The sequence below is a fragment of the Convolutriloba macropyga genome, chromosome 8, assembly GCF_964194025.1.
Source record: "Convolutriloba macropyga chromosome 8, txConMacr16.3, whole genome shotgun sequence".
Taxonomy (NCBI): Eukaryota; Metazoa; Xenacoelomorpha; order Acoela; family Convolutidae; genus Convolutriloba; species Convolutriloba macropyga.
The window spans coordinates 38,945,624-39,089,802 of NC_134475.1; the positions used below are offsets into that span (position 1 = coordinate 38,945,624).

The 144,179-nt window shown below is 34.5% G+C and overlaps 1 protein-coding gene across 2 annotated transcripts; it reads left to right on the top strand.

Moving 5' to 3' along the window:
• The first annotated feature begins 32,182 nt into the window (after nt 1–32,182).
• Nucleotides 32,183–98,994, top strand: LOC142344112 (uncharacterized). 2 transcript variants are annotated; one of them, XM_075395611.1, is made up of 5 exons: nt 32,183–32,294; nt 77,507–77,668; nt 78,504–79,154; nt 97,915–98,186; nt 98,686–98,994. In XM_075395611.1, the coding sequence occupies exons 2-5, from the start codon at nt 77,653–77,655 to the stop codon at nt 98,929–98,931; spliced, it is 1,185 nt and encodes a 394-aa protein (XP_075251726.1). In that variant the 5' UTR covers nt 32,183–32,294; nt 77,507–77,652; the 3' UTR covers nt 98,932–98,994. The 2 variants fall into 2 exon arrangements, with proteins under 2 accessions (XP_075251726.1, XP_075251725.1); XM_075395610.1 differs by lacking the exon at nt 32,183–32,294 and adding an exon at nt 33,946–34,000.
• The last annotated feature ends 45,185 nt before the right edge of the window (nt 98,995–144,179 follow it).

Sequence of the window (144,179 nt, forward strand, 5' to 3'; positions counted from 1 at the left end):
CAAAAGAAGACAGAAAAAGCAACAGAAGAATATATTTAAAGAACTGCATCTAAAAGACTAGCAACATTAGAGACTTTTTTGAACTATTGCTGTGGTTTATCGCATTTTCATGATCAAACTTCGCATTATTTGTTTTAATTTAAACAAAACGTTGCAAAGTGACTAATGTTTTTTTGTGTATAAGCATTAAACCTTTGAAACTGTCAGATCTTTACACGAGCTTGCTTTGAAAACGAGGTTATACTAAGGTCCAACAAAGTGCCTCTGTGTTTGTAATCATTGTATTTTTTGTCAAGTTTTTGTTTTCAAGATTTCACAACTATTGAAAATGCTGAACGGCTACTGAGAATCTAGAACAACACAGTAGGGATATAAATATATATATATATATATATATATATATATATATATATATATATATATATATACTTACTACATGGTCCTTCAAGTGCAGCAAAATGTGTATTGGAACACATCTAGAGTTTGCAATAAACGAACTCATGTCAAAAATTATTTTTTCCGACGTACTTAAAAAAGCATATGTAACTCCAATTTACAAAAAGGTTATCCACTTGAAGCAGAAAACTACAGACCAATTTCAGTCACACCGACTCTTGCAAAAAAATTTGAAAGACTTTTGCTCGAACAAATGCTAGAACACGTTGAAAAGTATGAAATAATCAACAAAAATCAATTTGGGTTTCTGAAAAGAAAATCTTCGAATGACTCAGTTATATCGTTGACGGAATCAGTGAACAGTTTGTTAGAAGAAAATGAAACTGTTGTTAGTATATTCTTGTATTTAGCCAAAGCTTTTAACTCAATATCTCACAAAACTGTTATTTGAAAAAATTACAAAATATGGATTTAGAGCGGAATCAATTGCAATGCTAGAATCGTTTTTGTCTAACAGGAAACAATGCGTAAAGAACGACATTGAATATTCGAACTGGGTGACAATCACTCACGGAGTACCTCAAGTAACAGTTCTCGGACCTTATTTTTCATAATGTATATTAATGATTTCCCAGAAAAAAAACGAAAAAAAGAGAGGACGTTATACAGTTTGCAGATGACACATGCATTATTTGTCATTTCAAATCCAATGAAAATCTCTTATGCGAAATTAACAGTGTATTTGAACATACTGACAGTTATATGAGGCAGAGTTAGGTTGATTTACTAAGTAAGACATCTTCTACCGTTAAAAGCATGAATCCGTCTTTTTAAATCACTTGTTTTGTCCCACCTCAATTTCAGTGCAATTATTGTTCCAATCGTTGTCGGTTACGTCACTCCAAAGAGTTAATAGACAAATAAACTGCGGAATAAAGGTTTGTCACCTGCGCAAAAAGTTTGACAGTGTAAGAGATCTATTATTGAAAGACAAAATTTTACCAGCAGAGCTTTTCATAAAAAACGTTTGTCTTCTTAAATTTTTTGATCTCCTCTCACGATATAAAGAGAGCAGTCGAGAAACCAAAAATTTCTCATTCAGGATTTTTGAAGCATACGGATTGACCAAAAACTCCAGAACTGTCCAATTTTTTCCAAATAATAAGTGCCACTCCAAATGGAGTGACAGGTCACTGATCAGAAACTTTTCTAGGAAGTGGAATAACCTACCAATTGAGATCCGAAAAGAAAAAACTAAAAATAAATTTAAGGAGAAACTAAGCAGCAAAATGGTCAAACTGCATGAGCGTGTTCCAATAGATAGACAAGTAAAAGGCTTTAGGAATTTTTTCTACTGAAGTATTAAGACCAAATTATTCATAAATTTACGAGGCGATTTTGAAAATGTAAATATTTAACCAAACGTTTTTGTTGTGGTTATAACTTTATATTTACATTTTTGAAGATTATATATATATATATATATATATATATATATATATGTATATATATAAGAGAAAATATGGACTTTTTTAAATCCGTTGGGTTGACATCTAAATCTGTTGCAATCAGCACTGTAGATTGGCTCATATGCTGATCTACTGCAGAATAAATGCCGTATATCTTTTCCATTGATGACGAAATAAAATGTTAAATAGAATATTGAGGATACTAAAGTTAAGGATACTAAAGAGGATACTAAAGAGAAGAACAGTTAAATCAGGAAAAACCGTTGTGTAAAAATTTTGAACCACATATATAAAATTAACATAAATTGATCATAAAATATGATAAAAGCAATAAAAAAAATAGTTTGATCAAAATATTATAAAGATTATAATTTGATCGAAATAATATGAAATATCAAATTTGATTCCATATGTTACTCTCATGGTGTGAAGATAAAAAGACACTAACTAGTTGTCTTAGTGCAAGTTGTCTTAGATAAAAGTCCTTGTACTTGAAAATTGATCGTTTCTTTCTAATTTGCCTGTATGAAACGAGATAAATTTCGCTGTTGCGTCTTCAATATGTAGTTTTATTTTTTGTAGCAAACTTGAAGATTATTTGATATTATTCCTCCAACTAACAAACACAAATAATAATAGTGATCAATAATAATAAAAAGGAAATGGCAAAATTTGTTTTAGCTAAGCGTTACCTAGTAACGGTTTTACCTTCCCTAGTCGAGGCTAAAAGTTTATCTTGCAAGATCTTCCAAGATTCTTGCAAACAAAAGTTTATCTTGCAAGATCTTACAAGAAAAAGTTTATCTTGCAAGATTCTTGCAGAAAGACAAAATACCTTAAAAAAACACTGAATTACAAAAGTTTGACCCAAAAAAAATGCCGAAAAAGTATACAATGACAGTGTTGACATCTAAGGCAAGAAAATTATCTCATTTAAGTAACCCTGGCGAGACGGGCTGGCTGGTTATCTTTTAAGAATCTGGCCGCTTATTGAAGAAAAACGATTGTCGTCTATTTTCTGTTTACAGAATCCAAATTTCTTTCCTATCAACAATTTTCCGAGAAAACTGAAATGGGAAAATCAGAAAATCAAGAAAACAATGAAAAAATTAGGAAAATATTTGAAAAACGAAGACCGAAAAACTCTTTTAAGATGTCTTAGATTAATATTTTTCTGATGTTTTATGTCCTCGGCTCTCTTTTGTCGATGCCAAAATATGTGTACATTCACATCTTGCAATGTTATAGATTTTTTCTTTGAGTATAGGTCTTAAGAATAGGTGCTGGAGGCAGAAAAAGAATTTTGAAAGTAAAAAAAGTGTATCTTGTAAGATTCTTGACAGAAAAAGTGTATCTTGTAAGATTCTTGAAAAAAAGTTTATCTTATAAGATTCTTGTAAGAAATAGTTTATCTTGTAAGATTCTTGTAAGAAAAAAAGTTTATCTTGTAAGATCTTGCAAGATTTTGGAAGAAATTCTTGCAAGATGATGCATCGTCTTGCAAGATTCTGGCAGAATCTTGCAAGACGATGCATCATCTTGCAAGAATTTCTTCCAAAATCTTGCAAGATCTTACAAGATAAACTTTTTTTTCAAGAATCTTACAAGATAATCTTTTTCTTTCAAGAATCTTACAAGATAAACTTTTTTTCAAGAATCTTACAAGATAATCTTTTTCTTTCAAGAATCTTACAAGATAATCTTTTTTCTTTCAAGAATCTTACAAGATAAACTTTTTTTCCGACTAGGGTTATGTCTCTATCGAAGAATTTATTGGATTTGTTGCTTTTATAATACAAAACGTCCCCAAATTATTATGTTTAGAAATAGGAAAACTTAGGTATCTGTGTCCCTCTTGATTATATGAAACTGGAGTATCACCATAAACTGAAGTTTTTAGCTTCAAAGTCTAACCGGGAAAAACATCATAAAGCAGAAACTTCCAATCTTAAATAAGTTATATTTATTTTTATACTATCAACTTTCTATTAATAACATTTTGCAAATATCAGTGAGATAGAAAAAGAGGATGGGGATTTCCATTGCCGATATCGCAATCATATTGAAACTCAATTTGAATATTGTTTTTAGGTCCCGAAGAGGAGTGTTGCATGGTATATTCTGCTGGTTTGCACAACCTAAAAGTGAGTTCTGTTTTTCTACCGGTTTTATATTTTTTAAACGAAAACGATAAAAGTCTGCAAGAAATTGACCTTCAAATTCTCTATTTTTTTTGTTCATTTGAGGACAAAAACCAATAATATCAAAGGTTTAAAAATAACACGCACTTTAAAAAATGAAAAAAATGCCCACCTCCCAAAAACACATGCCCACCGCCCCCGCCCCCACAACAATTTATGTTTATTATTAATTTTTCAAGGCTTAGGGGTTGGACTTATTTTCCAAGAAGAAGTTTCCACATTTCATGGCGGGCAAAGAAGCTTTGTTTCCGGAGTATTCCGTCTATGTTTTCTTTTTGAATGTTCACGTGGTTGAACGAAAAGTCGTAGAGGTCAATTTATTATGCATTTTTACATCACTCAAAACAAGATTTCTACACTCATGAACGAGATTTTAAAACCGGACATAAATTTTGTCTAAGTGAATGTCATTGTTCTTTAGATACTATCAATACAAGATTCGATTAGGAACTGTTGGATTTATGAAGGATTAGGAATGATTTAATTTTTGCAGGTAGTACGAACAATTGGCTCATTACCGGTATCTTCTGGCTATGTTTTTTTCAAAACTGAAGCATGTTTATTTATGACATGAATTTTGACTTCTTTCTTTTTGAAAAACATTTTTTTATTAACTTGTACGTCGGTTGTAGAATGGTGAGTTCTGTTTTCGATTAGTTCATGTTAGTGGTAGCTTAGTTGCTAAGGTATATGACTTGCTGGTATTTTTCTGGGTCAAATGGTCATTGAGGAGTTTTGATCCAATAAACCATAACAGTCCATACTCCAACGCAGCCAAACTACAGGCAACTCCCTAACTCTACCTGTACCTTCCCCAACTGACCCCATTACCTCGCAAGAGCCCCAGCCACTCACAAATCCACACGAACAAACTAAAAATCTGACTTCCTTTTAGGTAAATACATTCTAAACCTTCTTCACGTTCTATGGCTTTCTCAGGCGATTAATTGTATCTCTTTGTTCCATGTTTCTGATTGAGATAAGTCTGGTCAAAATTTTCTGCATGAGTCTTCAAGTTGTTTCTGGTATGCAGGCATTATGTTCTTTGGTTTCATCACCAGTTCGGCTATGTTCGAGCGTGTGCCTAAAGGCGAAAGAAGTCATCATGTCTTACGTGACTCAGTTAAAGCACACTCACTAATGTGAAAACACAATTGAGGGATTAGTGTAAGTATGTGAGAACTTTTCAAGGTGACAAGCTCTAATTCAAAAATTTTTGACCCATTTGGCTTCTTTTTTTTCAACAAGCATACTCTGATCAATCCCTCAACCTAGCCCTCCTAACCTAAGATCATCAATATTGAAGTTCAGTGGTGGACTCCTATTGTAGAATTCTAAAAAATAGAAGGAAGAAACGGTTATTTCGAGATTCTGTTTTGCGATAAGTTTTTACCCGGACCTGAATCTCATGATATTTCAGTACTGAATCAAAAAATTTTCTTTATGGTTTTATTCCGGCCAGAGCTCTGACCATGACACTTTATACAGACTTCTTGGTAAAATTCAGAGTAGAATTCTGAACTTAATATGAACGCAATGAACATCAATTTTGCATTTCACATGTACATTATGAACTTTTGGTCTGCTTTTAAACTGAACAGAAAAATTGCAATCAACTAGGAAAAAAAACTTGATAGGCAATTGCTTTGAAATACAAAGGCTTTTCAAACCACTGTTGAAACACGCACGTGCAAGTTTTGGAATTCCAGATCTTAACAAAGCCAGAGTTTGGAATGTCAGATCTTCCATTATACAGTGCCAGATTTTAAGGTACTCAAAACTGAGTATGAAATTGAACGTACAGTTGTTACATAGAGCCCCACTAAATTTGCATGTGTAAATCGGGCTCTTTTCTGTTTGTACCTTCCCCCAGCTTATTAAATGCAGATTGTTTGGCCCCCAGACCCACGTGCTATATTTTAACAATGATTTACTATGTAATGGCACGTGATTTCTAACTGGGGGATGCATCTCGTAAGAACGTATTGTAGGGACGGAAAAGACCCGTAGATCGAAGTTCAACAGGATCCGATTCTTTTGTCACTTCAATCAATCTTCTCCATAGTATTTTCCGTCATTGAAGTTTTTCTCAGGTCATTTTTGCGAGTGTTGTATCCTAGTCTGCCATCTTTTATTTAAGAAAATGACCCTTTTCTATATTTGGAATAAAAATCAAAGACAATTGGATAAAATGCAACATAGACATATAGCAGAAATGGAATCCCTTCGGTTTATGCTTAACTCTATAGTACGTTATGCTCCCCAGTTAGAGAGCTTGTGCTACTATGTGGTGAATCACTATCTAAAACATGTGTCGGGGGGTTGCGAATAATATGCAATCTCTACCCTTGGGGGCACAAACGGAAAAAAATCACAATAAGATTCAAAAGTCAAAAAGTCAAAAACGGTTCATCAAAAGAGTTTCATCAGTAAAAGAAAAGGGCTGATTGTCTGCAAAAGTGATTTTCCTCTTTTTTCTGCAAAATTAGCGTCTTTTCGTTTTCCCCAAATCACCTATAACCTAGCTTCAATATGGTGTTCAGCTTGCTGACATGAGAGTGCAACTATAGTGTGTGGGTGCAATTATAAACATTAATTGTAGGGGGGATATAGATCCTCAAAATTTTTTTCTTTGGCAATAAAAAATTGTAATCACTTTGTCAAGTGAAGTGTTTTTGAGTTAACTTGCACATCGCGTGTTTCATAAAAGTTACGTGACTCTGCTCAAGTCACTTCGAAAGTCTGTCAAAAATCTTGAACCGCTTCGCGGTTCTCTATTAATGCCAGACTTGCTTTGCGACTTCATCAGAATCAAGTAACCTATACATCGTTTCCGTAGTATTCCAGCTCAGTTTTTTACGGGTGAAATAACCTCATGAATGACACGAACTTTGCTCTTTTGGAACAATATCTTTTAATCTCCCACAAGGGACGTGAAAACTAGTTTCTTTCGTGTTATAAACATTCAATTTGAAACAGTTACTTTGAAAGTAAAACGATAATTTAAAATTTTGGCACATAAGCGTACCCTACCCTCCGACCACCACACGTAACTATTACCTCCCACAACCTACCGGTTCTCACCAACACACCTACCAATTATCTCCCAACTGTATACCTGCTTTCATCTAACTCACCCAATACCAGCTTCCCCTCACCCCAACACCCCAAATACCACCCCCGACAATCCCCAATTCCAACATCTCCCACTATTCCCAGTCATCCATCCACTTAACCCTCATTAAGTTTACCCATGAACACCGCTAAATATTGTCTGAGAGTTTAAAAACACTCTATGGCAGGTATTTTAAGGCAAATTTGATAACTTCTTTTTTTTATTTTTCAGGTTTTGGTTTACATTGCACGACTTTTCCATTGTATCCTGTATTCTACCTCTTGTTTGACTTTATGATTAAATGTTTTTTTTTCAGAGCTTTTGCGTGTTTTTGAATTTAGATCTTGCAAGTTCATACATACAATGAGCTTCCGTTGTCAGGTTCCATATGTGAAAATCTTGGCAAGTTTTACCAGTTCTTACTATTTTTTTTGCCGTTTTGCGGTTTCTGATCTTTGACAAAAACTGAATTTGCCATCATTCCGTCCTGGTTTTTTTACTTTTTTAATCCTATGTAAATTTATCTTACTATAGCTGACATGAAATTTCTTATTATTTCAAAGTATTGGCATGCCAAAATACCAAAATACCCGGGTAAATTCAAGGGTTAACTTTGTAGTGAAATAACATAAACTCACCTCATAGAACGCGCTTCGAAATGTTTGTCCAGCGGAGTTTAGATACAATTTTTAAAAGATGCATGGAAAATTAACCCACGAATAATCATACATTTTTTGAAATTTTTTCAAGCGGAGAATATATGTAATTTCACCACCAGAGTAAGCGGTGAACTTACAAAAAATCTTTACATATCACCGCTAAAATTTGTAACTTCACCGATAATCTTACAAAACTTCAACGCGCATGTTTTACAGAAAGTAGAGTGAGTTTGATTTAAAGTCAAAACAATTATTCTGGAGCTTAGTAAGAGGTTACGCCTTGGAAGAAGATTTGGGTCACATGCAAGAAGTGAGAGGTTCCAATCAGTTTAAGGACCATAATTTGTAGTAAGAGTTGAAATGAAGTGCATTTTTGGAAGCTCACCACTCTTTCTAGCATTGAAATTACATACCCGGGTCGCCGCTTCCTTGGTTCCCTTGGTTCCATACAAGGATCATATATGATGTCATTGATATCATAACCTATTTCCTAGTACGATACTTGCATGGAACCAAGGAAATTATATATGGTCCTTTCATGAAAACGAGGAAATCATATATGATTCTTGCATGAAACCTAAGAAATCATATATGATTCTTGAATGAAATCTGGGAAACCATATATGATACTTGCATGAAATCGAGGAAATCATTAATGATCCTTATGGGAAATCAAGGATTTAAATCACGAATAACCTCTCACGATACCTCAAAAACAACGCGGAAAAGCAATTAATGTAGAAATATCAGAGCCAGAAAACACATGGTTATTGTATGAAAACCAGGAAATCATATATGATCCTTGTATGAATTTGAAGAAATTATGTTCAAAATTTGCTGTGAAAAAAAACTTTTCACCGCTTATCTTACACATTTTCCGATTTTTCCTCGACCCGGGTATCTATACCTATCATAACAGTTATAATATCGATCTGGGCTTCAATAGTTATTTAACTCGAGGTTCTGGACAAATGATCAGGAAAGTATCTGTTTAGCAAAAGATAATTGACAACAAATATTCTCGCGTGGTAACCGGACTGTGAAAACAGTCAAACAAGGAGGTGGTAACATGTGCTAACATTTCACGCTTCTTGATCCTTTATTCAGTGACGTCAGCAAAAGTTGGTATTGGATTATAACTGACAGGCTAGATTACACAGTCATTAAAAGGAGCAGTCACTCAGTGAAACGATACAGTTTTTATGTGTTGAAGCTCTGACCAGTTTGTACCAATTCAGAAACGTAAGCATATGAGAGTTTACTTCACTATTCAAATGTCGCACCCTAATATATTAAAACGGTATTTATGGAAAGAAACAATTTTTGAACCAACTTTTTGTTGCCCGTCATACAATTTTTCTGGGAATTATGCAAGGATTGTACTGGGGAAAACGTTGTGATTTGTGTAACATCAATTGTGTAACATATATCATAACATAACATATATATATATATATATATATATATATATATATATATATATGCTATACATAAGTATATATATATATATATATATATATATATATATATATATATAATATATATATATATATATATATATATATATATATATATATATATACATAAGTATATATCCCAGGTTTTGGCCCAGACCCAAACTGAGCTATGATCAGACCCAATCGAGCGCACACCCCTGTGTTCCCAGACCAAAATTACAGGGTCTGGAAAGCGGTTCGAGCGCACAATAGTCTGGACCACGGTCTGATTTCGGTCTGATCAGAGGTCAATTCGGTCTGGACGGTCTGATCTATATATAAAATCTTGTATACTTTTATACATGTATGAAATCTAGTAACTCGCCATCCGAGATAATTAAAAAAGTGCGATATATGAACTGAGTGGTCTTAAAATATTCGCCCCAGTCGAGATGGAATAGTTTTAGAGGACTTTTCTCTTGAAACTAACCATTGCTATTGCAAAAATCTTGCAGAAAAACTATTTGCCAAGAAAGAATTTACAAAATATCGTAAGAAAGCCAAACGCTATCCCGGGTCGAAGTTTGGTTAAAAAAAATAATGTAAGATTAGCGGTGAATAGCGGTGAAAAAATGTTTTCACCGCAAAGCGCCCGCATCGTTCAGCGTTGAACGCGGTGAATTTAAGCGGCAAAAAATGCTGTCGCCGCATTCACCGGATTTCTTACAAAAAAAGAAACTCTCGTACACGGGTGTGAACATCTCTCCTCCTTTATGTCAATAGCTGCTTATTCCAATGCGCCATCTGTCACTTAATCCAAGGAGATATCCTGTGAATTTAAGATAAGCTTTGAAATTAGCGGTGAATATTTGTAAGATTTGCGATTCTAGCGGTGAAAAAAATTTTATCACCGCATTTTGCAGGTAACGGTGAAATTTTTTTTACCGTATTCTGCTGGTAGCGCTGAAAAAAATTTCATCGCTTAAGCAGTGAAAAATTTTTTTCACAGCTTAATAGTTTTTTTTCACATTATTCATCGCATTGAGCGCAAATCTTACACTTTTACCCAAATTCACCACAAATGTTGCATCTTTTGGGAATTTTTAGCGGTGACTCCTCGACCCACGAATCATCCAGTTCCAACCAAGGCAATATATGCGTTTTGTTTCCTGCTAGTAACATTTACCTGTGTCGGTATATCAGTTGACTTTAAATTGAATGGTACCATACTTACTTCAATTAATCTACAATAATCGAAAGTATCTTTTGCAAGAGCTATGAATTATGCACGAATTATTCACATTACTTATGCCATCCGAAAAATAGGGTATAAAATTAGATGTTCTGTCGTCATCTGGAATTCTAACTAGGATAACAATGAGGGGAATCTGTCGCCCAGAAGATCGATTAAATAAAATAACCAAAGGTCTTGAATTGGTGAAGCAAGCGTTAATTCGTTACTCTCTTATTTCCCTTCTTCCACTCTTGTATGCTGCTGCAAATTAGATTGCCTTGAAATAAGTTAATTCACAATGGGGCTCGTAATATCAAATCTAGTTATATGGATAACAAAGGTGAGAGAATTACTTGCACATCAATGGAAAAGAAAAATTCAAGACAATTTATAATAGTAATTACAATAATATTACCAATATCTGCGGTTCACTTCCCAAATGAACTAAATCAAAAACTCTCACAGTATCCCAACTGGTCTTGCAATTACAAACTTCTAGACTTCAGTTTCACTCTCAATCTCCTCTTTGCTTTTCACATTATCTTGTTAAGGTAAGTCCCAGTAAACCAACTACTTTCTCTCGCTTGTGCAAAAATCTCTCTTGCGTCCAGACTCGAAGTTCTTTCAAAATTGTCCAACGTCTCTCTCTGCCAAAATTTTTCTGCGTCATTTCAATTTATACTCAACAAATACGCTCTCATCTTAAGCAAACAAACCTTAACCTCTTAAGTAAACATTGTAAATTACACTTCAAATCTCTCACATTCTGTAGGAGGATGTCTCATATATGCAATTGACAATTCAATCAAGGTTTGCTTAGTAAACAATGAAAGTTGCTCCGAAATAAATCTTATTTCTCTATTTCCGCTATCAAATTAACTAGCTGCAATCAATCCCTAATTAATATCATAGAAAGTTCTCTCATAGTTGCACCTACCTACAAATTTTCATAGCCTAACTCCCACTAGAACACGAGCAATATCAGCGCACACTTTTCATCTACCTCCCAGATGATCCCAAAGCTCTAAACTTGATAACTCGCAACTTAGTGGTCAAAACGTCTTCGGATAAAGTTTTTTCTAGTAAATATAGGGTGTCACCAACCTGCCTACCAAGTTTCATGACCAACGGATGAACAGTTGCGAGTCCTGTGCAATTTGAAAATTTTTAACGATTCGTGGGTAACGAAACCAGAAAAATCCGATTTTGTCAAAGTTGACCGGGGTGGGTAGTTTTTGTCACCAACTGTCTCAGGTTATCACATTATTACCATTTCAAACTCATTCAGCTGCTCAAAAAGGCCAAATTCCGGTTTTCAACACTCGGTCTGTCCCGAAGCATCGACTTCCGGTTGGAATCTGTGGTTAAAAACAATCGAAAGCCCTTGAAAAGTTACACCTACCCCCCAAAAATCATAAGGCTGCTACCAAATTTCCACGAGCAATTCAAATTTACGTTCCGCAGCAACGGCGTGCACTAGTCCCGTGCAGGTTGGTGTGGGGTCAAATCTGACATCAAAATTGGAATCCTCGTACCCAAATTAGTCTATCCCCCACATTTCAGGTCAATCCGACTTCAACTCTTCGAAAAAATACCATTTCAATTTAGGTGCTAACTACATTCCTCTGATAGTTGCCAATATTCCCAAAAATCCCCATTCTACATCTTAAACCGTTCCCAAGATCATGCAAAAACTTTAATTCATACGTGCATGACATTACGACTGATTAATCCAAATATTTTTTACACAAACAGTCATATTTCAAGTAACGTACCTAAAAACCCTCAAATCACAATACTTCCGGTGTTAATAACTAGAGGGTGGGTTGTCTGATTGGCCTGAAAATTAAACTCCCAATAGAGGATCATTAGGGTTCCTCCCATCATTGACTGGTTATCAAACAATAACTCAATCCCATCCCGGGAGTGGTCGGACAAATTCTGTACCCATGGTATTTCGAAAATTTGATAAATTGCTTTTTCTTGTTTCAATATGCAAATAAATTTCTAGCACAAATTTTTAAACAATTCCCATGATCGCCCAATACATTACTGCACAAGTACATGCTAGTAAGACCTTTTTATACAGTTATTTCATCCTTAAACTACAAAATTTTTAATTAAAATATCAAAAAAACTTCGGATGACACCAATTCCCGTGCTAAAAACTCAGATTAAATAAAAGTAATTGACCGCACATTCCTATTATATTTGGACAATAATTAGAGGAACTTCTTTACAAATTTTCAGAGTCCAACGATGAATGTAACTTAAAGAGTTGAGGAGTACCAGTTTTGGGGGTGCTCATTATTTTTGCAAATTCAAATTGCACTTTGATTTACTTCAAATTGAAATCCCAATTCTGTTCAAAGTATCTAGTTCACTTCAAATCTTCACTCTCTAGTTCATTTTTAAATTTAAATCACTCACTTCGACTTTGGCCTGATGCACAAAGACAACTTCACTAGTTAATCAAAATATATCGACATTTCAATATGCTTTTGTTCATTAGTTTGTTTGCTTGAGATATATCACTTAACTCCCCTCTCTGGCGCCTTCGAAACAATATCCCTTCAAATACCAAAAGCTAAACTCAAAAACCTAACTTAACTTATATAACTTGCTTAACACATGTAACTTAATCTCCATCTCCCATGTCATTTTAACGAAAATTAAGGACTACTACACGTTCATTATATATGTTTTCAGTTTTTGGAAACGGAGTGAGTCTGTTGTGAAGAATCAAGTTCTTAGAGAAGCGTAAATAAAATTTCTAATTTGACGAAGAAAACATTTAATTTATTCGTACGATTTTATTTGCAGAGCTTATAAAAACACTGAGCTTCAAAAAGAACACCTAAAAATTCTAGATTATCAATATAATAATTTACTGAGGACCTGATCAAGAAACTGTTTACTTGTGGTTTTGTCATTCTTTTGAACACACGGAAAAATAAAAGGTTCAAAACTCCTGATATCTCGCATTTTTAGTCCTTAAACGACAAGTTATTTTTCAAAAATTACGATTTCCGCAATGGGTATCTCTGTTGAAGATCTGCCTCGATTTATTTTATTGAAAACAGTGCAGTTGAAAACAATAAAACATGAATTACAACGCAAGATTCTTTTAGATAATCCTATATTGCAAGATCTCATACAAACGAAGCACTATTATTTCGTTAGATTAATTAAAAAATTTTCTCATATTTTTTTTCAAATCTAATTGCAATTTCTCTGACGACAGTGAGTTTCTATAAACGAGAACTCTTTATTGACAATAAAAACTTCAGTTATTATAAAATGTTTAGTGAAAATGGAGAAACTTCTTCATTTATAGTTTAGATCTGCTCCTTGATTACTCTGTCCCGACGTTATGCTGAGCACATGGGGTGCATAAAATACTTCTCTACTTACCCTAGGATTAATATCTTGAAGATATCTCTGCTTAAAACTGCATGTTGACTTTTTTGTGTACGATGCTAATCTTTTCTGTAAACAATACTGACATTTTTCGGACCTAATAAAAATCAATATTTTGCAGGAGAAATCAAGCTCTCCATTTTTGGGGCATGCGGTAAGTTTTCGAACTTTGCTCTATTAAAATTGTACTCAACTAAAAACCGATACATGAAATGATATTTTAAATTGCTAAATTATTTCAGTCATGATTGCAAACTTTAAATGGTGACCTTTGCATGGTTTGTTCCCACATTTTAACAAACTTTTCACGTTCCAATTTTCTGTCTGCTTTCAGTTTAAGCTTGTAGAAGTACTTAGCATTGTTTTCAGATTGATTCTGATTCAAAAACAGGTCCAAGGAAGTCCATGCCGAATTAGTACCGACCATAACTCGGTTTGAATCTTGATTAATTGATAACTTTTTGACGTTTCTGAAGTTCTTGTTTCCTTTTTCAGATTTTGAGTTTTGATTTGTTTGCTGAGATTCGGTTGATTTTCTCGTGAACAAATTTTGATTCGTGCAAATGCTTATTTTATTCTGCAACAATAAATTATCAGCTGGTGATTTTGTCACAGATGCGTCGAAACTTCGAGGTAATTTCGTCTTCTGAGAGGTTTTGAGTACACCGGACGAAACGATTTGCGTTTGCGAGGAACCTCTTGTACAATATTGTTTGCTGTCATTTTCATAAACCCATCTTGTTCTGCTCGAAATTTGGATTCCTTGACTTTTCAGAAATTGTTGCAACCGTATTGCATTGTAGATTCTTATCGGCGAATTACACCTCTCTTCCGGCTCATAGTCTGGCTTTTTGGGGGGTATTAACCGGTTGTTTGCGTCGAAGTTGCCAGCAGTTAAAAGTGGTCTAAATTCGGAATCTAATGGCTGGACTAGTGTGAATACTTTTGACTGAGGATCATTGGTGGCAACCTGGGGATCTATTTGCGGTCTCCTGGCTGTCTGAAAAAGAAACAAACTGCCGTGAGACTTATTATCATCACCAATTTACATCACTTTTTACGCGATTCGTACCAAAAAGAATTTCCAAAGCGTTAATAATAAGTCGAGAAGATTGATTTGATCAGTTCTCTTACAATTTAACTAAACATGAACATTTAACTTAACAGTTATCATTTGAAAAAGTCAGTGCCGCACGCGCAAAATTTTTGTGTGTTCTTTGGTTGTTGAACAAAAAGGGTGAGCGGAGAAAAGAGAAAGTGGTGTTTTTGTTCATACCAGCTTTCCAAAGAGAGAAAGAAAGTGAGTGTGAAAAATTTTTGGCTCAGCGAGTGAAATTTTTGATCACGTGCGGCTTCTCCGAAGCAATTTTTTATTTTTACCTTACATTTTTTAGTAAAGTGGTTTATCTAAGCCACAACAACAAGTAAATCTATGTTTTGGAGAATTTGTGACCATCTCAATCATATACTAGAGAATAAAATGCAAAATTGAGGTATTTTTGTGATTTCGCCGTTTTAGATGCTTTTTAACCGGTTATTGTATTCTTATTTATGTTAATCGTGTCTAAAGAAATTTGGAATGTTTTCCTTTTGTGCCCTCACCCCCCGTACGTTATGCACCCCCACTTACAGAGCAACAGAGCACGTGTCATTACATAGTAATTCATTTTATAAAATATGGAACGTTTGTCTGGGAGATGCAAATAATATGCATACACAAAGCTGTGCGGGGTGCACAATCGGAAAAGATCCAAAATTTGTTTGTAGAAAAAACTAGGATAAAATTGAAAAAAATTATAATTTATATATATTTAAAGTTTTTGCCTAAAATTTTAGTTTTTTCTGACTTTCTAAATACTCTGTCATAACAAATGATTTAATTAGGGTTGATGCTAGGGTTATAATTACTAAGTGAAAATAAACAAAGGCATGATAGCACATATTTTCATAAAATAGTTTAATCAATTCTGCAATTTTTGTTATTCTCAATTCTGGGTTTGTTAAGGTGAGCTGAAAACTGCTAATTAGACGGCAATCTTCAGTGAATTCTTTAAACTTGAACAGGTTTTCCTGCTTAAATTTTTTCATGTTTCATCGGTGAACTCGTTTATGTTTTCTACTTTTTAGAGATGTATCGTTGGTTTTGTTTTCCCATCACCTGTTTTCGTTTGTTAAAGAGATTTAAATCATACAAAACAATATAATACAAACATTGATTTTGGAGTCGCAACTAGGAAAACCCTTCAGAAAAAAAATATCAAAATTTTTTCTCTGGTTTTTACCCTCAGTTTCTTGTTTTCAACTGAATGATATAATGAAGGCAGTAGTTCTGTCAGTTAGTGTTTGGGAAGGGTTTAAGTCATATTTTTTTCATAATTTCTATTATTGAGTTTTCTGGCTATCCCTCCAGCTAAGTTCCGTTAACAACCTTTTTCGGCTTTTCACGTCAACGAGAATTCAAAATAGAGTGGTGATTTTAGTCACGCTGAACTCAGAACAAGTGCTAAAAACTGAATAAGTTTGAGGCATGATGTTCCTCAAACCAGCTTTAATGTTGAGTGAGAATTTAGAGTTTTTTTTCATATGCGTCAATTTCGCTAGTATTTCCATTGTTTCTTCTCTTGAGTTCTTATAATATGATACATATGTGTTCTAATTGCGCTTATTTCCAATTGCTTGAACTCATCAGCGTGCAGTTGATGAATGAAAATAATCCCAGTTTGACACAATTTTTAGTCACAAAATATTAGCGAATAATTTATTTTTGACCAGTTTTTTTATTGTTTCTGTTATCACTAAGTAGCACAGATAACAGGTATGATTGATTGCTAAAAAGGCGTAAATGAATGGTTTCAGCTAACTGCTACTGGTTTTCATGGCTTTAATTTGCAGAGTCTTGCTACAATTTGGTGATCGTTTTGTTGTCTTATCGAATAATCTCACTAGAGAAAGGTCTCATATGGCACTAATTGGGGTTATATTAATCAAAATAACTTCTTCTGATCAATGTTATTGCGTTATTAACTTTGACAATAATTGGTGACGCAATTTCAAGTTTTTCAAGTTCTCATTGGTTCGTATGATGATTAAACTAATTGCAATAGTTCTTTCAGACCATAAGTTTTTTAACTGAGGGTTGCATGTTTTCGTTAATTTTCTAATAACGTTATCGTTTTCTTCTCAAAACTAACTGTTCCTCTCGGCTATCAACTGTGGCGAGCTTTGGATGGACTTATTAGCTCCAACATTCAGCTGACATTTGCACTGACTAAGGAACCGTTTGCTTACAAAAAAATCAGGAAATTTGTGAATCTGGCCTTCTTTTGTATTTATATAATCGCTTTTCTTGCCATTAGAACTGCTAAAAGTTAAAATATGACTTCTCAAGTTGTATGCCACGCTGTGATTGAGTATGTTCGCCTGCAGTTATGTTGTTTGTTTATCTTGACGCCAATAAAAAATTGCTTTTGCCGAATTGATTTTTGACATTCTTATTGGTTTTGCCTCATTTTGCTTTGTTTGTCATCAAATCCCACAGGGTTATTGCAATTTCTGCTCAGATTAGTGTTCATTTTATTTGTAATTCGATAATAAATTCAGATAAATTTTAAGATAATAGATCTTGGAACCAAAATTTTCAAATTGTTCGTTTCTGTGTCCGTTTTTGCTGACATAGAGTAATGGGCTTTGTTTACAGTTTTAGTTCGATTTTAATTTTAATATGTAGGTCATTAGTTCAATAATAAAAACAATGCTTTGGATTGCAATTCAGGACTCATCCTGCTATGTTCTTTTCTGTCCGTGTTCGAATTTTTTTCGACTTGCATAGCTCAAATCTTCCAAAACACTGCCTTTTTTGTTATCTGCTTTGAAAATATAAATCTAAAGCTGAGGGAATTTTTGCAAAACAATATTTTGCAAAACAACAAAAATGGCGAAACAATATTTTTCTTTTTTGTCATTTAAAATTTTTTTATGCTAACTAAATTTGTTTAATTGAATTAAATTTTTTTTCATTTGAGAAAATGTTGACATAATTACTGTTTGATTGTTGGTAAAACAATACAGTCACTCAGTTGAAGGCGTATTTATCATTTTTGAGTAGCAGTAACTGCAAATAACTACTCAGTAAAGAGGATTCCTAATAAGAAAACGGAAGTTAACCTGGTCCATTTAGATGAGATGTCCTGGTGCTCTGTTTATCCAATATTGAGGATGATGATAACAATTCTATTATGTTTCGTGTCAGCATGTTAACTAAACAGTGGTTATTTTGACGTAACTGGCATTGTTCAAACCATGAGGAGGCGTGAATTTGTCTGGACTGCTGCCACAATTTTCCAGTCTGTTTATCTATCTGCAGCTGCTTAATATATGATAATAGCATCATGGGACTAGGACAGTAGATCGAAAGACAGTGAATCGAAAGCGAATAACAAACTGCGACAGTAAAAAAAAAACTAGAAATTTTTAGTGGGTAATTACATTTATGAACACATCCTTTATATAATGTTAGGTCGTGTTTTATTTGTGATAGATTAGTATCAGGTGCCGCTGAGGCATGGTCGAATGAGCTAATCCTATTTTACCACTTTCGATCTACCGTCCTTTCGATTCACTGTCCTGTCCCCAGCATCAATACCTCAATGCCCCATTGCTCTTTATGACATGTATTTAATGTGGGTATGAGGCCACAAAGCTCATAATTCGATCTAAGCAACGTGTTTAATTCTCACAGCAGGTTTATGTCGATAGATATAAAAATATGGCTTGTGGATTCAGAGACAGGCCGCCGATTACGTTTTTAATGCCTTGACATTTAAATGTAAATAATTGTAGCCAGGGTGCAGAACTGATTGGAAAAATACAATAAATAACCGGACAGGATTGTGATTGAAACTGGACCGAAACAAAAACCGCAAGATATAACAAAAAAGACAAGAACTGATAGGATTTCCAGCAATGATAGCACTGTTTTAATTTTATTTTTTACCAATGAAGATTCATGATAATATAACTGCGGTACGCCGTACCGACACAGATCAGCTCTGTGCCTGCTTGATCCAGGCCTTGTTATAAACCTTAGATGTGATTGCATATCATTGAGAGCTCTGGTCGCGGAATTTTTTTGCAATTGTTTGCATAAAACTTGTTGGCTCTGCTAAGAACCAACAATAAAGTTACCTTCTGCCTAGAGAATCAATTGCAGTCTGCTCTTTCTGATAAGAACCAAGAAGTCCAGCCGATAATAAAAACCGGTGTTTTATAGGTAAGAATAGCAATTCTAGACAAAGACGTTTTTGATGAAAGTTTGGGTATGGTTTGTTATGGCGTGGTAACAACTTGTAGCACTGGCTTACAAAAGAATTCAGTGTTTAACAGTTGGTCAGTTTTGACTATTCGACAGGTTTTTTCTTTTTAAAATTTGCAATGCGGTTCTGAACAGATTATGCTGGACACATCAATGTTTGCGAAATGAATATACGATAGCGTTAATAAAAGTTTGGTCCATGTTTAAAATTAGTCTCTGATCTGACAATTTTGAGCAAAACTGAAGATTCACAGACAACTTTACGTCAATCTGAGTGTCGACAAAAACGAGTTCGAGCAAAAAAGCGTCTGCTGCTCAGAGAGTGTTTGTAGACGGTCATCATCAAATAGGTTTCACGTGGAAACAAGATGCATTTCTGCCCAACAACAAATGGTTAGCTTTAAAACAATTGGATCAAATAGATCAAAAATTCTCCAAAAATCCACCACAAGATCAAAAATTCTCAAAAAAATTTACCACAACGGGAAAAGTAACAGGCTATCCTGGACGAAGACTCGGAAAAAAGATACCTAATTTAATTTTATGATGAGCTCTCGAACAGCTAATGCCTCTTTTCTACACATCTCCCAGTGACATATGAAAATAACCCTGGTAAGGTTTGTAGAGTTGCAAACGCTTCCAGCAATTTCCAAGGTCAGTCCTTCAGTTTTAACTTGGTGAAGGCGCCTGATCTGCTCAGCAACTGAACTCTAGTCACTCTGCGCCAAGACAAAGAACAAATGTTCATGCAAGTGAAAGCTGACCCCAAAGATCGACGCTACCTACGTTTCCTTTTGAAGAACAATGGAGCATAGAAATATATGAGTACCCAGCCATATATTTGGTGCATCTGATGCACCATCAGGTTTACTCGAGAAAACGTAAGGACGTTTGCAAGAGCCTGAAAGGTCGTAAAGCGGAACATTTACATTGATGACTTTTATGTTGTCGTATCAAGTCAAAATGACGCTACAAAAATTGTCCATATAACTCGCACGGTTAGTTCAACTGGTGGTTTTGATCCAATGAAGTGGATTTTGAAAAATTAACAAGTTCTTTACTAACTGAATCTTGATATCCGACTTAACCCACAAACGTTGGCGCAACAAATTTGAAAGATTCTTGGTCTAAACTGTTTTAAAAAAACCGACGCATTTGTTATAGAGCGAAAACTGTTCCATAAGAATAAACTCGACGAAAAACAAGCCAGCGTAAACTTCTTCGCTTTGTTGTTTCCTTTTTGATCGCGTAGGAATTATCGAATGGAACCCTTTACGACAAGATTTCTCAAAGTTCACGAAGCGGCATGGAGCCACGGTCCCAAAATAGGACAAACGCTTACCTCTCGATGAGAGTTTTGATTTTTTGTTTTGAGTTTTTTCGCAAACTCTTCAACAATATGCCGCATTCACCGATTGAACTACACATGTTCAAAGATGCAGCCAAGCTAAATTTATCAGCAGTCTATTATCTACGAATAGAACACATTGAAGAATCCGTCTCAGTTGCATTCGTAATTGGTAAAGCAAGAATTATTCAGATAAAACAGATGGCGATTCCCAATTTGGAAATACAGGCTGAGGTATATGGTGCCCGACTGGCACTATTTGTCAAAGATGAGATGGATACTGAAATCCAAAAACAAGTTTTTTGGTCTGATTGTACGACACGTTTATACTGGCTACGAACACCTGAGCTTCGTCATCAGGTCTTCATTGCTAACAAGCTAGCCAAAATTTTGAACTTTTCATCTGCCCTAGATAAGTTCTATTTTTCGTCTGCCAGAAATACCGCAGATGATGGAACCCAAAGCTACATCGTTAACTCGATGATAATCATTTTACGTTGGATATTAGGCTCTTCCTTTTTATCTCAAAGTAAAAATACGTGGCCGAAACCAGATTTTTTTCTGCCCAACATTTGAAACTCATAATGGCAGAACCTGTAACAGAACTGAAATGCCAAATTGACATATCGCGTTTCAGCAACGGCACTCGTTTACTTAGAGTTAAAGCGCTTTGCTTCTCTTTTGCACATTATTACAATAAGAAAGAATCCATGTTGCCACTAGCCCATTTTGCAGAATTGTACAATAACTTGTTAATAAGGGCTCGAAATTGAATTGTTTAAATCTGAAAGTTTATACTTTAGAAAAGGCATTGATGTAACGTCTACAAGTAGAAATGTCTCTTTGTTACCGTTCGTTGGTCACAACCAGCACTTGCGTGCTTGAGAACGTTTCTCCAAAGCATTGAGAATAGAAACTGCGCGATTTCGTTGACTCTTGACTGAAGCAGCCAGAGTGTTAAACTAATGACAAAAACACCTCCATCATAAAATATGAATTGTGGTAAAGAAAAATCTGGAAGTTTTTTTAATGGAACTCTGTTGGATTCATAGGTGCAGAGCGGTAGCTGAACAAAGAGACAATGTATTCCATGCAGACGTATGATCCACCAAGTAGCTGCCTCCAAATGGCTGAACTCTCAGAGTTCAGATTACCCAAGAAAATCATCATGTTTTTCAAACCACATGCTCTAGATTCGCAGGACCCATTCCGGTTACACAATACGGAATAAACGGGCCTGGATGCCTACTCCTCTTCACGTGCTCAGTACTACGCGCTCTTCGTATAGAAACTGCCGTCGACTTGACAACAAATTCAACCATCAATTACATCCTTCGCCTTATAAGCCGTAGAGGAAAACCAAAAAACATTTTCTCGATTGTTGAAAAAAAAAATTTTGGATTCAGTAATTCCTTGCAATCTAGTATTTCAAGCCCTAGAGACTGCACTAACTTTAGTGGTCATTTAGATCTGATGCCGGTGAAAATTGACTGGGCGTTGAAACCTCCTGCGGCTCAACGCCACACATCGGTGGAAGATGGGAACGTTTTCTGCAGATATTTAAGTTATCTCTGTAGAAAGTAACTGCGTCTAGTACCCTTTCAGATGACATTTTGTGGACACTGATCTGTGAATGAATCCAATATGAACTCTTAACCCCTAACTAATGTTCCGAGTGAAATAAACGATCCTCTGTTTCTCACACCTAACCAATTTTTACTCTGAAGAGCGTCAGATAACCATCCTCCTGGTCTTTTTGAAACGCAAAAATCAGTGTGTCCAGTTCTTGGAAATGTGCTCAAGTGATTGCTTTGCGCTTTTGGAATTGATTTCCTTGTGAATACTTTCCTAATCAGTAGACTAGGGGGAAGTGGGAAAAAATTCGAAAAGATTATAGTAAATGATTTGGGTTGGTTGCTTTAAGATTTCACGCCGCGAGGTCACTGGCCTCTGAGAAAATTAGAGAAATCTACTACGGTTCAGACGGTGTAGTACACTCACTAAAATTGAGAACACCCCATTTTGAGAAAGTAAGACCAGTCATCAAGCTAAGCAAAGTCTTAAAAAACTAATGAATTATATATCTGTTCTCGTTATTACGAGGAGACATTTTTGTTTTCAATAGGGAAAGGAATAGAAGCGCAAGTCAAGTCGTCTCTGAAAGTCGATCTAAGTGATCTTAGTTTTGCAGAAATGTTTCATGTCAATTGTCTTAGTTTTGCGATTAATAGTCATGCACCGTTACATTATTTGCGGTCCCATTTTGCGCACCAATCTAGTTATTAGGTTATTTTTGCTCAATTTCGTTTGTTCCGTTTCATTCGCATGTACTGTTAGCTCCTGCCATTCCTCCTTTTCCAATTTTTTTATATGGAATTGATTACTTAACTTGTTGATTCTACATTGATATCATGCAGCACAACAACAGTCTGCAATCCGAAAATTAGGGCCAATATCACTGACAATCATACTCTCTTGCCAAAAATGAAGGGAAGTGATTGTCGACAGGAGCGGCATAGCAAATAACATAATCATCCCCGTTAGTCGCAATCAACGGAAAATATTAAATATAATTTAAATCAATATATCAAACAATATTTTTCAGTAAAACATTTGAAAGGTAACCCCTGCCTAAAATAATTGTTTTCAATAACAGTGATATTCGTCAAGTATGATCACAGGTCTCTTTTGTCTTGGGTTTTATTATCAGCCAAGTGAAAATTGAGCGCTGTTGGTGAGCGCGAAAACTTCCTATGCAAAAAACTACAACCGTTTTTACCATATTTTTCGTAAAATGATTTTTTTATCAGATGCCATTTTCGCCGTGGATAGTCTGATAAGAAGATTTTTGCGTGGTATGAGCAGGTGAGGTAAGAAAATTTACTAGTGGATGTAGCCGATGGATAAAGTAGCACAAAAAATTAGTTGTCTTTCATATTTTAATTCCGAAATAATTGTTCTCCTCGACGCAAAGATACTGTTGAGAGTTTTTTTGAAAGGCAAAAACATTTTGCAGTTTCTAGTAATGTTGATAACCTTTTTTAACGAAAAGGTCTCAATAATAAAAGGTGTTCAATAAAATACTATGGGCAAAGTTTGATATGATTGGATTAGTTTTTCTTGCAAGACATCCAAAAACTTAATTTGGCCGAAACTTCTAAAATTTAAATTAAATAATAGGTTTGAAACCGCAATTGACTGTTTTGATTGATAAATGAGAATTTACTATTTTTGCCTCAGTTTCAAAACTCCGTTGGTTTTTGTGTTCTTCGATTTCTTCCATTCTCTACAGAATTTGATCAAAAATATCTAAGATGTTTTGATTTGCTGTTTGTGTATGATATTTGTGTTGACATACTTGCTCATTTGACTTTTGTCAGACACAAGGAAGATTTTTACTACCATTTATTTAGTTATTTTCTGGGCCTGGTTGTTCAATTTGATAACAGTTTTGGCCTCATATATCACTTGAATCTTAACAAATGATATTTGACTGGTATTTCGTTTTCAGTTTTTGTTTGGGATTTGGTAATTTTGGTATTTCGATAATTCGCCGATATTGGCTTGCGGTATTTGGTCAATCAGACGCATTTGGTCAACAAACATCTTTTTGTTATTGAGAAATTTACTATTACAAAACATTCGGCATTGTTTAAGTTTAGCCAATTAAGCATATTCTTTCCCTTTGCTGACGAAAACAAGTGAATTGAAATTTCAGCTCAATCAAATAGTTAAAGTCAAGGGAACCGGAATGTACAACCAGAAAGGTATTTTTTTTCAATCAAATGGAACAGGTCATCATTAGGTAAATCACCTATTAAAACCCGGCATTTTCTGTGAAAGAATTCCAATTAAAGCTGCAACTGTTATTCTTATCTTTGGTTCATAATTTAATGTTGATGATCAAATAAATACATGAAAAATATTAAGGTACTGTTTATTAATCCAAATTTTGTCCCAAAATTAAGTCATCAAAAAATCAAATAATTGGAACTCATTTTTACGCTTCCTTTTTTTAGAAGTTTTTGCTTGAAAACCAATCACAATCATAACGGAATATTTTTTATTCTGTCAATGTTAACACGGCATTGATTAATTGCTACCAATGCCGTCTATATCAAAAGCAACCGAAAATTTCGTAGCACTGAAGCAAAAGTTATGTTTTGTAGCAAAACCAACCTTTTACCATAGGAAAAGTCAGGGCAGAACAAGCCGTAATTATTGCAATCAATCTATAAAAAAAATAAAATGGTCTGATCCGTTTCATAAAGTTGTGGACACATCCAATTTTCATTTTGCACAGAGGAAAAAGTATGAATTTTGGCAATCTGGGATAAACAATTTTGGCATGAAGGCAGTTGTAACTTTCCCGGGTCAACGATCATACAACTTTCTTTGATTTCGTACTAGGTCATATATGATTCTTAGTAATCATACTATGTCATATATGATTTGTATGATTTCCTGGTTGTCATACAAGGACCATATATGATTTCCTAGAAATCATACAGGGATCATGCAAAAAAATTTCAAAAACTAAAAACTGTACAATTTTGATTTTCTATTGAAGTTCAAAAAATTTCTTGAAGACAATTTCATCAAAAGCGTAACCAAAGATATAAAGACTCGAAGAGTAGTATGCTTCATATAAGCAGCAACTTCGTCAAGCAACGGACCGATGCAAGCCTCCTTGATCCTTGTATACTATTTTTTTTTTAATCTGAAAAACTGTAAAAAAAAGGAAGAGTTGACAGATGAAATTATTTCAACTTAGCGCAAAAAAATGCGTTTCAAAAAAATCAGTTTAATAAACTCTTATTGGATTTTTTGAAAAATTTTTCTACAAGGATTGCATTTTGGTTAATTCGCTTTCATCTGTCCAATTTTCGAGCATACCACTATTGGAGTTCAAAGTTATGATTTATTTGATATTCATATTCTCTAGGATGTGTCCAGGTTTAAAATTTATGTGAACAATTGAAATCTGACGGTATTTTATTCACTTTTAGTGTCATCCTTGATCAAATTGCATGTTTCTTTCGTTAACAGAATTCAAGGAATTCTTCAGTTTTGCGTGCATTTGGATTTTTTGTAGTGTTATGACTTAGTCACATTAACCAGTGGACAAATTCGCTATCTATACAGGTATAAGTGGTGCTATTTAATGCCTTCTGTTGATCTAATGGTTTTTATGATATTGATCGTATTTTTTTTAATAATCAAGCAATTTTTTTCAGATTTTCCCATTTTAATCTTACATCTGTCAAATTTTAGCTTAGTTTCTATAATTACAAATCTGATCTTCGTTCTAATGAGCACAAATTTTAATCTATTTAGCTGTTTTAGGTTTCGAATAAGGGTTTGATGGCATTAACACTATAAGATATCACGTCGGAAAATTGTTTGGAGTCTTTCATCTTTATCAGATTGTAGCCAAGCTCCATTGGAATTGAAAAGAGGCCCAACTGAGCAGATTTATCGTCTTTCGTGACTAACCTATAGTTTTGATTTCTTAGACAATGTCCTCATTGCATTATTTGAATGAAGAAGTTGTTTTTGCCTGCCTCTTTGTCAATTTAGTTGTCTCATGCACTATTTCTAATAAGCACACTTCTCATAACCTTTTGAACAATTAATTTTATGGACAATTAGTAAAGCCTATTTAAACATTGCAGTTGAAATCAAAAAGTTTTGATGATTTTGAAACTATTTGTTGTAAAATTTATCATTGTTTTTTTACTTTGCCCTTCTAGCACTCGTTTTGTGAATCTATATCACTTTCTCAAACTAATCACAATTCCCATACAGTTTCTTATGAAGCAAAATAGATTCTCTCTATCGGTTTTTGCTTTTTACTGATTCTTTCTTGACAGTGACAAAATGCATTTTTAAGGATTTTTTGACAACAGTGTTTTTAGACGCTCAGCAATATCTGGATTGTTCTTGATCTCACCTTGAACCCTTATGATAAAAATTTTGTTGATTTTAATGGGGAGCGACCATTTTTTTCAAAAAATTTCAGCTATGTAATTTTTTTATGTAAATTAAGCACAGGATTTTCAAATCAGGGCTCAATTAGTGACAGATACTGTTTACAATAAAGCAGACCCAAGAAGACTATATTTTTGTTGCAGAAATAAGCTCACGGTTTTTATGGCTCTGACCAAACGTTTTCTTAAAAATTTTATGGTTTCTTTCGTTTTGTTTTCATTTCTTATGATTTTTGTTGTTCAATGACTTAACCCAGTTAATTTTGAGAACGTAGGAAATATCCTAAAACTTTTTCCAGTTGTTATCTAATGTCTGTTAAGACTTTGAATAAATTTTCTTTGAGAAATTATCGGTGATTTTTTGAAATTTGCCACTATTTTTTCTTGTTTCTCTCAACTTCGGGCGCACTCTCAGTAAAAACAGGCGGAAACAGACTTCCTGTGATGTATAAAATAAAGTCGGCAACGGTTTTTTATATTCAACTAATGGTTTCTTTAATTCGGTACTACGCGTTACGCGTTTTCAAATTTCATTTTACATTTTGAAAAGTAATTGCATATTTTGTGAGCTCATCTTGCTTCCTTGTCGAAATACCACATTATTGACAGGTCCAATTAAAAACAGACATTGTAGAGAAAGTTTCTGTCTTGTTCAATTTTTGGGTTTCCTTTTGTTGTCAAGTCTAAGTATTCCTTCTATAAAAAATAGCTCATTGTTGTTAGAATGAATGTAAAATGATAATTTACAGTTCTTTCAAGTAGCATCTTATATTTATAATGTCTTAAGCAGTGTCGTAAAACTGTTTGAAGTTTTGGCTTCTTTATGTATTTGTTTCTTTGTGGGCTCGTGACTTCGTCTCATTATAAACAGACTCAGTTGGCTCGCTGAGATCTTGAAACCTTATTCATCGCTTTTTCTGTTATTTCTTCGTCTGCTATGACTTTTGAAAATATGTTTTTAAAAACAAATTTGAGTTTTGAGCTTCGTATTTTATAAATAGCATTTCGGTCAATTTGTAGCTTAGTTCCTGTAAAAACAGGTCACAAACCCTTTCCAGTGAGCTATAACTTAATCTTTATAACGATTTTACCTTCAAACATTTGTTTCTTGTCTTTGTTACCGCCGTTACCACGAGATTTCGTAAAATGTTAGATTTTTATTTAATTGTACACTTCAAAGGATTTTTGGAATCTTTTTTAATTATAACAAAAATCGCTAACTTTACTGGCTTTGAAATTTTGCTCAATCAAATTTTAGATATTGAAATGTCTAAAATGCTTCCTATGTAGATATAAAGTAACATTTTAGTGGTTTCAGTTGATATCTTATGACATAAATAACCGTGAGATTAATTGTTTTCAAAAAGGGAAAAGTATTTTTGAACTTCGCACCTATTTGCTCATTTTATTGACCTGTTAACCAGTAGCATTGGGGACAGGTCCCATATTTTTTCTAAAGAATCATAGGTTAAATTATTTTCTTTTGGTTTTTATCTGATGAGAGTTTGATTTTGTTATGATCTTTTTTATTATAGACATCGAGTTGTTTGATTTTTATTATTGTCCTTTCTTGTAGTCCTATTATCAACATTTTTCATTGGCGATCTAGCGTGGACTGATTGTATTTTATTGGTTGTATATTGAACGATGTGTTTTTGAAAATTTGCCACTATTTTTTGTTGTTTCTCTCAACTTCGGGCGCACTCTCAGTAAAAACAGGCGGAAACAGACTTCCTGTGATTTATAAAATAAAGTCGGCAACGGTTTTTTATATTCAGCTAATGGTTTCTTTAATTCGGTACTACGCGTTACGCGTTTTCAAATTTCCTTTTACATTTTGAAAAGTAATTGCATATTTTGTGAGCTCATCTTGCTTCCTTGTCGAAATACCACATTATTGACAGGTCCAATTAAAAACAGACATTGTAGAGAAAGTTTCTGTCTTGTTCAATTTTTGGGTTTCCTTTTGTTGTCAAGTCTAAGTATTCCTTCTATAAAAAATAGCTCATTGTTGTTAGAATGAATGTAAAATGATAATTTACAGTTCTTTCAAGTAGCATCTTATATTTATAATGTCTTAAGCAGTGTCGTAAAACTGTTTGAAGTTTTGGCTTCTTTATGTATTTGTTTCTTTGTGGGCTCGTGACTTCGTCTCATTATAAACAGACTCAGTTGGCTCGCTGAGATCTTGAAACCTTATTCATCGCTTTTTCTGTTATTTCTTCGTCTGCTATGACTTTTGAAAATATGTTTTTAAAAATAAATTTGAGTTTTGAGCTTCGTATTTTATAAATAGCTTTTCGGTCAATTTGTAGCTTAGTTCCTGTAAAAACAGGTCACAAACCCTTTCCAGTGAGCTATAACTTAATCTTTATAACGATTTTACCTTCAAACATTTGTTTCTTGTCTTTGTTACCGCCGTTACCACGAGATTTCGTAAAATGTTAGATTTTTATTTATTTGTACACTTCAAAGGATTTTTGGAATCTTTTTTAATTATAACAAAAATCGCTAACTTTACTGGCTTTGAAATTTTGCTCAATCAAATTTTAGATATTGAAATGTCTAAAATGCTTCCTATGTAGATATAAAGTAACATTTTAGTGGTTTCAGTTGATATCTTATGACATAAATAACCGTGAGATTAATTGTTTTCAAAAAGGGAAAAGTATTTTTGAACTTCGCACCTATTTGCTCATTTTATTGACCTGTTAACCAGTAGCATTGGGGACAGGTCCCATATTTTTTCTAAAGAATCATAGGTTAAATTATTTTCTTTTGGTTTTTATCTGATGAGAGTTTGATTTTGTTATGATCTTTTTTATTATAGACATCGAGTTGTTTGATTTTTATTATTGTCCTTTCTAGTAGTCCTATTATCAACATTTTTCATTGGCGATCTAGCGTGGACTGATTGTATTTTATTGGTTGTATATTGAACGATGTGTTTTTGAAAATTTGCCACTATTTTTTGTTGTTTCTCTCAACTTCGGGCGCACTCTCAGTAAAAACAGGCGGAAACAGACTTCCTGTGATGTATAAAATAAAGTCGGCAACGATTTTATATTCAACTAATGGTTTCTTTAATTCGGTACTACGCGTTACGCGTTTTCAAATTTTCTTTTACATTTTGAAAAGTAATTGCATATTTTGTGAGCTCATCTTGTTTCCTTGTCAAAATACCACATTATTGACAGGTCCAATTAAAAACAGACATTGTAGAGAAAGTGCATAATGTTATAAAAAGGCGTATGTGGATATGTTAACTGTTTTTGTCGAATAGTTTACAGTTTTTGGGCCGAGACACAGTTATCTAGCAAATGTTTTTGGGTTTTTGCTTTTGCCTAAGTATGTCTTTTTTACTTTGTGGTACGCCATATAACCAACAACGATAGATAAAAATTGCTTCTCCAAGACGTAAAAATCAATCGAGTTAAAAATTTCTGTTTATAGCTGTTTGTTTTAACGAATTTAAAACAAAATTGAAAAAAAAATTGTTTAATCTGACGCATTTTGCTTTTATTTACGTCACTGTGCAATTCAATCTCACTCATTAGAAGTATGAATTTTTTTTGTTGATTCAAACATTTCCCCGCCTGGTTGTGCGTTGTGACTGATTGCTTCGACCATATAGTTTTAAAATAAATTTTCGAGATTTCTGTCTTGTTCAATTTTTGGGTTTCCTTTTGTTGTCAACTCTAAGTATTCCTTCTATAAAAAATAGCTCATTGTTGTTAGAATGAATGTAAAATGATAATTTACAGTTCTTTTAAGTAGAATCTTATATTTATAATGTCTTAAGCAGTGTCGTAAAACTGTTTGAAGTTTTGGCTTCTTTATGTATTTGTTTCTTTGTGGGCTCGTGACTTCGTCTCATTATAAACAGACTCAGTTGGCTCGCTGAGATCTTGAAACCTTATTCATCGCTTTTTCTGTTAATTCTTCGTCTGCTATGACTTTTGAAAATATGTTTTTAAAAATAAATTTGAGTTTTTGAGCTTCGTATTTTATAAATAGTTTTTCGGTCAATTTGTAGCTTAGTTCCTGTAAAAACAGGTCACAAACCCTTTCCAGTGAGCTATAACTTAATCTTTTTAACGATTTTACCTTCAAACATTTTTTTCTTGTCTTTGTTACTGCCGTTACCACGAGATTTCGTAAAATGTTAGATTTTTATTTATTTGTACACTTCAAAGGATTTTTGGAATCTTTTTTAATTATAACAAAAATCGTTAACTTTACTGGCTTTGAAATTTTGCTCAATCAAATTTTAGATATTGAAATGTCTAAAATGCTTCCTATGTAGATATAAAGTAACATTTTAGTGGTTTCAGTTGATATCTTATGACATAAATAACTGTGAGATTAATTGTTTTCAAAAAGGGAAAAGTATTTTTGAACTTCGCACCTATTTGCTCATTTTATTGACCTGTTAACCAGTAGCATTGGGGACAGGTCCCATATTTTTTCTAAAGAATCATAGGTTAAATTATTTTCTTTTGGTTTTTATCTGATGAGAGTTTGATTTTGTTATGATTTTTTTTATTATAGACATCGAGTTTTGTGATTTTTATTATTGTCCTTTCTAGTAGTCCTATTATCAACATTTTTCATCGGCGATCTAGCGTGGACTGATTGTATTTTATTGGTTGTATATTGAACGATGTGTTTTTGAAAATTTTCTATCTCTTCATCATTTGATAGCCAATTTATTCAAGAATGTGGACGAGCGGTGTCGGAACTTTATGTGCATACGCACATTACCGAGCTTCCTTGTTAGATTTTAAAATTCAGATTCTGAATTCAGGCTAATTTCACTGTATTCACAGACTGACTAGCACATTACTGTTTGAGGTGATTTGTTGTTTTTCATGCAAGCTTCGACAGCTGGTTTGTCAGTTACAAGGTAGAGTTAAATTGAAAGCTGTTGTAATAAAAACTACTAATACAGTTTATGCATGAGAAAAATGCCAATTATACAAGCTCGTATATGATTCACTACGTCACTATCGTGAAAATTGGAAATATTCTAATATTCTGTTAATTTGTGGCCAGTTTTATTTTTCATGGCGCATTCACTGCTATTCTTACTTTTTAAACGCTCTTCTATAGTTTAGGAGTAGAAAGTCATAGTTTTAATATCGAATTGTGCAGGTCTGACAATGCCAGCAGTTCAGAAGGCTGCTTTTTTGCATTACTGAAGTTGGAATCAAAATTCCTATGCAAATATTGTTTCCTGACTTTTATTGCTTTTGAGGAACTGATTATGTGTGCGTGTGTGGGAAACTTCAAGTTAGATTTACTATCAATCCTTAAAAGATGATTTCATATTTTAATCACGAAAACATTTTCTCTTTTCAAGTTCTATGTACATTTTTAGTTGATTTTGCGCTATAAACGCGGTTCAGTCTTTCTTTGTAATTTGGACTCTAACCAATGAAAATACTTCAAATCCTGTAGGAGTCAAAATTGACTACACGTTCATTATCACAGTCAATTTTGAACTTAGATCGTTTCATGACTCGATCAGCTTGTTTTCATTGAACAAAAAAATTGGTCGCGCACGGGCTGTTCATACGAATGTGAAGTGACATTTTGGCAGTGTTGATAGTCTACGCGGGAATTTGATGCTGGAACATCTGTGGAGGACTCTCTAAGATGTATTGCCACAAGACAACGCCCATTTCAAAGACAATTGGATAGTTTTCGAAAGACGTACGAAATCTAAAATCCATCAATCAGGTTTTGCAACCCAGGGAGAGGTCCCATACAAAAGTACCAGCTGATAAAACTAATGTTGCGCTCGAAACCCCGTTTGCCCTCAAATTGCGCTCGAAGTTGCCTCTGATCAGAACTTTCCAGACGGAAGTGACTTCTGACCAGAACAAATTCAAGCCAATATCCAGACTTTTGAGCAACCATTGCCCAGACCAATTCCAGACTATTCTCCAGACGTTCGTACGTTTGAAATGACCTCTGATGAGACCATAATCAGACCAGTTGTTTTCTAAGGGAGGGCGCTTGGAGGGGAAGGTCATGGTCGCAAGGAGATTCATATGTGAGCCATATTGAGATCTAAGACTACCACTGACATGTTTGTAAAGCGTCGAAAATGGTGCCCCTAAATTTCCTATATTCAACTTTCACTTGGAAATATCCCTCTCCTTTTTCTCTTTTTGACGAAACTTTAAGGGCAATTTAAACAGAAAGATCTAAAAGAGCCTCGGCAAGCAAAAGTTAACGCTACATTCTATCGAAAAACCACTGATTTGTTCGCACTCGTCAGCGTATTTATTGACTATTGGTAGTATGTGAACATCATACATGAAGTGAAACTCAAGATAGATCTCAAACTTGATTTACCACCTTTATTACCAAAATAGTATTATGACTTGGTCACAAATTACAAAATATGGGCTTTACCCATGATGCGTTACGACGAGTTTGCGACAAAATCATTTAATAGTACATTTTTTTTCAAAAATTGTTCAGTATACGTCAAAATTTTTTTAACACATTTTTACTAAAAAAGGAAATTATGGTTAAGGGTTCCTATTCTGTCGGCAACGTTTTCTACAACAAATCAAATGTGCAATTTTAACATTTAAAACTACGTGACTAGCAGTTGAAATTGAGCTTAAAAAACTACAAAAGCAGTTGATATTTTCTTTTTTGGTCATCTTAAATTGACATGGTGTGTATCAAAGCGGGTAAATTTTACTTGTTACTGTGTCTTTTTTCTTTTAACTATTTAGTGATTGTTCAGTTTAACGAAAGTTGACTAGTTGAAAAGATAATTAATTTCGCGATTCTCAAAATTTTCTTCTTCGGTACAAAGATCCTAATTAACAGAACAACTTTGCGCTCAACTTGAGCTTGAAATTGTCTATGATCAGACCTTTCAAAACAGAAGCCACATCTGATTAGAAAGATTTCAGGCAATTATTCAGACTTTTGAGCAACCAGTGCCCATACCAAACCGTTTGTACCAAAATCTATTGTCAGATATAGGGTAGGTTCGATCTAAAGTCCAGCCAAAGTTGAACTTGAATCTTTTCGTATTTAGCGTGGTATTTTCATCAGTCGAGGTCTAAATTAGGTCGGTCATGTTACCTTTTGTTCTCTTCGGCTAAAAAGATATAATCCGAAAACAGCTCAAAGCCAAGAGCGAACAAGAAAGCTTAGACCACGTGGGAACTGACAAAGCGTGACACAGACCGGGGAATTGCTTTGAAATAGCATTGTAAAAAGCTTCATTTTATGATACCTTTTTCACACTGTGATTTTGAATGCTGACTGTACTTCACTAGATGTTTATTGTTTTTGATCTATAATATCAAGACACCACAAACATTTTTGAGACTAAGGTTGACTCGTGTGTTTGTTCTGTCTTGTTGCGATGCGGTTAAATGACATCTCAGGTAAGATCTCTTGTTTTATTTATATTTCAAAGTATTTCTTTTCAACTGCTTTAAATTTCCTGTTCTTTTTTATATCCATAGCTGTTCATATTTTTTTTGAGGGTTTTGGTAAAAAATGTTGACCTTCTATTTGAGACATTAAGCATCAATTAATTATTCGGCATCGTTGGTATCGGAAGGTTGAATTAATTTTTCATTTCTTACTAAAGTTTTCATATGAAAGTCGGAAACTTAGTAAGAAACAAAAATTTTCGTTACAATTCTGCTTAATAACATCACATATTTCGCAAATGTTTCTCTTTGATGCCCTACTTTTAAATTGTTAGAGCGTAAATGGGCATTTTTAGTTGACGCAGTTTTCAATCGATTTTTCCACAAAAAAGTACTTCTAGAGATGGTTACGTTTCCAAAGTCCTCGAATTTTTTTTCGTGTTTTGCGGTGAATTTCGTTACAGTACAAGTTGTGCAGTTTCAGTTATGATGTGCAAGTTGTGAATGATGACAACATGATAAATTGCTCAAACACGATTGAACTAAAAATGAGGCCTTTTTTCGAAATCAAAGCCATCATTTCTTGTCTTTGTCGAGCAAGATTTGATTAGGCGTTTTAGAAACTGACTATATTGTTTTTGATGTTAACCAATGAACCATCCCGAAAATCTTTTGCATGAAATTTTTGTAAGAAAATTTGTAAATTTTAATGACAATATCTGCAATTTAAATTAATGAGAAAATTAAAGCGAAAATTTTGCCTATAATTGATGCGAAAAATAGAATTTCAATTTGCAGCTGTTCGTTTTCTATGCTTCCTAAGTACTGCAAAAACATTGAATTCAAATTAGTGTTTTCCTTAGAAAAATGATTTCAAAGCAAACATTTGTTTAACTGGATGATGTTCATATCAGTTTTTTACTTGGTAGATTGTTCAAGTATTGTTAAAATTTGTTCTTTTTTAATTTCAAAATTAAACTATAAACTAAAATATACATATTGAAGTCATCATAAAGTATTTGTTGCTCTTTGCAATTGCTTTTATTTTTTCCTCAATTCAAATTGACACTTTTAAAAACTGTACCAAAGCATTTCCATGCAAATTTTATTTAACGTTGTAATTGAAACCACCAATTCTTGCTAGACAACAGGAAATCGCCAATGATGTTTCTATAATCAAAGTTGCAGGTAAATATAGTAAAATTATGAGTGGTTCTAAATTTTAGAAAAAATTTTTATCATCAGCAAAAACGAAAAACACATACAAAATAACAGAATTATTGATCTCAAGTTTTTAGGTGACGATGTTTTACATCAGTTGTCCAAAAAGCCACTAATTTGGGTTCAATTTCAAAAGCATTTCAACTAATTTTTAATTTTGACATCCAATTTTTCAGCAATGATAACCAGAAATACGGCCCAAACGCACTCATTTATGATAATTGTCGGCCAAACTTATAGATCGCTTTATGTAGATTCGAATTTTGTATTTTTTTATAAATAAAAAAACCAATGCTTGTCTTCGTCAGAAAAAAATTGGTAACGTTCTCGAAACTGACTTTTCTATTTTTGGTATTAATAAAAAAAATCTTTTAGGACGTTTTCGCTATTTGAATTGCACTGGCAACATTTTTAAATTTTAATTAAAAAACCAGCAGTATATTAGTATTTGTAAGATTATTGAGAAAATTTTTCCCCCGATAGACATCAAAACTGCTATATTGATTCAATGATCTTCTTTTTAATGCCTCTGTAATGTTGTCAGAACAGTTAATACAAATTCAAATGTTCCTAAATCAAAAGCTGCTACTAAACTTTTTGTTTCGAAGAGTTCATAACATATTTCGGGTAAAACATTTGTTTAACAGTTTTTTGTTTAAGTTTAAAGCTTGACGCTAAAATAAATATTACCTATTATAAATCCTCAGAAACAAACTTCATTTGTTTGTTGGCACCATACTCGATCCATTTTGACAGTTTTACAAAGGCATCAACCCGGGTTGCCGGTCATACAAAAATCTCGGTAATCATACAAGGTCATATATGATCCCCGGTAATCATACAAGGTCATATATGATTTGTATGATATCCTGGTAATCATACAAGTGTCATACAATTTTTTAAAGGACGCTTAAACGGCTCCAATTGTGACGCTTACTTCGCTTGAAGTAAGATCGATAATCATAACAGCTCATTTTATCCCAGTTATTATATTCAATTTTCCTGGTTGTCGTACAAGGTCATATATGAAAGTATGATTTCCTGGTAGTCATAAAAGAATCATAAACTGGACAGCAACTTTTTCTTGAAATCATTCAAAAGCACACGCCAATCATATTCTAATGTTTTCAGCTAATTTACGCTATAATAAAGAAGGTTGCGTTTTTTTTCCTGCTTATCATACAAGGTCATATATGGATATATGAATACCTTGTAATCATACAAAATCGTACAAATATCAGAATTCTAGTCTGTATGCGAACAAAATGCGAGAAAAGCAATGCTCTATAACATAAATTGGATACTATTTTCAATATGAGCAGTCTGAGAGGGAAACAGTTTTTGATCTAGGGTGTATACAAAAAAAGTACTCGATACATTGTCAAATTTCGCGCTCAAAAACTCGCTATGTAGTGCTTCAACATAAATTGCTTTTCAACCTAGTCAAGGACTTATTCAAATGAATTGAGGGTCTAGGTAGGAGTGTCAATGTCCGAGTACAGTCTGATAGGGAAAGAATTTTTGATCTAGGTTGTATACGAAAAAAGTACTCGATACGTTGTCAAATTTCGCGCTCAAAAATTCGCTATATAGTGCTTCAACATAAATTGCTTTTCGATCTAGTCAAGGACTTATTCAAATGAATTGAGGGTCTAGGTAGGAGTGTCAATGTCCGAGTACAGTCTGATAGGGAAAGAATTTTTGATCTAGGTTGTATACGAAAAAAGTACTCGATACGTTGTCAAATTTCGCTCTCAAAAACTCGCTCTATAGTGCTTCAACATAAATTGCTTTTCAACCTAGTCAAGGACTTATTCAAATGAATTGAGGGTCTAGGTAGGAGTGTCACTGTCTGAATACAGTCTGATAGGGAAAGAATTTTCGATCCAGGGTGTATACGAAAAAAGTACTCGATACGTTGTCAAATTTCGCGCTCAAAAATTCGCTATATAGTGCTTCAACATAAATTGCTTTCCAACCTAGTCAAGGACTTATTCAAATGAATTGAGGGTCTAGGTAGGAGTGTCACTGTCTGAATAAAGTCTGATAGGGAAAGAATTTTCGATCTAGGTTGTATACGAAAAAAGTACTCGATACGTTGTCAAATTTCGCTCTCAAAAACTCGCTCTATAGTGCTTCAACATAAATTGCTTTTCAACCTAGTCAAGGACTTAATCAAATGAATTGAGGGTCTAGGGAGGAGTGTCACTGTCCGAGTACGGTCTGAGAGGGAAAGAATTTTTGATCTAGGGTGTATACGAAAAAAGTACTCGATACGTTGTCAAATTTCGCGCTCAAAAATTCGCTATATAGTGCTTCAACATAAATTGCTTTTCAACCTAGTCAAGGACTTATTCAAATGAATTGAGGGTCTAGGTAGGAGTGTCACTGTCTGAATACAGTCTGATAGGGAAAGAATTTTCGATCTAGGTTGTATACGAAAAAAGTACTCGATACGCTGTCAAATTTCGCTCTCAAAAACTCGCTATATAGTGTTTCAACATAAATTGCTTTTCAACCTAGTCAAGGACTTATTCAAATGAATTGAGGGTCTAGGTAGGAGTGTCACTGTCTGAATACAGTCTGATAGGGAAAGAATTTTCGATCCAGGGTGTATACGAAAAAAGTACTCGATACGTTGTCAAATTTCGCGCTCAAAAATTCGCTATATAGTGCTTCAACATAAATTGCTTTTCAACCTAGTCAAGGACTTATTCAAATGAATTGAGGGTCTAGGTAGGAGTGTCACTGTCTGAATACAGTCTGATAGGGAAAGAATTTTCGATCTAGGTTGTATACGAAAAAAGTACTCGATACGTTGTCAAATTTCGCTCTCAAAAACTCGCTCTATAGTGCTTCAACATAAATTGCTTTTCAACCTAGTCAAGGACTTAATCAAATGAATTGAGGGTCTAGGGAGGAGTGTCACTGTCCGAGTACGGTCTGAGAGGGAAAGAATTTTTGATCTAGGGTGTATACGAAAAAAGTACTCGATACGTTGTCAAATTTCGCGCTCAAAAATTCGCTATATAGTGCTTCAACATAAATTGCTTTTCAACCTAGTCAAGGACTTATTCAAATGAATTGAGGGTCTAGATAGGAGTGTCACTGTCTGAGTACAGTCTGATAGGGAAAGAATTTTCGATCTAGGTTGTATACGAAAAAAGTACTCGATACGCTGTCAAATTTCGCTCTCAAAAACTCGCTATATAGTGTTTCAACATAAATTGCTTTTCAACATAGTCAAGGACTTATTCAAATGAATTGAGGGTCTAGGGAGGAGTGTCACTGTCCGAGTACAGTCTGATAGGGAAAGAGCTTTTGATCTAGGTTGTATACGAAAAAAGTACTCGATACATTGTCAAATTTCGCTCTCAAAAACTCGCTATATAGTGTTTCAACATAAATTGCTTTTCAACCTAGTCAAGGACTTATTCGAATGAGTTGCGGGTCTAGGGAGGAGTGTCATTGCCCGAGAACAGTCTGAGAGGGAAAGAATTTTCGATCTAGGTTGTATACGAAAAAAGTACTCGATACGTTGTCAAATTTCGCTCTCAAAAACTCGCTATATAGTGTTTCAACATAAATTGCTTTTCAACCTAGTCAAGGACTTATTCAAATGAGTTGAGGGTCTAGGGAGGAGTGTCACTGTCCGATTACAGTCTGATAGGAAAGAGTTTTTGATCTAGGTTGTATACGAAAAAAGTACTCGATACATTGTCAAATTTCGCTCTCAAAAACTCGCCATATAGTGTTTCAACATAAATTGCTTTTCAACCTAGTCAAGGACTTATTCGAATGAATTGAGGGTCTAGGGAGGAGTGTCATTGCCCGAGAACAGTCTGAGAGGGAAAGAGTTTTTGATCTAGGGTGTATACGAAAAAAGTACTCGATACGTTGTCAAATTTCGCGCTCAAAAACTCGCTATATAGTGTTTCAACACAAATTGCTTTTCAACCTAGTCAAGGACTTATTCAAATGAATTGAGGGTCTAGGTAGGAGTGTCAATGTCCGAGTAAAGTCTGATAGGGAAAGAACTTTTGATCAAGGGTGTATACGAAAAAAGTACTCGATACGTTGTCAAATTTCGCGCTCAAAAATTCGCTATATAGTGTTTCAACATAAATTGCTTTTCAACCTAGTCAAGGACTTATTCAAATGAATTGAGGGTATAGGTAGGAGTGTCACTGTCTGAGTACAGTCTGATAGGGAAAGAATTTTCGATCTAGGTTGTATACGAAAAAAGTACTCGATACGTTGTCAAATTTCGCTCTCAAAAACTCGCTATATAGTGTTTCAACATAAATTGCTTTTCAACCTAGTCAAGGACTTATTCAAATGAATTGAGGGTCTAGGTAGGAGCTTCACTGTCCGAGTACAGTCTGATAGGGAAAAAATTTTTGATCTAGGTTGTACACGAAAAAAGCGCTCGATACGTTGTCAAATTTCGCGCTCAAAAATTCGCTATATAGTGTTTCAACATAAATTGCTTTTCAACCTAGTCAAGGACTTATTGAAATGAGTTGAGGTTCTAGGTAGGAGTGTCACTGTCCGAGTACAGTCTGATAGGGAAAGAATTTTGATCTAGGGTGTATACGAAAAAAGTACTCGATACGTTGTCAAATTTTTTCCTCAAAAACTCGCTATAGTGTTTCAACATAAATTGCTTTTCAACCTAATCAAGGACTTATTCAAACGAATTGAGGGTCTAGGGAGGAGTGTCACTGTCCGAGTACGGTCTGAGAGGGAAAGAGTTTTTGATCTAGGGTGTATACGAAAAAAGTACTCGATACGTTGTCAAATTTTTTCCTCAAAAACTCGCTATAGTGTTTCAACATAAATTGCTTTTCAACCTAGTCAAGGACTTATTCAAATGATTTGAGGGTCTAGGTAGGAGTGTCACTGTCCGAGTACAGTCTGATAGGGAAAGAGTTTTTGATCTAGGGTGTATACGAAAAAAGTACTCGATACGTTGTCAAATTTCTCGCTCAAAAACTCGCTATATAGTGTTTCAACATAAATTGCTTTTCAACCTAGTCAAGGACTTATTCAAATGATTTGAGGGTCTAGGTAGGAGTGTCACTGTCCGAGTACAGTCTGATAGGGAAAGAGTTTTTAATCTAGGGCGTATACGAAAAAAGTACTCGATACGTTGTCAAATTTTGCGCTCAAAAACTCGCTATAGTGTTTCAACATAAATTGCTTTTCAACCTAGTCAAGGACTTATTCAAATGAATTGAGGGTCTAGGGAGGAGTGTCACTGTCCGAGTACGGTCTGAGAGGGAAAGAATTTTTGATCTAGGGTTTATACGAAAAAAGTACTCGATACGTTGTCAAATTTTTTGCTCAAAAACTCGCTATAGTGTTTCAACATAAATTGCTTTTCAACCTAGTCAAGGACTTATTCAAATGAATTGAAGGTACAGGTAGGAGTGTCACTGTCCAAGTACAGTCTGATAGGGAAAGAATTTTTGATCTAGGGTGTATACGAAAAAAGTACTCGATACGTTGTCAAATTTCGCGCTCAAAAATTCGCTATATAGTGTTTCAACATAAATTGCTTTTCATCCTAGTCAAGGACTTATTCAAATGAATTGAGGGTCTAGGGAGGAGTGTCATTGTCCGAGTACGGTCTGAGAGGGAAAGAATTTTTGATCTAGGGTGTATACGAAAAAAGTACTTGATACGTTGTCAGATTTCGCGCTCAAAAACTCGCTATATAGTGTTTCAACATAAATTGCTTTTCAACCTAGTCAAGGACTTATTCAAATGAATTGAGGGTCTAGGTAGGAGTGTCACTGTCCGAGTACGGTCTGAGAGGGAAAGAATTTTTGATCTAGGGTTTATATGAAAAAAGTACTCGATACGTTGTCAAATTTTTTGCTCAAAAGCTCGCTATAGTGTTTCAACATAAATTGCTTTTCAACCTAGTCAAGGACTTATTCAAATGAATTGAAGGTATAGGTAGGAATGTCACTGTCCGAGTACAGTCTGATAGGGAAAGAGTTTTTAATCTAGGGCGTATACGAAAAAAGTACTCGATACGTTGTCAAATTTTGCGCTCAAAAACTCGCTATAGTGTTTCAACATAAATTGCTTTTCAACCTAGTCAAGGACTTATTCAAATGAATTGAGGGTCTAGGGAGGAGTGTCACTGTCCGAGTACGGTCTGAGAGGGAAAGAATTTTTGATCTAGGGTTTATACGAAAAAAGTACTCGATACGTTGTCAAAGTTTTTGCTCAAAAACTCGCTATAGTGTTTCAACATAAATTGCTTTTCAACCTAGTCAAGGACTTATTCAAATGAATTGAAGGTACAGGTAGGAGTGTCACTGTCCGAGTACAGTCTGATAGGGAAAAAATTTTTGATCTAGGGTGTATACGAAAAAAGTACTCGATACGTTGTCAGATTTCGCGCTCAAAAATTCGCTATATAGTGTTTCAACATAAATTGCTTTTCAACCTAGTCAAGGACTTATTCAAATGAATTGAGGGTCTAGGGAGGAGTGTCACTGTCCGAGTACGGTCTGAGAGGGAAAGGATTTTTGATCTAGGGTGTAAACGAAAAAAGTACTCGATACGTTGTCAGATTTCGCGCTCAAAAACTCGCTATATAGTGTTTCAACATAAATTGCTTTTCAACCTAGTCAAGGACTTATTCAAATGAATTGAGGGTCTAGGTAGGAGTGTCACTGTCGGAGTACAGTCTGATAGGGAAAGAATTTTCGATCTAGGTTGTATACGAAAAAGTACTCGATACGTTGTCAAATTTCTCGCTCAAAAACTCGCTATATAGTGTTTCAACATAAATTGCTTTTCAACCTAGTCAAGGACTTATTCAAATGATTTGAGGGTCTAGGTAGGAGTGTCACTGTCCGAGTACAGTCTGATAGGGAAAGAATTTTTAATCTAGGGTGTATACGAAAAAAGTACTCGATACATTGTCAAATTTTGCGCTCAAAAACTCGCCATAGTGTTTCAACATAAATTGCTTTTCAACCTAGTCAAGGACTTATTCAAATGAATTGAGGGTCTAGGGAGGAGTGTCACAGTCCGAGTACGGTCTGAGAGGGAAAGAATTTTTGATCTAGGGTTTATACGAAAAAAGTACTCGATAGGTTGTCAAATTTTTTGCTCAAAAACTCGCTATAGTGTTTAAAAATAAATTGCTTTTCAACCTAGTCAAGGACTTATTCAAATGAATTGAGGGTCTAGGGAGGAGTGTCACTGTCCGAGTACAGTTTGATAGGGAAAGAATTTTTGATCTAGGGTGTATACGAAAAAAGTACTCGATACGTAGTCAAATTTCGCGCTCAAAAATTCGCTATATAGTGTTTCAACATAAATTGCTTTTCAACCTAGTCAAGGACTTATTCAAATGAATTGAGGGTCTAGGTAGGAGTGTCACTGTCCGAGTACAGTCTGATAGGGAAAGAATTTTCGATCTAGGTTGTATACGAAAAAAGTACTCGATACGTTGTCAAATTTCTCGCTCAAAAACTCGCTATATAGTGTTTCAACATAAATTGCTTTTCAACCTAGTCAAGGACTTATTCAAATGATTTGAGGGTCTAGGTAGGAGTGTCACTGTCCGAGTACAGTCTGATAGGGAAAGAATTTTTAATCTAGGGTGTATACGAAAAAAGTACTCGATACGTTGTTAAATTTTGCGCTCAAAAACTCGCTATAGTGTTTCAACATAAATTGCTTTTCCCTAGTCAAGGACTTATTCAAATGAATTGAGGGTCTAGGGAGGAATGTCACTGTCCGAGTACAGTCTGATAGGGAAAAAATTTTCGATCTAGGTTGTATACGAAAAAAGTACTCGATACGTTGTCAAATTTCTCGCTCAAAAACTCGCTATATAGTGTTTCAACATAAATTGCTTTTCAACCTAGTCAAGGACTTATTCAAATGATTTGAGGGTCTAGGTAGGAGTGTCACTGTCCGAGTACAGTCTGATAGGGAAAAAACTTTCGATCTAGGTTGTATACGAAAAAAGTACTCGATACGTTGTTAAATTTTGCGCTCAAAAACTCGCTATAGTGTTTCAACATAAATTGCTTTTCAACCTAGTCAAGGACTTATTCAAATGAATTGAGGGTCTAGGGAGGAATGTCACTGTCTGAGTACAGTCTGATAGGGAAAGAATTTTTGATCTAGGGTGTATACGAAAAAAGTACTCGATACGTTGTCAAATTTCGCGCTCAAAAATTCGCTATATAGTGTTTCAACATAAATTGCTTTTCAACCTAGTCAAGGACTTATTCAAATGAATTGAGGGTCTAGGTAGGAGTGTCACTGTCCGAGTACAGTCTGATAGGGAAAGAATTTTCGATCTAGGTTGTATACGAAAAAAGTACTCGATACGTTGTCAAATTTCTCGCTCAAAAACTCGCTATATAGTGTTTCAACATAAATTGCTTTTCAACCTAGTCAAGGACTTATTCAAATGATTTGAGGGTCTAGGTAGGAGTGTCACTGTCCGAGTACAGTCTGATAGGGAAAAAACTTTCGATCTAGGTTGTATACGAAAAAAGTACTCGATACGTTGTTAAATTTTGCGCTCAAAAACTCGCTATAGTGTTTCAACATAAATTGCTTTTCAACCTAGTCAAGGACTTATTCAAATGAATTGAGGGTCTAGGGAGGAGTGTCACTGTCTGAGTACAGTCTGATAGGGAAAGAATTTTTGATCTAGGGTGTATACGAAAAAAGTACTCGATACGTTGTCAAATTTCGCGCTCAAAAATTCGCTATATAGTGTTTCAACATAAATTGCTTTTCAACCTAGTCAAGGACTTATTCAAATGAATTGAGGGTCTAGGTAGGAGTGTCACTGTCCGAGTACAGTCTGATAGGGAAAGAATTTTCGATCTAGGTTGTATACGAAAAAAGTACTCGATACGTTGTCAAATTTCTCGCTCAAAAACTCGCTATATAGTGTTTCAACATAAATTGCTTTTCAACCTAGTCAAGGACTTATTCAAATGATTTGAGGGTCTAGGTAGGAGTGTCACTGTCCGAGTACAGTCTGATAGGGAAAAAACTTTCGATCTAGGTTGTATACGAAAAAAGTACTCGATACGTTGTTAAATTTTGCGCTCAAAAACTCGCTATAGTGTTTCAACATAAATTGCTTTTCAACCTAGTCAAGGACTTATTCAAATGAATTGAGGGTCTAGGGAGGAATGTCACTGTCCGAGTACAGTCTGATAGGGAAAGAATTTTTGATCTAGGGTTTATACGAAAAAAGTACTCGATACCTTGTCAGATTTTGCGCTCAAAAACTCGCTATAGTAATTCAACAGAAATTGCTTTTCAAACTAGTCAATGACTTATTCAATTGAATTGAGGGTCTAGGGAGGAGTGTCACTGTCCAAGTACGGTCTGAGAGGAAAAGAATTTTTGATCAAGGTTGTATACGAAAAAAGTACTCGATACGTTGTCAAATTTCGCGCTCAAAAACTCGCTTTATAGTGTTTCAACATAAATTGCTTTTCAACCTAGTCAAGGACTTATTCAAATGAATTGAGGGTCTAGGGAGGAGTGTCACTGTCCGAGTACAGTTTGATAGGGAAAGAATTTTTGATCTAGGGTGTATACGAAAAAAGTACTCGATACGTAGTCAAATTTCGCGCTCAAAAATTCGCTATATAGTGTTTCAACATAAATTGCTTTTCAACCTAGTCAAGGACTTATTCAAATGAATTGAGGGTCTAGGTAGGAGTGTCACTGTCCGAGTACAGTCTGATAGGGAAAGAATTTTCGATCTAGGTTGTATACGAAAAAAGTACTCGATACGTTGTCAAATTTCTCGCTCAAAAACTCGCTATATAGTGTTTCAACATAAATTGCTTTTCAACCTAGTCAAGGACTTATTCAAATGATTTGAGGGTCTAGGTAGGAGTGTCACTGTCCGAGTACAGTCTGATAGGGAAAGAATTTTTAATCTAGGGTGTATACGAAAAAAGTACTCGATACGTTGTTAAATTTTGCGCTCAAAAACTCGCTATAGTGTTTCAACATAAATTGCTTTTCCCTAGTCAAGGACTTATTCAAATGAATTGAGGGTCTAGGGAGGAATGTCACTGTCCGAGTACAGTCTGATAGGGAAAGAATTTTCGATCTAGGTTGTATACGAAAAAAGTACTCGATACGTTGTCAAATTTCTCGCTCAAAAACTCGCTATATAGTGTTTCAACATAAATTGCTTTTCCCTAGTCAAGGACTTATTCAAATGAATTGAGGGTCTAGGGAGGAATGTCACTGTCCAAGTACGGTCTGAGAGGAAAAGAATTTTTGATCAAGGTTGTATACGAAAAAAGTACTCGATACGTTGTCAAATTTCGCGCTCAAAAACTCGCTTTATAGTGTTTCAACATAAATTGCTTTTCAACCTAGTCAAGGACTTATTCAAATGAATTGAGGGTCTAGGGAGGAGTGTCACTGTCCGAGTACAGTTTGATAGGGAAAGAATTTTTGATCTAGGGTGTATACGAAAAAAGTACTCGATACGTAGTCAAATTTCGCGCTCAAAAATTCGCTATATAGTGTTTCAACATAAATTGCTTTTCAACCTAGTCAAGGACTTATTCAAATGAATTGAGGGTCTAGGTAGGAGTGTCACTGTCCGAGTACAGTCTGATAGGGAAAGAATTTTCGATCTAGGTTGTATACGAAAAAAGTACTCGATACGTTGTCAAATTTCTCGCTCAAAAACTCGCTATATAGTGTTTCAACATAAATTGCTTTTCAACCTAGTCAAGGACTTATTCAAATGATTTGAGGGTCTAGGTAGGAGTGTCACTGTCCGAGTACAGTCTGATAGGGAAAGAATTTTTAATCTAGGGTGTACACGAAAAAAGTACTCGATACGTTGTTAAATTTTGCGCTCAAAAACTCGCTATAGTGTTTCAACATAAATTGCTTTTCCCTAGTCAAGGACTTATTCAAATGAATTGAGGGTCTAGGGAGGAATGTCACTGTCCGAGTACAGTCTGATAGGGAAAGAATTTTCGATCTAGGTTGTATACGAAAAAAGTACTCGATACGTTGTCAAATTTCTCGCTCAAAAACTCGCTATATAGTGTTTCAACATAAATTGCTTTCCAACCTAGTCAAGGACTTATTCAAATGATTTGAGGGTCTAGGTAGGAGTGTCACTGTCCGAGTACAGTCTGATAGGGAAAAAACTTTCGATCTAGGTTGTATACGAAAAAAGTACTCGATACGTTGTTAAATTTTGCGCTCAAAAACTCGCTATAGTGTTTCAACATAAATTGCTTTTCAACCTAGTCAAGGACTTATTCAAATGAATTGAGGGTCTAGGGAGGAATGTCACTGTCCGAGTACAGTCTGATAGGGAAAGAATTTTTGATCTAGGGTGTATACGAAAAAAGTACTCGATACGTTGTCAAATTTCGCGCTCAAAAATTCGCTATATAGTGTTTCAACATAAATTGCTTTTCAACCTAGTCAAGGACTTATTCAAATGAATTGAGGGTCTAGGTAGGAGTGTCACTGTCCGAGTACAGTCTGATAGGGAAAGAATTTTCGATCTAGGTTGTATACGAAAAAAGTACTCGATACGTTGTCAAATTTCTCGCTCAAAAACTCGCTATATAGTGTTTCAACATAAATTGCTTTTCAACCTAGCCAAGGACTTATTCAAATGATTTGAGGGTCTAGGTAGGAGTGTCACTGTCCGAGTACAGTCTGATAGGGAAAAAACTTTCGATCTAGGTTGTATACGAAAAAAGTACTCGATACGTTGTTAAATTTTGCGCTCAAAAACTCGCTATAGTGTTTCAACATAAATTGCTTTTCAACCTAGTCAAGGACTTATTCAAATGAATTGAGGGTCTAGGGAGGAATGTCACTGTCCGAGTACAGTCTGATAGGGAAAGAATTTTTGATCTAGGGTGTATACGAAAAAAGTACTCGATACGTTGTCAAATTTCGCGCTCAAAAATTCGCTATATAGTGTTTCAACATAAATTGCTTTTCAACCTAGTCAAGGACTTATTCAAATGAATTGAGGGTCTAGGTAGGAGTGTCACTGTCCGAGTACAGCCTGATAGGGAAAGAATTTTCGATCTAGGTTGTATACGAAAAAAGTACTCGATACGTTGTCAAATTTCTCGCTCAAAAACTCGCTATATAGTGTTTCAACATAAATTGCTTTTCAACCTAGTCAAGGACTTAATCAAATGATTTGAGGGTCTAGGTAGGAGTGTCACTGTCCAAGTACAGTCTGATAGGGAAAGAATTTTTAATCTAGGGTGTATACGAAAAAGGTACTCGATACGTTGTTAAATTTTGCGCTCAAAAACTCGCTATAGTGTTTCAACATAAATTGCTTTTCAACCTAGTCAAGGACTTATTCAAATGAATTGAGGGTCTAGGGAGGAGTGTCACTGTCCGAGTACGGTCTGAGAGGGAAAGAATTTTTGATCTAGGGTTTATACGAAAAAAGTACTCGATACGTTGTCAATTTTTTTGCTCAAAAACTCGCTATAGTGTTTCAACATAAATTGCTTTTCAACCTAGTCAAGGACTTATTCAAATGAATTGAAGGTATAGGTAGGAGTGTCACTGTCCGAGTACAGTCTGATAAGGGAAGAACTTTTGATCTAGGGTGTATACGAAAAAAGTACTCGATACGTTGTCAAATTTCGCGCTCAAAAATTCGCTATATAGTGTTTCAACATAAATTGCTTTTCAACCTAGTCAAGGACTTATTCAAATGATTTGACGGTCTAGGTAGGGGTGTCACTGTCCGAGTACGGTCTGATAGGGAAAGAATTTTTAATCTAGGGTGTATACGAAAAAAGTACTCGATACGTTGTCAAATTTTGCGCTCACAAACTCGCTATAGTGTTTCAACATAAATTGCTTTTCAACCTAGTCAAGGACTTACTCAAATGAATTGAGGGTCTAGGGAGGAGTGTCAATGTCCGAGTACGGTCTGAGAGGGAAAGAATTTTTGATCTAGGGTTTATACGAAAAAAGTACTCGATACGTTGTCAGATTTTGCGCTCAAAAACTCGCTATAGTAATTCAACATAAATTGCTTTTCAACCTAGTCAATGACTTATTCAAATGAATTGAGGGTATAGGGAGGAGTGTCACTGTCCAAGTACGGTCTGAGAGGGAAAGAATTTTCAATCGAGGTTGTATACGAAAAAAGTACTCGATAACTTGTCAAATTTCTCGCTCAAAAACTCGCTATATAGTGTTTCAACATAAATTGCTTTTCAACCTAGTCAAGGACTTATTCAAATGATTTGAGGGTCTAGGTAGGAGTGTCACTGTCCGAGTACAGTCTGATAGGGAAAGAAATTTTAATCTAGGGTGTATAAGAAAAAAGTACTCGATACGTTGTTAAATTTTGCGCTCAAAAACTCGCTATAGTGTTTCAACATAAATTGCTTTTCAACCTAGACAAGGACTTATTCAAATGAATTGAGGGTCTAGGGAGGAGTGTCACTGTCCGAGTACGGTCTGAGAGGGAAAGAATTTTTGATCTAGGGTTTATACGAAAAAAGTACTCGATACGTTGTCAAATTTTTTGCTCAAAAACTCGCTATAGTGTTTCAACATAAATTGCTTTTCAACCTAGTCAAGGACTTATTCAAATGAATTGAAGGTATAGGTAGGAGTGTCAATGTCCGAGTACGGTCTGATAGGGAAAGAATTTTTGATTTAGGGTGTATACGAAAAAAGTACTCGATACGTTGTCAAATTTCGCGCTCAAAAATTCGCTATATAGTGTTTCAACATAAATTGCTTTTCAACCTAGTCAAGGACTTATTCAAATGATTTGACGGTCTAGGTAGGAGTGTCACTGTCCGAGTACGGTCTGATAGGGAAAGAATTTTTAATCTAGGGTGTATACGAAAAAAGTATTCGATACGTTGTCAAATTTTGCGCTCAAAAACTCGCTATAGTGTTTCAACATAAATTGCTTTTCAACATAGTCAAGGACTTATTCAAATGAATTGAGGGTCTAGGGAGGAGTGTCACTGTCCGAGTACGGTCTGAGAGGGAAAGAATTTTTGATCTAGGGTTTATACGAAAAAAGTACTCGATACGTTGTCAGATTTTGCGCTCAAAAACTCGCTATAGTAATTCAACATAAATTGCTTTTCAACCTAGTCAATGACTTATTCAAATGAATTGAGGTTCTAGGGAGGAGTGTCACTGTCCAAGTACGGTCTGAGAGGGAAAGAATTTTTGATCTAGGGTGTATACGAAAAAAGTACTCGATACGTCGTCAAATTTCGCGCTCAAAAACTCGCTATATAGTGTTTCAACATAAATTGCTTTTCAACCTAGTCAAGGACTTATTCAAATGAATTGAGGGTCTAGGGAGGAGTGTCACTGTCCGAGTACAGTCTGATAGGGAAAGAATTTTCGATCTAGGTTGTATACGAAAAAAGTACTCGATACGTTGTCAAATTTCTCGCTCAAAAACTCGCTATATAGTGTTTCAACATAAATTGCTTTTCAACCTAGTCAAGGACTTATTCAAATGATTTGACGGTCTAGGTAGGAGTGTCACTGTCCGAGTACAGTCTGATAGGGAAAGAATTTTTAATCTAGGGTGTATACGAAAAAGGTACTCGATACGTTGTTAAATTTTGCGCTCAAAAACTCGCTATAGTGTTTCAACATAAATTGCTTTTCAACCTAGTCAAGGACTTATTCAATTGAATTGAGGGTCTAGGGAGGAGTGTCACTGTCCGAGTACGGTCTGAGAGGGAAAGAATTTTTGATCTAGGGTTTATACGAAAAAAGTACTCGATACGTTGTCAATTTTTTTGCTCAAAAACTCGCTATAGTGTTTCAACATAAATTGCTTTTCAACCTAGTCAAGGACTTATTCAAATGAATTGAAGGTATAGGTAGGAGTGTCACTGTCCGAGTACAGTCTGATAAGGGAAGAACTTTTGATCTAGGGTGTTTACGAAAAAAGTACTCGATACGTTGTCAAATTTCGCGCTCAAAAATTCGCTATATAGTGTTTCAACATAAATTGCTTTTCAACCTAGTCAAGGACTTATTCAAATGATTTGACGGTCTAGGTAGGGGTGTCACTGTCCGAGTACGGTCTGATAGGGAAAGAATTTTTAATCTAGGGTGTATACGAAAAAAGTACTCGATACGTTGTCAAATTTTGCGCTCACAAACTCGCTATAGTGTTTCAACATAAATTGCTTTTCAACCTAGTCAAGGACTTACTCAAATGAATTGAGGGTCTAGGGAGGAGTGTCAATGTCCGAGTACGGTCTGAGAGGGAAAGAATTTTTGATCTAGGGTTTATACGAAAAAAGTACTCGATACGTTGTCAGATTTTGCGCTCAAAAACTCGCTATAGTAATTCAACATAAATTGCTTTTCAACCTAGTCAATGACTTATTCAAATGAATTGAGGGTATAGGGAGGAGTGTCACTGTCCAAGTACGGTCTGAGAGGGAAAGAATTTTCAATCGAGGTTGTATACGAAAAAAGTACTCGATAACTTGTCAAATTTCTCGCTCAAAAACTCGCTATATAGTGTTTCAACATAAATTGCTTTTCAACCTAGTCAAGGACTTATTCAAATGATTTGAGGGTCTAGGTAGGAGTGTCACTGTCCGAGTACAGTCTGATAGGGAAAGAAATTTTAATCTAGGGTGTATAAGAAAAAAGTACTCGATACGTTGTTAAATTTTGCGCTCAAAAACTCGCTATAGTGTTTCAACATAAATTGCTTTTCAACCTAGTCAAGGACTTATTCAAATGAATTGAGGGTCTAGGGAGGAGTGTCACTGTCCGAGTACGGTCTGAGAGGGAAAGAATTTTTGATCTAGGGTTTATACGAAAAAAGTACTCGATACGTTGTCAAATTTTTTGCTCAAAAACTCGCTATAGTGTTTCAACATAAATTGCTTTTCAACCTAGTCAAGGACTTATTCAAATGAATTGAAGGTATAGGTAGGAGTGTCAATGTCCGAGTACGGTCTGATAGGGAAAGAATTTTTGATTTGGGTGTATACGAAAAAAGTACTCGATACGTTGTCAAATTTCGCGCTCAAAAATTCGCTATATAGTGTTTCAACATAAATTGCTTTTCAACCTAGTCAAGGACTTATTCAAATGATTTGACGGTCTAGGTAGGAGTGTCACTGTCCGAGTACGGTCTGAGAGGGAAAGAATTTTTGATCTAGGGTTTATACGAAAAAAAGTACTCGATACGTTGTCAGATTTTGCGCTCAAAAACTCGCTATAGTAATTCAACATAAATTGCTTTTCAACATAGTCAAGGACTTATTCAAATGAATTGAGGGTCTAGGGAGGAGTGTCACTGTCCGAGTACGGTCTGAGAGGGAAAGAATTTTTGATCTAGGGTTTATACGAAAAAAAGTACTCGATACGTTGTCAGATTTTGCGCTCAAAAACTCGCTATAGTAATTCAACATAAATTGCTTTTCAACCTAGTCAATGACTTATTCAAATGAATTGAGGTTCTAGGGAGGAGTGTCACTGTCCAAGTACGGTCTGAGAGGGAAAGAATTTTTGATCGAGGGTGTATACGAAAAAAGTACTCGATACGTCGTCAAATTTCGCGCTCAAAAACTCGCTATATAGTGTTTCAACATAAATTGCTTTTCAACCTAGTCAAGGACTTATTCAAATGAATTGAGGGTCTAGGGAGGAGTGTCACTGTCCGAGTACAGTCTGATAGGGAAAGAATTTTCGATCTAGGTTGTATACGAAAAAAGTACTCGATACGTTGTCAAATTTCTCGCTCAAAAACTCGCTATATAGTGTTTCAACATAAATTGCTTTTCAACCTAGTCAAGGACTTATTCAAATGATTTGACGGTCTAGGTAGGAGTGTCACTGTCCGAGTACAGTCTGATAGGGAAAGAATTTTTAATCTAGGGTGTATACGAAAAAAGTACTCGATACGTTGTCAAATTTTTTGCTCAAAAACTCGCTATAGTGTTTCAACATAAATTGCTTTTCAACCTAGTCAAGGACTTATTCAAATGAATTGAAGGTATAGGTAGGAGTGTCAATGTCCGAGTACGGTCTGATAGGGAAAGAATTTTTGATTTGGGTGTATACGAAAAAAGTACTCGATACGTTGTCAAATTTCGCGCTCAAAAATTCGCTATATAGTGTTTCAACATAAATTGCTTTTCAACCTAGTCAAGGACTTATTCAAATGATTTGACGGTCTAGGTAGGAGTGTCACTGTCCGAGTACGGTCTGAGAGGGAAAGAATTTTTGATCTAGGGTTTATACGAAAAAAAGTACTCGATACGTTGTCAGATTTTGCGCTCAAAAACTCGCTATAGTAATTCAACATAAATTGCTTTTCAACATAGTCAAGGACTTATTCAAATGAATTGAGGGTCTAGGGAGGAGTGTCACTGTCCGAGTACGGTCTGAGAGGGAAAGAATTTTTGATCTAGGGTTTATACGAAAAAAAGTACTCGATACGTTGTCAGATTTTGCGCTCAAAAACTCGCTATAGTAATTCAACATAAATTGCTTTTCAACCTAGTCAATGACTTATTCAAATGAATTGAAGGTATAGGTAGGAGTGTCAATGTCCGAGTACGGTCTGATAGGGAAAGAATTTTTGATTTGGGTGTATACGAAAAAAGTACTCGATACGTTGTCAAATTTCGCGCTCAAAAATTCGCTATATAGTGTTTCAACATAAATTGCTTTTCAACCTAGTCAAGGACTTATTCAAATGATTTGACGGTCTAGGTAGGAGTGTCACTGTCCGAGTACGGTCTGAGAGGGAAAGAATTTTTGATCTAGGGTTTATACGAAAAAAAGTACTCGATACGTTGTCAGATTTTGCGCTCAAAAACTCGCTATAGTAATTCAACATAAATTGCTTTTCAACATAGTCAAGGACTTATTCAAATGAATTGAGGGTCTAGGGAGGAGTGTCACTGTCCGAGTACGGTCTGAGAGGGAAAGAATTTTTGATCTAGGGTTTATACGAAAAAAAGTACTCGATACGTTGTCAGATTTTGCGCTCAAAAACTCGCTATAGTAATTCAACATAAATTGCTTTTCAACCTAGTCAATGACTTATTCAAATGAATTGAGGTTCTAGGGAGGAGTGTCACTGTCCAAGTACGGTCTGAGAGGGAAAGAATTTTTGATCGAGGGTGTATACGAAAAAAGTACTCGATACGTCGTCAAATTTCGCGCTCAAAAACTCGCTATATAGTGTTTCAACATAAATTGCTTTTCAACCTAGTCAAGGACTTATTCAAATGAATTGAGGGTCTAGGGAGGAGTGTCACTGTCCGAGTACAGTCTGATAGGGAAAGAATTTTCGATCTAGGTTGTATACGAAAAAAGTACTCGATACGTTGTCAAATTTCTCGCTCAAAAACTCGCTATATAGTGTTTCAACATAAATTGCTTTTCAACCTAGTCAAGGACTTATTCAAATGATTTGACGGTCTAGGTAGGAGTGTCACTGTCCGAGTACAGTCTGATAGGGAAAGAATTTTTAATCTAGGGTGTATACGAAAAAAGTACTCGATACGTTGTCAAATTTTTTGCTCAAAAACTCGCTATAGTGTTTCAACATAAATTGCTTTTCAACCTAGTCAAGGACTTATTCAAATGAATTGAAGGTATAGGTAGGAGTGTCAATGTCCGAGTACGGTCTGATAGGGAAAGAATTTTTGATTTGGGTGTATACGAAAAAAGTACTCGATACGTTGTCAAATTTCGCGCTCAAAAATTCGCTATATAGTGTTTCAACATAAATTGCTTTTCAACCTAGTCAAGGACTTATTCAAATGATTTGACGGTCTAGGTAGGAGTGTCACTGTCCGAGTACGGTCTGAGAGGGAAAGAATTTTTGATCTAGGGTTTATACGAAAAAAAGTACTCGATACGTTGTCAGATTTTGCGCTCAAAAACTCGCTATAGTAATTCAACATAAATTGCTTTTCAACATAGTCAAGGACTTATTCAAATGAATTGAGGGTCTAGGGAGGAGTGTCACTGTCCGAGTACGGTCTGAGAGGGAAAGAATTTTTGATCTAGGGTTTATACGAAAAAAAGTACTCGATACGTTGTCAGATTTTGCGCTCAAAAACTCGCTATAGTAATTCAACATAAATTGCTTTTCAACCTAGTCAATGACTTATTCAAATGAATTGAGGTTCTAGGGAGGAGTGTCACTGTCCAAGTACGGTCTGAGAGGGAAAGAATTTTTGATCGAGGGTGTATACGAAAAAAGTACTCGATACGTCGTCAAATTTCGCGCTCAAAAACTCGCTATATAGTGTTTCAACATAAATTGCTTTTCAACCTAGTCAAGGACTTATTCAAATGAATTGAGGGTCTAGGGAGGAGTGTCACTGTCCGAGTACAGTCTGATAGGGAAAGAATTTTCGATCTAGGTTGTATACGAAAAAAGTACTCGATACGTTGTCAAATTTCTCGCTCAAAAACTCGCTATATAGTGTTTCAACATAAATTGCTTTTCAACCTAGTCAAGGACTTATTCAAATGATTTGACGGTCTAGGTAGGAGTGTCACTGTCCGAGTACAGTCTGATAGGGAAAGAATTTTTAATCTAGGGTGTATACGAAAAAAGTACTCGATACGTTTTCAAATTTTGCGCTCAAAAACTCGCTATAGTGTTTCAACATAAATTGCTTTTCAACCTAGTCAAAGACTTATTCAAATGAATTGAGGGTCTAGGGAGGAGTGTCACTGTCCGAGTACGGTCTGAGAGGGAAAGAATTTTTGATCTAGGGTTTATATGAAAAAAGTACTCGATACGTTGTCAGATTTTGCGCTCAAAAACTCGCTATAGTAATTCAACATAAATTGCTTTTCAACCTAGTCAATGACTTATTCAAATGAATTGAGGGTCTAGGGAGGAGTGTCACTGTCCAAGTACGGTCTGAGAGGGAAAGATTTTTTGATCTAGGGTGTATACGAAAAAAGTACTCGATACGTTGTCAGATTTCGCGCTCAAAAACTCGCTATATAGTGTTTCAACAAAAATTGCTTTTCAACCTAGTCAAGGACTTATTCAAATGAATTGAAGGTATAGGTAGGAGTGTCACTGTCCGAGTACAGTCTGATAGGGAAAGAATTTTTGATCTAGGGTGTATACGAAAAAAGTACTCGATACGTTGTCAAATTTCGCGCTCAAAAATTCGCTATATAGTGTTTCAACATAAATTGCTTTTCAACCTAGTCAAGGACTTATTCAAATGAATTGAGGGTCTAGGTAGGAGTGTCACTGTCCGAGTACAGTCTGAGAGGGAAAGAATTTTTGATCTAGGGTGTATACGAAAAAAGTACTCGATACGTTGTCAGATTTCGCGCTCAAAAACTCGCTATATAGTGTTTCAACAAAAATTGCTTTTCAACCTAGTCAAGGACATATTCAAATGAATTGAAGGTATAGGTAGGAGTGTCACTGTCCGAGTACAGTCTGATAGGGAAAGAATTTTTGATCTAGGGTGTATACGAAAAAAGTACTCGATACGTTGTCAAATTCCGCGCTCAAAAACTCGCTATATAGTGTTTCAACATAAATTGCTTTTCAACATAGTCAAGGACTTATTCAAATGATTTGAGGGTCTAGGTAGGAGTGTCACTGTCCGAATACAGTCTGATAGGGTAAAGAATTTTTAATCTAGGGTGTATTCGAAAAAAGTACTCGATACGTTGTCAAATTTTGCGCTCAAAAACTCGCTATAGTGTTTCATCAAAAATTGCTTTTCAACCTAGTCAAGGACTTATTCAAATGAATTGAAGGTATAGATAGGAGTGTCACTGTCCGAGTACAGTCTGATAGGGAAAGAATTTTTGATCTAGGGTGTATACGAAAAAAGTACTCGATACGTTGTCAAATTTCGCGCTCAAAAATTCGCTATATAGTGTTTCAACGTAAATTGCTTTTCAACCTAGTCAAGGACTTATTCAAATGAATTGAGGGTCTAGGTAGGAGTGTCACTGTCCGAGTACAGTCTGAGAGGGAAAGAATTTTTGATCTAGGGTGTATACGAAAAAAGTACTCGATACGTTGTCAGATTTCGCGCTCAAAAACTCGCTATATAGTGTTTCAACAAAAATTGCTTTTCAACCTAGTCAAGGACATATTCAAATGAATTGAAGGTATAGGTAGGAGTGTCACTGTCCGAGTACAGTCTGATAGGGAAAGAATTTTTGATCTAGGGTGTATACGAAAAAAGTACTCGATACGTTGTCAAATTCCGCGCTCAAAAACTCGCTATATAGTGTTTCAACATAAATTGCTTTTCAACATAGTCAAGGACTTATTCAAATGATTTGAGGGTCTAGGTAGGAGTGTCACTGTCCGAATACAGTCTGATAGGGTAAAGAATTTTTAATCTAGGGTGTATACGAAAAAAGTACTGGATACGTTGTCAAATTTTGCGCTCAAAAACTCGCTATAGTGTTTCAACAAAAATTGCTTTTCAACCTAGTCAAGGACTTATTCAAATGAATTGAAGGTATAGATAGGAGTGTCACTGTCCGAGTACAGTCTGATAGGGAAAGAATTTTTGATCTAGGCTGTATACGAAAAAAGTACTCGATACGTTGTCAAATTTCGCGCTCAAAAATTCGCTATATAGTGTTTCAACATAAATTGCTTTTCAACCTAGTCAAGGACTTATTCAAATGAATTGAAGGTATAGGTAGGAGTGTCACTGTCCGAGTACAGTCTGATAGGGAAAGAATTTTTGATCTAGGGTGTATACGAAAAAAGTACTCGATACGTTGTCAAATTTCGCGCTCAAAAATTCGCTATATAGTGTTTCAACATAAATTGCTTTTAAACCTAGTCAAGGACTTATTCAAATGATTTGAGGGTCTAGGTAGGAGTGTCACTGTCCGAGTACAGTCTGATAGGGAAAGAATTTTTGATCTAGGGTGTATACGAAAAAAGTACTCGATACGTTGTCAAATTTCGCGCTCAAAAATTCGCTAAATAGTGTTTCAACATAAATTGCTTTTCAACCTAGTCAAGGACTTATTCAAATGAATTTAGGGTCTAGGTAGGAGTGTCACTGTCCGAGTACAGTCTGAGAGGGAAAGAGTTTTTGATCTAGGGTGTATACGAAAAAAGTACTTGATACGTTGTCAGATTTCGCGCTCAAAAACTCGCTATATAGTGTTTCAACAAAAATTGCTTTTCCACCTAGTCAAGGACTTATTCAAATGAATTGAAGGTATAGGTAGGAGTGTCACTGTCCGAGTACAGTCTGATAGGGAAAGAATTTTTGATCTAGGGTGTATACGAAAAAAGTACTCGATACGTTGTCAAATTTCGCGCTCAAAAATTCGCTATATAGTGTTTCAACATAAATTGCTTTTAAACCTAGTCAAGGACTTATTCAAATGATTTGAGGGTCTAGGTAGGAGTGTCACTGTCCGAGTACAGTCTGATAGGGAAAGAATTTTCGATCTAGGTTGTATACGAAAAAAGTACTCGATACGTTGTTAAATTTCTCGCTCAAAAACTCGCTATATAGTGTTTCAACATAAATTGCTTTTCAACATAGTCAAGGACTTATTCAAATGAATTGAGGGTCTAGGTAGGAGTGTCACTGTCCGAGTACAGTCTGAGAGGGAAAGAATTTTTGATCTAGGGTGTATACGAAAAAAGTACTCGATACGTTGTCAGATTTCGCGCTCAAAAACTCGCTATATAGTGTTTCAATAAAAAATTGCTTTTCAACCTAGTCAAGGACATATTCAAATGAATTGAAGGTATAGGTAGGAGTGTCACTGTCCGAGTACAGTCTGATAGGGAAAGAATTTTTGATCTAGGGTGTATACGAAAAAATTACTCGATACGTTGTCAAATTTCGCGCTCAAAAATTCGCTATATAGTGTTTCAACATAAATTGCTTTTCAACCTAGTCAAGGACTTATTCAAATGAATTGAGGGTCGAGGTAGGAGTGTCACTGTCCGAGTACAGTCTGAGAGGGAAAGAATTTTTGATCTAGGGTGTATACGAAAAAAGTACTCGATACGTTGTCAGATTTCGCGCTCAAAAACTCGCTATATAGTGTTTCAACAAAAATTGCTTTTCCACCTAGTTAAGGACTTATTCAAATGAATTGAAGGTATAGGTAGGAGTGTCACTGTCCCAGTACAGTCTGATAGGGAGAGAATTTTTGATCTAGGGTGTATACGAAAAAAGTACTCGATACGTTGTCAAATTTCGCGCTCAAAAATTCGCTATATAGTGTTTCAACATAAATTGCTTTTCAACCTAGTCGAGGACTTATTCAAATGATTTGAGGGTCTAGGTAGGAGTGTCACTGTCCGAGTACAGTCTGATAGGGAAAGAATTTTCGATCTAGGTTGTATACGAAAAAAGTACTCGATACGTTGTCAAATTTCTCGCTCAAAAACTCGCTATTAAGTGTTTCAACATAAATTGCTTTTCAACATAGTCAAGGACTTATTCAAATGATTTGAGGGTCTAGGTAGGAGTGTCACTGTCCGAATACAGTCTGATATGGAAAGAATTTTTAATCTAGGGTGTATTCGAAAAAAGTACTCGATACGTTGTCAAATTTTGCGCTCAAAAGCTCGCTATAGTGTTTCAACAAAAATTGCTTTTCAACCTAGTCAAGGACTTATTCAAATGAATTGAAGGTATAGGTAGGAGTGTCACTGTCCGAGTACAGTCTGATAGGGAAAGAATTTTTGATCTAGGGTGTATACGAAAAAAGTACTCGATACGTTGTCAAATTTCGCGCTCAAAAATTCGCTATATAGTGTTTCAACATAAATTGCTTTTCAACCTAGTCAAGGACTTATTCAAATGAATTGAGGGTCTAGGTAGGAGTGTCACTGTCCGAGTACAGTCTTATAGGGAAAGAATTTTCGATCTAGGTTGTATACGAAAAAAGTACTCGATACGTTGTCAAATTTCTCGCTCTAAAACTCGCTATATAGTGTTTCAACATAAATTGCTTTTCAACATAGACAAGGACTTATTCAAATGATTTGAGGGTCTAGGTAGGAGTGTCACTGTCCGAATACAGTCTGATAGGGAAAGAATTTTTAATCTAGGTTGTATACGAAAAAAGTACTCGATACGTTGTCAGATTTCGCGCTCAAAAACTCGCTATATCGTGTTTCAACATAAATTGCTTTTCAACCTAGTCAAGGACTTATTCAAATGAATTGAGGGTCTAGGTAGGAGTGTCACTGTCCGAGTACAGTCTGATAGGGAAAGAATTTTTGATCTAGGTTGTATACGAAAAAAGTACTCGATACGTTGTCAAATTTCGCTCTCATAAACTCGCTATATAGTGTTTCAACATAAATTGCAAGGACTTATTCAAATGAATTGAGAGACTCGGGCAGTGACACTCCTCCCTTGGCTCTCAATTCATTTGAATAAGTCCTTGACTAGGTTGAAAAACAATTTATGTTGAAACACTATATAGCGAGTTTTTGAGCGCGAAATTTGACAACGTATCGAGTACTTTTTTCGTATACACCCTTGATCGAAAATTCTTTCCCTATCAGACTTTACTCGTACAGTGACAATCTAACCTAGACCCTCAATTCTTATGAAAAAGTCCTTGACTAGGTTGAAAAGCAATTTATGTTGAAACACTATATAGCGAGTTTTTGAGCGCGAAATTTGACAACGTATCGAGTATTTTTTTAGTATACACCCTAGATCAAAAATTCTTTCCCTCTCAGACCGTACTCGGACAGTGACACTCCTCCCTAGACCCTCAATTCATTTGAATGAGTCCTTGACTAGGTTGAAAAGCAATAGATGTTGAAACACTATATAGCGAGTTTTTGAGAGCGAAATTTGACAACGTATCGAGTACTTTTTTCGTATACAACCTAGATCAAAAATTCTTTCCCTCTCAGAGCGTATTTGGACAGTGACACTCCTCCCTAGACCCTCAATTCATTTGAATAAGTCCTTGACTAGGTTGAAAAGCAATTGATGTTGAAACACTATATAGCGAGTTTTTGAGAGCGAAATTTGACAACGTATCGAGTACTTTTTTCGTATACAACCTAGATCAAAAACTCTTTCCCTCTCAGACCGTATTCGGACAGTGACACTCCTCCCTAGACCCTCAATTCATTTGAATAAGTCCTTGACTAGGTTGAAAAGCAATTGATGTTGAAACACTATATAGCGAGTTTTTGAGAGCGAAATTTGACAACGTATCGAGTACTTTTTTCGTATACAACCTAGATCAAAAATTATTTCCCTCTCAGACCGTACTCGGACAGTGACAATCCAACCTAGAACCTCAATTCATTTGAATAAGTCCTTGACTAGGTTGAAAAGCAATTGATGTTGAAACACTATATAGCGAGTTTTTGAGAGCGAAATTTGACAACGTATCGAGTACTTTTTTTGTATACAACCTAGATCAAAAATTCTTTCTCTCTCAGACCGTACTCGGACAGTGACAATCCAACCTAGACCCTCAATCCATTTGAATAAGTCCTTGACTAGGTTGAAAAGCAATTTATGTTGAAAAACTATATAGCGAGTTTTTGAGAGCGAAATTTGACAACGTATCGAGTACTTTTTTCGTATACAGCCTAGATCAAAAATTCTTTCCCTCTCGGACCGTACTCGGACAGTGACAATCCAACCTAGACTCTCAATTCATTTGAATAAGTCCTTGACTAGGTTGAAAAGCAGTTTATGTTGAAACACTATATAGCGAGTTTTTGAGCGCGAAATTTGACAACGTATCGAGTACTTTTTTCGTATACACCCTAGATCAAAAATTCTTTCCCTATCAGACTGTACTCAGACAGTGACACTCCTACCTAGACCCTCAATTCATTTGAATAAGTCCTTGACTAGGTTGAAAAGCAATTGATGTTGAAACACTATATAGCGAGTTTTTGAGAGCGAAATTTGACAACGTATCGAGTACTTTCTTCGTATACAACCTAGATAAAAATTCTTTCTCTCTCAGACCGTACTCGGACAGTGACAATCCAACCTAGACCCTCAATCCATTTGAATAAGTCCTTGACTATGTTGAAAAGCAATTTATGTTGAAAAACTATATAGCGAGTTTTTGAGAGCGAAATTTGACAACGTATCGAGTACTTTTTTCGTATACAGCCTAGATCAAAAATTCTTTCCCTCTCGGACCGTACTCGGCCAGTGACAATCCAACCTAGATTCTCAATTCATTTGAATAAGTCCTTGACTAGGTTGAAAAGCAGTTTATGTTGAAACACTATATAGCGAGTTTTTGAGCGCGAAATTTGACAACGTATCGAGTACTTTTTTCGTATACACCTTAGATCAAAAATTCTCCCTCTCAGACCGTACTCGGACAGTGACACTCCTCTAGACCCTCAATTCATTTGAATAAGTCCTTGACTAGGTTGAAAAGCAATTGATGTTGAACCACTATATAGCGAGTTTTTGAGAGCGAAAGTTCACAAATTATCGAGTGCTTTTCTCGTATAAGCCCTAGATCAAAAATTCGTTCCCTCTCAGACCGTACTCGGACAGTGACAATCCAACCTAGACCCTCAATTCATTTGAATAAGTCCTTGACTAGGTTGAAAAGCAATTTATGTTGAAACACTATATAACGAGTTTTTGAGTGCGAAATTTGACAACGTATCGAGTACTTTTTTGGTGTACACCCTAGATCAAAAATTCTGTCCCTATCAGACTTTACTCGGACAGTGACACTCCTCCCTAGACCCTCAATTCATTTGAATGAGTCCTTGACTAGGTTGAAAAGCAATTTATGTTGAAACACTATAGCGAGTTTTTGAGAGCGAAATTTGACAACGTATCGAGTGCTTTTTTCGTATACGCCCTAGATCAAAAATTCGTTCCCTCTCAGACCGTACTCGGACAGTGACAATCCAACCTAGACCCTCAATTCATTTGAATAAGTACTTGACTAGGTTGAAAAGCAATTTATGTTGAAACACTATATAACGAGTTTTTGAGTGCGAAATTTGACAACGTATCGATTACTTTTTTCGTATACACCCGAGATCAAAAATTCTTTCCCTATCAGACTGTACTCGGACAGTGACAATCCAACCGTTAGTAAATGTGTTTATCTGTTTTAGAAGTATTCAATTGATATAGTCTTAGGTCAATGTTTTGAAAGCCGACATCCGATTGTGGAGTCTGCTTTCAAATTTCTGTTTTTAGGTAGGTAAAATGATGAACCAGCGGTAACCTGAGACCACTCAGCCCCGGGTATCAGGGTTTTTTTTGGACCGAACCAGCGTATAACTGGGACCACCCAGCCCCGGGTATCAGGCGTTTTTTTTTGGACCGAAACAGCGGTAAACTGGGACCACCCAGCCCCGGGTATCAGGGGTTTTTTTGGACCGAACCAGCGGTAAACTGGGACCACCCAGCCCCGGGTATCAGGGGTTTTTTTGGACCGAACCAGCGGTAAACTGGGACCACCCAACCCCGGGTATCAGGGGTTTTTTGAAATAGATACTAGGGTTGATTTTTTTTTTGCTCAATTAAGTTTTTGATTGCTTTTTTTTCTTAGGTTGATGGCTTCCAGTGTAATTGTATTTGGGGATTCTCATGTCAACCGAATGGCTGGCGCAAGCACTGTTGTTGATTTCTATGGAGTTGGTGGGCTCAATGCTTTCCAATGGTCAAATTACTTGGATGTGCTATCCGACTACGGTTTTATTATTTTCCAATTCGGAGGAAATGACGTTTCCGAGCATCCTCGGAGAATTCATGATCCAATAGAAAGCATCGGAGACACCTTGAAGGTGATAAAGGAGGGATGGACTGGTGTCGTGATACAAGACGAATAGGCTGTATAATGCCGATTATTTCGCGCTCATCGGCTGCTACAGCTATTCATATGCTAAATTCAAGACTGAGAAAAACATTCAGAAATCGTATGATGCCTGATCTTCCTGAGGTAGAATTGTCTGCCGATAATGTTCACGTAACTGATGAAAGCTATATCCTCCTGAGATCGTTCGTCGAGCAATTTGCTGCAGTTAGCCTTTGAAGAATTGAATCGCTTGTTAAACTACTTTAAGTTATTTGACTATAATTTGAGTTTTGCTGCTTTGACTTCAAAAAACATTTACTCTTTGACTATTTGACAATTTGATTGTACTGTGTTTTATACTACATTCTAGGCTAAGATTTTAGTTCATGCGCAGATCATTCTTAATTTGTATTTCTAAGATGAAGAGCTGACATCCGATTGAGGAGTCGGCATTCGCATTTATCCTAAGACTAAAATTATTTGGGTTAGAGAAGATCGTTTCGTTTTGAGAGCAAGCCAATTGTGGCTGAAAAAAACTGTTATTTCAATCATTTGTTTAGCATATATATATTGGCATATGTTTGACATCTTCTGCAAGTGATTGTAGAACAATTTCCTGCAGTTAGTTTCTGATATATGAAAAATTGAATTGCTTGTTAATATACTTTGAGTTATTTGACTAAAATTTGAGTTTTGCTGCTTTGACTTCGAAAAACTTACTATTTGAAAATTTGAAGATTATACTGTGTAATATTTTTGACAACTATTTTAATCCGTGCGCACATCTTTCTTAATTTGTATTTCTAAGATGAAGAGCTGTCATCCGATTGAGGAGTCGGCTTTTGCATTTATCCTTAGACTGGAAAATTTGGATTGAAAAAGGTCGAGAAGAAAATTTTTAGTACGGTGTATTGTAAAAAAAATCTAGGCTTTTGAAGGCCGTGAATCTGCGGAGGTAGCCCCGGGTTCAAATGTTGATGCCAAAGACCTATATTCTATTGCAACATCCAATTGAGGAGTCTGTGTTCAAGATTTTTTATATCTAAGGTCAAATTTTGTTTCTTAATCAAACTGAATAACTGTTCAAACTGGCTACCAGAAGTGGCTCTAAACTGGCTATGGACTTAAATTGTTTTAAAAGATCAGTTTATTTTCCAGTGGACATCTGAATGGTCTCATAATGGAAACCGGTACAAAACCCTCGTCAACTTTTGACCAGAAACTTACTGATAGCAAGGCCTTCATTAAATTGGTGGACGTCGCCGATCCCTCAAATTTTGGAAGAGAGCTTGCAAAAATCATTTTTGGAGTGGACGAAAATTGCTTGTTGGTTGAATTTGTCCTAGGCCAAAATTTTGTTGGAAACCCTGGCTCTGATGCCTATTCTTCAATGGAAAAAATGTTTGTGAACGTTGTGAGCGACCGGTTTCCTGATGATACCGAATATTGTTTGCGTAGAGCTTTGGAGGCTGCAAATCAAGTTGGTCGAGATTTCAGAAAACAACTGCTTCTGCATTCTCTCTATCAAAATAGGTTTCTTTAATTATAGTTAACCCAGGGATTGTGTTTCTTTTTGAGAGCAAGCTAATTGTGGCTGAAAACTTATTAAAATCTTTTTTTCTCGTATATATTGGCATATGTTTGACATCTTCTGCAAGCGATTGTCGAACAATTTCCTGCAGTTAGTCTCTGATCTATGAAAAATTGAATTGCTTGTTAAAATACTTTGAGTTATTTGACTATAATTTGAGTTCTGCTGCTTTGACTTCAAAAAACTTTTACTGTTTGGCTATTTGACAATTTGATTGTTTATACTGTGTAACATTTTGGACTTCTATGTTGATCCGTGTGCACAGCTTGCTTCATTTGTATTTCCAAGATGAAGAGCGTGCATTGCACCTTTATCCAACAAGTTTTTTTGAAAGCTGTCATCCGATTGAGGAGTGGGCCTTCGCATTTATCCCTAAACTAGAAAATTTTTGATTGAAAGAGGTCGAAATAGAAAATTTTTAGTATGGTGTATGGAACAACAAAAATCTTGGCTTTTAAAGGACCCAAATCTGCTTTTAAAGCTTTTAGAGGCCCCAAAGGAGGTAACACTGGCTGTTTCAATTCTCTAAGCCGCAAACCAATGTTTGAAATGCGACATCCGATTGAGGAGTCTGCAATCAAGATTTTTTAAATCTTCATTTCTGATGATGAAACCCTTTGCATAAATCCATTTGCTTTGATTTTTCTGAAAGGCAATTTTTCGGCAGCTAAATTTTGGGCTTCAGAGTAATGGTGCGAAACTATAAAAAAAAAGACTTCAAAAGGGTACTCGGTAAGTAAACTCATAATGGTTGCAAAGCTCACCAGATTGTGGGGCTCCTCTATCAGGGAGGTGAGTCGTTTGTATAAAATTCCCTTCTCCACTCTGAGGCGCTGTGTTCAAAGACATGAAACAATCAGCTTTGATTCATCAGTTAGAAAACTAGGCAGATCCCGCGTTTCCACAGAGCAACAAGAAACTGAATTAGTCGAGCTCATCTGTTTCAAAACCCGAACCCGAAAAAAGGTTTTGCGCCTAGTTTATCGGCAGAGCCAAATTTGGAAAACAAACTGCCCTGTCAGCTGGAAGCGGAAAAATACCGCAGGAATTGATTGGATGCACAGTTTCTTGAGACGACACCCTATTAGTGGTCTCTTCATCAGAAAAGGAAAAGGTCATTACACCGATAAAACAAAGTGTGCAGAATGTCTAGTTTTCAATCCTAAAAGATCTCTTTTCTGTGTATGCCGAACGTGCTTCTGGGGAGTTTGCGTTAAATGCGCCACATCTCATAATTGTGGAAAAATCTCTTCCAGGACACCTTAGAGACTAAGGAGGATCACAGTAAGGGCAATTTTTTAAAAAGTAGGACTGGTTCAAAACTGCAGGTTGGTACCTCGTCTGCTAAGCCAACTGTGGCTGTTTCAATTTTACCATGAATTAATATCTCAATTTGATTTCTCGTTGTTATTTATACTCGATTTTTTTTGTTGTTTGTTCTTGCATATATCAACATTTCAATTATTTGAGCAAAAGATTCTCGCATATTCTCTTTTTTTTCAGATGCGTAACTTGGAGTGAGGGAAGAGTTATTTTGTAGTATATTGGGGTTGATTTTGTTCTTTAAATTTAAAAAAGTAGTTCGAAAGTGACTGCCAATATCCAATCGAGGAGTTGGCTGTAGCTTTCAGTGCTTCTTTGCTTTGTGTTTTATCCCAAGTTTTATATATGGCCGAGTAATCAGATTATCTGCTTTTTCATAAAAACGTTTTTGCCACTCAAATTGGGGTCTTCATCTTTTTAGACATTATGGAAAGACCGATAAGATCAACGAAGGGAACTTCCTCTCAAAATTATGAGGAGTTTGATGATGAATTAAAAAGGAGATAGAGTGCTCACTTAGTGCCGTTGTGCGAAATGCTGTCATGAATGGTGCAATGGAGTATGTCCATAGGAAAATGCTTGAAGGGGAAGGTCAATTAAGTGACGTCAGCTTAAACGGCGATACTATCAGTTTTTCGCCCACGAAATTGGTGAAACGACGAGAAACTTTTGTTTCTGGGAAGTCAAAGAAAGTTCTGAAATTTGCACCCACTGCTAGCGTTCCGGAGGACCCCGTACTGGACCTAAACAATTCATGTGATGAGTCCAACAATAACAACTCTGTTGACACATTACCACCCATCAACGAGGAGGCAGTACCTGCTGAACGGTTTGCTTTGTTGATTGAGAAAAAGTTTGGGGAGCTCATTGCTGTGCACGAAGAACATGCGTGCAAGTTAACGAAGGAAAATAATAATTTTCGTGTTCGTTTCACCGATTTGTTGAGGAAAAGTAAAGATGTTATGGTCTCTCAACCAAGAGAGAACACGGAGCCTCTCTATTTTGGGAGTTTTGATTTGATGCAGCTTACTCCTGTGGGTGGTCCGCAGACTTTTGGTCGTCTACTAGCTGACACACTATTTGGAGCGGAAGATAAATGCGAGTTAATCTCATCAAGAATGGGAATAAAGGTCTGCAAAACCAAATGTCGCGATGCTGCAGAAAAGAAAAAAGAAGATCTTTTTAAAGAATGAATTGCTCGTTTTTACCCGTCGGACTCAGAAAAAGCTATACGACTAGCCATTCGTGGGGGAAATCAGTATGGAACTGACATGAAGACGCGCTTTGCTAAATGCGATCAGAGCCCGGAGAATTGAGTTTGGACCATATCAAGCCAATTGTGGCCACATATAAGAAACTTATCCTAGGGAACCATTTGTTTGGTATACTATTATTTAACTTGCTGTGATAACGTAAACTCTTTGTTCAAAGTGCGTTTCTGACACTTTAGTGAAGTGAAAAATGTTTATTATGATAAACTGTTTGCCCTCTAATCAATACCGAAACATGTTCATTGTGGCTGAGAGTCTCTCCGATTTTTAAAAACTCAAATGTAACAAAGCCAACAGTGGCCGAGAGTTTCTCCACCTTTTATACACTCAGTTGTAAAAAAGCCAATTGTGGCTGAGAGCATCTACACCTTCTGCAGCAATTGTTTAATATTTTGCTTATGTCTTGCTAAATAAAAGTTGTTGTTTAAGTTCGTTCAGAGTTTTCGCTTCTGTTTAGCTGCTTCCTGAAACTATAATATCGCCAATCTTCTAAAGTGCAAAGTTAAAGATAGCTTGAATTTCCATTTTATAAACAGCTTACTGTTTCGTTTAATTTTTTCACTGCAGTAACTCAATATATGTCGGTATATCTAATTGCTATCCGTATGATACTCTGGTGTTTTTGCTAATTAGTTTAATCAGTGCGCATTCGACATTTAGAGTTGCCATGTTTTGAGCGTTCTATGTGCATTTTTGTGTTTTACCATTTAATATGCTTCAAACTTAACAAGGTTTTTTAGGAAACTTAAGGTCAAATTATGCAATATTCCTAAAATTTCGTGTTTTTTATTCTTTAAAACCATTTGTCACTTGTAGAGTTTTCTTTCTGCTTGATTGCTGTTTTCTCAGCGAATGCGTTTTGTTGTTCAGAATAGAGTGGTAGAAGAACGCTGTCAAGAGTTTAACAAAAATTTGGACTTTGTTATTTACTCTTTGGTTTTATGTTAAAATTTGTTTAAAATTCAGTTTATTTGATGAATTTGGGTCTTTTGGAGACTTTTTTTCGACAATTATAATAAAAATTCTCTCCAGATCATAATAACTTTTAATTTAAGCAGCACTCTACCAAAATTCAATTTTTTCAAGGTCGTTGAAATATCTCGCATTCTGAAAAGACAGTTGGATTCTAGTTCTGAATCAGAAACAGAAAATTTCGAAGTTACCAGCAGTATCTCTCAGGTTCTTGATTTGGAAGCAGTCTCCTCTATTAATGCTACGAATGGATCGAACTTAATTGTGCCTAGTCCAGACTCAAAGCATAGCACAAAGAAGCTCAAAACGTCAACGCCTCACAACAAACGCGACGCTGTTGACAATCTGGAAAAAACTCTTGATCTTATGATTGAGTCACATAAAGTCAAGCTGAAGAAACTAAGAGAGAAAGTGAAGGCTGAAAATATCGAATTTCTCTTTGTTGTTCGGAGCGAATTGAACGAGGATCAATTAGCAATGAACAACGAAGACGCTATCCCTGTGCATTTTAAAGGCGAAGACCTGATGAAAATGATAGCTGGCCCTGATCCAGCCCATTTCGGAAGAGAGCTGGCCAAGAAATTGTTTGGTAAGGATGAAAATTGCTTGTTGATCCATTCTATGATTGGTCACGAACGGTGTAGAGCAAACGCTAGGGAACGCATTGAATCCTCAACAAATGTTTGAGAGGGTTGTCAAACAAAAATATCCAAGGGAGCCAGATTATTGCCTGAGGGAGGCCCGGGCGGCTGCGAACCAACTTGGCCTGGATTACAAAAAAAAATGTGCTCTGAAGACGGTGAACACGAACAACACAATTTAAACTCTTCGGAACTCGAGCAAGAATAGTCGGTTTTGTTTGTCTCGGTTGCAAGCCAATTGCGGCTGATTTTTGTCCAAATTGAACTTTACCTGCTAATATGGCCTCTGACTAAAAATTTTTTCCATAAGAGATCAAATGATTTGTAGTTTTTGCTTTTTCAATACCTAATGTTTTTACATCAAGCCAATTGAGGCTGTCTGGTCCCTACTTAATTTTTGAGCATGAAGGGTTTAGTATTGAATTGTGAGATAAATCAATACATTTGCTGGCTTAGCAAAATAACGTATTGAAATAATGAGACCTAACAAATTCGATAATTTTTGTTGCATCTCTTTTGAACTGAAAAAAGGCTTTAAGTTAAGAGCTTCTTGAGGCCAAATTGCAAGTTGTAATCGTTGTCAGAAAAATCTTATTTGAACCGCAGAAACACAAAGAGTCTGATGCACATCCATTTGATAGTCAACTGAGGACCTCGTGCAAGGGAAGGAAAACTTTGACACTCTTGAAGTTTTCTGATCTTAGCTCCTGATGCGACAATCAGCTCACCCGGCCCCCCAATTTTTACAGGAGAAAGTGCCTGTTGGTACTGTTTTTATTTTGTTACTATAGTTACAAGAATTAGTTCAAGCATAATAGCTGAAAACTGAATATCATATCAATGATTTCGCACCACCACCTCTATTTTTAACTGTAGTTTTCAAAGGTGTTTAATTCTCATTACTTCATTTTATACATCGATATCCTACAGCAAAATTGTTTTTAAGCAGAAAACTTTTTTGTACTAGGGAATTTTTCTCTATTTCAGACATCATGCAAGGTGACGCTAGCTCAAGAGAAAGTTTATCTGAGAATGTCGAATGCCCTGATGAAAACATGTTGGAAAACTTGAAAGACATTAGATGGGTTTTCATTAACAATGATGATTTAGAACTCATCGTGGTCAGTTTTAACAGCGTGTTGTGGCCTCTCAATGTGACTTTGAGCGATAAAATTAACCTCAAAAACATGCCCGCAAAAACCAAATTCTTACTCCAATAGAAAAGCAATGTTATGGTATGTTTACTTGTAACCGTTACTACAGTCGGCGTCTTAACAAAGTCGTTGAAATATCTTGATGAGAAAATGCATAGGAGAAGCGTCAAAAACCAAGGTTCTGTTAAAGGTCCTAAAACCGAATGGCTTGATTCGAAACAGTCACAAGACAACACTGCCGAAGACGCAGCTAAGGATATCAGAACTTCAACACCTAGTGGCCTAAACGCCGCCACAAAGGTTGATGCAAACATTTACAGTCAGGCCTCTGGCTCTGATAAATCAATGAACTCCGTTGATGAGAAGACAATGCCTGCTGATCAGATAACAAAAGACACCACAGCGGAGGATAGATGCGAGCTGATAGCAAATTGGCTTCAAGAACAAGTGAAAGCCATTCAACAGCCAGATCCTTAAAAAGCGACATCTCCAAACGGTGTGGCGCTCTTCAAACCAGTGCAGATCAAACAACTAATGCCACTTCAGTAGAAAAACTATCATAAAAAGTACAATAAAAGGCGGTCCCATGAGAAGGAACGTGTAATCTCAGTTTTAATAAAACAGTTGTGGCTTAAAGTTTCTCCTTTTTCTAAAATCTCAGTTGTAAAAAGCCAACAGTGGCTGCGAGTTTCCACTTTTCTTAAACTTAGTCGTAAAAAAGCCAATTGTTGCTGAGAGCTTCTAAACCTTATGTTTAATATTTTGCATCTGTGTTGCTAAATGAAATTAAGTTCCTTCATAGTTTTCGCTTCTATTTGGCTGCTTCATAAAACTATAATCTCGCCAATCTTCCGAAGTTCAAAGTTAAATGTAGCTTGAATTTCTGTACTATATAAACAGCTAACTTTTTCGTTTAAGTTTTTCACTGGAGTAACTCAATAAATGTCAATATATCTAATTGATACCCATATGATATTCTGGTGTTTGCATACTGTTTTTATGAGTACTCTTTTGACACGTTCATTTGCCATCTTTTGAGCGTTCTCTGTGAATTTTTTTTGTTTTGCTATTTAATGTTCTGCTTCAAATTTAACAAAGTTTTGGAGGAAATTTAAGGTCAAGAAATTATGCATTATTCATAAAACTTCATGTGTTTTGTATTCTTCAAATCCATTTAGCACATTTTCCAGTTTGCTTGATTGCTGTTTTCTCAGCGAATGCGTTTTGTCGACTTGTAGTAGAACGCTGTCAACAGTTTATTAAAAATTTGGACTTTGTTATCTACTTTTTGTTGTTGTGTTAAAATTTGGTTTCAGTTCAATTCATTTGATAAATTTGGCTCTTTTGGAGAATTTTATGGACAATTAACATAAAAGTTCTCTCCAGATCATAATAACTTTTAATTTTAGCAGCACTCTACCAAAAACTCTTTTTTTTCAAGGTCGTTGAAATGTCTCGCACTCTGAAAAGACTGTTGGATTCTAGTTCTGAATCAGAAACAGAAAATTTCGATGAAGTTACCAGCAGTATCTCTCAGGCTCTTGATTTGGAAGCATCCTCCTCTATTTTGGCTACAAAATGGATACAACTTAGTTGTTCCTACACCGGACTCAAAGTATAGCGCAAAGAATCTCAAAGCGTCAACGTCCCCACAACAACCAGGACGCTGTTGACAACCTAGAAAAAACTCAATTGCAAGCCAATTGCGGCTGATTTTGGATCCAAATTGAACTTGACAAGCTAATCTCGCCTGTGACTGACATTTTCCCCCCATAAGAGTTAATGAATTGTAGTTTTTGCCTTTTCAAAACATAGTGTTTGCATCAAGCCAATTGAGGCTGTATTTGGTCCCTATTTAGTTTTTGTGCAGAGTGTTTTCAGTATTGATTTTTTAAAATCAAATTCTTTGCATTGCCAAATAACGTATCGAAATAAGACCTGCCAACTTCGATCTTTGATTTTTCTTGTTGAATCTCTTCTGGGAAAAGTTCCATTGTTAGCTACCTCCTGTTGTGGTCCCTCGGGGCTTAAATCGATCCATTTTTTTAAACAAAAACTGGAACAAGGCTTCAAGTTGAGATCTAATTGGTACTGTTTTTTATTTTAAGATAACCATAGGTGAATCTTACCAATCACTCAGAGCAACAAACCAGCTTTGTTAAAATTTCTCCTGAGAAATCTGATCATTAGGGCGTGCTTCATCAAAACATAGGAGCTAACTGAGGACAAAATGCAATCAAGTGGAATCGTTGTCTCTCTTAGTTGAATTGCAGAATTATACAGTTAGAGTCTAATGCACATCTTTTTGGTAGCCAACTGAGGCCCTCGTGCAACAATCGGACAAAATTTGACACTCTTGTATTTTTCGGATCTTAGTTCCCGATACGACAACCAGCTCATTTCCCAATTTTTGTAGTTAGAAAGTGCCTGTGGGTATGAATGCTACATCTAGATCAAGTCAAGCATATGTACTCGCACAGTGCGATGTACATCTATCCCGTTGTTTTGTTGAAAAAAGAGATCGGAAAGTTGTACGTATGGTTAATGAGCCATTCAGTCAGTGTGAACTTGAAAGTGCTTGCAGTTTAGAAAAGCGGTACAAAAATTGCTTCGATTTGCTGACTCGCTGTTACAGAGACGCTGAGCAAGAAAATTTCTACTACAAAGCTGATTCCTTTGATGGATATGGATTGTTTTATGGTAAGAATTCAGCGTTAGTTTTCAGCAAGAAGCGTGACACGTTATTGCCTAATCTAACTGCGCTGATTGAACCCATCAAAGATTCTGATTTTCATCAGTTCAGACATATATCGATCTCTGCGTCTACTGATATTTGCAAGAACAACAGAATTATGGTTGGACCAGTACGCTTTGCTAACCATTCCTGTCAGCCGAATTCGGAATACGTTGCATCAACCTATCGAGATAAAAAGTGCGTTAAATTGAAAGCCCTAAAAACTCTTCAGACAGTGTTCTATGGTGATAACTTTTTTGGAGATGGAAACTGGGACTGTCAGTGTCCCCACAAGGAAAAACACGGTGATCGCCCCTTAGTTTTTTCCCAGAAGCAGAAGATGTTGATTCAAGCAAACTTAGAGAAACGCTTTGTTTTCTTGTTCAACCGGAAAAAGCGCTCTGAACCCAAAGCAAAGAGATTGAAAAACAGTGAGTTGAGGTACTTCTCTTCAAGTGAGAGCCTTTCGGACCAAACCAGCAGCAGCAGCGGTAGCGAAGATTTCCACTCCACAGAAAATATAACGAATGAGGTGAATGCAGGTAGATCTGATAATGTGTCGGATGAAATAGAAGAAAGATCCTGCTTGCTGGTAGAAAACGTGAACAGACTTTCCGAAAATGATTGCGCAGTGGAAATGAGTTCAGACAACCTTTCTGATGATTTTAATAATGAAGTCACCACCAACAATTGGGAAACTGCTGTTAGCCTAATTACAGCAAAACATGGAACATATTACTCAGAGGCAAAAGATTGGATTCGCCTCATTAAGAGAGCCTTTCCCAACGCTGCAGTTCCATTTTTCGGGAAAATCAAAAACAAGCATCATATCAGTAAGCGAATGGTGGACGATAGACTTACATCTTGCGGTTCTGGGGATTATTGGAAGCTTGATTTTATGACAGAATTGGTGCAAGTAATTGAAGCAAATATTGAACAGATTGAAAAATTCTCACTGTTACGCGATTCAGATGAGGATATTCCCTTAAAACCCTGCTTCAATTGGGAGAGTAGAAGCCTAAAAATTTCATTAACTTTAAATTCAGACGGCGTGCGCATTATCAAGAGCAGTCCTAAACAACTTTGGCCCGTGTGGATTGCAGTTGTAAATCTTCCGCCTATTTTGCGGTGCTCCTATAAAAACATCATTTTGGTTGCTCTGTGGTTCGGAAACAACAAACCTGGTTGGAACGTACTTTTTTCTGACATCTCATCCGACTTAAGGAGAAAACTTAGCATCAATTACAAAAACGTTAGCTTTAAAGTCAGTGTTGAAGTTATTTTACTAGTTTCTGATCTCCCAGCAACTGCGTCAATGTTAAATATGCACCATCACTTGGCCTCTTATGGTTGCACTCTTTGTTTAGTAAAGACAGAAACGACTGACAAAATGCGATACTATCCGTACAAAAAGTTTGCTATGAGGACACCCGATGTTCATCGGTCACATTTGAAGAAAATTAAAGACGAGAGCCTTATGGCTTTCATGGGAGTTAAAGGTCCTAGTCCTCTTTTCGATTTGATTCCAAATCTGCCTTTAACCGCCCCAAGTGATGTTATGCATCAAGTTTATATCGGGGTGACAAAAGTTCTGCTGAGAGTAATATATGATAAGAGCTTGAAAGTAGATTTAGAGTGTCTCAAATATTCAGTTAATAAACTACGGTTACCATCAGAGTTTAAGCGAACTATTCGGCCACTGGATCAATTAGAGTTCTTCAAAGCGAACGAGTTGAAGGCCTGGTTGTTTTATGTAGGACCTGCTCTTTTTAGTGGCTCCATAAATGAGAGACTTTATGGGAGGTTCCTACTCTTCAGTTATGGTATTAGGTTGCTGATGCTGTCGCGAAAGTATGTCAAGGAGGGCAAAAAACACATCGAAGAGTTTCTAAACTCAACAAAAAGTGATTACACAGTATCTGTATTTACAGCGAACGTGCATGCTCTATCGCATTTGGCTTGGCAGGTTGAGAATTTTGGACCTCTGTGGACAACATCGGGTATGATGTTCGAATCTGCAAACCATCTTCTCAGTTCCAAGTTCACGGGTACTGTTAATCATTTGTCAGTCTTGGTTGAACGCTATCTGAGAAACAAAGCAGCCAGAAGAGAACGAATTGCGACGGACCCCTTGACATCTTTTTGTGAAAAACTTCAAGGTTTAAAATCCTACAAACGAAAGTTTCTTAATCCAGAATTAGTGCCTGAAGAGGTTCGAAAGCCAGAACGTGTCTTCTATAGGAACCAGCAATTTAGAAATTTTGAAGTAGAGGGACATCCAAATGAAAAAGATTGTTTTGTTTCGATTCGTCATAACAGTAAAATTATTTGCGGGAAAATAAGATTTTTTTTCAAAGAAGGAGAGGAAGATTTTTTGTCAATGGAAGAATACTCAAAAATCTCGTCTGAAACTTCACCTCTGGGATCTACGTGTGGAATTTATTCTTTCCATGATGTTGAAAAGACCGGGATATTTCTGACTGCACTCCAAAAACTTGTTTTCGAAAAATTGTTTTATATTGAGTTTGCGAACTGTCTCTACTTAGTACCCTTTATTAATGCGTTTGAGCATGACTAAAACCCACTTTCAACTGCTGTGATGTAATATACACTGGGGTGTTCGACGTGTTTAATTGAATGAGTTAGTTCCGTTCGATGTATTTTTAACTTTTGAAGTAACCTTATTTGGCTGTTTCCTAATTCAGTTTTCTTTTTGAGCTTTTACTACTTTTTATGCAAATGCAATAAATGCAGAAAAAGTGTGCGTTTGCCTGCTCCTGCATACGTTTTTATCAACTGCTTAGTTGCTGACATTTAGCTTTTCATTGAGGAACTTTTAGAGTGAAGCAAAAAAAGCTTTGCTCATGAGCTAAGTTTTTCTCTTCCTTAATAGATGAACAGATGTCCTGAAGTGTCGTTAACTATACTATTAAGTATTAATAGCCTCCCCCAGCCTCTCAATGGTTATTTTTAGGCGCTCTTTTTATATTTATTTATACCTTTCAAAGGCAAAATAAAGAAATCAAAAGAAAAGGGTTAAACCAATATTCCCGTGAACTAAGAAATAAAGATTAAATACTTAAGTTATCGAAGTTCCCTTGAGTTTACTGCTAATTGGTGTTAGTGTTGAATGTATTTTCTTCCAATATAGAATCTCAACTCTCAATGCTTTCGGGGGCAAACGAAACTGTGCAACAACTTGGAACACTTTTTGACACTAAGTAAAAAAAAATGTCAACATTTCTCTTGCTTTAGGTTATCAAAGTCCCTTAGAGTTTATTGCTGCCTGGTTTTTTGCAGTAAGCTTACGTTTGAAAAGAGAATTCAGCCAATTATATCATCTAATGAAATGACAGAAGAAATCAGAACACTTTTTAGCACTTAGAAAAACTAGGTTAACGTCAATTTTTATCTTTGATTTTAACTTTTCCAATCCCAAAGCCTGCCATGGGTCAACGGCGACTGTTTCCAACATTTTGGCGGCTACGGTTAAACGTCATGATATCCCGGTTATACTATAGGGATCATGCTTGGCTTCCGGGTAATCATACGAAACTCATTTATGATTTCCTGGTAATCATACATTAATCATCAATGATTTCTTGATAACCATACATGAATCATAAATGATTTCCTGATAATCACACAATTATCATAAATGGTTTCAGGTTAATCATAGTAGCCTCATAAGTGAGTTCTTTTTTTTTGATCTCCTACTAATCGTACAAGTATCATATATGATGTCCTTGTTATCGTACTAAGTCATATATGATTTCCTAGTAATCGTACAAAGATCGTACTAATAAATAGCGTATGACTTGTATGACATCATATATGATTTTTGTATGACTACTAAGAAATGAGAACCCGGGAATGCATTTTTCTGTAAACTTGATTTAACCATATAATTAAAAAAAACGAATTAATGACAAATTAAGACAAATCAAACACCAGGGAACTATCATCGCAAAGGCAGATAAACTGTCGTTTTCATGTAAAAATCGGTATTATCTGCAAAAACGGGCACCACAAAAAACAGTGATTTTTCCCTCCCAATACATTTTGGTGATAACGTTTACAATTGCTTTTTATTAAAAAAAGGCTCATTTTTGATGCAGAGCAAATTTTGCAGTTTGAGTTTTGACCTGCAATTTGCAACCGATGATAACTTTATATGCAGTCAACTTTACTTTTCATTTATTAATCATTTAACGTTATCAATGACAAACAGCAACAAATAATAATACTTGGGTTCTTTTGTTTTACAATCTCCGATAAATAGAATAAAGTTGGGAGTAGTTGTCGTTAATCTAAAAGTGTTTTTTCAACAGCAAAAACTAAAAATAAATCTATAGAGTGTTTTCTCATTTTTATTTCAATAATTACTGAAAAAAGAAGCGTTCTGTGATCACTCAATTGTAGATCCGCAATAAAAACTACCCATGAATTGCACACAAAAAGTACCGGGAGGTGTGTTACGTTACGTTTCAAAAGAGGCGGGAAAAAACATGCAGATATTTTTTTTCACTTACTGCTGTTGAAAAAGCCAAATTGCGGTCAAAATGGATCTTGGATGAGCTAATTTTGTCATGTCTCCACACTGTAAAGCCCGTTTTGCATGTTTCTTTTCATAGGTTTTACGGAATTAATGAGATAAAGTGGACCGAATAGGCCACTTTAGTTGGTAGGCGCGCTGGCTGGTAATGTTGTTGTATCATGGCAATTAGTTAAAATTTCTTAGAGAATTGCGCTTGAAACATTTAATTTGTTTATTTTTTAGTTTATCAAGCGAATTCAGTCGAAACCTAGTGGCACCACAATCCTAGACAGCAGCTACAAAGCATGTCAAAATGCTACCATCCTCAAATCAAACTCCAACTCACAAAACCCAATCGAAACTTCGTCCGTTGAATCAATAGTGTACTCATGCCCCGGACAAAAGGTGAAAATAACCCTAGCCAGCGACGGTGACAATAAACCCAATGTTGAAAAATGGGACTTTGTTGATGGAATGCCACAGAAAAAAATAGGGATCTGTTTCCTTTTTCCCAGTGAACAAAGTTTTTGTTTCATTAAATTATATGAATAAACTAATACGCATTTTACATTCAAAATGCTTTATCTACTCATTGAAACGAATCTTGATACATATGCAACATATACATTTTCTTACAAAAATTGGGAAGCAAGATCTTGTTCAGTTTTTTTTTTCATATTAACTTATGACTCGTCTTGATAATCGTGATATCTCTGTAAAATACTTAATTTCTCGAAACACATGAGAAAGTCTTGCAAGACTGTAAGAAGCTTGTTGTTTGCCTGAACCCGTTTTGGTTTCGCGCCTTATCGTTTAATCCTGGTTAATTAACTATCTTTATTTACCTCAATTTATCCCCTTCCCCAGCACATTTTCACCACAGAAGTTTCACACTTTTTTCAGCAATTTTCTTGCATATTTTTACCACTTTTTCAGCATATTTCCTACAAAGTTTTAGCGCATTCGTCTGAAAGTTTCAGCGTTTTTGCGAATACATTGTAAATTTAAAATTTCAACGCATTTTTTGAAAATTCAATCGCATTTCAGCGCATTTCTTACATAATTTTTGGAAAGTTTCTTGACCCGCAAGTTTCAATATTTAGCGTTTGGAGAAATGGTTTTAGAGTGAAAAGATTGCGGGGTTAAAGTAGGTATGGTTGAAAAGACATGATATTAAAATATGGGGGATTAAATGAATCGGGAGATTTAAGCTAGCGTTGGGAAACATTTCTAAATTTAGTTCTTTCGGACGGGAACCACCCCAGCAATGAATGCAACCCAATCAACCTGAAAAAATTGAATCACCGCCCTTTGAAGTGCAACACGCACAGTAAAGTGCCAAAGTCTCGTCGTAAGTTTATCCAAACACCCGAGAATTCAAATCACGAGAAACGACTTCAACTATGCAAAAAAATAACTTTGAATCCCGACTTCAGCAAAATATCTCCATTTCATTTCGAAGCAACGAGACCAGCCAAAAAAAACCTGCCCGAAAACAAAAATAGACTGACTAATACATTCAGAGTTCAAGCTTTGAAGGAATGCAGGGGGTACACGTCATTTGCATTCGCCCCTTTTGAAAAACCCAAAGACGAGTTGTCAAAGTTGCCTTCAAAGTTTGGACCTTTAAAACCTCAGATGACCTTAGCTAACCCGTATAACGATACCATTCACAACATAACCCCAGCACAGATAATTGCAATGAGACAAAGTTTAAAGAAGCAGGACTTAGAGGCACAGAAAGACACTTATCATGACAATATTGCCAAATATATTGCCGAGCAGTACGAGAAGGAGAGCCGTGAAAAGCACAAAAAGTATTCAGGCTTGTGGCACAAATGCGTGGGGAAAATTGTGGACGAAAAGAAAATATCACGTGATCAAGTTTCAGGCAAGCCTAGTCTATTATATTTTTTATCATGTAGGCATTTATTTAGACATTGGGTTGAGCGCCCTTGAATCATGACCAGAAATTCAATTTTTTACGCGAATGGAAGTTTGAATTAACAATTAACTTGGTTACCGTGACTAGGTTTATAAAACAGCAGATCACCAGTTTAATAAATCAATTTTCAACAGTTCATTTCAGTTTTCCAGATATGAAATATATGTTTCTATTCTCCCCACTTTGGTCAGGTAAGAATAACAACCCATAATTAATTAAACTTAATCAATCGTGTTTTCATTTGGAATTGTAAAACCCACACAATCGGGTTTTCAACTAGGATATTGGAAACCACACTATTTGATTTGCAATTGGGATACTGAAACCCGCGCAATCGAAAGTCATGAGACATTAAGGAGGCTTCTTTTGCTTGCAGCTGGCTCACAGTTCTGCGCTTCTTGCTATCAACATTACAGCGTTTCCTTGCATTTGTTCAATTGATCCTTAGCCAAACTTCTTTCATATGCGCAGCATTATACGCAAGCTGCAGATTGTAATAAGGTATAGTGCTACACCTGTCCGTGCCATCTTCCCTTTACAAGATTGCGTGATCCTATTCTATGCCTTGTATATTTTTCATATTTAATTTAAGCGTCATGCAGTCAATGTTGCTAATCTTTAGTTTTCTATTTTGGTCTCCAATAACCCTAAATTCATTTCCTGTTAGTTGGTTCACTTTCTCTTTACATCAGTTTACTGTTTCACTGTCTGTCAATCCTTGACATTTTTTTCGTTCACCTGGTAAAAAAAATCGGATGAAAAATAATGTTCACAAATTTGATTTTAAACCACTTTCAATCTTCTCTAAATTAATTGAAGTTTCAGTTCTTAGTTAAGCCAATCTTACTTTAAACTAAATTGGGAAATCGAGAGGCGAATTGTATTGTAAAGTTTGGAATAAGATTCAATATTTCTCCAAATCAAATAGTAAGGGATTTTGCGACGTGAAATCCATCTCACAGAAAAACAAACAATATCGAGATTTGCTCTACATTTCAAAATTGTTCGTTGCTATACGTTCTTTACAACGACATTCCAGCAAACAAAGAAACCCAAAAGACCTCTGTTACTGAGTAAAGCGGAGAAAATATCAAAATGCGTCATTTTATTAGCCAATCAGAATCGATTATTTAAATACGCATAGAAATCGTTCCAATATACGTACCAAGCTCTGAAAAAGTGCAAATAAAATAATTTCAAGTAAATTTAATCATAAAACCTATCAAATAAGACATGATTGGGCTCTATACTTTTCGGTTTTTTTGGATTCATTGGTGTAGAATCGTGACCGTCTTTGATCTCAAGTATCAAAAATTGACTGATACCAGTCAAATGAGCATCAAAAACTGTCGTCTAAAAAACCACTTGCTGTTATGATGGTACCAATGCTTATACGTTGAACGTTGCTTTATAAAACGACCATATAACTTTGTCTTTTTACAAATTGTTGATGAATTGAAGCTTAACGAAAGAGTGTTGATTTGTTACACTTTTAGTATTGGTGCCGTTACCCGAGAACAATATTATTATAGTTGACCTTCAGCCTTCCGTGATTCCGTCCTCTATCCCAGCGAGCACAGCAATATACCTACCCGGGCCAATAATGCACAGCAAAACATTGTCCATTCGTCCCAAGCCCGCCTGGTACCGTTTCCTACCGCACCAAAACCTCCCCAGAACTGTAACCTTGATCTAAACTAGTGGAGTTTTCCTCAGAATAACCCCTCAAACGTAAATCAGCCAACAATTAATGCAGCCGTTTTCAACAACCGAACCTATCCCCAAGCACGGCTAACCCCGCCATCAGCCATACCATCTTCCAATTGAATGCACAACAAAATCTTAATAGCAACCACGCAGCAAACTGTAGCATCCCTGTTAACCCCTTCATTACAACTACTAACATCGCGCCACCTTTTGTCACGCCGGTTATACATCCAACAGACGGGCATACCGCTCCGATACCATTTTGCTTGGATGGCCCACCGCATCCCACGCCTCCAACGCCAGCAGCTGAAAACGCAAACCCTTTTAAGGCGTTGGCTGACGCCATAACTAGCAAGAGGAATGACTCGTTGCCCGAATGGAAGTTGTCCCAATACAATGGAGATCCCCTACAGTGGCACGAATGGTATGGTCAATTTCAAAACGCAATTAACTCTCAGTCTCTAACTGATGACATAAAATTGACTTACTTTAAGACCCTCGTAACTGGTAAAGCAAAAACAGCTATTTGCTGAAATCGCGGCGCAACACACAATGAAGCACTGAGCACCTTAGAACGTAGATTTGGCCAATCACAGACGGTAATAAGTGCCCATTTGAACAAACTCAGCAGCTTTCCACCATTGAAGATGCACAATAGCATTATTTATTCAGGGTGCATTTCAAGTCTTGTTGGTGTCTTGAAATTGCTCTCATACGATCCGGATTTATAGAGTGCTGCGCTTCTCAACACTGCCGTACAGAAGCCTCCACCCAATATGAAAGAGTCATAGTCACTCTTCACGGTCCAAAAGCATTGGGTGAAACCTACTGTTCGTGATTTTAACGACTGGTTAAAGGTGAAAGCCGAAGCGCACGATTGAATGAAGAATACTGCAATTCAAACCAAGACAGAGGATAAAATCAACCCAGTAACTAAGTCAAAAGTTGCATCAAAAGAATTCGCTGCAAATACGCAACAAAGGAGTTTTCGAAAAATGCAACAGAGTGCTGCCTCAACATCTATCCCAAGCTGCATTGTTTGCAAGGGCAGTCATCGACTGTGGGAGTGTCGTGTGTTTAAGGAAAAGACTCTCACGCAGCGAGCCAAGGTCGTGGCTAAAGCGAAGCACTGCTTCTTTTGTTTGCGTGATAAACACACGTTTAGGCAATGCCCAAGTTCTCGTAAATGTAGGAACGAAGGCTGCAACAGCTCCCATAACACCTTAATTCACGTAGCTGAAAGGGTTTTTCCAGCTAAACCCTCAAATAGCAACATCAATAATTCGAAGATGATTGCAGATAATTGTACGCCAACTACTGGTTAACAGCCGCCAAGCAAACGAGCACTTTGTCTTCTGTCATGGATGTCAAAAGACTCCTTCAGGTGACCAAACTGAAACTTACTAATTCTTCAGATACTTATACTACGGCGTTGGTTTATTGCGATACCGCAAGCACTAACTCTTGGGTGTCCGATAGTCTCGCAGCTAGACTCGGTTTGCAAGTACTGCGATAAAACTTTATGTCAGGGGTATAAACACAGAAGAACCCATCGATACAAAGGTGGTTCAATTGACCGTGGCACCTCATAGAGATCAAGACTTCGAAGCATTCACTGTACATCTCTATGTGAGGGAAACATTAAACGTATGTTCTGACATCATTGACGTTAAGTTCATGCAAGAAACTTAAACACATCTGGCCGTCCTAAACCCATTAAGATAGAGCTATGGAAACATTGAGATGATACTTGGAAAGGATGTCTACCATGCCATCCGACCGTTGAGTCCTTTTCAGCTGAAAAGTACTCATCGTTCGCTGATGGCTTGCCCATAGGTTGGGTTTTAAGCGGCCCACTTCCATCAAATCATGCTTAGTGTCAACGTGTTTCAAAGCCAATGTCGAACAGGATTATGAATTGGCTTGTCAAGTTAATTCTTGGTATGATATGGAATCGTATGGCGCGTACAAGCTGGTTGACCCACGATCGACAGCGGATGCTCACGCGCATAAAATATTTGAAACAACGACTCTTCATAATGGTCAAAGGTATGATGTTGGTATGGTGTGGGCTGATGACAACTTCCAGCTCACCAATAACTATTTTTCATCACTGGTGCAACTTAAATCTCCCGAGAAGCGGCTCTCGAGAGACAAAACTTCAAAAGAAAATTACGCGGAAACCATCGATGAAGACCTTCAAAAAGGTTACGTAATAACAGTTCCTGACGCTCACATGGTTGCAGTGGTTGCACAAAGACTGGTATCTACAACACCATCGCGTAATCAACCCGAACAAAACGATGAAAAGTGTGTAGGGTACTATATGGTGCAGCAAAGTTTCACGATACTTCTTTGAACAAATCTTTGCTCACTGGCCCTTATTTGCTCCAGAACTTAATCCATGTATAATCAGTTTTCGACAACATCAATTTGCCGTGTCTGCAGATATCGAGGACATGTTCCTCCAGGTTCGTGTCGCAGAACGTGACCAACCATCACTGCGTTTTTTGTAGCGGGAGGACCCCACAACAAATGTTGTAGTTTATCAAAACACGCGCCGTATTTTTGGGGCCAAAGAGTCACCCACTTGCGCTAACTATGCATTGCAACGCACGGCCCGGGACAACATATGTCAGTAACCGAAAGAAACCGGAGCCGTACTAGAAAACTTCTACGTGGACGATTACTTAGATTCGGTGGAGTCCCCTGAGAGGGCTCTCAATAGATCAAAGTAATTGGTACAACTATTCCATTTAGGTGGGTTCAAGCTTACTAGATTTGTAAGCAATGTACCAAATCTGGTTGATCACATTGATGGGTCACTGCAGTCCACCGTTCCAAAAGTAATCTCGTCGCCTAAGGAGGAATGTTCGCACGTGCTTGGGCTGAAAAGGGATTACAATAATGATAGTCTAAATTTGAGTCGAGTTTCCTCCAATACAGTAAATAAGTCTTTAACACAACGCTTAGAACTGAGCCTAATGTCTAAGGTATTTGATCTCATTGCTCTATTGGCACGATTTACGTTAGTGCTCGATTGTTGCTAAAGGACATTTGGCGTGCCCGAGGGCAGTATTGGGATGAAGAGCTACCAAAATACACGATAGAAAATTTCCTCGAAATGAGTGAAGAACTACCCAAGCTTTCAGAAATTACTCTACCGGGGAGTTTTTTTTCGGGAAATTTTGAACAACTGGAACTACACATGTTTGGCGATAGTTCACAAGAAGTTCTCAGTGCCGTTGCGTTTCTCCAAGATCGAGTAACTACTTCGAGTGGGCCCCAAATGGAGCCTGCTTTTGTTCCTGGTTAAAGCTCTTGAACTACAATTAAGCACCCAAAAATTTTTGCAAATCGTGTTTGCGAGATCTTAGAAAACACTAGCGTTGACGAATGGACCCACGTTGCCTCAAGTGATAACACGGCAGACGCCGGTACTTGTGGTATGTCCTCTGAGGTTTGAGTTCGAACCAAGCACCGAAGTAGATAAAAACATCAAACTCGGTATAATAACCGAAGAAACTGATTACCCTAACACATCATTGACCGCATCCGCAACTAAGTCAACTAACGAACTGCCCCCACAACTAATCCCCTTCGATAAGTTCTTTTCGAAAATTGCTTCGAGTAACAGCATACATACTCCAGCTGTTACCTTTACATGAATAATACAGTAATACCGATGGTAGTACGAAAAATCCCACTGAGCTTGACGAAGCCGAGCGTCGTCTTCAGTATCTTGTTCAAGGAGAAACTTTAAATTCAGAAATAAAAGACCTCCTGGAAAACAAATCCGTTGAACGGAGGAGCCGTATTGCCCCGTTTTCCACATTCGTCGGACTAAATGGTCTAATCCGATCAGCTGGCCGCATCAAACGGTTGGCCGAAGTTGATTTTGATGTGAAACATCCTATCACTTTTGACTCAAGCCATATATATTTAAAACTGTTTCTGCGGCATAGCCACGTAAAAAAACTACTATCAAGGCGTTGACTATCTGTGGCCTAAATTACAGTAACGTTATATGATCCTTAAATTACGATCCTCTCTGCGTTGGATTAAATCCAACTGCGTCACGTGCAGAATGTTCTGCGTAACCACTATTCAACCCATCATGGCTTACATCCCTGTAGAAAGATTCTCATACCAGTCTCTTCCCTTCACGAACCCTGGGGTTGACAACTTCGGTCCGTTTCACGTTACGTAGGACTACCGAGAAGAACTGGGGTTTCCTTTTCACATGCTTAACTACCGTGCCGTTCATGTTCATATCGTTCCGTCCAAGGACCCCAGTTTGTGTGTAATGGGAGTGGAGCGTTTTGTTGCCCGTCGGGGTACACCGGCCATTATTTGGTCTGATAGTGGTACTAATCTTGTTGATGCGGAAAAAGAACTACGCGAGAATATCGAAAAGTGGAACACCATCAACATCGCCGTTGAACTTGCCCACAAAGGCATGAAGTGGAAGATCAACCCACCCAGTGCGCCAGACCAAGGTGGCATCTGGGAGAGGCTAGCACGTAGGTTGAAGTGCGTAGTTTACACAATCGTTGGAACACGTTGCTTCACAGATGAAGTTTTAACTACCACTTTTTTTTTGGTCGAACATGCACTTAATTCACGTCCGTTAACGCCCGTAAGCGCCGACCCGTCTAACATAGGCACATTAACACCTAATCATTTTCTCCTCGATAACCAAGCAAGTAGTCTTTCTTCCATCATTGGCGTAGATGAGTCTTACGCTAGTGCTATTTGCTCTTTTTGAGTCAAAGAGTTCGTCCCGACACTGAACCGACGTTCTAAGTGACAAACGCCTGCCGAACAACACCTAAAGACTGGTGACTTGGTTTGGCTAGTTGAGGAGACCAATCCTAGTGGATACTACCCTACTGCTCGGTTCACTGAACTCCGTTACGGTTCAGACAGCGTCGCACGTTCTGCCGTATTGCGCACGTCCGCCGGATTGTTCGTCCGCCCGCTTGTAAAATTAGTACCGCTTTTCCTAACAACTTCCTCTGGGCCGGAGGATGTTACTAAGTAAATAGATTTAAAGCGAGAGAATGTTATGCAATCAGAATCGAGTATTTGAATGTGGATTTATTTGAACAAAACTCGCAAAGAAATCGTTCCAAGTCCGGAAAAGCGCAAATAACATAATTTCATTAAGTCTAATAATAAAACCTATCAAATAAGACATGTTTCGGCTTTATATTTTCGGGTTCTTTGGATTCATTGGTACAAAATGGTGATTGGCAATGAACTGATTCGTTATCAGACAAAATACCGGCCAATTGAGCGTCAAAAATTGCAGTCTAAAAAACCACTTGTGGCTTTTATCGTACCAATGCTTATACGTTGTCTACTGAATCTGGAGCTTACATGTGATGACGAATTGAATTGACTTTCGAAAGAGTGTTTTCACCTTTAATAATCTCAATCAAGCCCCCTTTTGGGAACGCTCTGTCACTTATCCTCCAACCAGATGAGAGAAAAGAAAAAAGAAACTCAAGCATGGAATTCTCGCATGAGAATACGTTGTCCTTGGTCAATTATTAGGGGATAATCCTGCAGCTGAAGAATTTTCACCGAAAATCAAATGAAAGGACCCAAAAGAAGAGAACGACTACGAACGAGACAGACAAATACGCAATAGTCAATTGAAGATGCAATGGGACCCCAATTGTCTCAAAATATCAGACATTGGATTAATATGTGGAGAATGTCCATGTGTCATCAAAATATTGTTTCCCTCCTCTATTTGAGCATCGGAACAGAACGAAGAAGTAATCTCAGACAAAAAATATCCCACGATGATATAAACAATTTAATAATCACAAAACCGTGGAATAAATTTGAGCAATCCTTCATCCGTCTTAGAAACATCACTTTTGATCGCTCTGTTTTTTTCTCGAAAACAAAAGAGGTGATACAGTGGAGCATTCAGTGCTCTCAAAGGATTTGCGCAGAATTGGGGATGGAAAAATCGAAATAACTGGGGACATCTTCAGAAGAAATATTTCAAACAACGGTATGCAAAGAGAACTAATACGCGACAAGGCAGAGACTGAAAGAACTCTAATTAGTGCAGTTAACATGGAGACGTGGAAATTTTGGACAAAATTAGACAACCAACCACCAACAATCACGTGCCGCTGTGCCCGAGAAGTGTAACCGTTGCGGCCTACAGAACCACTTTGCTAAGTTGTGCCAAAAAAGGTTAAATTAAAACAGGAATTAATTAAAATTGTTGAAAACGAAACGCAAATTGACACAAATTTGAATAACGTTGCGTATCTAATTGAAAAAAATCGAATTACAGTTCTTAAGGAACAAAAACTACATTGTAACGATATCAACCGAAATCGAAAATGACATTGAGCCAAATTTTATGCATATAACAACTGGAAACACTAATTGCTCATTGTTATTAGATTCTCGGATCGATTTCTCAATATTACATGTTAGTTTTGTAATAGATATAACGTGTCATTGTGTAAACGCAATTGATCGGGGAAAAATCGCCCGAAACAATCACATTCACAAAGGATAAAGCTGATTCCCGTTGAGTCGGAAGACACAAAACCCCGGTTAAAATTCAGATCTGGAGATTCTACGAGCAACAAATTGTGGTTGTTACTGAAGGATAACATCAAATCAAAGGAAGAGATTTTTTGATGGATTGTGAATCCGCATCACACAACAACTTCCTCCAACGAACAAAGTGAATTGCGTGGCAAATCAGAGTCCAATTAAATTGGAAATTTTTAACGGATTTCCAGCACTGGTGAAAAAAAATCCAAAATCACTAAATCACTTAAGCAGAAATTTCACACAGATTTTTGAGTACAGCACTAAAGAGGACGAAACGTTCAATTCATTTACAACGAAGCGTGAAATTTGAACTGAAAAAATGCTAAATAAGGTCACACTGAAATGCTTTTAATTTGTTCAGATCATATCTTCATTTCATCAATACTATTAAAAGCGAAGAAAGACCAGTACACAAACTTGCTCTTGGTTCGAAGATACTGAACAAATCCGTCCACAAAAAGCCATTAGATGCAAATCGTTGACCCGTTGATACAATAATTTATGTTCAAATGCGCCGCCGCAAAAGAGATTATATCTCCACAACTGATTTGAAACCTACCTACAGTAAACTCATATTGCACCTTGATACGGCACGCCATTTCAAAAATAAATATTGTAAGTGATGATATGATTGGCACCTATTGTTTTAAAAATGGACTACATGATGGTAATGGTATGACGGTCATTTTCAAAAGGCTTTTGATTGCACAGTTTTTGGCCCAAAAAATACAAAGTGACTCTTGGTAGACATTTAATTGTTAGTATAGGTGAAATGAAGACCAGTTTCAACTAGTTAAACTTTGCTTAAAAAAGTTGGATCAATTGCAAATGCAAATCACAAGAAAAACTCAAATTTAACTAGGGAAAAAGTCATTACGGGAGAGCAGGGATGGATCATTTAGGCTATCCCTGTACACAAACACCAGACCACTAGCAAACAAAACAGAGGCAATTCAAATGCTAAAATCAGCATCGATTTTGGAAAAACTATGATCGTTTTTAGGCACCGTACAACAGTCAAACATTATTATCACCAATATCACTTAAATGAGCCCTTTTTTACAACTTCTCACGAGGGACACCAATTTTCTCTGGACAAAAATTCATGAGTTTAACTTCCAAGAGATTAAACACAAGATAGCCCAAGCTACCGAGAATTGATATTTCAACCCGGAATTGGACACACGCTTGTAATATGTGATGCTTCCAAACAATGTCATGACTAGGTGCAGTTTTAGATCAGCTGACTCATGCTCAACGAATGCTCAACAAAGTAGAAGAAAGACGGAGAATAAATGAACTAGATTTCATTGAGTAGTGTGGGTAAACGGACATTTTAATTACTATCAATACTGAAGACCATTTCAAAGATGTCTCAAGGGTGGACGTAGCTGAAAAAATTTCGCATCAACCGCAACAAAAACGCCGTAATTATTTCTACGTTTCATTGTATCGAAAATCGAATCAATCAAAAATTGTGCACAACTCAATTCGTTGACTGAATTAGGCATCGTGAATTCCGCTGCAAATTCAAGTAAATTTAGAGGACAAATTAAAAAAAAAGTTGAATGCATTGAAAAAATGGACATCGCAGCGCAAAATCTAACTAAATTTGTAAGCAGTAAAATAGACACATTTAATACTGCGAAACATTCTAATCAAAAAAGAACTGACAATGCACTTATTAGAAATTAGCTTTCTCTCCAAACACGTACAGCCGGATTTAAATACCACAAAATACCATAAACTAATCAGTCGATTCTCTTCAGTGTTAACGTTGTCGAGCTCGGATGGAGACACTTCAAATCAAATCCAACGATCAATTCCATTTTAGTTGTTAGTATAGGAGAAGGTGAAGACCAGATTGAGCTAGTTAAACTTTGCTTAAAAAAGCTGGATCAATTGCAAATGCAAATCACAAAAAAAAACTAAAATTGAACTAGGATAGATGTCATTTCGGGAGAGCTGGGACGGATTAATTGGGCTATCCCCGTACACAAACAACAGACCACTAGCAAACAAAACAGAGGCAATTCAAATGCTAAAATCAGCATCGAATATGAAAAAATTATGATTGTTTTTACGCACCGTACAACAGTCAAACATTTATCACCAATATCACTTAAATGAGCCCTTTTTTACAACTTCTCAAGAGGGATACCAAGTTTCTCTGGACAACAATTCATGAGTTTAACTTCCTAGAGATTAAACACAAGATAGCTCAAACTACCGAGAATTGATATTTCAACCCGAATTGAACACACGCGTGTAATGTGATGCTTCCAGATAATGTCATTTCTAGGTGCAGTTCGAGATCAGCTGACTCATGAGGGCTAGCGGACTGTTGCGTTTGCGCTGCAAATGCTGAACAAAGTAGAAGAAAGATTCAGAATAAATGAACTAGATTTCATAGAGTAGTGCGGGTAAACTGACATTTTAATTACTATCAATACTGAAGACCATTTCAAAGATGTCTCAAAGGTGGACGTAGCTGACTAAATTTTACGTCAACCGCAACAAAATTGCCGTATTTACTTCTACATTTCATTGTATCGAGAATCGAATCAATAAAAAGATGTGCACAACTCAATGCGTTGAGTGATTTAAGAATCGACTTCCGCTGCAAAATCAAGTAAATTTGGAGGACAAATTAGAAATAAAAAATGAATGCATTGGAAATGTGGACGTCGCAGCGCAAAATCTAACTAAATTTGTAAGCAGTAAAAAAGACGCATTTAATACTGCGAAACATTCTAATCAAAAAAAGAACTGGCAATGCACTTATTAGAAATTAGCTCTCTCTCCAAACACGAAACAGTCGGATTTAAATACCACAATATAAAACTAATCAGTCTATTCTCTTCAGTGTTATCATTGTTGAGCTCGGATGGAGACACTTCAAATCAAATCAGACGATCAAGTCCAGCAAGTTCAACCGCTCCGCATGTTATCTCCACCAAATAAACACCAGCTACATGTGGAACGGGTTCCGCGATCAGTACGTTTACAAAGAAAAACCTCTATATTGACGAAATCAACGTTTCGTTTTTGATATTTTGTCCAAGACTCTCCTAGCCAGTCTAACGTCTAAGGACGCCGTAGGTACTGAGAGACTTTATTTTAGCAGACAACAAGGACAAATGCCACCACCTTTCACCTTAAACTCACATCTTCTGGTGGAAATCAGAATGTTAAATCAGGATGAGAGTGTGTGTGGATGATAGCATTGCGATCCCAAGTTTTATCACGGAACCTTATATAGTGGCCATCTACTGCACACATCTTGGACACTGTGGTGTGATAGATATCGCGGTACACGACTGATGGCCGTATTTGAACAGATATATACAAACAATGGCGGCGAACGGCAGCCCTGAATAAAGAGAAGTAAAAACCTCAAAACCATAGCGCCTTCGAATAATAGAAACCATTGAAACCAAGTAAAGTATCGATTGGAGAAACACAGATCGGTTTTGTTGGACCACCACTTAACGAAACAGACCAAGAACTGGTTTATATTTCTCGCATCGATAGACCCTCTAAGCTTCCAACAGTGCAGGCGTTTGACAAAGCGAATGCTAACAACTTACCAAACTTTCTGCAAAACTACCTTCTTTCACTTGGTTTACAACGCACGAAAATATCGGATGAAGCACTTTGTCAAACTGGAAGGCGAACACAAGCAATTTGTAACCCTAAAAAATTCGAGTTAATCGCGGCACCAAATCACAACCATGAAGCAGTAGGTCTAGTTGTGAGGCTTTTACAGAAAATACAAAGCTTCCAAATTTGCATTTATGTCAGCACTTTAAAATAACTTTAATGTAAGTTCAATTAACTCAATAAAATACCAGCTTATAATATGCAGACAAAACATCAAAATCTCGCTTTTCGAAGCTCAATTTGGCCGAAAACCAAACACTACGCTCAGTAATATAAGTACAACTCCTTATACCAAGCAACTTGTGTCTAACAAAGTGATTCTAAATAAATATTTAGATCTCGAGACAGTCAAATAGTTTGATTTGATTACCGAAGGAAAAAGGAATCAATCTGGCCAATAATAGAAGCGCATTTGCCCTACACAGAAATAATGGCCAAAAATATCAAAGAAGATTTTAGACGGCCTTTACAATGTTTAAACCAACAGATCGATAGTGATGGAGACGGATAAACATACGTCACCAAAAAACTATCAAAGAAAACCAGAATTGCAAATCCGCAACACTGATCTAGCAAAATATGGGACTGACGAAGAGCTGAACTCAGGTCTAACAGAAAACGCAAAACCGCGAGACCCGTGATATCAACCGGAAAACCCACTGAAGAGAAAAATAACTAAACCCGACAAGAATACAGGAAGGGAACTTGAAGGGGACCAATACTAAACATCGAAGAAGAGCTGATGGTGAGAGTGACGCGTCATCAAAATAATCTTGTGGCTTGCGCATTACGATTGAAAATACCCACAAAACCCGCCAAAAAACAGAAACCCATCCCGCAAATCACTGCTGAAGAGACAGCAACAACAACTGTGGATCAAATCATTGACATACCACCCTCGCAACCAAAAAGAAAACAGACAACCACAACAAATTAACGCGACCACCGCAAAAACGCAAACGCACTTCTCCATCAAAAACCGAGTCGGATTTAGCAGCGGAGCGATCGAGCGTTAAATATCAAAATAAATGAATTTGTCGAAAATATTTTCTTTCCAGGTGTAATCATGGTCGATTATTATTTGATAATTTGACTGTTTTCAACTTTTTTGATCCTTTTTTGGAATCAAAGCTGGAATATTTTTCACAAATAATGTTAATCTGTGGCAACAATAGGTTATAAGAACTGGTCACCATCACTAGTTGCAAAGATTCGCTAAATTATTTGGGACAAATCCACCTTTTCAATTTTTGGATAATATTACCCATAACTCAGGCATGGTTTGTCGCAAGATCAGTCAAGTTCTTTTAATTGCTAAAAATGTAGACCTACTTGAAAAAGAAAAGTAGTAAAATTTTTAAACTAGATAGTTAAAAATTAGTGCTTTTGGTGCATCAGGAGTGTTATTGATTTTCCAATGACTGCTTATTTTGCGGGACAACAGGTTTCCTTTCAAACTTTGACAGTTTTAGCACATCTTACATTTGTTTTCTGACAATTTTTAGTTTAATCGTAATTTTTCATGACTATTTTTTGACAAAATGAGAGCATTTATGGGATTTTTTGACAAAAAGAACTGAGCTCCTTGTGTCTGATTTTATCTCGATGTCAAAAATCTTAATCAAAACTTTTTCTTCGCTGAATCATTCTTGCGCAATCCAACTTAGCCTAATAATTAACGATTGATTTGCCTTTTTTCGGGGCGGAAATTTATTGGATATTATAAGCTTTTCATAATTGGATATAATAAGCTTTTCAATGAAGCTTGTCAGACATTCTCAGTGACCAATTTTTTGGCGATTCAGCAATTTTAAAATAAAATGTAAATTCAAAATTAGCTCCAAAAACAATTTCATAAGGCATCACATCTATACATTAAATTAGTCAACTGCATGGTCTTCTCTGATGAATCAGTTTGGCAATAGCATTCGCTACAATTATTCAAGTTTTTTTTTCTTTTTCATGGAGTTTTCAAATGTAGTATCTGTTTGTATCAAACTCAAATTGTGTAAACGGCCAAAATTTTAGATATTGAGGGTTTGAAGACATATGATGGGGAAACAATAACAAAAATGATGATGTTGCATGCAGTTTGAAGATTCCCCAATCACCTTTTAGATTGTGATATACATTAAATTTTTAAAATTTTGAATAAGTTTCGGTTGCATTGAGTTTTAATTTAAAGCGCTAACTGATTTTTCTTGACGTTTTCACATTATAAGTTTTCAGTTATAATAATGATAACAAAATTGTTACATCTTTAACAAAAGGGATAGTCCAATTAATCAGCTCAGTTTTTTGAGCAGTTTTTTTTAATCCAAAGTATTTCACAACTAATCTTATTTCAATTTAAAAAGGCGTCTGAAAAAGCCAAGTTTGCTTATTCTTAACTTTTTCTCACACATCTTTTTTGCAGCTTTCGTTAATTGCAACTTTATTGCGTATTCTGAAGTACAAAATGATCCTCAGGAGCAATTTACTTTTTGGTGACCTATTGTTTAGAGCGTTTGTTATTGTCAACAAGTAACAATTTTTCAAAATATTGTTGTTAACTCTTCTATGAAATCAAAACATTTCAAGCTAGTACTCATATAACATAACAGCCACAACTCTCTAATTTTTCTCAAACTTCATTTCTGTAACTTTCGTTAATTGCAACATTATATCATATTCTAAATTAATAAGGAATCATCAGGAGCAGTTTGCTATTTGATGAATTTTTTGTTAGGGGCAATTATTGTCATGAACAAATAATATTTCAAAAAAAACTTATTTACTTTTTTAACGAAATCAGAAGTAGTTCAGGCTAGTAAAATTATATTATATCAGCCACATGTCTTTGCAACCCCATTTTTGTGTTTTACAATACACAATTTGATCAAGTTTTGCTTTTGTTTATTGTTTTTTTTTGTGAAAAAACTATTGCAAAAATTTGAAGATTCTCTTTTTTTTGTCTCAATGAATAAAAAATTAGCTCTCACAAGCAAATCAATCCAAAAACTGCAATTTTGTTTTTGTTTTGTTTTCAGAAATTTTAGCAAGTTTGATTGTGTTTAGTGTTTTTTGTTCAGAAACTATTGCAAAGCACTACATAAGATATCTTAGCCGTAAAAAAACTTAGCTCTCCAAAATGAATCAATCTTTAAATTGAATAATTATTTTGTTTCGGTTTTCAGAAACAACTACATTGCTCGTAGAGAACAATTTTTTGATGAGAGGGTGTCTGAATATTATGTTAACTTCCCATTTACCGAGCCTCCCAAATTTCTTAAAAGCAAAAATGAATAGAAAAAAATGTACTTCCTAACCACCTGTCAAAAAAGAAATGCTGTCAAATACACTCCCAGAAACAAACATACACTCGCACTCACACACATACACGCACATACACACACAAACCCACACAAACACACCAAAAACTCAACCATAACAGTGGCATAGTTTGTCACAAAATCACTCAAATTCTTTTAATTGAGGACTTGTGGACTTAATATACTTGAAAAGGAGATAAAATAAAAGTTTTTAAAATCTATAATTTATAATTAGTGTGTTTGATGCAACAGGGGTGTTATTGGTTTTCCAACGACTACTTATCTAGAAGGACAACAGGTTTTCATTCACACAGTGCATATTAGAGCAATTTCAGGGAAGCTTTTGTTCAGTCGTGATAGTTCATGATTATTTGTGACCAAATGGAAGCATTTAATGGTTTTTAAATCAAAAGAATTGGGCTCCTTGTGTCTGATTTGATCTCCCTGAATAGACCTTCCCAATGAACAGTTTTTTGGACCATTCATCAATTGTACTATGCATTTGTTTTCTCATTGGTCCAACGGATCGTAAAACCAAAAAAAATTTGCACAAGTCATCACATCTATACATTCGCGCAAACAATTCTCTCTGCTGCTTATCTAACGGTTTATAGACGGATAACGCTTGATTAAATAGGACTTACTCCTTTTTTGCAGCAAAAAACTTTACGCATCGGAAAACAAAAACTCTCTATGTGATTTCTTACAATTATACAAGAATTTTTCTCAATTTTCTAACAGCCAGACATTTCAAAGTGTTCAGGGTTTTTAAATTAGACAACCAGATGGTTTTATCTAGCAATCAGTTTAATATCGTTTGTTAAAATTTCCGAGTTTATTATTACATTTATTTTGAAATATGAGTCTGTGGCGTCTGTCTGTTTCAAATAATAAATGTGCAAATCTCGGCAAAATTAAAATTATAGAGAGTTTGGAGAGATGTGAAGGATATACCATAACAAAATAGTCAAAGTGGGTTGAAGTTTGATGATTCTCTATGACCTTTTAGATTCCGATTTACATTACTTTTTTGGGAGTTTTGAAAACTGAACTAAAATTTTTCGGTTGCGTTTTTTGTTTCCTGTTTGTCGAAAGAAATAATTGACAACACTACATGATTTACGTTGAGCTTTTCACGTTATAAGTTTTAGAGAATATTTTTGATCACAAAATTGTTTCAACACTAACAATAATTCTAGCCCAATGTATTAGCTTATGTTTTTTTGCGCACTTTATCTTAATTGAACGATTTCCAAACCAATCTTATTTCAATGGATAAAAGTTTGTGGAATCAGCCAATTTTGTTTGTTCCTAATTTTTCTCAAAATTTATTTTTTAACTTTTGTTAATTGCAACTTTATTGCATAATCTAAATTTAAAAAATCAGCAGGAGCAATTTGCTATTCGCTGCATTTTTTGTTAGGGGAAATTAATATCTTGAACAAATAATGCTCCAACAATTTTGTTGACTTTTTATATGAAATCAAAAAGATTTAATGTCAGTAGTTTTATGTTATATCAACCACAAGTCTTTGAAGCTCCATTTTGTTTGTTTTAAAATGGAAACATGAGCAAGTTTTGATTTTTGCTTAATGTTGTTTGGTGAAAAAAAATTATTGCAAAACATTGAAGATTTTTTGTCCCGATAAAAATGTTTTCATTCTCAGAAGCGAATCAATCCAAAAACTGCAAACTTATTTCGTTTTGCTCTCAAGAAATAACTACTTCGCTCTTGGAGAAAAACTTCATGATGAGAGGTTGTCCGAATACTGCTATCTGCAGCTCCCAGAATACTGCTATCTGCACCTTTTTGCAAATGCAAAAAGGTTTTGACAAAAAATATTTCCTAGTCACCTTTCAAAAAAATGGCTGTCAAATACACTCCCAGAAACATACACACATGCGCGCGTGGGCGCACATACACACAAACACATATATGCATGCATGTGTGTGTGTGTGTTTATGGGCGTGTGTGTGTATGACCTAATAAGACGTATGTTGCGGCCAATAGGCTTCTTTTATTTTTTCTGAAGTCAAATAAAAGTGGTATCATTGGAGCGTTTCAACTATATATAATAGAGGACAATCAGCTATTTTAAGGGTTTTCAACAATACCACTCTTATATCTCTACATAAAAATATCTAGCGGCCACATACGCCTCATGTTCCCCTAAAATAAAGTGTCGAACAGTCACCCAGGATGAGGTGCGCGACCCAAGTCATTTCTGATTGGACAATCTAGACCAAAATAGGCTCTGATCAGCCGATCCAGGCCAAAATTGGTTCTGATCAGACAAACTTGAGTCGCGCACTGGGGGTGTCAGACCGGCTTGAATCGTGCACTTGGGTTACCAGACCAATTTGAGTCGCGCACTGGGGTGCAAGTCCTACTTCGGTTGCGCATTGTTGGTATCCTGACTGACACTTTTAACTTGAAGTAGCAGTAATCATTGGTATAATATATTTTTTCAGAAATATCTACGTCATTTATAGGATATGGTTCATGAGTTTTTCAGTAAAAAATATTAGTTTGAAACAAAAAATGTCTTCAGCTCAACAACAATTATCAAAACTTTGTCTTTGGCGTGGTCTTCGATATTCATCCAGAAAAATTGAGAAGTGCTCTTCAAAAAAACAGTCCCATGGTGTTTAACTATATCTTCTTTTTTCGGGGGACTGGCCACTTTTTCGGCTGGAACTCTTGGTTCTGATCAGCCTTTCCAGACTCTGGAAAGGTTTCTGATCAGACCGTACAAATTCTGGAAAGAGGTCTGTTCAGACTATCCGGACAATACCAAAAAATTATCCAGACCCTAGACCACGTTCTAATCAGACTATCCAGACTCTGGGCGGGGCTCTGATCAGACTGTCCAGACCGTAAGTAGTGCCCTGGTCTGACCGTGCAGACTCTGGATGGGGTCCTGATCAGACTATCCAGACCGTAGACAGTGATGCCAGACTCTGTCGAGTGGTCGCGCTTTCCCCCAGTGTACGCGACCCAAGTCGGTCTGATCAGGGCTGGCTTGGGTCGCACACCTCATCCTGGGCAACTCCCCAATAAATGGGGGAGGGGTTTACAAAATAAATTAAATTAATGACTGATGGCTCATAGTATTTGGTTACAAACTGTATTATAGTTACAAAAAAAACAAAAAGCATACTCACGCAGTCATTTAAAAAAAATTTGGAAAAGAGGGACTTTCTGATCTATAGCAGTACTGCCTCGGTTGTTATTTCTGATTCAGCACTGAAATAGCCTGTCAATATTATGATGCAGTGGCGATTTGCACCGAATAAGAGCACGAGTTTTCCAAGTTTACGGGATAAAATTATAGTTGAATGTTTTAAACCTTTCATTTGTTTCAACTCCAATTGTATTTATAGCTGGAACTCTGAAAAATTTAATTTATATGATATTATTTTCTGTTCAGGGCAGTTATGGACAATGTACAGTGAGCTGATGCGGGAGCACAGAATGGCACAGAGCATGGAAAACGCGGAAAAGTTCAAATACCTCTCTGACCAGATGGATAGAATCACGAGTAATGACTGGAGAGATCTGAAGGAGAAAAGGACAGACCAGATCAGTGTCGTCATGACAACTTTCAACTCTCACGGGGTCAAAGTCGTGTCATCCGAGGATTCAAATGAAAAGGCTGAAGGACATGAGTTGGTTAACGAAGGAAATGACGCTCAATATAAGGTACATATAGTGAATTCATTTATCTAATGAGGGAATTTTTTGGGGTTTTTGAGTTCTTTAAATGTCTTTTTTATAACTCTGTTATTCGCTGAGCTGAGATGCCTTGATGATCATAAAACTGCAAAACATTCAGCCATGTCATGTTTCGTTTTTTTTCCTTAGTTGAAAATTAGCACTGAATGGAGGGTTTTTCACTTATTGAGGGATTTATATATGCTCAGCGGGACTCAATTTAATAACGCAGATTATGATTTTATGCATCTTTGCTGTAAACGAAAAGAGCAATAAATTTTGCTTGGTTGAAGCTAAATTATCACAATGAAAAATGATATATCTAGCGAGGCTTTGAGCGGAACTTCAGAGAGATGATTTAAATTAACTATTGAATTTTTTTGAATTCCTTTTTTCTTGGCTTTTTGACACTGCCGATTCTGGGAATTGGGTATCTTGGCATTGGATGAAATGTCATAAAATAACCGCTTAATGATGCTAATTGTAGAAGACAAAAGCGGCCTCTGACAAATTGTCCCTACCACCCGTGAACACAATTAACAAACTACTCGAAGAGGCAAAAAGGAACAAAAAAGTGGCCAAAATAAACAGGAGCAAAGGGATATTCGTTAAGGCTCGCGGAGGGTGTGGACAGTCAAAACAGAAGACCAATTCCACTGATGTTGACGCTGCTCTCCAGGGAATAATTTCGAGCTTTTTGAAAAGGGAAGAGAACAAATCAATGGGCAAATAGATTGATGCTTAGATTTTTTTAATTGGCGGAAGAGATAACGCTAATTTATTTTTCTCGTGTTTGTCTTGTAACAATCCAACTGTGGTATTAGCTAACTCCATATACTGCTAACGGATTAGGGTTTTTCCCATTGTAGCCCCCCCCCCCCCCCCCCCCAGCTTAGTGGTCAGATAACCTATACCCCCCCCCCCCCCAATAATGGTAATTATACCATAATGGAAGATATAATTTCATGGTGGGCTATAATGGGAAAGACCCAAAATAGCCCTAGTCTAGACCTCGAATTATGAAAAGACCAGGTAGGGTGTAAATAATGATTCCAGGTAGGGTGTAAATAATGAATTAAATTACACGGTCGAGGACCCTAGTTAAAGTCGAGGCTATTTCTTTTAATAAGTCGAGCCAAATTCTTTTTATATACAAAAAGGAGTCAAACTAAAAATTTCCTTCAACAGTTCTGTTCGATCTTGTGACCGCCTCCAACCGTACCCAATGGTTAACCAATTGCTCTATATGTCCTTTACTTAAAAGAAGTTAAAATTGATCCATCCTTGAATCAGGCTTTACAAAAAAACGTAACCAGGAATTACGCTCGCAACCGTAGTCAAACTATGGATCGTTTTTAACCGCTGTTAAATAAAGGACATATAGCGCAATTGGTTAACCATTAGGTACGGTTGAAGACGATCACAAGATCGAACCCAAATCTTGAAGAAAATTTTTTATTTTGACTCCTTTTTGTATAAGAAAATAATTTGGCTCAACTGATTAAAAGAAATAGCCTCCCCTTTTGCTACGGTTGAGAGCGCAATTCCTGGTTACGTTTTATTGTAAAGCCCAATTCCAGGACACATTTTCTTTTCCAGACAATTTCCAGGACATAATTTTCTTTGTCCTGCAAAAATTCAGGAAAAGTTTTATTGTCTAGCCATATTCGAGGCCGGTTGTTTCAGTTCCAGTCAAAGTCGAGGACATCCAGACAAAAAATTATCTAGAATAGTCTTTTCATGCCTCATACTTCGTTCCGACAACGGTCTGTCAATACTTCCAATTCTAGTTTAAGGTAGAGCTTAGATGACTCGAACCTACTATCCCCAGAACCACTACCAGGCTATCATTGCACCAAGGCTCTGTTGAGCTAGCAACTTTTTTAGCTTGATATACCACAAGGGATCTTTTCCGTTTGTGCTCCCTCAGCACGTTATGCTCCCCCACTTACAGAGCACTTGCCATTACATATTAAATCGTTTTGTGAAAAAATGACACGTGAGTTTGGTGCGTTCAAATAAAATACACCCACTAACCTGGGGGGGGGGGGGGGGGCACATACAGAAAAGATCCATCATAAGCTAGCTTATAAAACTACTCCCTACTCAAACGAGTTGGTTCCACGCAGCTCAAACACCAACTCAGCCAAGGGTAGAAACAACGCAAGCTCAGAGTCACTTATCTAGGCTCTACCAGTTGTAGCAACCCAACTGTGGTATTAGCTAACTCCTTGTATTGCTAAACAATTAGAGCTTAGAAGACTGGAACCAACTATCTCTAGAACCGCGGTCAAGCGAACTACCGTGCAGACAAACCCAAGCTCTGCTGAAGTAGCAACTTTGTGAGCTTGATACACCACAATCTGGGTTATTAGAGTCTTTTCGGGGTCCAATTGTTAGCGGCAGAAGCCGCTAAAAATGCGATCGCGAATGCACCATCTTTTTGTAAAATTGCAGAATAGGGCGAGTTCTTAGAATAGGGCGAGTTCTTGGTGGATTTACCAATTTTTGGATTTACCAATTATCTTAGGAAAATACATGAACAATGGAAGCTAAAACTGACAACGAAGATAAAGAAATGTTGAAAAGTGGGTGAAAGCGTTACAGGTTTCTAAAAATGTCCTGGAAGTATGAATAAGGTCAGTTGATCAAGATTTCGGTTGAATGAGGGGACGAAATTTCCTCGATGTTTAGAAAACGTTGTTGCATCAAGGCATTCATGACTAGTTTTTAATAAAGTTATCTCCGGATTAAATGCCTTAAACAGAAAAGAACCTGGACTGAATTTGAAGCCGATTATCAGTTTATGTAATCAAAATAAACGAACAACTAGCTAAGAACTTCAAGCAGTACAGGTTTGTCAACTATATAAAACGTTCAAATTTCGTTCACACAAATAAACATTTTATGTAATCGAAATTTAAACGGCTACAAAGATCAGTTTGAAATCAAAGTATTTAACTGCAATAAAAGTTAGTTCCAGTGATTGATCGACCTAATATTTTCCTGTAAATGTTGTTGAAGCAGAAAAAAAATAAAAGGCGTGGGTTTCGGCCGGTTCTGTATAAGTTAGCTGGGTTGAGAAATGAGTTGGTATTAAAGAAGTTATGTTTGTATTAAATTCAGATTCGAAATTCTCTGAACAAACGCCAATCTCTTCTGAGTACATTTTATTACGTGTGGTTTTGAGTAATGAAGAATCATCACTGTTAGGAACATCACTGTCATCACTACTAGTTAAACTAAAAAAGAGTTTGAAGAAAAAATACAACAATACAGCATTCATAAAACAACAGCCTGAAAGTTAAGAAAGTTTTGAAGCTATTATGTAGTTTATGAAACAATTTATTCAAAAAGAAGCAACCCGATCATATCTTCCAAGGGACAAAAGTTGTCTTGTTCTGAGAAAAAATTACATTTATCTATCTTTCAATCATTATTCTCAACAACGGTTACTTTTTACATTTAAATTTAAAGTATAATGCATATAACCAGGCGTGTATGCAGCCTTCGATGTACATTGCTAATTTAAGGTTTCAAATACTGCACTAAAGAACAAACCCATATGTAAATAGCACAACCTGCATGTCGAAGTTCAATTTTTAAAATTGCAAGCAAAATGTAAACCTAGAGGCTCCGTAATAAAGTTCTTAACCAGTGTCGTAATACTGGTAAGCCTTGAAATGACCACCAAATGAAAAATTTAAAAAATCTAATTACAAAGCTAGTGTTCTGAAAAACCAATTGCTATATTTGATAAGCAGTATAATTTGTTGAACAAAAGATCAAAGACAGAGCAAAATAAACATTTTCATTTTGTCAGATCATTTAAAAATCGTACCATCGAAAATGTCACTGAAAATGTTGCAGGAGCCAGGAGTGTTGAAACAACCTGTCTTGTTAGCGTTTCGCTATAGTGGAAAATTTTTGTCCCCAGGTAGTTCTAAGAACCTTTTGCTTGATGTCATTAGTTGTCGAAGAATCAGTACCACTCTAATTGAAATTATTAAGCATTATTGTGACAATCAGGAAAAACTACCACTATCCAGCGTTGTTGGATCTTATGCGTGGTTTGCGGGGTTGTTTTCAGCAAGCGTTTTAGTTTGAAATTGTATTACCTCTTGAGTTCTTCATTACTTGACCAAAATTTGAAACATTGGAAAATTGGAAGCAATATATTTTTACACATTATTGAAAATGAAATGTTAGAAAATGAAGCGAGAAAAAGCTCGTCGTTGACTAAAATAGCAGATTCAATATTAATGAATAAAGCAAGCAGTACACAATAATTTTTGGATGTTTCTTGGTGACAGTTTTCCCTAGCTGCATGAAGAGTTAAAATCAGAACAACAAGAAACCATGAGATACCCCTCATAAAAAAAAACAAAGTTAAAAGTCATTAAAACTGTTATAATCAGGAGGAATAGCTGCTGCTACATGTTCTTTTAAATGCAGCAAAACAAGCACTGTTTAAACTAAGAGGTAGGGCTCTGACATCTCCCCGCTTAAGTAGGCCACGTCCTCATGGGCCTCTATTCAGTATCAGAGCACGAGGAAGAAGAAGAGCTTGACCGTTTTCTTCTTCGGCTCGGCTGCTCCACGAAGCATGTTTGTCCGTAAAAAATGCACTTCATGCTGCAGGTTTCTTAGGTGTCAACTAGTAGTGGAGCAGGCCCCCAAGTTCAACGGAGGATCAGTGTTAACTGATGCATGCTTCGTTTTTGAAGTTTTCGAGCGCTTCATTTGTTGCTCTCCCAAAGAGTGAACCTCAGTGAAAAGCAACGGGTTACTTGTTCTAGCATTTTCTATCTGTTGGTGAAGCTCGGAAAGCGAGATTTTAATCACTCTATTTCGCTTGTCGCATAGTTTAGTTCGCGCTCGTTTATTTCACGAGAACAACATAACCTTTTATTGTGTTCTCGAAGACTGCGACTTTTAGAACTGTTGTCTACGGGAATAGCGACAAAGCGCAATGGTTCCAGCAGTGGCCTTCTAAATGCGTTATAAAGGGTCCTGAAATTAAATTATTCCATTTCGATAGAATTGAACAATTCTGAGAGTTGCGTTCTGGCTCCGAGAATAAACGTAACCATTAATTTTGATCAGGGGTTTCGTGGAGCTCTCAATAGTTGTCTCTGAGACCGTTCCTCCGATTTATTGGTTGAAACCAAAGATACTGTGGCTGTCGCAACATTTTTTGTCTTTTGCTGTGGACAAGTAAATTTTTGATTATCTTGTCCACAGCAAACGACAAGTACATAACCGTCAAATTTTTGAACATAACCGTCAAATTGTCTTCAGATAGAACATTTAATGCGTAAAACCCTTCAGAGGGCAAAGTATATTCATTAAATGATGTTATTTGAGGAATTGTTTACGAAGGGTATAAAGAGACAGAATAGCAAGTAGGATTCAACAGTCAAAAAGTTTGTCTTGCAATCAAAACAAGGGATTACGCCACAAGCAAAAAATTGGAACTGGTAAAACCAACGAAGGGTTCAACCAAAGCAACAACCGCATCAGACATTGTGCTTGAACTGTCAAACGAAAGTTTTGGGCTTCTCAGACCTCAGTTTACATTTAGCATGCACTTCATATTGAGGAGGAACAAGGAAATGCTCACTTACAGAGCACAATCCGATTTGTCCAATCGGTGTTTTCTTCAAACCACTGAGATAGAGGACTAACAAATTCCAATATTAGTTCTCCAACGTCCAAGAGCCTGCGTTGGTAGTCAACAGCACATTTAGTTTATGCAGCAGATCAAAATCTACCACCAAAGGTACACTCACGTGGGGAGAAACATAGAAATTGAAGGAAAATATGGTTCCACTCTAAACCGACGCAATGGAAGTTAGCACATTCCCGTAAAGGTCACTGTTGGACCATTAATGTGCTAGTCAGGAAATGTTGACCTTAAAATGTAGTGGACCTTTGATTATACTTAGGACTTCAGGTCTCTCGTCGTAGGCTATGTTTCCTTGAGGTCGCCGTAGCAACCGCCGAAGCCACCTCCACTAGGGGCCTTACAATTATCTCCAGTGGGCACTACAAACACTTGGATTGTAGAAACTGCAAAGCAGGGAGTGTTTTTTTCCCGAAAAATCGGAAAGCACTAGAGAGACCACTGAAAGCACATTTTTTGTGCTCAAAGGATATATAATATTACGTTCTTTTTAGTGTAAATTCAGGCAGCAATCATCTGTCAGGCTTGTCAAAATAAATTAGTTTCTGAAAAATGCAAACGGCAGGATTTCAAAAAGATCCCGAATTTGTCAACAATGTAACATCCCGGAAATACTTTCCAACGTTGGTGAAAGTAATGCGTCGTTCGCGGGGTTATTTTAAGCTAGTATGTTTGTTTAAAATTATGTCAACTATTGAGTTCTTCTTTACTTGACCAGAAATGAAAACATAAGCAATTTAATTTAAAAAAACTGACTGAAGTAGCAGATTCAATCTTTATGAAAAAAAGCAAGCAGTACACGATACGTTTTAGACGTTAGTTGGTAACAGTTCTCCCAAGCTACTGGCAAAGATTTAAAAACAGAACAAGAAGAAACAATAAATCAAGGATAAGACAGATACCCCTCGCCAGAACACATTGTTGACAGTCATCAAAACAGTTATGAGCAGGAGGAATCGCTGCAGCCAAGTGTTCCTTTAAATGCAGCGAAAAACCTCTGCATTACCTAAGCGGAAGGGCTGTTACATTAATTGCAAGGATTTTTGCAATTATCTAAAGTAGGCTGCTATAGAAAACCATAGGAACATCAATTTAAAAGAAAACATTGGCTAATTAAAAATCAAATGGGACGATGAGTACAAACATTTCAATGAAAAGGCTTTTGGGAAATATAAAACAGAAATCACGATAAAAACACCAAAAATCATGCTCACGTTGTTTTGATAACAATTAGCAGGACTGTGCTTTCTTTGATTTTGTATTCAACTGATCCAGTCATTTTTTAAAAACAGACTATTGGAAACAATTATTAATAAAGAAACAATTACATTTTTCCCGTTGGACGCAACTTTTAATCGTAACAGTTACTTAAATAAACACATCGAAATTCAGATTAGAATCAAGGTTGCAACAAGAACAAGATAGCAACAGATTTTTAGTAGCCTCAAGAAATACGCTTATTGCGTATGAAACAAAGTTTTTGAGTTAGTAGAAACAATTATACCCCCGCATTTACAGGAAAATTCAATAAGTAATAAAATTGTTTTTTAGAATCACCGAATTTTAAGGATATTCTTTTCAAGTGTACATATTTTTTCAAAATCTCAAGAATGACTCAAGAATCCCAGACTCTCATGAATAACTAAATATTAACTGATAATGAAGGCTTGGTTTCATTTTTCGTAAATTATTTTTGTAAAAAAAATTTTTTAAGCCTTAAATTTTTATCCAATTCTTTCGGGTCTTTTTTGCATTTTTTTTCTTAACATGTTCTGGAATTCTTGTATGATTTGTCCGTTTTTAGAGCTCTCGAAATTTTACTGTATTTGCAAAACGTATAATTTATAAATGAATTCTGACTCTATTTTGATTTACATTTTGTTGAGGGAGAAAAATCATAGATACGCTTGTTTACATTAATTTCAATGTTTCAAAAATTTTTGACCTTTTTTGTCCATATGTTTGTTTGTGTGAAGGATAATATTGAACGAATTTTTTTTTGAAATTACTTCTAAATGGAGAATGGCAGCGAAATTTTTGTTTTCAGGAACTCGAACAAAAGCAGTGTCGTATTTGGTTTAATAAATACAAAAGTTATGTCCAATCTTTTTAGTTTATTTATTCTGTCATTAAAATATAATTGCATGTTTTTTTTAAACAAAATAGCAGTATATTCCAATTTACCTCAAAACAAATGATCTAAAATATTTATTCAAACCTTTAAAACTAACTGAAGAAATATCCAAAAAATGATGTGATGCCTAATGCTTTTTTATTGATAAATATTTTAATTTTGTTTTGGTGTGTCAATTCTTTGTCAAGAGATAGATCCCAATACCTGCATTTATCGCTTGGTTTCAGTGGGCGACGTTTGAATTCAACAAAAATGACAGTTGATACTTATTCATTGCTGAAAACCGTTAGATCTGTTTTCCCTTCATTAAGAGTTAGTTTGTTTTCATATGTTGATCCTTTTCCTTTAGAAAAATTTCAAACTTAGTTTTTGATTTGCATTCATTTTTGCTTCAAAACTCTGTATCATCTGCGACAGTGTAATTCTTCCCTATTGTTTCTTCAAAAATTTTAACACGTAGTATGAAAACTATCGGTCCTAGAACAGTATCTTGAGGGACACCGTGATTTAAGGACGTCAAGCCTCATTTAACATTTCCATTTATAAAACACTGTTTTCAATAACTGAGAGAGAATTTAAAGAAAGATTTTGTTTTATCTTTTTAGTGTAAATTCAGGCAGCAATCATCTGTCAGGCTTGTCAAAATAAATTAGTTTCTGAAAAATACAAACGGCAGGATTTCAAAAAGATCCCGAATTTGTCAACAATTTAACATCCCGGAAATACTTTCCAACGTTGGTGAAAGTAATGCGTCGTTCGCGGGGTTATTTTAAGCTAGTATGTTTGTTTAAAATTATGTCAACTATTGAGTTCTTCTTTACTTGACCAGAAATGAAAACAAAAGCAATTTAATTTTACACACTATAGAAATTGATATATTAAAAGATGAAACGAGAAAAAAATTGACTGAAGTAGCAGATTCAATCTATATGAAAAAAGCAAGCAGTACACGATACGTTTTAGACGTTACTTGGTAACAGTTCTCCCAAGCTACTGGCAAAGATTTAAAAACAGAACAAGAAGAAACAATAAATCAAGGATAAGACAGATACCCCTCGCCAGAACACATTGTTGACAGTCATCAAAACAGTTATGAGCAGGAGGAATCGCTGCAGCCAAGTGTTCCTTTAAATGCAGCGAAAAACCTCAGCATTACCTAAGCGGAAGGGCAGTTACATTAATTGCAAGGATTTTTGCAATTATCTAAAGTAGGCTGCTATAGAAAACCATGCCTATAGGAACATCAATTTAAAAGAAAGCAATGGCTAATTAAAAATCAAATGGGACGATGAGTAGAAACATTTCAATGAAAAGGCTTTTGGGAAAAATAAAACAGAAATCATGATAAAAATACCAAAAATCATGCTCACGTTGTTTTGATAACAATTAGCAGGACTGTGCTTTCTTTGATTTTGTATTCAGCTGATCCAGTCATTTTTTTAAAAAAAGACTATTAGAAACAATTATTAATAAAGAAACAATTACATTTTTCCCGTTGGACGCAACTTTTAATCGTAACAGTTACTTAAATAAACACATCGAAATTCAGATTAGAATCAAGGTTGCAACAAGAACAAGATAGCAACAGATTTTTAGTAGCCTCATGAAATACGCTTATTGCGTATGAAACAAAGTTTTTGAATTAGTAGAAACAATTATACCCCCGCATTTACAGGAAAATTCAATAAGTAATAAAATTGTTTTTTAAAATCACCGAATTTTAAGGATATTCTTTTCAAGTGTACATATTTTTTCAAAATCTCAAGAATGACTCAAGAATCCCAGACTCTCATGAATAACTAAATATTAACTGATAATGAAGGCTTGGTTTCATTTTTCGTAAATTATTTTTGTAAAATAAATTTTTTAAGCCTTAAATTTTTATCCAATTCTTTCGGGTCTTTTTTGCATTTTTTTTCTTAACATGTTCTTGAATTCTTGTTTGATTTGTCCGTTTTTAGAGCTCTCGAAATTTTACTGTATTTGCAAATGTATAATTTATAAATGAATTCTGACTCTATTTTGATTTCCATTTTGTTGAGGGAGAAAAATCATAGATACGCTTGTTTACATTAATTTCAATGTTTCAAAAATTTTTGACCTTTTTTGTCCGTATGTTTGTTTGTGTGAAGGATAATATTGAACGAATTTTTTTTTTGAAATAACTTCTAAATGGAGAATGGCAGCGAAATTTTTGTTTTCAGGAACTCGACCAAAAGCAGTGTCGTATTTGGTTTAATAAAAACAAAAGTTATGTCCAATCTATTTAGTTTATTTATTCTGTCATTAAAATATAATTGCATGTTTTTTTTAAACAAAATAGCAGTATATTCCAATTTACCTCAAAACAAATGATCTAAAAAGATTTATTCAAACCTTTAAAACTAACTGAAGAAATATCCAAAAAATGATGTGATGCCTAATGCTTTTTTATTGATAAATATTTTAATTTTGTTTTGGTGTGTCAATTCTTTGTCAAGAGTTAGTTCCAAATACCTGCATTCAGATTAGAATCAAGGTTGCAACAAGAACAAGATAGCAACAGATTTTTAGTAGCCTCAAGAAATACGCTTATTGCGTATGAAACAAAGTTTTTGAATTAGTAGAAACAACTATACCCCCGCATTTACAGGAAAATTCAATAAGTAATAAAATTGTTTTTTAGAATCACCGAATTTTAAGGATATTCTTTTCAAGTGTACATATTTTTTCAAAATCTCAAGAATGAATCAAGAATCCCAGACTCTCATGAATAACTAAATATTAACTGATAATGAAGGCTTGGTTTCAATTTTCGTAAATTATTTTTGTAAAAAAAATTTTTTAAGCCTTAAATTTTTATCCAATTCTTTCGGGTCTTTTTTGCATTTTTTTTTCTTAACATGTTCTTGAATTCTTGTATGATTTGTCCGTTTTTAGAGCTCTCGAAATTTTACTGTATTTGCAAAACGTATAATTTATAAATGAATTCTGACTCTATTTTGATTTACATTTTGTTGAGGGAGAAAAATCATAGATACGCTTGTTTACATTAATTTCAATGTTTCAAAAATTTTCGACCTTTTTTGTCCAAATGTTTGTTTGTGTGAAGGATAATATTGAACGAATTTTTTTTTGAAATTACTTCTAAATGGAGAATGGCAGCGAAATTTTTGTTTTCAGGAACTCGACCAAAAGCAGTGTCGTATTTGGTTTAATAAATACAAAAGTTATGTCAAATCTATTTAGTTTATTTATTCTGTCATTAAAATATAATTGCATGTTTTTTTAAACCAAATAGCAGTATATTCCAATTTACCTCAAAACAAATGATCTAAAAAGATTTATTCAAACCTTTAAAACTAACTGAAGAAATATCCAAAAAATGATGTGATGCCTAATGCTTTTTTATTGATAAATATTTTAATTTTGTTTTGATGTGTCAATTCTTTGTCAAGAGTTAGATCCAAATACCTGCATTTATCGCTTGGTTTCAGTGGGCGACGTTTGAATTCAACAAAAATGACAGTTGATACTTATTCATTGCTTAAAACCATTCGATCTGTTTTCCCTTCATTAAGAGTTAGTTTGTTTTCATATGTTGATCATTTTCCTTTAGAAAAATTTCATTTTAGTTTTTGATTTGCATTCATTTTTGCTTCAAAATTCTGTATCGTCTGCGACAGTGTAATTCTTCCCTATTGTTTCTTCAAAAATTTTTACACGTAGTATGAAAACCAGCGGTCCTAGAACAGTATCTTGAGGGACACCGCGATTTAAGGACGTCAAGCCTCATTTAACATTTCGATTTATAAAACACTGTTTTCAATAACTGAGAGAGAAATTAAAGAAAGATTTTGTTTTATCACTGGAACATTTTTTCTATTTATTGAATCAAAATGTCTTGAGTTGAAAATTTTTGCTAAACCTATTGAAATTGTAAGCACATTCTTTCAGTTTATTGATTTAAGTTCTATGTAGGGGTCATGCCGTATATAATGTTATCTAATGTTATCTAGCTTAAAAGAGTTGGATGCGTGCTAACTCATTGGTTACAGGTTTTGCCAAATTTTCATCTAAACGTATAGATAAAATCAGCAATTAAAAAAATTAGTCAGATCATTTTGCAGATTTTTCAGATGAGTTTGCCAGCGTCTCTTCAAAATTTCGCCGCTTTCAGAAACTTTTCTGTACAACTACCGCTTGATGTTTGAACGTAATGTTTTTTCAGAAACTATTTGAAAGTGTATGCTAAGAGGTGGATGATTAATTTATCTTTTCCAACTCAAACACAGATTTTTTGCTACTGTCACTGCATTTCTGAGATAATTATAATTATTCCAGTGTTCCTTCGAGTCATATTTTTTATAAGAGCCAGCATGAAGTAATTTTTAAAAACCAAAAATAAGTGGAGCTTAGATTAATTCTAATGTAGTGAGAACATTGATATGAAAGACCGCATTACTGATAATCTCGCATTTTATTTTTTCATATGAGAACATCTGTAAAGGAAATATATTTTGAGATAAAACAAAAACCCAAACTTAGATTAGTTTCGAAACTTGCATTGAATTGGGAAAAAATCAAACTTGCAAGAATAGTTGTTATAGGGAAGGTGCTAATATAGGGAATTTGTTTAAGAGATCTGCTAAATGTGTTGAACGTTTAGTTGCAAGTGCTTAATGAGCTGAATAAACTTTTTCTCAGCAAGCGTCAATTCATTTCTGGTAGAAATGATTCATGTCTCCTATCTAATTTCTTAAACAAGGTCCCTTGTTTAGAATAGTGAAATTCAGAAACAGCAACGTTGTTTTTGAACACGATTTCTCAAAATTTTAATTTCATTCACCGCATCATCTGCCCAATATTTTTCCACTTGTTGTGTTTACAGTGTTGGAAATATATAAAAAAAATGTACTTTCACTCACGGTTTGAGCTCTTGTAAGTCGGCACAAGAACGCACTGAAAATCTACACAAGAACGGGCGAACGTCCAAGAAAAAACACAATAGAGTCTGAACATTTTTAACTCTGATTTGGTGGAGAATTCTTTCGCTCGATCTTAACTACTACAGCTAAACCCGTAATATTTTGTTCAAGCGACCTTATTTAATTGCTATGATAAGTCTCACTATACGCTAGCAACGTTTTTTTCCAATTGCCAAACCTATGTGTACTTTGCTAGAAATGAAAAGAATAGGTGAAAAAATTAATTATGAAACAGATAGAAATGATAGAGCACGATCGGGGGTAATTAATGTGTTGAAAATTTGTCGGGGTATCAAATCTTTTTCAGGTGGTTAAATCCATATTACAGCTGGATGTGTATATTAGTCTAATTTTAAGTTATTAGAAAACCGACAGGTTTACAATTGCTGCGTTGTATTCCCGTTAAGCGGAATAGAGAATCATTCGCTTTTACAGCAGAGAGAGAGAGAGAGAGAGAGAGAGAGAGATAGAGAGTAAAACAGTTGAGCTGAAGGAGCATAAATCTCAATGGTTGAGTTGAGGAACTGATTTCCTTCACCAGCAACTCTAGGCTCGTACATTTTAAAACTTGAATCAACACAAATTTTAATAACGAGGCTTATGACTAGCTTCGAATCTATTCCTAGGTCATTCGTGGAGTCGACTTATTTTCGTCTTTAGTATATTTTTATTCTTTATTTTTTTCGTTTCAGACTTGCTGCTGTAAAGAGCCGCCTGGAGAGCTTCAGTATCCTTCATTTGATACGCGTGTTAGTAGAGGCATAGAATGAACCGCCATAGCCTAGTCAATACTGTATTAATTAATACACACCAAATTTGCTATGAATAATGTATGTTTTTGCTCAACACATTTCATGCAGCTTAGCTACATTTAACATTTCTGTCAGTTTAGAGTAAGTCTAAAGTGTTCATAATGTCCAATGGTAAATATTTATAATGATTCTGTCATATCGGTAACTGCGGTGGCAATTATCCAATTACCAATATTACAGCTCATCCCGGTTTAAAGAAGAAAAAAATTGTTCTCTATCTTATTAATTTGACATTTAGAGTAATAAGGGATACCATGATTACTTTTTACAAAAATTTTATTGATGGACAAAATATTAAGACAAGTACTCAAGTTGAAAGGTTACAACTTAGTTTAAAGATAGAAATTTGTTAGTACACACATGAAATTAATATGCGTTAAACGAATTGCTTTACAAATTTGTGGCCTTCAGGCGATAGTTGTACAAAGATGATTACGCAGGGTAAAACTCATATAATGAATATAAAAGATATCAACAAAAAAGAAACATATGATCAAAGCTTATGCATATTACATGGAGGGATACTATTCAGGCATTCTCGGATAAAATTGAAAAAAATTTGACAAAATATAGTTTATATTTAGAGTTAGGCTGCAGAATTATTTTCTTAAGTTTTTTATTATCCTGTCTCAATCTCCATAGGTCTGACGCCATCTGTTCCTTGGCTCCAATTAGGATCTCAACTTTCTGTATCAGCTCCTTTTGTTGACTTTCTCGAAATTTGATAGTTTGACCCGTCAGGTTTTTTTTGATTTTGGAATAGCTTCTTTTCTTTATTTGCACTAATTGCGAGGCGATCCAGTTTGATTAGGAGCTCACTGACAGAATCCTTTAAGTTCCATAGAAGTCGACTAACTTCGTGGTTCTCCATCAGAAGTTGGTGAGAGGAGATTGATTCTATCGGCTCGTCTTATAAAAGGAAGGCCTCAATCATCTCGAAGAGAACCTTGATACAATTGTGGAATTCCTTGTTTTCAATTTCGTACTTCGTCTGACTCAAATCTCGCTTTCTGAGTCTCCACAAGTTCAACGATTGGACAAAAGAAAACTCTGGTATCACGGGAAGCACAGACAAGGGGCCTGAGATTTTTTTCCTCCTGTAACCTCGCTCTGAATGACGAAATGTCCAGAAAGGCACCACTTGTTGACTTCCGGCCTGAGGAATTAATCAAGCGACTTGAATTATTTCGGGTTTTAGTTCAAGTTGATTTGTTCTCGGCAAATTTTTACTCTAGGCGTTGTGGTTTCTCTGGAAAATAATGTTTTTCGGGAAGTCTGTCATCGATAAGTCTTTTAGTAAATGTTTTGGATGGTGGCTGAGATTTCTCTTCATTGGGTTGTTTTTGATGTTGTTGCGGTCGATGTTGTTGTTGATAATGTTTGTTGATATTACGACGCTGGCATGGGCGGACCGATCTTGGTTTTTTCGTTAGTGGTGTAGGTTCACTCATCCAAAATGTAAGTGGGTCATACTGTACAGTTGGCATCGTGTTTTGAACGAGATATAAGTGAACGAGATATAAGTGAACGAGATATAAGTGAACGAGATATAACGAGATATAAGTGTTCTAGAAGTAACGAGATATAAGTGTTCTAGAACGAGATATAAGTGAAAGAGATATAAGTGTTCTACGAGATATAACGAACGAGATATAAGTGTTCTAGAAGTAAATGAAGAAGAACGAGATATAAGTGTTCTAGAAGTAAATGAACGAGATATAAGTGAACGAGATATAAGTGTTCTAGAAGTAAATGAAGAATACTTTTAAAGTACCAACAAAGTCATACTATTAGAGCACAGGAAAACAATCACACCTTATGTGAAGAATCCATTTTTTCAAGCTCCCACTGGGGTGGAAAAAATAAAAAAAAAGCAAAGGGAGGTGAAAATCCAAAGGAATGTAATAGGAATGTTGAAAACAATCTCCGTTTTAAAAATCGTTTTTTCCTATTGATCAAAAAATTAATTGTTTTAGAGTTTTGGACCGAGTTTTGTCCAATTTAACTAATTAAATTCGGTTATCGGATCTTGTGGCTCCCCTCCGTGCAACCACGCGAGCAGCTGGTTTTTTTGTGTTGCAGTGTAAACCTGCTTGTGTTGAATAATTATCAGAGGAGGAGAAGGAGACGAACCTCGATGAGGAGGCCAACAGAGAGAGAGAGGGAGAGTGACAATAATGGAGAGAAGAATAAAAATCGGGATACAAAGGGCATGCATCGATTAAAAACTTACCATACAGATGTCGTGGGGGCGAATTTTCTTGATGCAAATGGGGCAATTGTTCTGTCCTGTAGCAGAGGGAACACACACAAAAAATGTCCTAGGTTCTGATGACATTTTATGTGAGGTTAAGTGGAAGAGGTGACACATTTCTTTACTTGATTACAGGAAAGACATCGATAATTCAAGCTGAGTGATTCTGCATAATTTTGACAAAGGCAGAGGGAGCTATTTGGTTGGGAAGATTGTCGAAAGAGATTCATTCCACAGTCCGGGCAAAATAAATGGGGTGGTTGAACTCTATCGGTTGATAGGGGAAGTGATGCATTTTGTAGGGGGAAAACTAATTTGAAATATAAACAATTTACCATTACTAGAAATCACGAGTGGGCTGTAAGGTATCATCGTTAACTTTTGTTGGGAGTCAATTATATAATAGATTTCTTTTGGAAAAGAAAAGTAGTCATCGTTTTCATTGAAGGAACATTTAATGTCAGTCATCCTGAGTGAATGTTGATCTAAAAGGAAAAGCTTGATTAAATCAATTTATTGTCTTCTGTCGAGATGAACCTTGCACGCTTATACTAATTCTCAAGGAGGTAATAAAAACAGTTTTAGTAAACAGATGTGGGATATACCGAAAATGTGGACTGCTCTGGGTGTTAGCGCTTTCTAATGAACTAAGAGAAAAGCTTGCAGTGAAGGTTCAATTTCGAAGATTTTCTCGATAAAACAAATTTTGACTATTTCTTTATTTAGAAGGAACCACTTGATCTGGAATAATGAAATATGGTACTTGATTGTCAATTCGGCGTTGAGATAAACGTAGAGAAACAGATCTATTTCGAGTATAGGGGGTGACTTTTTAATGTTTAAATAATGATTCAAAATGCTGTGGGGTTTAAGAATAAAAATAATAAAAGAATTATGGGTGGCGGATAGTCGTTAGATAGTGTATATTCTATTGTTTCATTTAAGGGTTGGGGATATATTTTGGACGTTAATCGTTACGAGTTTGATATATCAATAGGGATCTGGTCTAAGTTTTCCTCAGAAAGCATCAAAAACAATTTCAGATGAAAGAAAAGAATTGGTATGGTGAGAGATCCTTCGTTCTAAGAGTCAACAAAAACAAATAAAATTCGAAAGTGGGGTTTACTAGATAGGGGAAGTGTACAGTGATGTAGTTATTTGTTTGATGATGTCTTACTAAACTGCATTTGTTATAAAAGTACATTCCACACCGTTATTTGTGTTGATGAAGTTCGAAGCGCTTGCAAGGTTTTGTGAATACGTTTGGTTCTCTGAAATTTTTAATAAAAAAGCAAAATTAGTTAAGATATATAAAATGGCAAACAAAAGAATCGTTTCCCAAAGAGATTTTTGAAGATCGAGGTGCATCATTTTATAAAAAAGGTGGATGTTGCTTCCTAAATCGAGCAGACCATATTCACAATCAAGTAAGACTTCCTTAAGAGTATAAAATTTTTCGTAGTCTAAATAAATTGCTATATCCACTAAATCGGAAAACTTGGATTTGCGAACTTTTAAATTTACTAAGTGTTCATAAGCAGGTACAAAAGAATAATATATATGTCCAAAAAAATTGTGAATGTCAATAAATAATCCTTCGTGGTACTCAAATGCAAAAATATCATTAAAGTTTCCCATCTTTGAACATAATGCTGAAGCATTTAAGTTAGGCTACATAAGACTGGATTAGGTGAGGTCAATAAGGTATAAAAGAAAAATTGGATGACTGAATTACGCGCGAGCAATTGCCTTTACTTCATATTCTGTAGGAAGTTTATGGTAAAGGTGTGGTACCTCTTGCATAGGAGTTGCTGGTACTGCGGTTGCAATGAATGGTGACGACTCTATTTGAATGAATGTTGTCGTGGTAAATATTACTATCTGGTTTTTGTTTGAGATATCGACTTCTATTTCCTTCGTTATTAGTTTTGTTATCAGAATTTTCATCTTTTTACGTGTTTGATAAACCGGGTTACAATAGAAACTAGAAATAAGTTGCTTCAGGCTCGTAGTAATGTTTTACAAAAACCAATAGTGTGAACGAGATATAAGTGTTCCAGAAATAAATGAAGAATACTTTTTAAAGTAACAACAAAATCATACTATTAGAGTACAGGAAAAAAATCACACCTTATGTGAAGAATCCGTTTTTTGAAGCTCCCTCCGGGGTGGAAAAAATAAAAAAAAGCAAAGGTAGGTGAAAAACAAAAGGAATGTAATAGGAATGCTGATAACAATCTCCGTTTTAAAAATCGGTTTTTTTATTATTAATCAAAAAATAATTGCTTTAGAGTTTTGGAACGAATTGTGTCCAATTTAACTAATGAAAATCGGGTATCGGATCTTGTGGCTCGGCTCCCCTCCGTGCAACCACGCGAGCAGCTGGTTTTTTTGTGTTGCATTGTAAACCTGCTTGTGTTGAAAAATTACCAGAGGAGGAGAAGGAGAAGGACCTCGATGAGGAGGCCAATCGAGAGAGAGGGAGAAGGACAATAATGGAGAGAACAATAAAAATCGGGATACAAAGGGCATGCATCGATTATAAAATTACCATCCAGATGTCGTGGGGGAGAATTTTCTTGATGCAACTGGGGCAATTGTTCTGTCCTGTAGCAGAGGGAACACACACAAAAAATGTCCTAGGTTCTGATGACATTTTATGTGAGGTTAAGTGGAAGAGGTGACAAATTTCTTTACTTGATTACAGGAAAGACATCGATAATTAAAGCTGAGGGATTCTGCATAATTTTGACAAAGGCAGAGTGAGAACTTTGGTTGGAAGAGATTCATTCCACAGTCGGGGCAAACTAAATGGGTGGTTGAACTGTATCGGATGGGTGGAATGTCTTCCAACAGGAAGTAATCTTAAAGCAAATTGGGCAGGTATCACGGAATCCAACGATAGGGGGACGTGATGCATTTTGTAGGGGGAATACTAGTTTGAAAGATAGACAATTTCCCATTACTAGAAATCACGAGTGGGCTGTAAGGTATCGTCGTTAACTTTTGTTAGGTGTCAAAATTTATATAATAGATTTCTATTGGAAAAGAACTGTAGTCATCGTTTTCATTGAAGAAACGTTTAATGTCAGTCATCCTGCGTGAATGTTGATTTAAAAGGAAAATCTTGCTTAAATCAATTTATTGTCTTCTGTCGAGATGAACCTTGCACACTTATACTGATTCTCAAGGAGGTAACAAAAACAGTTTTAGTAAACAGATGTGGGGTATAGCAAAAATGTGGACTGCTGTGGGTGTTAGCGCTCTTTAAGTGAACTAAAATAAAAGCTTGCAGTAAAGGTTCATTTTCGAAGATTTTCTCGATAATACAAATTTTGACTATTACTTTATTTAGAAGGAACCACTTGATCTAGAATAATGAAATATGGTACTTGATTGTCAATTCGGCGTTGAGATAAAAGTAGAGAAACAGATCTATTTGGAGTATCGGGGGTGACTTTCTTAATGTTTAAATAATGATTCAAAATGCTGTGGGGTTTAAGAATGAAAATAATAAAGGAGTTATGGGTGGTGGATAGTCGATAGATAGTGTATATTCTATTGTTTCATTTAAAGGTTGGGGATCTATTTTGGACGTTAATCGTTACGAGTTTGATATATCAATAGGGCTCTGGTCTAAATTTTCCTCAGAAAGCATCAAAAACAATTTCAGATGAAAGAAAAGAACTGGTTTGGTGAGAGATCCTTCGTTCCAAGAGTCAACAAAAACAAATAAAATTCAAAAGTGGGGTTTACTAGATAGGGGAAGTGTACATTGATGTAGTTAATTGTTTGATGAGGTCTTACTAAACTGCATTCGTCATAAAAGTACTTTCCACAACGTTAATTTGTGTTGATGAAGTTCGAAGCGCTTGCAAGGTATTGTGAATACGTTTGGTTCTCTGAAATGTTTAATAAAAAAGCAAAATTAGTTAAGATATATAAAATGGCAAACAAAAGAATCGTTTCCCAAAGAGATTTTTGAAGATCGAGGTGCATCATTTTATAAAAGAAGGTGGATGTTGCTTCCTAAATCGAGCAGACCATATTCACAATCAAGTAAAATTCCCTTAAGAGTATAAAATTTTTTGTAGCCTGAATAAATTGCTATATCCACTAAACCAAAAAACTTGGATTTGCGAACTTTTATTTTTAGTAAATGTTCATGAGCAGGTACAAAAGAGTAATAAATATGTCCAAATTTCCTATTTCCTTCGTTATTAGTTTTGTTATCAGAATTTTCATCTTTTTATGTTTTTGATAAACCCGGGTTACAATAGAAACTAGAAATATGTTGCTTCAGGCTCGTAGTAATGTTTTACAAAACCAATAGTGTTTTCGGGCAAAATTTGTCTCTCTAAGAACAAAAATGACGACATCGATCAAAAACTTTATTAACATGAAACATGCTATCAAAATTCCGGCTCTTTCTTTGTAATAGCCAAATTCTCCAAAAGTACTCTTAAAGTGATCAAGGAAATAAGTTGGTGGAGACATTGAATATAGATACAATCAATTATAAAGACCTGCGGCGCGAGACATCACGTTGAATATTGTCTATGAGTGAGTTTTGAAGCACTGTTCGAGGAATCTTTTTCAAAACTGAATTAAAAGCAGATTTATGCAAAATTGATCTCCAAAAAAATTTCAACTGGTTTAGAGTGTATATTCCTGCCAATAAAAAATCATGATCTTGAGTTTTTTGAATATAACCACTCTGTTGTGAAGCAAAAACAGCGGGTGTTTTAAGAGGAACCTGCGCCGGCATGAACTGACACAAAAAACAGTTATTGTCTAAATCAAGTTGAAACAAACTTTTTAAAGTATCCGTAGAGTCTATATCATTAGCAAATTAAAACTTTTGTCGCGTAATAGGATTAACAAAGATAGTTTTTCCGTCATAAAAGATCGGGATACGGTCGTAACAGCAATCAAGTACTTTAGGCGTTGCAGTTTTTTGGACACCGATATGGAAAACTTATAACACCTTCAATATCAAAGAACCTTGAACTGTTTCCAGTTAACATAAAACCGGCCAACCTTTTGTTTTTGTAAGAAAAAGCATTAATAATTTTGATTTGAGTGCGTCTGAGCTTGCACATATTTTGTATATGGAGTAATTCAAACTGTTCTAGATCACGATAGAATTTACACTTCAAGAACATAATTTTCATACGCATATGTGCATTAAAGTCGATAGTGTCTTTTCCGACATTTTCAAAAGTTTCTCTATGATTCCTAAAAGATTGGATACCAACTATCCATATTTAGGCGTCTCGTAAAAACCTTCACCCTTTTTTGATGTCGGTTGCGACCCTATTTTTGTAATATTTAACAATTTTTTTGAAGCTATTGAGGCTTTTCCCGTTCTCATATCAAATTCGCCAATAAAATAAACAAATATATAATCAAAGTTTGTAATAAACAAAAGACTAGGCTTTCTACAAATGTAATTACTTTCACTATTTATCCTCAGTTTTATGTCTCCCCTGTGGTAAAGTTTCATGTTATTTTGCAAACGAAAATTGTCATTTTGCGTGTTGAGTGCGCATATGATGTTTTATTGTGGTGGATCGGTTTCGTTTGTTTTATTATTTTTGCAACTCAAGTGAAAATTTTGTAACAAAGCAATTTTGTGGTACTCGAATCAGTGAGTGAAGGAGCCTAGTGCTGTTGTTTCATAATTTTTTTTAATTCACTTAGAAACTTAAATCCTAACGGCAAACTTAATTTTTTCCCTTATTAACTTCAAGTTTAACTCATTGCAATGGTGTTTCAAAGGAAAATAGTTTTACTTCTCGTGATGAAGAGCTATCTCTGTTATGTTTTAAATGATCGTCTTCATTGACACAACCGTTTGTGTATTGATGTTTTAGAACTTCGTTTGAATTGTTTAATGAGTAAATTCTAACGTAATCTGTTACTGAAAATTTTCCTGTTTTGTTAGCAATTATGCCGCTGTCTGGCGTTACATTATATCATTTTTAAGGGAATTTTGAAAGTATGCTAAACAAAAGTACAATAAAAAGCAACAGTGCCACATTAAAGTTTTTGATTTTGCTCTATACATTACTGCCTCTACTTTTGTTCTGTACAATCTGTGATACAGTGTCACCCACCTTTGCGGGAGCAGCTTTAATGTTTTCAGGTTTAAAATTGTATTGAGTTATTTGATTTAAAGCAAACCTATTGCTTTCCTTCATATTTGAACAGTCATAGTGAACAATTTTTAATGTAGTGGAAATGTCATCCAACTCACTCCTAATTCAAGGTCTACAAAAAGATACAATAATAAGGACAAACAAAATAGTTAAAGATTTATAAAGGAAGTTATTGTTTTCCATAAAACCTTTTTTATTGAATGCCTGAGTTTTTGGTTTTTTGTAGTGTTGAAAAACTAAGAGTCAGTCTGATAAAAAGTGATAAAAAAGGTCTCGGAAGTTAACTTTTTCAAGATTTGAACGTTTTAGAGTAAAGATAAAAAGTACGATTTAATTAAATTGCGCTTGATAGCGAGTAGTATGTTTTTACCAGCGTCCTGAAATTCGACGATCTATTCGAGATGAACGATGATCATCCGAAGATTTTGGGTTTGCTTCGGTTGTACACGGGGTTGGGTTCTTACGAGGTTGACGTTAATGTCAGGTGAATCTGTTAACAAATGCGAATTTCAAAGTTTGGGTAGAATTTAGAGTTCTACTACAATTATGATTATCAGATGTTTGGGTATTATCAACGAAAGTGGTCGAAAAGTTTTCCTGAAATGCATAATCTGATTTTGCTTTTGTTGTATTTTTGTCTTCAAGTGCTTTTTCGTTTTCACTTTTATATTGTATAATATCCGAACTAAGTGCAAATTTTTCTCCTGGAAAATATCAGTTTCAGTGAAATTTTGTTGAACGGAAAGTTTATCAACTGGTTTATTAAGTTTTTCATCTTGTTTATTCATTAGATTTTCGTAGAACGTTTTCATTTTTCAATCCATAATCTGCAATTAAATCAGAAATTGCGGTTTCACTTTTAAGTACCCAATTAGATGGTTTCTATGGGCAACTTTTATTCGTTTTTATTTCAATCAAGTTCTATTTCGTAATTTACTTTTGTCTGTTTTTGTTTTTTTTGCGGTCCTGGGCTTATTTCGTGTAGATTTTTGGATTTTCCGTCTTTGATTGAATGACTTTCCAATAAAACTAGCTGTCCTCTGTCTAAAGTCTTACCTAGTGTACGTTTCTTTCTGTTTCGATGTACTTTTGAATTTCTGAAGGCTTCTATTGTATGCAGTTTGTATTGTTTGTTTGAAATGATTTTCAGGAGCAAGCAGTGAACTACTTAATTTAGGCTCGAGAAGTTTATATATAAATTAGCGTTCTGGCTACTTTGTTCTGAAAAATTGTGGAGCAGTAAATCTTTTCAATAATCTGAACCCCAAGTTAAGTCGGAAGATCTTAGTAATCCTTATTTCAGAGAAGGTGGAATTGAGCCAATAACAATCTCGTAGGCTGTTAACTGTGTACTGCTGTTTGTTGTTGTCTTATGCGCAAACGCAAGTTTTTGATGCTAACCACTCCAATTACGATTGGTTTATTAGAAAAATAATAAAAAAAATTGCTTAGGTGCTTGTTTTGGATCTCAACTTTTTCGTTGGTCCAAGGAGAAAATTTTGTTCTAGGAGCATGCGTAATTCCAAGTTCATGAGTCCAAATTGTGATTACTTCGTTCGTAGAAACTGATCCCCTATTATAAACAAGTTTTTGTGGGATACACAACGTAAGAAAAAAAATTCTCAAGTGCTGATATTGATTCACCTGCTGATGTTGGCGAAACTGGATAATCTTGAATGTAACGAAAAAAAGAAGCTATTACTACTACGCAATAGTTATTTCCGTTCGAGGATGGACTTATTGGGCCGTTGTGATCTATGTATATCGTGTGAAGGGGGAATGGTACAGTTTTTATACAATTTTCAAGTTGGGCTTCCTTTAAATCTTTTTTGGGCTTCCTGCATTTTTGTTTATTTTTTCACAATTTAAACAGTTGTATAATACGTGAGAAACCCATCGGTATAAACCTGGTTAATAGAAAAAGCGTTTAATGACTGACAAAATTTCCTGCTTCTAGAGTGTCCAGAGAGTGAATTTCGGTGAGCTAATTCAAAGGTTTTCAGGAAAAGGGATAACGATGGGCAGATTTTGATGTTTTGAATTTTTGGATCTTCAGTTGCTTGTTTAATACACAAAATGTCAAGAACGCACTCATTGCTTTTGATTGTCTAAACTTTACGTTTTCTCATCTTTTGCCCTTATTCAAAAAGTTGTCTCAACTATTTTGGAAAACTGGGTTTTTAACTTGTTTCTGATGATTTCTATGTTTAAATCAATATCCTTTGCAAAAATAAATAATTTTTCAATGGATTCTTTTTCATCTGACTTTTTTGTTATTCTCACAGATTGTTTTCGCTAGGCAAACACTTGCTATTCTATCAAACTTTGCTTTGCTTGCTTCAATTTCTTGCTTAAGACTCATGTGATCTAATTGTAAATCTGACAATTTACCAGACTTTAAAAAGGAATCATGTTCTGTTGTAGAAATTTTCTCGATTTTTGAATTCTCTTTGTCTAAATTATCATCAATTTTTCAAAAAAAAAAAATCGGCGTAGATTTTTACAGTCGTCTTGCTCGCTTAGATTTGGTTCTTTTAGTGGAAACTTGTCACGGTAGTGATTTATAGCATTTCCTTTCAAGAAAGATTCTGAGAATTCCAAGTTGAACAAATTCGACCACTTTGTTTAAACGTTGTTTAAAAAAGTATTCGTTTTCAAAATTCATTTTTATAGCTCCTTGAAAAGTTTGTTTCAGAATGGGAGAGCAATCATCTTTTGTCCCTTTTCATTGTCATGCAACACGAAATTCTTTAGTTGACTGGTTGGTCGTAAAAGTTTATGTTTTTTTAGGAATTTTTTTTCTTTCATTTGATATTTGTCTCAGTTTTATTTCGAGACATTTCTACTTACAATGTCTGGAAAGGATAGGTTTTGCCTTCTGTCCAAATTACTTTAAGTTTTTGGATTGTTAATTGACAAGCTGATAGCTGAAAAATCGAAGAGGTAATTTTTTTTCTACCTCCCCAAAGATACAGTAGGGGATTGTGGTCTGTGTAGAGATACACTGGATGTAGAGAACCTATTATTTATTTCTCATAGGACTGAAGAGCAGAAATTACACCACAAAATTCTTCAGCTCTTGTATCCTTTTTTGTTCATCTTTTGTGTAGACAGGAGATCTAAAAGAAACTATCCGTCTGAATTGGATTTTTCAACCTTTTCAGTTACAAAAAGATGTGATTGAAATCTGTTGCAGTTCTTCTTAGGACACCTAAGAACGCAACGTTCTCAACCAATGTATTTTTGTGATCTCTGAAAAATTTTTTCCATGGTGTATCCTATTGAACAATTATCTATTGTTACTTTACGGTCACCAGGGTTGTTAGGCCATATTGGCAATTCTTTTGATTTTCTTACGCAATAAACCTTGTATGTGTAGATACCTTTGTCTTGGAGCCTGTTTTCAATAATGAATGAAGTTCCTTGTTTGAAAACTTGGTTTGTTTGTGTAAATGTTAGAGCTCTACGAGATTTTTGTTGCTAGCTCAAAAGGTCTGTTTAGTACAATTTTTTCAATTTTACTTACAAAAGAACAAGTTTTCGTTTGGTTTTTTGAAAGCATGATTGAAAAATTTGGGTAATTTTTCAAGTTCATTGTTCGAGTTGTTAATTCGATTCGTTTTTTTTAAAAAAAATCAAAAAATATGTTCCGAGAAATTTCAATTCGCAACCGCTTTTTTCTGAAACCCATAGTTTTAGATCCGTGTAACATTTACCTTCAATGTCAAATAAGATGAGAACATGAATGTACTCTATCAATTTTAATCTTTCACCCTTAACTGCAAATGTTTTTTAGTTAGCCTCATTTAGTTTAACATCAATCAGCGACCTAAGTTCCTCTAGAAAATTAACGTTTATTAAAGAACACGTTGCTCCTGTTTCAACTTTCAACTGCGATTCGAAACTGTTATGTTTATTACCTTCTCTGACGGCTTAAAATTGCAGGTTATAAAAAAGTTTGTCTTTTCATTTTTGTACATAGACTCGTTTAGCTTTTAATAATTTTATCTCATCCTTTGTCCACAAGGAATCCGTTAACTTATTTCTGAATTATTTCTAAATTGAACTGTCTTTGAATTGCGGTCTCTACTTATATCTCTTGAATTCTGATTAGTACTGTTACGTCTTCTGTAATCCTGCCTTGGGTTGCTTGAATCACAATACCTTGTTCGGGAATCGTTACCAAATGCTTTTCGGCGTTAAATAATGCTCTACGGCGTACCTCATATGCATTTTTAGCGTTTACTGGTCCTGGTCTAACTCCTACCAAAAATTATATTTTTCTCCCTATTAGACAGAGAAAATTTGCGGTGTTATCAGTTGGGTCTCAGCCTGTAAATTTTTCAAGAGATATGCAACAATATTGGCCACTTTGTTGTAGGTTTTTTATTTAAGAATTACAACGTTTTTATGTAAAAGGGATTAGTTAACCGGAGGGAAACAATACAAAAGTTCAATCAGCAGAAATTACAGCAATGGAAGGATCAGAGTTTCGAAAGAAACTTATAAAGTCTTTAGACGATTCGATTAAAAAAGGCCCTTTTTCAAAAACACTTTTTGTAGTACGAAGTGATTCCAAATAATATCGTTGAGTTTAGGTTGTTTTTTGCTTGTGTTATATATCAAGCTAGTTTAGAAAGTTATGAAAATCAATGGAAATGTACATGTATTGCTTTTGTTTATCTATTTTATAACTAGTAATTTCAACTAGTTACTTCAGAAAAGTAGCGTCAATATTCATTTAATTCAACTTTTGTTTATAAAAGGTCTAATTTTAAACAGTATCAGTTACCAATTTAAGTAAAAGTTTAGTGAACTAGAGCTCAAAATAACTATTGCGTGTGTGCAAAGCTTTCAACGTTTTGGAAAAATCTGGATTGTAGTTTGCATATGTTATAAACCAGTGTAAACGGGGTTGGTTGTTGAACTTGTAATAAATAATCATAGATATTTTGTCGTTATTTAAAGTGTACTTTTTAACTTTTTCAATTTTATCGTCGTACAAACTGATAACATTTAGGTGCTTTATACTAATATTCATAAGCTAAATTATGAAGCAATAAAAAGAAAAAAGAGTTTTTGTTTGTTTTTAAATTTGTTTTATGCAAAAATGTTTGAAATTAACTAGTTATAAACAATTCTTTTTAGATGATAGCAACATTTTTTGGTTAGTCAATATTGATTTCAATAAAATTTGCCAGCTTGAGAAATTTCGTTTTTTGATTGTTTGCAGAGAAGGCTGAGGTTAGAATTAGCCTATATTCTCTGACTCGATAGAAATTGATTTGGTTATTGCTACCGGCCTTTCTGGTTAGGATACAACTAACATTTTCTCTTTGGATTATTTCTTTAATAAAGTTAGAGAATATGGGCGTAAGGATGCAAACTTTTTCAAAGTTATAGACCTTTTTATCCGGCATGGAAGACAATTTCAGGTTTTGGTTCCTTTCACTCATTTATTGGAAGCTTGTAGTTGATGTACATACATTGTAAATCAATAAAGGGTGTCGATTAATTAGTTTATTGAACCAAAAAAACAAACGATGTATATTCAGTTCTAAATATGTTAACCTGCCCCGCAGTTTTTGTTCTTTTGATACGATTAACTATTGTCACTTATGATTGTTTGACGTGGGTGACGTATTTGAGGACTCGGCAGTCCGCTAATTTATCCGTAGTACTTATTTTGTTTGTCTTGTACTAGATATTCCATACACATTTTTCATAGGAGTTGAGCTATTAATTAATTGAAATTTGTTTTTATGCAAGTTTTTACGCAGCACAATATGTTCAATTGGATATATGGCGGTGAACAACAAAGAGAACCTAAATATCACAAAGTAACAATAAGAAGAACGTTTACTTAAATAAATTGCACGAATTTATTGTGATATATCCCTTAAGTTTGCCTTTTTGGTGGTAATTTTTTGACAGAACGCTATACTTCTACTAGTATATTAAGTCAAAACAGGTGTTGATTGACTTTTAACGTGATGATCGCCGATTTCATGTTGGTTGGTGTTCAGTTTTTTATGGATATTTAGTCAGACCCAATAAATTTCAGCCAATTTTAGGGAGCTATTTGTGAAAGTGAGACCAATTTTAAAATTATTGCTGCTAATTGTATCAAAAACAGCAGGTTTTTTTTGCATTTCTGGTGCAAATTGTCTTGTTTTCCGCAATTTTGGGGCAATTTTTGGGTTTAGCTAGACCAAATGCGTATCAATTTAGGGCTAAATGTGACAATTTTGAATGAAAATTTGATCACTTACAGGATCAATTTAGTCAAATTTTTGACAATTTTTGGCAAATTTTGACAAACCGTGTATTTCCCTGAAGAAACAGGGCAGAATTGGGAAAATTTGGGTTCAAATTGGACTTTTTTGGCATTTTGTGGGCTATTTCGTTAATAAAATGTGTCAAATTTTATTATTTTAGATCAAAATTGTTTCGATTTCGGATTTAAAAGCATAAATTGTGGTTAAAATTTACTTTCTGGTTAATTTTAGGTAAATTTTTGACTAAAATCAATAATTTTGCTTGAGATTTGAATAAAAAATGAAATATTCTGGTCAAAAGTGGGCAATTGTAGGACCGAGGGTCTAAAAAATTGCACAAGTCTCAGGTAAAAATTGAAAAAATTGGGTTAAATTTATAGTATTTTAAGGTTAAACGAACATAATTTGGCAACTTCAGGGGACACTTTGGACTTATTTTGGACAAAATCAAGTAAATTTGGCACCTAACTCAATTATTTACACAAAATTGGGGTAAATTGAGGCAAAAACACACAATTTAAACACCAAACAGGGCAAAAATCTGACAAAATTGGAAAATATTTAGTTCTTTTTGAACAATTTTTGGAAAAAATAATGTTTCATTCGTTGATTATTGAATGACTTCTCTCTAATTCCTGTTAATTTAAACAAAAAAGGGAAAAAATCGGACTAAGAACCTGATGGAACAAGCTTCGGCTAAATCTAAACCGCGGAATTTTAGGAATTCAGGGGCTAAATCTAGGCGTTATAGCGACTGATGGGACTTTAGGTTAACAATAGAACGTTATTTGTAGCCTACTAAGTAAGTTATTAATTTCCAGGGACATCAAAGGTACACTATACATGTATAATGACGCAGAACAACGTTAAACTAGGCCTATTTTTGTTTGGGTCAAATTTTTTTCGCAGAACTATGGGTTAGAGAGTCATAACTATGGGTTAGAGAGTCATAAGTTTAAAAAAATTAAGAAGATTAAGACACATTAAAATTAGGATAAAAGCAATATTTGAGAGCTATTTTAATGAATATGGGTGAGCGATTTTGTATATAGAACTGAGGAGGATAGTAGAGTTCAATATGTTGACAGTATCAGAGATTTGATTAAGTTGAACACTTTTATTTAGTCTGAAAGCAGCAATTGTGTGACCGATCTTTTTGAATTTTGTCCAGGTAGAAGTAAAAAGAAATGTTTTTGTGATGCACAATTGTTTACTTACGTTTGCGCTTAACAAACCGACCAACCGTTTCAAAAATCTGGTCAGAGAAGCGAAAAACCGATGCACAAAGTTACTAAATCACTGGAGAGTTTTTTTAGGTGGAGAGCCCGTCTCTTTTGGTCGGCCGTAAATCAGAACCTGTGTGGCCTCTGGTTTTTTATTCGGAAAATTAGCCACAAAAAGTCCAGCAGATCCTCTTTTTTTGTAAGCAACCGACGTTCTTTATTGCTTGTTGCACCGGTTGTTAACTCTTTTGTGGTGGGGATTTTATTCGCTCGATCTTAATTACCGTACTTCAGCTAAACAGATATTTTTAGGCGACCCTAAATCAGTGCTATGATAAGTTTTACTTTAAGCTCACAATGTGCATTTGTAATCGCCAAACCTATGTGTTTTTGATAGAAAAAAAATGATTAGGTTCAAAAATTAATTATGAATCAGATAGAAATGATAGAATATTATAGGGGTAAATGGTGGGATATCCAACATTATTCATGTATTTAAATTCATCTTACTGCTGGAAGTGAATATTACTCTAAGTTTAAGTTGTTAGAAAACCGGCAGACTTACAATTGCAACAGTGCTTTCCCGCTTAGCGGAGTAGAATAATATTTGCTCTTAGAGCAGAGAGAGAGAGAGAGAGAGAGAGAGAGAGGGAGGGAGTTAAAAAATGAGCTGAAGGTCAGCGGCTGAAATCGCGCTGGTTGAGTTGAGGAAGTGATTTCCTCCAAAAGCAAGCACTAGGCTCGTACGTTTTTGAACTTGATTCAACACAACTTTTAATCACGATGCTTATGAATAGCTCTGAATTTATTCCTAGGTTCTTCGTGGAGACGATTGATATTCGTCTTTAGTCATTATTCTATTCAGACTTGCTGCTGTGAAGAGTGGCCTGGATAGGTTGAGTATCCTTCGCTTAGTACGCGTATTAACAGCGGCAGTGAATCAATCGCTATAGCCTAGTCAATCGTGTATTGAGTAATACACAGCAATATTGGCTACGAGTAATGTATTCTTTTGCTCATAGTATTTCACGCTGTGTAGCTTACTTTTAATATTCCTGTCAGTTTATCTCAGTCTGAAGTTTTAACAAAGTCGAAGGGTAAATAATTTTAGTGATTCTGTATTATCGCTTATTGCGGCGGCAATGATCCAATTATCAATACTACAACATCAGACCACGAAAATGATAAGCTCGAAAAATTGTTGTCTACCAGTTTACTTAGATTGTTATCTTACAAGATGATACATGAAACATTCCCTAAAATCTTGCAAGAGAACTATTCGTCATGCAAAAGTCGGTTCTTTCCCATTATACCCCCCCCCCACAGCTTAGTGGTTAGATATACTGTAGCCCCCCCCCCCAATCATTGTAAATATACCATAATGGGGGGCTGTAATTTCATGGGGCGGGCTATAATGGGAAAGACTCCAAAAATCTTGCAAGAGTACCCTTCATCTTGCCAATATGCCATTAACTGGAACATGCCCTAACAGGAGCAATATGAGAGGAAAATTTTGTAGTCTCGATATGTTTCTTCTTTATTGCAAAAATTAAAACCAATGCAGCTAAACTTCATAATTCTTGATCAACTTAGAAAAATACTAAATCCGACGAAATGGCATATGTAACTACTAATAGTGAAATGAGAGACATTTAAACAAATGGTCATATCAAAAAAATCAAAATTAAACAAAAAAAAATTTTCTGAAAGCTTTTAAAATTTTTGATTGAAAAAGTGTTATTGTGGCGATCCCTCAAGGTTAAGGGAATGATACAAATTTTTTGAAAAGCTCTCAATTTGTGTTTTAGGTCTCAATGGAACAGAACAGTTGGTTTTTTGCGTAGCTCTCTGAAATTAAAACACAATTTCTGAACAAACTAAATTATAATTCGCCTGTAACAATCAATAAGAGCAGAGCTCGAACGAAGCGAACTTGCAGGATCTTGCAAAATAACCATAGTTATCAAAAACCTTGCAGGATCTTGCAAGATAAATATCCGGTCTCGACTAGGGCATGAACGTCTGCAGAAGAACGCACAACATGAAAAAATTCTTGCTCTCACAACATGAAAAAATTCCTTTGAATAGTAACGTCGGAACTTTTAAAAGTTATTTTTGTTTTTAGGAAGAAAACAATCAAAAGAAAATTTTAAAATGTGATTCTTCAAGAAATTTGTTGATGTTTATTATATTATTATTGTTTGAATGATTTGAAATATTTTTTGTTTCAGGTATATTTAGCCGTATCGTTATAATTTTAATTTACTTGTTGCAAAAAAATTAAGTCTGAACAAGAACACACAGAATTCTGGACACATTAAATCCTCCCATTTAGATTCTGGAGTAATCCATTGTGTTTGTATTTTCAGAGTGTTAACGAAGAATCAAATTTGGAGTTTTTATGCTGGTTTTCCTGTTGAAAAGCACTTTTATGAAGGAAGTGAGTAATTGTAAAATGTGGAACCCAGCGCAATTCGCATTCGCTCAATTTTTCGCTGTGTTACCACATTTTACAATTACTCTATACCTTTAAAAATCGATCGAATAGTTCAATTTTGAGTAATTTATATTTTTTGCTTTTTTCGCTTGTATGGCCCCATTTTTAAATTAATTTATACGGTTTAAAATTTGATTGAAATAGCTCATTTTTTTTATTTCGAGTATTTTATGCTCTTCATTTCACTCTTTTTCACTCTTTTTATTTTTATTTTGCAATTATCTCTATTTTTATTTATTTACTATATTTTAAAAATAGATTGAATAGTTTATTTTTTGAGAAACTTATATTTTTACTTTTTTCACTGGTGTATCCACATTTTAAAAATGATTTATGTGGTTTTTTATTTTTATAATTGCTAATTTTTTTATTTCGAGTATTTTATGCTCGTGATTTTCACTTTTTCACTCTTTTTATTTTTTATTTCGCAATTATCTCTATTTTTATTCAATTACTATATTTTTAAAATCGATTGAATAATTCAATTTGAGTAATTTATATTTTTGCTTTTTTTTCGCTGGTATGGCTTCATTTTTAAATTGGATTATATGGTTTTCCATTTTTTATAATTGCTCATTTTTATTTCCAGTATTTCATGCTCACAATTTTTTTTACTTTTCACTGTTTTATTTTTATTTTGCTTTTATCTTTATTTTTTTTATTTATTCATTATATTTTAAAATTCGGAAAATTTAAAAATTTTTTGAGGAATTTTAAAATATCGCAAAGAATTGAATTTTAACTAATTTTAAAATAACGGCCAAAAAATATAGGATTTTAAATTAATTTATAAATATTTCTCAAATTGGGGAACCAACATTTATTTTACTTTTTAAAATGAAAAAATAATTTTTTTAAAAATTTTCCCAATAAAAATGACGGATATATTTTTAATAAATCACTTCAAAAACATTACTCAACTAAAAAGCATAAAGATAAAGTGGAAAAACATCAAAATCAAGATATGGTGAATAAATTAGATGAAAATATCAAGACACTACCCAATGATATTACTACTTGTTTTAATAATTCTGTTATACAAAAAAAATCAATTCTTTATAAAGATAATGGATATAAAGATAACTTTGAAGATATTCTTATTAACATAACGTACATTATTCACAACCCAATAAAAATATATTTATCCGAAGAAATAGAATATAAAAAAGGAGAAACAAAGTTTATTATAGGACTTACTACTATTCCACAAGTTTATACAGCAGGTATTTATATAACACATTTGAATGAAATAGAAAAGTTACTAAAAGAGGCAGAATTAAGAGAATCTGGTTGGATGATTCAAAGAAGAATATCTCGATCATTACATATTTCCTATTATAATTCAACTGGTGGATCATATATTGAATTACCTTTTAAATCACCATATATTATTAATGTGAAGAATACTGATGATGATATGTGTATAATTTGGTGTATATTAGCATATAAGTTTCCAGTAGCAAAGGATAAACAAAAAATATCTAAATATGTAGATCATCTCAATTCAATTATTATTCCATCCTTTAATTTTCCATATAACTATAATAATATAAAAAAATTACATAAATTGAAAAATGTAGATTTTAATATATTTGAAATAGATGAAGATAAAAGAACTAAAGGAATAATGTTTAAATCTCATAATAAATATAAGGGGTGTAACCTTTTTTTTATATAAAAATCACTATGTATTATGTACTAATATATCCACCATTATTAGAAATTCAAATAGAATGTCATATCCATGTTTAAATTGTCTAACAAGCTACTCATCAGAACAAATATTAGAAAATCATAAATTAATGTGTGAAGAACATAAAGCAACAAAAATTTTCTATTGGCATAATGATTACCATAAATTTGATAACTGGTGTTTCAAAAACAGAGTTTCCTTTACAATGTTTTGTGATATTGAAAGTTTTAACACTGAATCAAACACCCAAAAATCTTTTTGTTATAATGTTGTAATTAAATCAAATTATCCCGATCTTATGGAAGAACATGAAGTTACTTATATGGGTAAAGATTGTGGTGAACATTTAGCTAACACAATAATAAAATATGAAGATAAATTTAAAAAACTACTGAAAGAAAACATTATAATGGATGAAGAATCAGTTACTGCAGAACCTACTAATTGTTTCTATTGTAATAAACAATTCGGTGAAGACATAGTAAGAGATCATGACCACTTTAATGGCAAATTTAGAGGGTATGCTCATAATATATGTAATTTAAATTCTAAGAAACCTAATTTTGTTCCACTATACTTTTACAATGGATCTAAATATGACATACATCTTTTCATTAAAGAGTTAGCTATAACAGAGTTGAAGTTGAAAGCGTTAGCTAAAACAGAAGAAGAGTTCTTTTCTTTAGATATAGGACGTATTAGAATATTAGATGCATTTAGATTTTTTACACCGCTAAGTTTAGATGTAGTAGCAAAAACATTAGGTGGAAACCAAAGAAAAGGAGTTTACCCTTATGATTGGGTTGATGAAAAATGGGAAGATAAAATGAAAACAACTGAGTTTCCTCCACAAGAAACATTCTATTCCAAACTAAAACAAGAGGGAATGTCAGATGAAGATTATATTAAAGCTAAAGAAGTATTTAACAATAATTGTAAAACTTTTGCAGATTACACAATTATGTATCTAAAACAAGATGGAAAATTACTGTCAGATGTGTTTGAAAAATTTAGAGATAAATGTATAGTAGGAGATAAAATGTGGAGATAAAATGTATAGTGGAGATGAAATAGATCCATGCTATAGATATTCATCACCAGGTTTATCATGGATATGTGGTTCAAAGTTTACAGAACAAAGATTAAAAAATTACCAAAAAGATACATATGATATATTACTCATGATTGAAAAAGGAATAAGAGGAGGTATTGCAACAATACTTGGTGATAGATATGTTAAACCATGGAATAGATATACACAACCAGAACATCACGAAATAAATAAATTATGCACATTATTACATAACTCAGTCTATAGCTCATTAACTAAAGAAAATGAAGCATATCAAACACAAGAAGATTATCTATTATATTATGATTTTAACTCATTATATCCATCATGTATGGTTGAAGATCTACCTTTAGGTGAATTTATTAAATGTAATGACCTACTTTACGAAACTACTAAAGATGGGGACTTTGGTATAATATTTGAAATAAATATTAAATATAACAATGACCTAAAACAGAAAACAGAAGTCTTCGCTTATTTTCCAGAAAATTTAATACCATATACTGAAGAATTTACTGATAATCAAGAAGTAAACAAACCCAATAAATACAAACCATGAGAGAAATTAATGCTTACATTACACAATGAAAATACTTATGTTATAGAAGGAAGAATGCTTGATTGGTATTTAAACAATGGTGTTAAGTTAGAAGATATAACAATTCTCAATAAAATCAAATATGAGAAAAGTAAATGGTTAAAACCATATATAGAGTATAATGTAAAGAAAAGAGAAGAAACTAAAGCAAATAATGATAAATTTGGTGAAATGTTTTATAAATTAATGAGCAACTCATTCTATGGTAAAACTTTAGAAAATGTAAGAAATAGACAAGATGTAGAAATTGTAAATAAATTAGATAGATGCAAACAACTAGCAAGTAAACCAACATATAAATCAACATCAATATTTAGTAATAATCTCGCAGCAGTTCACAATTATAGAAGTGTTGTTAAACAAGATAAATTTAATTATATAGGATTTGTAATATTAGAGCTTAGTAAACTTAAGATTTATGAATTTGTGTATAATGTATTGAAACCAATATATAATAATAATTTCAGCTTATGTTACATGGACACAGATAGTTTACATATACATCTAAAAGATGACCCAAACAAAATGAAAGAATACATAGGAAGTAAATTAGGACAAATGAAAGATGAGTTAAGAAACGAACACATAACAGAAGCTATATTTTTAGCACCAAAAGTATACTATTTTGGAACAACAAAAGATCAAACTCTTAAAGCAAAAGGTGCAACTAAATCTTCTCAAAAACATCAACTAAACAGAGATGATTATTATAATGCATTGTTTAACAATGAAAGCAAATATGTTGAACAATTTAGACTAAGATCAATTAAACATGATATAAATATTGTAAATAAGAAAAAGCTTGCATTATCACCATTTGATGATAAGAGAATTGTTGATGGTGTAAAAACTAAACCATATGGTTTAAATACCTAATATTATAATAAATTATAAATCTATATGTAAAACTATATGTAAAACTATATGTAAAACTATATTCAAATATAATATAAATATAAATAAATATAAACATAAACATAAATATAAACACAATTTAAAACTAATTAGATAAGAGTGAAACCATTACTACTTTTTATAGGTAAATATTTGAAATATAAAATGTTTGGTACAATGTGACTAGTAAATAAACTTCTACTACTACTACAACCATTCTAGATCTAGAGTATGAAAGAGCAAAATCTAATCATTATCAAATTCTAGAACTATCCCTTAATGATGATAGAAAGTTAACTCCTTCTACAATTACACTATATAATGATCTGTGAATGGACTTAGTCCCTTTCACTCTTTTATTATAGTTCATGTAATAAATGTAATTTCATGTAATACATCCGCTGGTTTAGTAGTTAATATATTATATATCATCAGCTCAGCCATTATTTTTACCATGGGGTCAGGGCTATTGTTTAAACCCAAAGCAGCTTTTTCTAATGTTCCAGCTTTAGCTAATAAATTTTTATTATATTCTATAAAGTCTATTACTTTCTTAGGTTTATCCACATACTTAGAATAGGATGAAATAATTAATTTATTATGATTTGGGTTTTTTACATGATTAATGAATAACCAAATGCCATAAATGTACCAAATGCGATAAATGTAAAAATAAAGCTTGGTGTTGGAGTTGTGATGAATGCCAAAGTAAACCTTTATCATGTTTTGTATGTGATGAAATTATAACAAATAGAGAAAGAAATAATCATATGAGTAAGCATTATAATGATCCAGATCAATATCTAACATGTCATAAGTGTAAAGTAAATAAACATATCTCTCACTATAGATTCAAACATTACACTTGTAGGATATGCTTATATCTCGATAGATATAGATTTGGTCACACTAAATAAAGATTTAAAGAACATGCAAAGAAATATAATATCCATGAAGCTGGTTCCCAGATCCACAAAGTGGTTTCACCAATCAGCGAAGCTGATTCCCAAATCAAAGTTTAATCCTATTAAAATGTTACTTGCGTTCCCGTCATTTATTATATTAGTATTTATTATTGTAATTGTTTATTGGAATTATGATAAATATTCTGATTTAAGGAAGAGATTCAAAGGATATAGGAATATTGTACCAGAACCATTTGAAAATAAAAAACATAACTTTATTATTTATGTTCCGTCTAATTCTGGTAAAAACAACTTTTATAAAAGATTATTGTGGTTTGTATGAGACTGTTAATGTATTCTGTATTGATGGTAGTGAGTGGAAAGGATATAATGTATATGGCATTGATGATTTATAATTATTAGATAATTTAGATAGTTTTGCTAATAGTCTTATTATATTTGATGATATGGGGAAAACATTAGATTACCAGCTATAGACTCATTGTATTCTAAAGGTAGACATCACAATATTAATATAATATGTGTAGGTCATACTGTAACAGATTTAAATACAAAAGCAAGAGATAATACCCCAGCTATATATATTACTTTAAATAGTTCACAACAATTCTTTGAAAGAGTACAAGAGAAGTTTAAAGTTGATTCTAATCTATATAGATTTAAACATTATAACTCTGGTGTAATAAATTATAATACTATTAGCGACTATTATATTGTATTAGATAAAGATAAAAATGTTGTATATGATTCTAGGATAGGTGATCTTGATATTGAGAAGTGTGTTGATTATACAGAGTTTAAGGAAAAAGAATATAATATACTAAGTAGTTATTTAACAGATAGAATGATAGAACCAACACATATTAAACCAAAAGAGTTAATGTTCTATTTTGAAGAATATTTGGAATTTAATGGAATACATAAATCAATTAACTTTTATAAAATATATACAAATATAAAAAATGTACTTAGTGAGATACATAGTGGCTATTATGCTAAAGCAGGCATAGTTACTATGGTAGGATTTGGTTATTCTTACTTTAAAAAACATGGTAATAATAATGATAATAATTTTAATGGTATAGATATAATGAATATAGATAAAGCAAAAGTTAAATTAGAAAATGGTAAGAATATGACAATAGGTTATGGTTTGATTGATAAAAGCAATTATGATCTCAATCATCCATTTAATATAGTATGTGTGTTAGCTAGTTGCCTTGTAAGTATTTATGCAACTCATAATCATATTAATTCTATATCTAAAAATGAGAGTAAAATGTAGAGAATGTAATAATGAAATTGATACTAGTAGTGGTTATCCAGAACATGAACTAATGGATCATTATAATATTTTTCATAAAAATTTAGTGGTAAGATGCACGCAATGTATGCAAAGAATATATAGTGGTTATCATTTTAAGGATAGATGTATAGATAATCGTACAGGCCTTATATCATCAGTACATAGTTATATTGACTATATCAATATTTATGATAATGATAGTAATGATAATATTGATATCAATAAAGATGATAAAGATGATAAAAATTTTGATTTAAATAAATTTTTAAATGAACTGAAAGATAATATTAAAGAAGATTTAAAAGAAAATATTAGGACCAATTTAAAACAAGAGATCATTAATGAATTAAAACTAGAGATTAAAAATGAAATAAAAAAAGAAGTTAAAAATGAAATAGAAGGAGGTGCTATAAATAATTTAAAGACTGATGTTAATATTAAGAACCCATCTAAGCAAATTAAATCAACTAGGACTTGTTGTTTTTGCAAAATTGAAAAGAATAGAGATTGTTTTTATAAGACTGGAGGTTTATGTAAATAGTGTTCCTCTGAAAAGGTTCAATGTCAATTGTGTAACAATTTTCTAAATAGGTCTTCCCTTAGAAAACATATGAAGAGACTCGTGCAGAATTACTAAGATTCTAATTTAATCCATAATTCTAGTTATCCTTGTTATTCTGTGTTATTCTGTGTAATTTTGTAATTAACAAACTAAAAGGTATAATTGAGAGAATTATCTCATAAATATATGGCTTACAATTAATTTTTCTTTAAAAATTATCTTTCTAATTTATATGTGGTCTCTTCATATGTTTTCTAAGGGAAGACCTATTTAGAAAAATGTTACACAATTGACATTGAACCTTTACATAAACCTCCAGTCTTATAAAAACAATCTCTGTTCTTTTCAATTTTGCAAAAACAACAAGTCCTAGTTGGTTTAATTTGCTTAGATGGATTCTTAATATTAACATCAGTCTTTAAAATATTTATAGCACCACCTTCTATTTCATTTTTAACTTCTTTTTTTATTTCATTTTTAATCTCTAGTTTTAATTCATTAATGATCTCTTGTTTTAAATTGGTCCTAATATATTCATTTAAATCTTCTTTAATATTATCTTTCAGTTCATTTAAAACATTATTTAAATCATAATTTTTATCATCTTTATTGAAATCAATATTATCATTACTATCATTATCATAAATATTGATATAGTCAATATAACTATGTACTGATGATATAAGGCCTGTACGATTATCTATACATCTATCCTTAAAATGATAACCACTATATATTTTTTGCATACATTTCGTGCATCTTACCACTAAATTTTCATGAAAAATATTATAATGATCCATTAGTTCATGTTCTGGATAATCAATACTAGTATCAATTTCATTATTACTTTCTCTACATATTACTCTCATTTTTAGATATAGAATTAATATGACTATGAGTTGCATAAATACTTACAAGGCAACTAGCTAACACACATACTATTTTAAATGATGATTGAGATCATAATTGCTTTTATCAACCAAACCATAACCTATTGTCATATTCTTACCATTTTTTAATTTAATTTTTGCTTTATCTATATTCATTATATCTTTACCATTAAAATTATTATCATTATTATTACCATGTTTTTGAAAGTAAGAATAACCAAATCCTATCATAGTAACTATGCCTGCTATAGCATAAAAGCCACTATGTATCTCACTAAGTACATTTTTTATATTTGTATATATTTTATATAAATTAATTGATTTATGTATTCCCTTCAATTCCAAATATTCTTCAAAATAGAACATTAACTCTTTTGGTTTAATATGTGTTGGTTCTATCATTCTATCTGTTAACTACTTAGTATATTATATTCCTTTTCCTTAAACTCTGTATAAACAACATACTTCTCAATATCAAGATCACCTATCCTAGAATCATATACAACATTTTTATCTTTATCTATACGATATAGTAGTCACTAATAGTATTATAATTTATTACACCATAGTTATAATGTTTAAATCTATATAGATTAGAATCAATTATAAACTTCTCTTGTACTCTTTCAAAGAATTGTTGTGAACTATTTAAAGTAATGTATATAGCTGGGGTATTATCTCTTGCTTTTGTATTTAAATTTGTTACAGTATGACCTACACATATTATATTAATATTGTGATGTCTACCTTTAGAATACAATGAGTCTATAGCTGGTAATCTAATGTTTTCTCCCATATCATCAAATATAATAAGACTATTAGCAAAACTATCTAAATTATCTAATAATTTTAAATCATCAATGCCATATACATTATATCCTTTCCACTCACTACCATCAATACAGAATACATTAACAGTCTCATATAGACCACAATAATCTTTTATAAAAGTTGTTTTACCAGAACTAGACGGACCATAAATAATAAAGTTATGTTTTTTTAATTTCAAATGGTTCTGGTACAATATTCCTATATCATTTGAATCTCTTCCTTAAATCAGAATATTTATCATAATTCCAATAAACAATTACAATAATAAATACCAATATAATAAATAACGGGAACGCAAGTAACATTTTAATAGGATTAAACTTTGATTTGGGAACCAGCTTCGCTGATTGGTGAAACCACTTTGTGGATCTGGGAACCAGCTTCATGGATTTTATGTTTCTTTGCATGTTCTTTAAATCTTTCTTTAGTGTGACCAAATCTATATCTATTGAGATATAAGCATATCCTACAAGTGTATTGTTTGAATCTATAGTGAGAGATATGTTTATTTACTTTACACTTATGACATGTTAGATATTGATCTGGATCATTATAATGCTTACTCATATGATTATGTCTTTCTCTATTTGTTATAATTTCATCACATACAAAACATGATAAAGGTTTACTTTGGCATTCATCACAACTCCAACACCAAGCTTTATTTTTACATTTATCGCATTTGGTACTAATCATTTTTATAGTATTGAAAAAGTATATTATAAAATAAATAAAATGGAATTTCCAAATGGATTAAAAAGATGTTTAGCTTGTAGAAAACAATGTTATAGTATGGGTGAATTCATTAATCATGTAAAAAACCCAAATCATAATAAATTAATTATTTCATCCTATTCTAAGTATGTGGATAAACCTAAGAAAGTAATAGACTTTATAGAATACAATAAAAATTTATTAGCTAAAGCTGGAACGTTAGAAGAAGCTGCTTTGGGTTTAAACAATAGCCCTGACCCCATGGTAAAAATAATGGCTGAGCTGATGATATTTAATATATTAACTACTAAACCAGCGGATGTATTACATGAAATTACATGTATTACATGAATTATAATAAAAGAGTGAAAAGGACTAAGTCCATTCACAGATCATTATATAGTGTAATTGTAGAAGGAGTTAACTTTCTATCATCATTAAGGGATAGTTCGAGAATTTGATAATGATTAGATTTTGCTCTTTCATACTCTAGATCTAGAATGGTTGTAGTAGTAGTAGAAGTTTATTTACTAGTCACATTTTACCAAACATTTTATATTTCAAATATTTACCTATAAAAAGTAGTAATGGTTTCACTCTTATCTAAATAGTTTTAAATTGTGTTTATATTTATCTTTATGTTTATATTTATTTATATTTATATTATATTTGCATAAAGTTTTACATATAGTTTTACATACAGTTTTACATATAGTTTTACATATAGATTTATAAATTATTATAATATTAGGTATTTAAACCATATGGTTTAGTTTTTACACCATCAACAATTCTTTTATCATCAAATTCTTTCATTTTGTTTGGGTCATCTTTTAGATGTATATGTAAACTATCTGTGTCCATGTAACATAAGCTGAAATTATTATTATATATTGGTTTCAATACATTATACACAAATTCATAAATCGTAAGTTTACTAAGCTCTATTATTACAAATCCTATATAATTAAATTTATCTTGTTTAACAACACTTCTATAATTGTGTACTGCTGCAAGATTATTACTAAATATTGATGTTGATTTATATGTTGGTTTACTTGCTAGTTGTTTGCATCTATCTAATTTATTTACAATTTCTACATCTTGTCTTTTTCTTACATTTTCTAAAGTTTTACCATAGAATAATTTACTCATTAATTTATAAAACATTTCACCAAATTTATCATTATTATCTTTAGCTTCTTCTATTTTATTTACAGTATACTCTATATACGGTTTTAACCATTTACTTTTCTCATATTTGATTTTATTGAGAATTGTTATATCTTCTAACTTAACACCATTGTTTAAATACCAATCAAGCATTCTTCCTTCTATAACGTAGTTGTTTTTATTGTGTAATGTAAGCATTAATTTCTCTAGTGGTTTGTATTTATTGGGTTTGTTTACTTCTTGATAATCAATAAATTCTTCAGTATATGGTATTGAATTTTCTGGCAAAAAAAGGAAGACTTCTGTTTTCTGTTTTAGGTCATTGTTATATTTAATATTTATTTCATATATTATACCAAAGTCCCCATCTTTAGTAGTTTCGTAAAGTAGGTCATTACATTTAATAAATTCAACTATAGGTAGATCTTCAACCATACATGATGGATATAATGAGTTAAAATCATAATATAATAGATAATCTTCTTGTGTTTGATTTGCTTCATTTTCTTTAGTTAATGAGCTATAGACTGAGTTATGTAAGAATGTGCATAATTTATTTATTTCGTGATGTTCTGGTTGTGTATATCTATTCCATGGTCTAACATATCTATCACCAAGTATTGTTGCAATACCTCCTCTTATTCCTTTTTCAATCATGAGTAATATATCATATGTATCTTTTTGGTAATGTTTTAATCTTTGTTCTGTAAACTTTGAAACACATATCCATGATAAACCAGGTGATGAATATCTATAGCATGGATCTATTTTATATTCAATTATACATTTATCTCTAAATTTTTCAAACACATCTGACAGTAATTTTACATCTTGTTTTAGATACATAATTGTGTAATCTGCAAAAATTTTACAATTATTGTTAAATACTTCTTTAGCTTTAATATAATCTTCATCTGATATTCCCTCTTGTTTTAGTTTGGAATAGAATGTTTCTTGTGGAGGAAACTCAGTTGTTTTCATTTTATCTTCCCATTTTTCATCAACCCAATTATAAGGGTAAACTCCTTTTCTTTGGTTTCCACCTAATGTTTTTGCTACTGCATCTAAACTTAGTGGTGTAAAAAATATAAATGCATCTAATATTCTAATACATCCTATATCTAAAGAAAAGAACTCTTCTTCTGTTTTAGCGAACGCTTTCATCTTCAACTTTGTTATAGCTAATTCTTTAATGAAAAGATGTATGTCATATTTAGATCCATTATAAAAGTATAGTGGAAAAAACTTAGGTTTCTTAGAATTTAAATTACATATATTATGAGCATACCCTCTAAATTTGCCATTAAAGTGGTCATGATCTCATACTATGTCTTCACCTAATTTTTTATTACAATAGAAACAATTAGTAGTTTCTCCAGTATTTGATTCTTCATCCATTATAATGTTTTCTTTCATTAGTTTTTTAAATTTATCTTCATATTTTATTATTGTGTTAGCTAAATGTTCACCACAATCTTTACCCATATAATTAACTTCATGTTCTTCTATAAGATCGGGATAACTTGATTTAATTACAAAATTGTAACAAAATGGTTTTTGGGTGTTTGATTCAGTGTTAAAACTTTCAATATCACAATACATTGTAAAGGGAACTCTGTTTTTGAAACACCATTTATCAAATTTATGGTAATCATTATGCGAATAGATAATTTTTGTTGCTTTATGTTCTTCACACATTAATTTTTGATTTTCTAATATTTGTTCTGATGAGTAGCTTGTTAGACAATTTAAACATGGATATGACATTCTATTTGAATTTCTAATAATGATGGATATATTAGTACATAATACATAGTGATTTTTATATAATAAAAGGTTACACCCCTTATAATTATTATGAGATTTAAATATTATTCCTTTAATTCTTTTATCTTCATCTATTTCAAATATATTGAAATCTACATTATTCAATTTATGTAATTTTTTTATATTATTATAGTTATATGGAAAATCAAAGGATGGAATAATAATTGAATTGAGATGATCTACATATTTAGATAATCTCTGTTTATCCTTTGCTACTGGAAACTTATATGCTAATATACACCAAATTATACACATATCATCATCAGTATTCTTAACATTAATAATATATGGTGATTTAAAAGGTAATTCAATATATGATCCACCAGTTGAATTATAATACGAAATATGTAATGATCGAGATATTCTTCTTTGAATCATCCAACCAGATTCTCTTATTTCTGCCTCTTTTAATAATTTTTCTATTTCATTCAAATGTGTTATATATATACCTGCTGTATAAACTTGTGGAATAGTAGTAAGTCCTATAATAAACTTTGTTTCTCCTTTTTTATATTCTATTTCTTCGGATAAATGTATTTTTATTGGGTTGTGAATAATGGAAGTTACGTTATTAAGAATATCTTCAAAGTTATCTTTATATCCATCATCTTTATTAAGCATTGATTTTATTTGTATAACAAAATTTTAAAACAAGTAGTATCATCGTTGGGTAGTGTCTTGATATATTCGTCTAATTTATGCACCATATCTTGATTTTGATGTTTTTCCACTTTATCTTTATGCATTTTAGTTGAGTAATGTTTTTGAAGTGATTTATTATTTTTAAACTCTCTGTTACATGTTTCACAAAATATATCCGTCATTTTTATTGGGAAAATTTTTAAAAAATAATTTTTTCATTTTAAAAAATAAAATAAATGTTGGTTCCCCAATTTGAGAAATATTTTTAAATTAATTAAAAATCCTATATTTTTGGCCGATATTTTAAAATTAGTTAAAATTCAATATTTTGCGATATTTTAAAATTCCTCAAAAAAATTTTTAAATTTTTCGAATTTGAAAATATAATGAATAAATAAAAAAAAATAAAGATAAATGCAAAATAAAAATAAAACAGTGAAAAGTAAAAAAAAATGTGAGCATGAAATACTTGAAATAAAAATGAGCAATTATAAAAAATGGAAAACCATACAATCCAATTTAAAAATGAAGCCATACCAGCGAAAAAAATGCAAAAATATAAATTACTCAAATTGAACTATTCAATCAATTTTAAAAATATAGTAAATAAATAAAAATAGAGATAATTGCGAAATAAAAAATAAAAAGAGTGAAAAAGTGAAAATCACGAGCATAAAATACTCGAAATAAAAAAATTAGCAATTATAAAAATAAAAAACCACATAAATCATTTTTAAAATGTGGATACACCAGTGAAAAAAGTAAAAATATAAATTTCTCAAATTTATAAATAAACTATTCAATCTATTTTTAAAATATAGTAAATAAATAAAAACAGAGA

Excerpts from the sequence above, each read along its gene's own strand:
- LOC142344112 (XM_075395611.1), top strand. Across the intron at positions 79,155-97,914 it reads ATCACGTGATCAAGTTTCAG|GGCAGTTATGGACAATGTAC; the intron begins GCAAGCCTAGTC and ends TTTTCTGTTCAG. Across the intron at positions 98,187-98,685 it reads GAAATGACGCTCAATATAAG|AAGACAAAAGCGGCCTCTGA; the intron begins GTACATATAGTG and ends TGCTAATTGTAG.